The 144,179-nt window shown below is 40.7% G+C and overlaps 2 protein-coding genes across 3 annotated transcripts in view; both read left to right on the top strand.

The window, feature by feature from the left end:
- Positions 1–7,305, top strand: part of LOC104028386 (phospholipid scramblase 1) — a 10,534-nt gene extending 3,229 nt beyond the window's left edge. For both annotated transcript variants that reach the window (XM_075716039.1, XM_075716038.1), the window contains 6 exons: positions 688–857; positions 1,917–1,959; positions 3,042–3,262; positions 4,093–4,254; positions 5,314–5,475; positions 6,712–7,305. In XM_075716039.1, the coding sequence (XP_075572154.1) occupies positions 688–857; positions 1,917–1,959; positions 3,042–3,262; positions 4,093–4,254; positions 5,314–5,475; positions 6,712–6,771 (818 nt within the window). In that variant the 3' untranslated portion in view covers positions 6,772–7,305. The remainder of the gene's footprint in view (positions 1–687; positions 858–1,916; positions 1,960–3,041; positions 3,263–4,092; positions 4,255–5,313; positions 5,476–6,711) is intronic.
- Positions 7,306–28,911: 21,606 nt separating this feature from the next.
- PLOD2 (procollagen-lysine,2-oxoglutarate 5-dioxygenase 2) lies at positions 28,912–85,667 on the top strand. The gene is made up of 20 exons (XM_075715952.1): positions 28,912–29,035; positions 46,020–46,111; positions 47,639–47,775; positions 54,647–54,810; positions 56,001–56,113; positions 58,140–58,203; positions 58,992–59,089; positions 61,578–61,679; positions 66,072–66,197; positions 67,716–67,837; positions 75,539–75,643; positions 76,908–77,033; positions 78,219–78,360; positions 79,563–79,625; positions 81,004–81,117; positions 81,519–81,584; positions 82,607–82,711; positions 83,593–83,739; positions 83,966–84,091; positions 84,451–85,667. Exons 1-20 carry the CDS (start codon positions 28,927–28,929, stop codon positions 84,604–84,606), a joined length of 2,277 nt encoding a protein of 758 aa, XP_075572067.1. The 5' UTR covers positions 28,912–28,926; the 3' UTR covers positions 84,607–85,667.
- The last annotated feature ends 58,512 nt before the right edge of the window (positions 85,668–144,179 follow it).

The following is a 144,179-nucleotide window of genomic DNA, read 5'->3' on the forward strand; positions in this document are numbered from 1 at the left end:
TCTGGTGGGGTGCTGAGCATTTAGGCCCTGAAGTGCTTCACGAGAGTGTGTTTCCTATTGAGTGCTAACTGGAGAAGACTTACTTGGCATTCACAAAAAGTGGAACTATTTCCCCCTTTACTACGCACCTCCTCCGTGAAGGAGTTGTGGATTTCCTGAGTTTTGAAAGAGAATCCATTAAACAAATGGGAAAGTGCAGTTTTTAGATCCCACTAATCTGGTTTGAAAACTACAGATTCACTATGCTAAAAGGACATTTCCTATCACATAAGTAGGAGGTAGAATTCCAGGAAAAATTTGTCTTAAAATTCCTCATTTGCTCAACTGACAACTTGCAAATGCCAATATTTTCAGGTATTTTAAGGTATTCTGCCTTCTCTACTTAGAAATAATCTTCATTTATTTATTTCTAATTTTTTAATTGCCTATCTTTATGTGAATAAAATTTCTGGTATATTCAAGAATGATGCATTTATTTATTTTGTTTGCTTTTGTCTGGAGGGATTAGAACATCCCAATCCAGTGTAACTTCCTTCATGAAAGTTGTAGTATTCATAACTTAAATATATTGTAGGTATAAGGAGCTTCATAGTTCAAAATCGTGAACAAATTAATCTTTTGAAGATCCATGGGGCAGTTCTTTTCCAACATCTAAGTTTAACAACTGCATGTCTTCTACCACACCAGGTGTCACAGATGCAGGAAGCTATGGCTTCCAGGTACAGACCATGGGAGTCCCAGCTGGATTAGCTGTTCCAGCCATCCAGAACCAGCCCATTGTGAAGGACGGGACAATCTGGATGCCCGTCCCTCCTCCTCTTCCCAATTGCCCTCCTGGACTGGAGTACCTCACACAGGTACCTGCACCCTTCCTCATTCCCCAGAGACCAGGTATTCACCTGAGAAGCAGCCTGCATCCATGAAAAAAACTAAAAAAAGCATGTGGCTTTGTTGCAGCTGTGTGGGTTGCTGCTTTTGGGCTGCTAAATGAAGCCTTTTGTAATGTGATTGATGCATGTTTGAGTGTGGAGGTGCCTGTTATGGCTGCAAGCACTTCATGGAGTACTATCCTGCCAAGTGAGATGCTGAAGAACTGGGGGCGCAGGGCTATCGTGCATCCTTCCCATTTCTGAAGCTACTGTTTGTGAGATGTAATGTGATTTGGCAAGGTGTATGTAATAAATATATATAATATGGGCAACTCTAGCACATTAGAGGTGCTTAATTTTCTACATGATGCTTCCTTCACACCTCCTGATAATGTTGTTAGGAGAGGTGCTAGTCAGACTTCACAACCCAGAGAATGCTAATAGCAAAATAAGAATTGTTTCCACATTACAGAATATATCCTGGTACTATAAAAGCACAGTTCATCTCATCACTGGGAACAAACACCAAGGCTTAACACTGATGTATTGTTGCTAGTTTTGCAAGTTGCTCAAAAAAAAAAAAAAAGGCACCAGTGAGGAGAGGCTGATTTTTCCTGAGTTTCACTCAGAGCTGAGCAGTAGCTGAGCTTCTGCTCTCAAATTTCTCAGTTTCCTGCTTTTGTTTGTATGGACTCCTGATGTAGGCATCTGGGATATGTGGTGTCAAAGACTGTTGGGCTCTGTAGCTGAGCTACCCTGAATCCTCAAAGGAGCACAGGCACATTAGCCCTGTGTGCTTGTAACCAGACCAGCTTGTGTACCACTTCTGCCATCTCCTCCGGTGCTCTGAAACACTGTTCTGCTAAATTGAGAGAGGGGGATGTGAGCTACTTCCACAGCTTTACCGGTAGATGATCTGCCTCTAGACAATGTATTGATCCATAAATCTGCATTCTGAAACGAAACAGCAATGCTTCTTAAAACTAGATTTCTCGTAGTTACAACTTGTTAACTATTTATTCTGTTTCATTTTTCAACCATGAACAGATTGACCAGATATTAATCCATCAGCAAATTGAACTCCTTGAGAGTAAGTGCAAAGTATTTATAGCAGAGTAATGTTTAAATCTAATAATCCCAAGAATGGTAAAATTTAGACTTCCTTTGACACTATGTATTTAAGGTGTATTGCCACCTTTCTCTTTCTTGCCTTTGTTATATGTCTTGATTCCTGCAGAAGTTGTGGAGGATAGGAAGGAGAACGTAAGAGGGCAGGCGATTTTAAGCAGGTTCTGTATCTTAAAAGATACATAGCAATGCGACTGAATAATGTTGGTAGCTCGTTACAGCTGAAGTCACACATTTCCCATGTTACTCATTCACATGATTTCTACTTGCCACTCTTCCCTACCTAAAGATCTTTTCTGTCCTCTCTTACTCCATCTAATTGTGTAGACTGGCATGCAGCTCTGATCCCATTTCCAGGCAATCCTGCTGTTTTAGTGAACTGAACTGCTTTCTTTCTGCTCCCCTCAGTCCATTCACTTTAAAAATATCAAAGTCATGTTATCAGCATCTTTCAAATAGAAGAAATAAAATGGACCATCCATCTTGGCTGACACTTAATGCTGCTGCATTTTCTTTCCATAATGCTTCAAAGAGTACTTTCATTTGTTAGAGAAATGAATCAAAATTTCTGTCCTGGCTCTTGTTGTTTTCTATTTGTGCTGCTGTGAATCTTGACTGCGAGGCTTTTTTTGTGACCTTCTCATTCTGAACGTATCTGTGCCCTCTAGAGCCCTTTTCTTGCTTCACCCCCAAATTCACAAGTTTCTTTAATTCTCATCTCTTCAGCTCTTCCCTGGGAATCTTCCATGCTGTGTTATTGATAATTGTGGTGCTTGCTCTGGCAGTATGTGTCCGTGTCTGGTGGGAGGGGACTGGTGGACATCTCCGTGCTCTTTCTGTGTTGCCATGTTCATGGTGGCTCCTCCTCTCTGCGCTTCTCTGTCTGCTTGATGGTCCTTCCCCACTGCTTCCCTTTGCCAGTAGCTGCCCCTGACAGACTCTGAGTGAGGCCTGCCTTCCCAAAAGGTAGCTTTAGAGATAGCATGGTGACTTTTCTGACCAGATGCACCTCAGAAATTTAACAGTTTGGTTCCCGTTTTTCAGTTTTGACTGGCTTTGAAACAAACAACAAATATGAAATCAAGAATACGCTGGGGCAAAGGGTGTACTTTGCAGCAGAGGACACTGACTGCTGTACCAGGAATTGCTGTGGGCCATCACGACCCTTCACTCTCCGGATTATAGACAACCTGGGCCATGAGGTGATAACGCTGCAGAGACCCCTCCGGTGTTCTTCGTGCTGCTTTCCCTGCTGCTTACAGGAGGTGAGTTGCTCCCTCTCACCGTCTCCTTCACGTGGGGCATGGTCTACCTGTGCAGTTTTAAATGGGGTTGTCCTGAACGAGGAGGTGAGGTGAAACAAGTCAGGTTTTGCCTGTGAGTTGTGGGGAGAGAGATCTGTGGGATTTGTGCATGGGGTCCTTGGTCTGGGAAGAAGCAAGTGTGCTGCAACACTTAGATTCACTCTGGCCACTTCTGAGTACAGTAATGAAAAATTTGATTCAACAGCCTATCAGGGAATTTGTGGCTAATGTCGAAATCTGCGCTGGAGATGGACTTGCGATGTAAGAGTTAGGCAATGGCTTTCGTAAAATAACAGCTGGAGTTTTCACTTTACTGCTTTGAAAGCTATAGTGAAATTCAACACATGAGATGATGAGCTTTTTAAATATTAAAATAATTATGGGGTGATGCAACTTCTGAAACCTCAAATCTGAGCCTACTTGGAGCTCTTACTGGGGGATTTGTAGTAGCTGCATCCTGTAATGTCTTCACTGAATGCTTTCAGGATGCTCACAGCCTTTCTTACACTAGACTTTGATCTTTATACTGTAGATGCATAGCTTGTGTGCTCTACAGTCTTAGGAGTATCTTATTGTTTTCAGTGAAGGCAAAAGTTGCATATGAGGTCTGCAATTTGTGTGCAGTTTTCTGAAAACGTTCACAGAAAAAACCCCATGCAGCTTCATGCATTGGAAAGCCAGATTGTTGTGGAAAAATAAGTTGTTTTTTGTTTGTGTGCTAGTGTGAGTTTTGTCTAACAAGCATATCAAAGTATGAATGTTCACGTGGAGGTTTTCTTTTTCCTGTGAAGCTGGAAGTTCAGGCACCTCCAGGAACACCAGTTGGTTACGTTGTCCAGAACTGGCATGCGTGCCTGCCAAAGTTTACCATTCAAGATGAAAAAAGAATGGATATACTGAAAATTACTGGCCCATGTGTTGTCTGCAGCTGTTGTGAGGACATTCATTTCGAGGTATGCAGTGCTAAAAACTGTTTGTGTGTATCTTCTTCCAGATAGTAGTCTGATAGTAGTTTGTTGCTTGACTTACTTCCTGTCAACTGAACTGTAGTATACATTAAGTAATTAGTACATAATCTTTTAATGCTAGTATAATCAACTCACTTCTCTAGACAGCTAGATTACTCTAGATAAGCCAGACAAACTTCCAGAAATGATGTCTTAAAGCCACTCATCAGTGATCAGACTGATTCCCTGTGGTTGCACACAAATGTCTTAATTGAAATATTTAGCAGCAAAATCTTTTTGAATCTATTATGTTAGGTCCTAACAAAAAAATGTTATTCTTGGCTGTATCCAGTATTTATTAAAATGACTCCCTGTAGCCACTCATTTAATCATTTAATAATCATTCAATGAGCAAGTAAATCAAAATAATTTAGACCTAAAATATAGATTTGAATAACTGAAGAGTTACAACTTTCACTTAAAAATAATAGTGATTAATGCATCATTATTTTAATACCCATTAAGTAGTAGATACATACTAGTCTGCCATTTAATATTTAAAATGATGTGGCAAATAGTTGCTGAGGCGAATTTAGTATAATTTTATTTTGGGACTAGTCTTTCATGTGACCCTGAAGACTGGATCTAACTTTAGGAAACATAATGTTGACAAAGGGCTAATCTCTGCTTTGGAACGCAAGAATGTAATTTGTTTCATTTTCACTTGAGGAGTTTCTGATACATGGCAGGAGAAACTAATTCACTCTCTTGGCTAAAAGACAATGCTTCCAGCAGAGTGTGTGTGCGTTCATGTGGCAGCTGTCTTCCAACACCATTAAAGCATTGAACTCCACAGTCAGATTCAGAATTAAGTTCATGTCTGAGCTACTTAAGACTGACTTTCTGATAGTCAGGGTTGCTTTTGGTGCAAACAGTTGCATTCAGTGACTGCACTAATTCAAATAACTCAGTCTGAAGCTTCCAAATGGATCTGTTATGAAAAGGATTTGGGAATATTATGAATGACAGATTTGATGTTGTTTTTTTAATTTTATATTAAACTAGGTGAAGTCTGTGGATGAGACTTCTACTGTTGGGAGGATTTCTAAGCAGTGGACTGGATTTTTGAAAGAAGCCTTTACAGATACAGATAACTTTGGAATCACATTCCCAATCGACCTTGATGTAAAAATGAAAGCTGTCATGATCGGTGCTTGCTTCCTTATCGTAAGTCTGTTATTCAGTAATACTTGAATGTGAACTGACTTTTTCATCTCCATGTTCAAATTGTGCTGGTAAAGGATTTGACTCTGAGCTCCTTGAAGTGGGCGACAGCTTGTTGTGAACTTCCTGTGCGTAAAACTAATCACAGAGGGAAACAAAGAATTATTTCAGATAATAAGCTTATTCTATACTCCGTGAAGTGCTACCTAACTGTATTCAAGGAGAGCTTCATATGTCATGGGACTGAGAAGCCCTGTAAAGGGGAGACTCCTTACAGACACATTAGCAGAGGCAAGCACGTTTATGTGGATGGTGAAACCAGAAAAGTGCAGATCAGTAATAGCCAAGAGACCTATCCAAAGCCGGAGCAGCCTGCTGAACTGGTGACCTGGACAGCTGAATGCTACAGCCAGTTCCTCCCGACCCTCCTTCTTGGAAGTATGTGAAGCACTGAGCTGAGCAGGATTAAATGCTCTCAGAGGAGTCATTTCCAATGGGAGGGACCTCTGTGGAGGCAAAGCACATCTAACTTGATACAGCGCTTTTCAGCTGCACTCTGACTCTGCCGTGTCAAATACTGCAGCGCAGCTCACTTTGCTCTTTGAAAACAGCATGAAACACAGTCGTGTTTCCACTTACCCGTGCAATTCAGCATCAGGTACCATTTCAAAAAGTGCAGTGCTTCTGTGCTGGCAGGGCTGCAGAAGGGGAGGAAAGGGGCATGTGAAACACCTTGAGTTTGGAAAGTTCTCACCAGCCTCTAACAGCCCTGTGCACAAACCAGGTTTTCCTTCGCTGTGTGTGTTTGTGTGCTACCATGTGCATGAAGTACAGCATTAGTGAGTGCAAGTAACCCAGGATTCCAGACATGGAAAATGTAAACAGTAAACTAAAGATAGTCACCATTATGGTGGACTCCAATTTGACGTAAGATTGAAGGGACTGAGTCAGGTTGAACAAAGCCAGGGCAGGAATCCTGAGTAAAGGAAGCATAGCTTTGGCTAGTGATAATTTAAAGTTTCCATGTAGGTCTTTCACCACCTCTTCCTCTCTCTCTGTGGGTGTCCTGAGAGACCCAGGTGATGGGGGATGGAGAGCGGCACCCCTACCTTCTTCTCATCATTTGAGGTTTCCAAGGGAAAGGTGCTTTGAATACCTTGCAAAGCAACCAGGAGATCTCTGAACTAAGAACTGCATTTATTAAGTATTTGTTTTGTTTGCTTTTTGTTTTCTTCTTAGGACTTCATGTTTTTTGAGCATGCTGGTGATAACCAACAGCGAACAGGAGTTTGGCAATGAAATCTAGAACTTTTGTATAGAAGGAAGAAGAACATAAATCTCCCAACTTTCCAGTAGATTGCAGAGCAGTAAGAATGTGAGAAATGTGCATCTTGTGATTGTAGTTATATTTCTATAAACTAAAAGCTTTATGGTCCTTTTTTCTTTTTTTTTTTTGTAATCTGATGAAGTAATTTGTAGTATTCAAATAAGAACCCTTTGTTACAGATAAATACTGTAATTTATAGAAATATATAGCAACCTTTTTTCCCAAGAAATTTTTAATTCTAAAATAACTGCTTATGGTTATTTTAATTCCTACAAAAGAGGACTACTATATTAAATATTAATATAAGCAGTGAGCCTAATAAGTAGGTCCTGATCTTTTCCTGTGTATCCTTCTTTGGGTAGTTTTGCCTTGGTGTTCACATTCTGTTGTTTCCAACTTCTTATTAAATATATACATTCAAACCAAAGTAATCTTAAGTGAACAGAACTATCAGAAATCACTGTAAAATTGTATTAATCTAGTAATAAACCTGCTGTCAAATATGACTCCTTTAGTGTAACTTAGTTTGATAATTTGGGTTGTTGTGAAACTTAAGGCTTTGATTTTCACCAACGGAAGTTTAGATGAGACAGGAAATATAAAAGCCTGTGGCTGCTTCTGTTTAATAATCCTTTAGTAATTGCTTTGTGCATGAGTGTGTTTTTTCCTGAGGCAAGTAAAAACTTGTTACCTACTCTTTAGTTTCTCCAGTCCTCTTTCCTCTTCATTTAGTCCATGGTTTTCACAGACTGTAAGTCTGTCTGTAGGTGTGAGGGTGCAGGAATAATAAACATCCACTTCAGAAGCAGACGCATGAAATGGCAGTTCTATTTCTTAGCATTTATAGTTTTACTTAAATGTGTAAGCAATGGATAAAGTTGCAGTTCCTTACCCCAGCTTCACACAAGCATGTGCATATAGCAGTTCTTGGGATCCAGCTATGGACGGAGGTCCTTACCAATATTTTCACTTGTATTCTAATTCTGCTAAAGATTCCTTTTGTTCAGTATTTTCAATTTATTGGTTGCTCCTGGCCAGTCAAAAAGCAGAGGAAAAGAGGAGTGCCATTGCTGCTATGTACCTGGCCTCTCTTTGATGTTATAAGAGTTGTACAAACTTGTGGCAACAATCTATAGTGTTCTGAAAGTCTTTAAAATTCTGTATTATGCCTTGTTGAAGTTAGCTTCTGCTGCTAGAGACAGAATTCCTTGAATATGGTGTCTTTAATAGTAGGGATTGCTGGAGATGCATTTTTGATTCTTCAGCACTATTCTTAGGGAATTAAATTATTGTTATTTTGAAAATATTTTGTGCTTTATTGACCAGCTATTAATGAGATACCGGAAATTCAGTCTTCCTAAAATCTGCTAAAAGTTTCTGATTGCTTGTTAGAAATAGAAGCTACATGTATAGAAATCAAAGTAACACACACCTGACCCTACAGTCCTGTAGGGATTCATATGGCTAACCCGTCAGTATTATTTTTCCTGCAAGGGGTGACACACAGCTTCAGTTCTGCCTGTAGCTCTGAAGTCCCAGGCTAAAGCACGCTCAGTAGCTGCATGTGCTGGTTTTGACTGGGGTAGAGTTAATTTTCTTCACAGTAGCTAATATGGGACTATCTTTTGGATTTGTGCTGGAAACAGTGATGATAATACAGAGATGTTTTCATTACTGCTGAGCAGTGCTTACACAGAGTCAAGGCCTTTTCTGCCTCTCACCCCACCCCACCAGCGAGTAGGCTCGGGATCCACAAGAAGTTGGGAGAGGACACAGCTGGGACAGCTGACCCCAACTGACCAAAGGGATATTCCATACCATATGACGTCATGCTCAGCATATAAAGCTGGGGGAAGAAGAAGGAAGGGGGTGGATGTTCAGAGTTAACGGCGTTTGTCTTCCCAAGTAACCATTACGTGTGATGGAGCCCTGTTTTCCTGGAGATGGCTGAACACCTGCCTGCTGATGGGAAGTAGTGAATGAATTCCTTGTTTTGCTTTGCTTGCGCACATGGCTTTTGCTTTACTTACTGAACTGTCTTTATCTCAACCCACGACTTTTCGCTTTTACCCTTCCAATTCTCTGCCCCATCCCACTTGGAGGGGAGTTAGTGAGCAGCTTTGTGGTGCTTAGTTGCTGTCTGGGGTTAAACCACGACACACCACTTTCAACAGAGAGCAGAGTTACTCAAATATTCCATAAACATTTTTTTGAGATATTTGAAAATATCTGTTTAATTCCATGGCAGATCCTGCATAGAATTTAAATGTACTTTTTGCATTAGAGTGAGGTTTGTTTGTGGCTGTTTGAAGAATGAATGGAATGATATTTTGCAAGTGGGCAAAACAGTGCTACCTTTGCCTATGCTGAAAAGCAACTTGCATTACAAATTCATCCCCTGACAATAAACTAGGGAGTGTCTGTAAATTTAAATAAGGTATTAGGACCCTGGGCTAATGGGACATAACCAGGCGACTTTATTTTCATTCATCCAAGTAATTAAAAATTTTATGTGAAAATGTTGTGCTTAGGTATTCACTGTAAGTCCTGGAAGCACCACTGTCCCAACAACCTTGCATAGAAAATTATGCAGAAAAATTCACATACATGTCTGTAGAACAGTAAGGGAAGAATGTGAAAATACAGTCAAGAAGGATCAGCTTCACATGAAGGTGTGTAGGAAAAAAACGTTGCAACTTTTGTATCTTAAGCAGAATTGCAGTTGAAAGCAGTAACAATTCTGTAAAGTGTAATCAAAGCAAAGATATCTTTGCTTACCAACAGGTTTCTCAAATACAGTGAAACCCAACAATGAAGATGTGTAAGTTGTGCTGTAGTCACTTTAGATTTTTTGATTTTGTGCTGTTTGAGTCTAGTGGTCAAGTTGCTACATCTTACTCCTTTACCATGTATTTAGTAAAATTATTAAATAAGGTGAAGAACTAGATAGCCCAAGGGAATCAGAATCCAGCGACATAGTAAGGTGTAAGAACTTCAAGCTAAGCCTCTTAGATTTGCCAGAATTGTGGTAAGAACAGGAAGGAAGTTCCAGAAGCTCAGATCATAAATAGGACTGAGAGAGTATTCGACTAGGGGAACTTTCCATCAGTTGGATAACTGGATAGCTGGTTACACAGCTTATAAACTTTTGTCTTGTGAAATGGTTCACAGTCTCTCATGAAGGTAAAAATATTGTATGAGAAGTCCTAACTAAAGCTATCAAGGTAACTCTTTAGTTAAGCAAACAGTATCTTACCACCTTTGTAATCTTTCTCTTTTTCCTAATGATATTTAATTGAAAAATGCTTATTCCTTACATTTTTCAAAAACTTCTGGAGACAGCTGTATTCACTTGCTCATTTCTGAAACTGATTGTGCTAAATGCAGAGTAAATCATTCTTTGAGCTGTCTTTCTTCATTTTGAAAGAATGCATAACAGCATCCATATTTAATAAATCACCACACTGTAGAACTCTTCACTCTTCATCCATCAGACTATAAGCAATACAATTATTTATCCCCCTATCCATAAATCCAGGCTTTGGAAAGCATTAGAAGACTTTCAGCATGTTGCCTGCTATTCAATACCATCTCAGATGGAGCTGTTACATAAAACCTTTACAGAGTGAGATTTGCAGATGGATTTCTCTAGTTCTGTTAATGACCTTTCCATCTGTATCATCCCTGTAAGTTTTTCATCTCCAGCTGTACAGGAGATGCAATCACTTAATGAAACCCTAGGGTCTATACAGCACAGAAAGGCATAATTGATATGATGTTTCTCAGTAGAAAAGCATAGTTAATTCCAGTTTCCAGAAACCAAAATTATTAATTTAAAAAAAAAAAAAGTAATTTACTCCTTCTTTAGTCTTAACCAAGATTGGGTTTTTGCTAATTGAGGAGAGAGAACAATTTTGCCAATCAGACGAGGAGTATTGTTTTAAAGTATATTGTATTACAGCTGGTCTGCTAGCATACTTTAATTCATATGAGCAAAGTTCATGAAAAGGCCTCCTTGGGTCTTTTTGTAGACCCAAGTCTTTTGGGTCTCTTGGGTCTTTTTGTAGACCCAAGGACAGCACTTACATGCCTCATATACCTCATCTTGGTTTTACTAATGAGAATAACTTTGACCAAAAGCTGACAGTGGGAGCAGGGACTGCACAATAAAAAGTGAGTCAGGGAAGGAGAAAGCAACTGGTTTTCCTGAACTGAATTTAGCTCAGTTACTGTAGGTGCAGGGGTAACTCATTGGAAATGCTACAGGTAATGAAGAAAATCAAATCTTTGTTCAAGGGAATGTATTGTAAATTTGCAATTACAAATTACAAATAATTTGTAACAGGAATACTAATGAAATTGATAAATGGTAAAGGTAAAAGGATGATGCAGGGAGGAAGTTGTGGAATCAGAGGAACTTGCACATAAGGGAACCTCTCACAACCAGGACAAGGAAACAGATACAGGTTGCATGGAGGGGAAACCACCACTACACCACAAGATGAAGAAGCCATGTCAAGCAAAAAGCAATCATGTGGTAAGATTAAAATTAAAATTTAGTAAGACAGGAAGCAAAAAAGGTATAAAACGCCCACAGAAAATATCAAGAGGTCAGAGGGAGAGAATAACAAAGAAAAAGCTGCAGCTCTCCCAGCGTGAAGAGCCGAGCTAGTGGAGAATTCTGTTGTGCTGGATCAGCGCTCTGTATGTGCTTTCATGACATACATACTTACAAACACTATGCTTACGTACTGGATCAGATTGCTCTAGGAGTCTAGTAACTCCCTGTTACCACTTACAGCAAGACTTCCATACATTGCTGATGTTGTTCTGGAGACGGTTGATCCTCTGTTCTACAGATATATTTGACATATCACTTGGTTTTGGTTTATTTGCATTTTTTCTCTGATAACACTATGTTATTAAAGACAGCAGTGAGGAGAAAATATACAAGAAAGCATTGCAAAAAATACCAAAGAGGGAGAAGAGACGAGAACAGGGATTTACAATGACTGTGTCCCCTATTTTTCAATGGGTGGCAATAGGTGGCAGTGTTAGCACAGGATTTATTTTTTCACTGCTTAAAACCTTGCTCTGAGATTCACAGGCAGTTGCGTTAGTTGTCATGATTTTCTCAGTGGAAGAATTTCAGATTACACTATCTCCGAAGTATGTATTCCCCACATGAGTGTGGAAAACTAGATGTGTCTTTCCCACCAAAGCAAAATCTTAAGCTTCAAATGCAATTACGTGCCACTAGGAAAATTAAAAAATGTGTGTGAAAGTATGTTAAACCATGATTGATTTAAAAAAACCCAGACAAATACTGTGTAATGTCCTTAAAGTTGCATTAGGCTTGGTAAATGGTAGAATTTGGAATTGGACTATGTTTTCTGACATAATTTACTATGTAATGCAAAAAGTTAATATATCAGAGCAGGGTACGTCAAAGCAAACAGGCTAATTTCATTGCTGGTTTACTGTCACTGATTTACATCGGAGGTGCATTTAGCCCCCTAGACATGAGATGGCTTCAGTGTGCATGGCTGTGACGTGGACTGCAAGCACTGCGGGGCAGTGGAGGAGAGGGCGAGGGATGGAAGAGCTACGGACAGGCAGGCCTGGGAATCTGCTCCAGGCTTCCCCCCAGGCTTTGGTTGTGTTTTTCTTTTTTTTTTTTTTTTTTTTTTTTTTTTTTAATTTAAACTTGCTGCTCATGCCTCAGCTGGTTTAACCTTTAGCTGACCTAGTTATTGAACCAGGGCAGCTGGTAGCAGCTGAGGAAGTCAATATTTCTTTGTTGATTGCCATTTACTGAGGAGCAGAAAGAAACTGGTACAAGGCTGGGCAACACACACAGAGGGGAGCCTGTGCTGGTGCTGTACGCACCAGGACCTCGGCAATTCCTGGTGTCTCCGGCCCTGCTGCGCAACCAGCTTCAGGCCCCGATTACAAGTGCATGCCAAAAAACATTGGGGAGTGGGGTAGTGCAATGCGGGGACCGCTGGCCTGGCCCAGGAACCTCCTGTTCCTTGTTCATGTTCTACAGAGAGGGAGTGACGTGGAGACAATCAGCAACAGGAAAATTCCTGTGCAAGCCTACGTCGCAACTGCGAGGAGCATGGACAAAGGCGTGTTTCAAAGGTAAGCGGTCAAATGCTGCAACACTGCCGTAGCACTGCATACAAAGCTGGGAGCTGGCACTGAGCCTCAACAGCGAGTGGTGGGTGGCAAATGCTGCGTGGCAACTCCTGTGCAACCCGGGGTTTATGGTGAAGGCTGTAATTAAAGATATTCATAAGAAGAAAACTATAAACAAAAGGTAACCTGCTAATTTAAATGACCCAGACGCTGAAGACGCTAAAGACCATGGGGCTGCTTTGACTTTGTGGCTTACAGCAATGTTCTGCTGGTATTATGTATAACCAGCACGTCAGTGCAGCAGTGTTCTGTATTGTGATCCTGGTTGCATGTTCCTGCTCTGACGTACAGTCCCTCTTCTGTAAGTGTACAGTTCCTCCTGAGCGCTGGGATTTTTTTTGGCACAATTTGAACAGCACAACCTCCCAAAGTATCTGAACTTGCACAAGCAGTGCTTTGTGCCAGTCCACTTTCCATTTAGTTATACCCCGCTATACAAGTGAGCTGTCATGTACATGACCGATGAGCTCACTCCAACAGTCTTTACATTCTGTAAGTTGTTCCTTCAGTTCTTTATGATCTTTCCCAATGCCCCCAGCTGATATTTCAGCTCAGGCTCTGTCTCTCCTGGTTTTACGGTGGCTCTCTCCAGCCATGTAATGACACGGAGCAACACTTGCCCTGGGGAATTTGAACAAAATTAATTCTGATCCTGCAAGGGTTGTGTACATTTGCCAGAGACCTACACTTTAGCAGCTAAATCTTGCCTTCAGTTACTGCTGCAGCCAGTCCTGCTTTTTAACTGGTATAAAACTTTTTAACTGGTATAAAACTGTTTTTCATCCCACTGAGGATGGCAGTACAATGGAACCAAGGCACACTGCTTTATTGTGTCAGCAAATTTCTCATTTTTCAGGGAGCAGAATTTGTGGCTCCTGGAAAATACACATCTTTCAGTGGACTGAGGCTGAGCTTGCCGGCACGCTGTTTATGTCCATGTTCTGCTTGTTGCCAGATTAGGATAGAAAAGAAATACAAGCAAAGTTGTTCAACACAGACAAGGGCTCCCTGTGGCCTGTCCTCTTTTTCCACTGAACAAACTTTGGAAAGGCCATGAGAGGTAGTGAGCTAATATTAAAATGCACCAAGAATTAAAGCCAGCCATTGAAATGAACAAGAACTTACCTGTGCGTTGCAGCATATTTTCCCATGGTAAATAAAAAAGAAAAACGGGGAAAAGAGGAAAAGAGCAAATAGTTAATGTTTCAGTGGTAGAGAAGGGAGCAAGACAGAGGAAGGTAAAGTCTCTGCTGAATAAATCAATTAAATTTATGTACGTTGTTTGTGTTCCATTTAGAGTGTTCAACTTTCTAAGCAGTAAGTTTAGTTGAAGGAAATATTTGTGCAAAAGTGCATATTAAAGAAAAGTTATGAAAATAAATTATAAAAATGTCAGTGGTTATGTATGCTCTAAGAGAACTACTACAATGCGGTGCCAGAGTAAAACATCAACTAATCAATGCCTCTTAAGCTGCAAATACGAAATCTTTACAGCAAGTTGGTTTTCCTGGGGATCTGCACTTCACTAATTATGTGGTGAAATTTAGCGAAAGCTTTCACTATCAGATAAACTCAAGCCAAATTTGCAAACAGAAATATGCACTAATCAAGTTTTTATCTTTTCAGAAAGATGTAATGAGGTGTAAACATAGAATCATAGAATCGTTTAGGTTGGAAAAGACCTTTAAGATCATCCAGTCCAACCATTAACCTAACACTACCAAGTCCACACTAAACCAATCAAGGGTAGATGAGACTAAACCATGTCCCAGAGTGCCACGTCTACGCATTTTTTGAACACTTCCAGGGATGGGGACTCCACCATCTCTCTGGGCAGCCTGTCCCAATGCTTGACTACCCTTTCCGTGAAGAAATTTTTCCTAATTTCCAACCTAAACCTCCCCTGGTGCAGCTTGAGCCCATTTCCTCTCATCCTATCGCTAACTACTTGGGAGAAGAGACCAACACCCACCTCACTACAACCTCCTTTCAGGTAGTTGTAGAGAGCGATAAGGTCTCCCCTCAGCCTCCTCTTCTCCAGGCTAAACAACCCCAGTTCCCTCAGCCACTCCTCCTAAGGCCTGTGCTCCAGACCCTTCACCAGCTTCGCTGCCCTTTTCTGAACACGCTCCGGCACCTCAATGTCTTTCTTGTATTGAGGGGCCCAAAACTGGACACAATATTCCAGGTGCAGCCTCACCAGTGCCGAGTACACAGGGACAATCACCTCCCTGCTCCTGCTGGCCACACTATTCCTGATACAAGCCAGGATGCTGTTGGCCTTCTTGGCCACCTGGGCACACTGCTGGCTCAACATCTATGAAATATGTTTGACTTCAAAATCACATTGAGCCAAAGTTTGGTAAAGTCAAAGGCAATTAGCTGCCTGGTGCAGAGGGCACCTAGCACCACTGATAAATCTGCATGTCCCAGTTTAGATCCAGCCACACCAGTATTTCCATCCAGGTACAGATTAGGGGATTTTTGGTTAATGTACATTTAAGATTAGAATTTGACCATTTAAAAATACAAATATACCTGCTGATGATGGAAAAAAGCAAGAGAAGGGTGCTAAAAATACCAGGGCTTGAAATCTCAGCATAATCAAGCTGCAGCCTGGAGTGACTGGATAAGACAGCCTGATGAGTGCTTGCCTTGGAGACATGCTTTGGTGCTGTCTGATTACAGGTATACGGAAAACTGTTGCAATTCCTGAAACTTCAACCCTTCCCTGAGACCACCACCTTCTGCTTCACCTAAGCTATGTACCTGCAAATCATATTGATTCAAGTGCTTTTTCTTTGGCTAGGAGGAAGAATACGGCATATCCACCCAGGCCCCAACAACAGATGCTGTCTGTCCTTTTTGCTGCTGAGGTAAATCTGTATTGATAAAGCATTTGCAAATGCCTTCCTACAAACTCCCACAGCAATTCCACTAATAGCTGGTTGCTGTTAACAGGCTGTCAGCATGGCGTCGACAGTTTACTCTACTGAGGACCAAAATGTTTTAATCTAACTCATGTTCTTGGCTGTAATATGAGGGTACATCAGAGGAATGCAATGAGTGTGTGTCATGGTTTAGCCCCAGCCAGCAACTAAGCACCACGCAGCCGCTCGCTTACTCCCCCTACCCCGATGGGATGGGGGAGAGAATTGGAGGAGTAAGAGTGAGAAACACTCCTGGGGTGAGATAAGAACAGTTTAATAATTAAAGTAAAATAGTAATGATAATAATATACAAAGCAAGTGATGCACAATGCAATTGCTCACCACCCACCAACCGATACCCAGACAGTTCCCGAGCAGCGATCGCTGCTCCCCGGCCAACCCCCCCCAGTTTATATACTGAGCATGACATCATATGGTATGGAATAGCCCTTTGGTCAGTTTGGATCAGCTGTCCTGGCTGTGCTCCCTCCCAGTTTCGATTTAGTTAGACAGTGCCCTGTTTATTGGAGATTTCTGTGCCTGTGGAGCAATATCTAAGTTTCTTCTAAGTCCCATCAGTTCCTTGCTAATAATGGAGCAGATGAGTAGTGCAAAAAGGTGACTTTGGTTTAAAAGGTTACATATGCAACTCCTGAATGAGTTTTAGTGCAAGATTAAGAATTTATTCCATAAGCTTAAAATCTGTAGAAGGCTGAAAAGCATTCACACGAATCACCTCCTTAAAAGCAATATTCGCTTCCTCTATCACCACTGAAAAGGCATGGGGTGCCCTATATGCTGCTACAGGGCACAATCTTGTGGCAGCTGGGGAGGACCAAGGTGTTGTGCAGAGTGGCTGTAGGTCCTGTTGCCAGTGACATGAGCTGTCCCCCAGTGACTTGTCATGAACAGCCATCTCGGGCACAGCATACATGGAGAAACAAAGCCTATTTGCTAGTACCTGTTTTCTGAATCTTTGCTGACTGCCAAATATTTTTCAGTGTGTTAGGGGGAGACCATGTCACTAGGAGATTCCTTCCTTTCTGTCATCCATCCATCATCTAAATTAGGTGTTTTTTAAATGTTTAATTGCCAAAGTATCAAAGCCTTTCTCTGCCCAGTCATGCTCACTGGTTATGGAGCCCCAAAATGATGGGAATCACAGACTGAGGTTTGTGTGGAGTTATAAGTGGATGGACAAACTCAGAATCAAGCCTCCTCCATGATGACAGATTGATAAATCACGTCTGTTTTCCTCTACAATGCAAAGAGGGAAAAAGCAACAGAATGACCTAATTTAGTCATTGAGATGTATGGTGTGACAGAAGAGCGTTCCTAAAAACACACATAAAATGTAAATCCATCTTTCCTGTAAGTGCCTGGGCAACAGTTGATTTCTGTGACTCACTTAAGAGAAATTCCATGGGAAAAAGGTTAGGCTTTCTCTGGGATGAAAAGAAAAAGAGTAAATGATATAAACGGTGATTGTAAAGCAAATCCTTGCCTAATATCCCGTCTGCACTATATGAAGAGCAAACACAGCCAGTAAAATTGCAAGTGCTGCAGTAAGTTCCCTGTCTTTGAGAGGTGAAGAGTACACACTCCCACAAAGAGAGTTCAGCTTTGAAGGTCAGCCTGAGAGCGCTGATCCTTTTCAAAGAGAGAGGGGGAGCATCTCGTCTGAGGCTCATGAAAAATCATGGACATTTAACCAGTAGCTTTTTCCTTACTCCAGTCAGATGTCGGTCTGATGTGGAGTAATCTACAGCAGACTCATGGCCAAAACATCTTCCCCAATTGGCTGCAGGGAGAAACAGACAGAGTGGAAAAAGCGTGTGGATGGCCTACGTGCAGTTGAGTTCAAATGCACAGCATTTGTTTATGGAAGCTTACATTCAGCTGCATGATCAGCTGTGTCAATTATAGTCCTAGACCATAAGGGGAACAAAATGCTAGAATTATGTTTGAGAACTAGAGAATTGTTTGTAATAATTCAACAGAACAAATGCATATTGATATACAGCAAGCTGGGCTGCTCACAAACAGCAGAAGGAAGATATGAAGAGCAGTATTAAATGGCCTACTCTTACTAAAACAACAAGAATCTTCATCCGCTCTGACACTGATTTGGAAAAAGACACACAAGGTACCAAGAAGAGAAAGAAGCTGCAATTGAGATATTGCAGAAGCCTGGCTTTAGTGATGTATGAGTTTTCCTGAATTTCTATGATTTAGAGAGGAATTTTTTCTGCCTTCATCTTGTTTTCATTTTCCTTTGGAAATTGCATCATAGTGCTCTCTCTGGCTGTGGTAGCTACTTCAAGTATGGTCCAATTTAAAGATTATATTTTGTTTTGGGAGCAAGTGATTTCTATTCTTTGGATTGGAAAGCTGGGGGGGTTATCACTGTTCTCTCTAGCGGGGTGAACCTTAAAACTGGGTAACATGAACAGCCTGTGGCAATACTAATACCTCACAACAGCTTTATATCATATAGTGATTTGAGGAGTCCTGATGGCTCAGTAAATGTTTAATAATAGTCTCAACATCATAATACAGATTGCTAGTCCCCTGCTAGCCTGGGTGGTGCTCAGTGGGCTTTTGCAGACCATCACTAGAATGCTCTGCGTAATGTGTCTGACGCTCCTCTGGAGTCAAACGATACCAAATTTACCAAACTGACAGCAATAACAAAATCAAATTAATAATAATCTACTGAAATTACTTAATGTTCCTGTCTGAGGAAAGATATTCACTAAACATTTTTTTTTTATCTTGAAAAACTTCCAAAGGTGTTTATAAAATGGATGTGCTATTTAGGAAGGGAGGGTTGAAAAAAAAAATTGCCTTGCCCTTGGATGAGGAACTAATAACATTTGTAGTAGTTTCCTGCACACAGTACAATTTCAAAATGACTTTCATGGAAACCATGGCTTTTATGTTATCTGGCAGCTTGAAATCTTTCAGATGGCACTAACCTCCAGGGGCCTGATCCAACAACTCCCTCGATCTGTGTTGAGTTTAGGTACAAACACTCCAACAGGCTAGCATAAAAATACATGCAAAGTGAGAGGACTAAGTGATCCAAAGTCTTGGGATCTGATTGATCTGATTGATCTGATTGGGATCTGATTGTTGCATCTCATGAACCAACAACTTCAAAAGGATCTTGAAAAAAAGATGAAGGCCACATGACTGGAAATGCTGTACTCATGGCTGAGTGCATTTACTAAAGGGCTGGAAAGGCATGTTGATGTTTCTGAGCACTGTTCCAGGTTGGAGCAGACTGGTGGACTTAGAGATGGCTGAGTCATCTCCATGCAGAGCTGGCAGAACAAAAGATTATACACAAAAACCAGGGAACTGAGTTAAAGATAGCCACATGTCCCTGACATGAAACACAGAGAATGAAATATGTATGGACCTGCAGAGCTTTTATACTGAGACCAGGCTAACACAGTACTAATACAGCTCTGGCTAGATTGCATAAGCATAATTTGGTAGAAAAAGTGAAGAAGCAGCATCTTGAAAACAAGGATAAATGAAAAGGAAATAATATGAAAATGACTGGTGTAAAGGATATTTTTTGTTTACAATTTGTATCAAATATATCTGGTTAGAAACAAGTTAGTAGCTTAACACAAATGTTTACATAGCCCTTCCAAGCAGAGTAACAAGAGTAGGATTGCTGATTTTTTTTTTTTTGAATCAGGTGTACAAATCCCACTCTGGGAACCCCAATGCAAGAATAAGTAATATTGGTATTCCCCACTATATGTGGGGAGCATTACAGCTGAGCCACAGTGAATTCTGCAGGCCTTATTTCAGCAGAATTCTGAATTCTAGCAGGCAGAATGTAAGCACAATAAGACAGCCACATTAATAAGACTTTCCTGTAAGTTAAGGGTTTTGCAGAGGTGATAATTTGCTAGGTAGCTGCCTGCTAGAGTCAGATATAGAGGCTGTAAGGTTTTCCTTATTTCTTTCTGGCTACATCAAAGAATGCTGTTAATGTGTAAATATCTCAAAGGCAAGAATATCCTTGCATTGGTGCAGGGATACAAGGAAAGGGGACTTGTGCCTAGCCCTTTTCTTTGCTATGACAACAGGATGGCTTTTACCTGGCCATTTACTAGGAGCGTCCTGGGGATGTGTGCTCTGTGCCTACCAAGTTTCCCTCCTCCTTTAGGTACTGTGGAACAGAGGCTGCCTGCACAGTTTCTCTGAGGACACTAATAGGTTGAGTATTGTGATTTCTACTCTTCTAAACCGTACAAAAGTGATTTTGCCTACAGCCTTATATGCTATTCATATCCTCTTGATGGACTGAAGAAAGACTGAGGAAGAGGGAAGAGCAGAAGAAGACAGTGACCCAGGCTTGTCAGCATGTGATGCTTAGGCTATGTGCAATTTTGGCCACTTTCTTAATTCCGCTTGGGATTTTATGAACAGCCATTCACACTGCAGGAGCACTGCTGAGCCTGTGACTCCTGCTATTTATTCATCACAATGTTCCTCCCCATTCTGGAGGAAGTTGCTGCCTTCTTCCAATACATAAAGTAAGCTTGTTTAGTTTTCTTTAAATAGGAAGGAATTTCATTTCATCACATTCCCTAACGTAGAATCTATCTGTATGTTGCCTTGAACAGTACAGGCTTTGGATTATCTGGAAGTGAAGCAGCCAGATCACCTCTGAAACAACCCTCTTAAAGCCCAGACTACAGGAGCAAGATGTACTGCCAATGACAGGTTTTGCCAACCTTGACAACTCATCAGAATTATCTTAGCTAGACACTTCACCTTCCTGAGCATTCAAACTAAAGAAGCACAAACTGCAGTCTCTGAGAAATTATTTCAAAGTAGCCATCCGTCTGGCTTCTGCTGAGTGATGTGCTAAAAAATAATTTAATTTCCAAATCTTTTGAAAAGAGCCCTCTTGAGGATCTATTGGAAGTTCTCAATTTATTCCAGTCATTCCCTGAACAGCAGATAGGCAAGCTGACTTGAATGCAGAGTGGATCACATTTAGCAAAACTATGCTGCTATTCAAAGCTTGCCTCCTCTGTGCCCCTTCCCACGTAAGCTGAGAACAGTCACGCCCCCAGCCTTAAAAAAAGGCATGCATGCTTTTGCTCACTGGCCTAAGAAGTACAATCGAGAAGAAGCATCCAGACTGAATGCATTTCACTTTTACAGTACACAGCCCGAAACCTAAAACTTTTTCATTGCTTCAGTAACTCCTGGCTATTTTAGTGTTAAAAGTCTGAATCTGTTCCGCTCTCACACTTACCCTACCAGTCACTGAGTTAAGTGATTAAGTACGTGAGTGTGGGTTAACAGTTGTGACCCCTGCTCTGCAGAGAAAGTTTTCTAGTAGTGATCTGAACGTAACCTGCCTTCATATCCTTTTTTATCCAATAAAACTAAGTGCATGTGCAATGCAAGATGGAGAAGAAGATGAAAACAAAAACCTCAAAGGCAGTGTTCAGCTTCTAAATGTTTCTAAGCTTGAAAGCACACTCTCCTACTGATTCAGTCATGAGATTTTCTTGCTTTCTTGCTTGTGTCAGGGACACTGCTACCAACCTCAACTTTCCTGGTAACTGTATTTAACTGTTCATTTAAAGATCATATTTTTACTTTCCATGCCTTGTTTTTATTGGCCGCCACCTCTTTTTCCCTGTAAAAGGTTTTCTTGTCAAGAGGCAAAATAGTTAGGTATTGCAAAGCCATATGATATTTTGACCAACCAGAGAGGCACTAAATTAAGTAAGATCTGTGGCTCTTAGCTTTTCCTCACCTTTCTTGTGGTCACTCTTTTACACAATGCCTGCTGAAAAGTGGAAGTTGGAAGGCTCTGTGCAAGGGGGCTTAGCAGCAGCAAAATAATAGCCAGCCCATCTCCTTTCTTTCTCTCTCGAATCCAGCGCTCCAGAAACGCTGCCAGAAGTTGTTCTGGGGCCATCTGGGATTCCTCATTTAGATCATACAGGAAGTAGGAAGTAAGACTAATTTAATGGCAATTTTGTTATAAATCAAACTAAATTACTAAGAAGACCTACCTTTCAAAATTAGGCTTTGTCAGACAGCAGTTTCTTATACAAGTCAGCTGGAGAGAATGAGATCATTGTGGACAGGCAGAACAGTCATAAAACTCCCAGAGCAGGGGCAGGAAAAGAAACTTCAACCAAAACCATTCCAGTAACAGAGAATATGAAATCTGATGTCTTCCCGTAGGGGAATACTTGCGGGACATGCTTCTCTGCTCCAGCGGTTTTCCCAAATTGCCACTCTAGGAGTCTCCACTAGGCTTCTGAAATCACAAAAAACATAGGCTTTAGGGTAACTACTGTAAAACATGTACTGACCTCCCCTCCTCTATTGGTCATACATGTGACACACTTCCGTCTGTTTAATACCACAGGCTTACTTCAGAGGAACAGTTTTTACATTATGGTGGTATGTTGACATAGACACAAACACTCGCATAGACTCCCAGCTTCAGACAACTTCATAAACACATTTTTCCACTAGTTCCTATTAATGCCAAAGTAAATGTTTAAAATTATTTTTCTTTCAGCCACTTTTCTTGAATATCAGTTCCTTTTCCATTATAGTCTTTTCTGCATCCCTAAACTACAACAAAAGCAAGACTTCAAATTAGTCATTATGATTAATTGTCTGTTTCAACACTTCTCATGTGAGGCTCTGGGAAGCATTTTATAGTTTATTGGGTGATGGGACTGAAATCTTTATAAGATCAACCCTGATCAGCAGGGTTTACAAGATATACTCTGCAGGATTTAATTCTCAGTTTCGTGTGCCTGTATAAATCACACAAAAATGAATGCAATGAAAGCAAAAAATGGGGATCAGACCTTTGTGTCCACTAGAAGCAGTGATGGAGGGCTAAAGCATCTGGTTTAAGGCCAAGTCAGCAGTATTTATTCTCTTACGATGCTCACCGACTTCTGTAGTGCAGGATAGGACCTTGAGGCTGGAGCAATCATGTCATAAATGCCAAAGGATGGACCACAGACAAAAACTTAGCACGTCTTTTCATGGACACTCATGTCTTGCTGCTCAGTCTCAGTAAAGGAATGTAACTCTCCTTGTAATTTCAAAGCCACTCGTTCAATCTTTTGAGTAATTATGGGATGACAGCTGATTATACCCTGGAAATGCTTGCTAACACTATTAATCTTTTGCTCATATGGCCCGTTTATAGCTATAATTATAAATGAGTGAATGAAGCAAAGTAATTTCTGATTGGGTGGCTTGGGAAAGAAACTATGACTATAGCCCAAAGGATTCACTCAGTGCTCAGTAGCAAAGGTGCTGAGCATCCACTGAAATCCGTGGGGTCTCAGCACCCCTGAGGCATGCTCAGCACATCTCGCCAATGGGCTGGATCACACCCATAATAACAAGACTGGGGCGGCAACTCAAATAAATGTTCTTGCTGAAGTTGAGGATAAATTAAAGGGAGGCAACCAAAGAGAAACTATTTTCAGACAGTAAGAGTAGAATTTCAGTAACATTTAGCCTGATTCCTTGGAAATAAATGTCTATGGAAGATTTCTTATTAGGGTTGAAGTCCTTAAGAGGCCCTTATTAAAGGCTTGCATACACATACTACGTCAGGCAATGTGATGCACGTTTTAATGCCATATTATTGCCAGATGGGCCTTTACATTCCTATTGATGTATTTTTGCAAAAAATATACAAACTTCTTTTTTTTTTTTTTTAATTCTAGTTTAGTTCTAGTGTTTCGTTGGCTTGAGGTCAAATTAAAACAGCCACGAGCATCTAAGCAAAATATATCTGAAAAACATTTTTTTTCCTATGACTGAAAAGGAATTTTTAAACTTTCTATTACTTTGGAATGTTAATTTCCATTAGTATTATTCTGTTTTCAGCTACCCCTGACTCATGTAAAATACTGATATGTGCTGAATTTCTAATTCAAAACCAGTATTTTCTTTTTAGGAATTACACAAGGTAAGTCACTTAACTGGAAAAAATAAGTATGACTTACTAACTCAAAGGTGTTTTACTAATCTAATCTCAAAGCTAAACTCAGGGTTACTACTTTGATGTAATAAATTAGATCACTGATATAACCACATGAAACCAAAAACTTCTGTTTAATTCTATAGTTTGTATGCACTTGACCCAGGCAGTGAAATCACAGGGCTATGGTATTACCTCTGTAACACAAAGAGAGGACAAATTTTAAGAAACTAGAAAGGTATTTCAGGGGACAAGCTAGGATAGACTAGGAGAGAAAATAGTTTATTCTTCATAACTAATGACTGCTGCTATTGAAAATGCATGGGGAATGACTGACTTTTGCCCAGACAAAATAGACTTTTGACTGTTATATGTCAAATTCATTATTTGTAAGAAAAACCTTTATGATCTTTATTGAGGTAAGGGACTTGTGATCCTTGCATGATGATTTTTTTTTTTTAATTCTTGGAATAATGCTGCTGGTGAATTGTTGACAATTCCTTCTGTCCCATGGCTTTCCACAGACGAATCCTGTTATTTTTCCTTTCTTTTGATTTTATTACTGTATAACAAACAATTTCAGTGTTGCAAGATTAGGGAAGGAAGTTCACATGACCAACACTGCTCCATTTTAGCACGTGTGAAAAAGGTATTCTAGTGGGGCTCCAGAATAAAATAAGTGATTTTGAGGCCTAGATGCAAGGTGAGGTGAGTTCAAGGACAGGCAAAGCACAGCAGGAGCACAGACTGTGTTCTTCTTAAAGACAGTGAAATGAAGAGTAGTTAGAGGATTGGAAAAAAGTCTCTTCTAAGAAGCTTCTGCAGTTTAGAAGGCAGATTCCTACATCAGGACCTAGCTCCATCTGGCTGCAGTGATGGGCTGGCGACGCAATGGACTACGTCTGTTTCCATTCCATGTGGCACCAGGTCTATGCATTTTGAAATATAAAATTGTTGGTGGTTTGGGGAAGATGGAAGTTGCCAACCCCATGATGATTTCTTACAGACAATTAGGAAAGAGACGGGGAAAAGGAGGTAGGGATAGGCAGATACAGTCAGGGAGTTACTGAGACTGCAAAAGAACTATCTAGACAACTGAGGAAAAGGCACTGAAGGAATGGACATTACTAATAATTCATGAAGCTGTTGTCTCCTTCAGAGGTCATGTAGAATTTTGCCCAAGTATCTGCCAGTGGAATTCTAGACATTATTGCTGATCTGTTGAAAATGCACTGGATCTAGAAAAAAAAAAAAAAGTTTGGCAACTGATTGTGAGGCTACAGAAAATCACTTTTCAACTTGCAGTTGCTCCCTTTCTGGTTTTGCTCACTATTGCTGGAGTTGTAGGACAAGAAAACTTCTTGGGCTTCCACGTTCAGAGCCCCACAACTAACAGTAATGAACTCTCTCCCCTCTTCCATGCCTACTTAACCAAACCGAGTCATTTCCCATGAAGAAATTGCCTTGTTGCAAAGGAAAAGGAATGTTTCATTCTTTATGAAAAAGGCTTGATAAAGTCAAAAGTCAAAGGAGCAAATAGTGACAACAGCAAGAACATAAGACTGTTTCTTAGGACATTTGTAGGAGTTGCTTCTGGAGTTAACCTCTGTCGTATAACATGCATACATACACATTATATTACACAGTCTCTGTTATTATTTAAAATGATTTTGATTTGAGGGTAAATTCCTACTTAGCAGTTCAGAGGTTTCAGTGTAAACTATACAGCAATACACTACTGAAGCAGCTTGCAACAGCACCAGGACAGCTGAAGACCCTGCTAACCACCAGCTGCCAGTTCAGGCCTTGAAGTTGGTATTTCTAGACAAAAGTAGCATTTCTAACCCAAGTGTCTGTGGAGGCTGGGCGAGACAGAGCCCTTGGGCACTGCGCAGCTGGTGGAGCTCAGTTCTGAAGTTTCACAAGCATTTTCCCTTCCATCGGCCAGTGTCCGAGTGAAGCCTCTGGGGATAGGAGATGTCTTGGCCACATCTGTCACTTTGAAAGCAGTGTTCTGGGTAGCTTTCAGCTCTGTTTTCCCTCTGAGGGCAAAGCTTGCATTTTCTAAGAACAGCTGAAAATGAAATTAGCTTTCAAGAGACCAAGGAAAATGACAAGAAAACGTAAAAGTCTCTAGTCAAAGTCTGGGCTTGCACTTATAGGTGTGATCTGTGTTTATATCACAGTTCTCTCAACCCATTTTCCTCATAGAGATCTGTCCCTGCCAGCTATTTCCTTTTCTTTCATTATTGCATATTTATGGACTTCTTTCAATAATTCTTTTCATTCTTCCCTGCTACTGTTTACAAGTACTTTTTGATAACAAAACACCACTTAGGATTTCTCTCGGATGCTCCCTCCTCTTTATGCCCATTGGTTTCCACCTAACAGTGCTGTTTCAGGACCTGTGTATTAGAATCTGTTTAAACTAGCTGCTTCTGACAGAGGTGAGGTGCCGGACTGTGATTTCTCAGAGCACTGTGTATGTACGTGACACTCAGCTGCTGATTTTACTCTCAATTCTCAGGCTGAAGCTTTGTCTGCTTCCTGTCCCACCCGTGGGAGCTATGACATCATCTCCATGGTATTCTGAAATGATGCCCAACAGTCCTGTCTTCTCCCTTCTGACTTTATTGAAGTAATCTGTCATGTCTTTCATGGTTGATGGTATTAAGTGCATTCTACATGTCTCTTGTGATTTAATTTCTTCTCGATGCGTTCTTACCTTTTCAGCTTTGTAATTACACTTTGTATCTCCAAGTACAAGTGTTACTGTTAAGCTGTTCTGGATCTGAGGTGAGGTTCGATCTGTTCAGGACCTCTTTTGAAATGCTTGTTTACCTGTTTTCTGCTTTAAAACTATTGTACTCTCTCTATATATAGTGTGTGTGTATATATATATACACTATATATAGTAACTATTTTTTCCATCTTCATTTTTCATAGGCCCAATATCTTATTTGAAATCTTGGACTTGTTTTTTAAAAAAAAGACAGAAGTACTTGCAGTATCATCCCAGTGATGGCATTGCTTGCTTTCAGCTAACGCAGTCTATGTATGTTGATCAGCAGAAGTAGTGCTGGTTCTTGGAAGAGTGAGCAGAGGCCATTCATGGATGTGTGCACAAATGTGGTCATACTGTCCGTATTCAAAAGATATTTGTTCTCTGGTGAATCTCTGCGTGCCTGACAGAGGTGGCAGGAGAAAGTAGGTCATCAGTAATTGCCCAAGAACTGGAAGGTCTTTTCTGTTTCTCCTACAGCTGGCAACCACAGCATCATCATTGCATGAATGCATTTTCACTGTTTCCCAATTGGTGCTTTCCTGGGCCTTCATTCTTCTAGGAGCTCTTTGGACCCAGTCTTTTTCTTTGGTTTACTCTACCTCCCTGCCTGCTGTGTGTGCTGCCTGGTCCAGAACGAATGAGCTCTCCCAATTAACCATAAAAGCATCTGGGCACGTAGCGCAGGCTCTGATTTCTGCTCTGGGTTCCAAGCAAAAGCATGCAGTTCTTACGGTTGCAGTAGCCAAGGTCAAGTTTTCCCTTCTTTCTCCCTTTTTTCTTTCCAATGTGGCTCCAAAAAAGCACATCTGTTAGGCCCATAGAGACATTTAGGATAAAAAATGAGGTGTCTATTTGACAATTATATAGGTGGATCCCAAATACATGAATCCTGCTTTCATCACTAATTTTTGTTTTGGATTATGCCTTTGGTCCTCAAATAATATTGCCAAGGTGCAAATCCACACCGATTCCAATAGGCTGCCACCTGCTTTTATAATTTTACTTGACTTTTAAACATTTAAGCTATTGTTTACAGTACTTTTTCAAATATGCTTTCTATTGCAATAGGAAAAAGGGTGGAGGTGGGCCAGTACATCTCCCTCATCATTACCGTGCTTGCCTTCAGCCATTTGATGATTTGATGGGTGTTTAATGATAATAAGCATAATAGTTTTGTGTGTTAAGATTAGGCAAACGAACTTTCTTCCTTTACGGAAATCTGAATGCTAAAATGATGGGAGTGTTTGACAGGTATGTCGTTCACAAGCCGACGGAATGCGCAGCGTGGGCCCGATCCCAAGAGTGCTACACGCATACGCGAGAGGGTTAGATGGTCGTATGTTGGCTCGTGGCGTAACGGCTTCAATTGCTCATCATCTCCCGAGCAACATTAAATTTTCAGAAATACGTTTATCGGGACGTAATAATGCCAAGGTCACGGGTGCAATCCCTGCTCACTGCAGGGGGGTTGGGCTCGATGATGTCTCCAGGACCCTTCCAACCCAAAGCATTCTATGATCCCATGGTAATGGCGGCCAACGAAACCACTGACAACGCGCTTTGCGGGGGAGGCGAGCACAATCCCCTTGCGGCCAGCACCGTCGAGAACGTTCCCAGGAGTGGGTCGCTAACGCCGACTCGGCCGCACAGCCGGGCAGGTACCGAGGGCGGAGGCACGGCGCTGGGCCGAGCCGCACTCCAGCCGGGGCAGCTGCTGGGTCCACGCTCCCGCCCGGCCCGGCCCGCTCCGCTCATCCCCGCCGCGGCGGGCGGGCGCCTGCAGCGCCGCGCACCTACGGCGGCGGCCCGGGCGGCGGAGGCCGGGGCAGGGCTTGGCCGCCCGCCCCTCCCCCGGCAGCAGGAGCGGCGGCGGCAGCGGCAGCGGCAGCAGCAGCGGCGGCGGCGGCGGCGGCAGCAGCGTGCAGCCGGGCGCGGCGGCCACAAGCGGCTCCTGTTGCGCCGCCGGGCACCCTCGCTGCCCGGGTCCTCCCACCGCCGTATAAAGCCTGGGGCGGGCGGCAGTGCCCGTCGCTCCTGCCCGCTGCGGAGGCGGAGCGGCAGCCCGGGCGCGGCGGCGGCGGCGGCTCCCCAGGCACCGGCTTTTCGCCTCGTTTTCCACCCCCGCCCCTTTCCCCCCCGCTGCCGGGGGCTGGCGGCGCGGGGAGCGGCGGCAGGCCGGCGGGTGCGGAGGGGGAAGATGGCGTGGAGCGGAGCCCGGCCGCCGCGCCTCCTCCTGCCGCTGCTGCTGGCCGTGGCGCTGCCGGCGGCGGCGGAGCGGCGCCCCGGGCCCGGCCCCGGCCCCGCAGGTGAGGCGCGGCGCGGCGCGGAGCGGGGGCCGGGGGTGCGGTGGCGGAGCCCCGCGGCGCGGTGCCGCCGGCGGTGGGAGGTGCGTTCGGGCGCGGTGAGGGTGGCCGCGGCGGGGATGCGCTGCCGGCCGGGCGGCACCGGCGCCTTTGTGCCTCCCGGCTCGGTAACATCCGCCGGGAGGGGAGAACCCTCCCGTCTCCGGTGCGGGGGCTGGGAACCGCCGCTTTCCCGATTTATTATTATTTTTTTTTTCTTCCCCGTCCTCCGCCCCGCACTTTAAAATGCCGGCGCGGGAGGGGTGCGGCGCCGGCCGGGGCAGCGCTCCCCAGGTTGCTGTCGGGGGGAGCCGCCTGCCTGCGAGCGCTTTGACCCGCCCGAGCGGGTGGTACAGAAATAGACGCGGAACCCCCCACCCCCTTGAAAAGAAAACGATTCCTTAATGGGAAGTGAGTCTCCCTGACTTCCCCTCCCTTTTCGTCCCTTTCCCTGAGACAAGGTGTTGGTGAACGTGTTTTTCCAAGGCTGGGAAAAGCACAGCGTCATTCGCTTCTTCCCTGAACTGCAGCAAGCGCTGATGAAGTTTCCTACTTGATGCAAAAGTCAGCTGGAGGCTTCCCTCAGAGGCTTGCTTGCTTTTTGCTCCTTGTGTTTTGTCGTCACTTTAGTTTCAAGGAGCCAGAAGATGGAAAGAAATTTTATCTTCAGCATGTAAAATAGAAGAATGTATGCAGGAAATTCCCTCAGAGAAAAGTGTCCAAGCACGTGTATGTGCAACTGTATGCCAGAACGTATTTCTTGCTCTAATACTGTTTTAGAATCTGCACTTCTGATTTCTGTTCTAGGCATATAAAGGTATTTCATCCCGCTAGATTATTACCACGTGAAATCCAAAATAGTTTCATTTCTTGGCTTGTTTACTCAGGAGTGTAATTAAGTTATTTTTAATATCTAGCTTAATTTTCTTCTGGTGTATGGAAGGAAGCTCCTTTTTTGAGAAGCAAGTTTTGTCAGCAAGTTCTGGTTTTGATAGGAAAACTGCTGACTTGGTTGATAACTAATGTTAAAAAAAAAAGAAAAAAAAAAAAAGGTGTTGATGAATGCCAGACTCCACTCAATAGCTTCTCATTTCCAGTTTTCTTAATGTTTTGCTGCTTTTAGTCGTTCAGAGGATTTCTCTGAAGGTTGTGGTGTGTGCTGTAGTTCACAGTCTATCGATGTGTGAGCATTACCGTTCAGCCTTCGTTGTCCCTCAGAGGTGCGGCAGTAAAATGTTGAGCTCCTGTTTCTGTAGTCAGGGCAGTGAGATTGTAAGCCAAGCTCCTTTGGAAATCAGTTATTGCAACCACAGTTATATTTTTCTCAAAAATATCTATTCAACTAATGCTTTTTTTTTTTAACTACATACTTGAATTGTGGGATCCCAAGCTGGTATAAGCTAATAGCTGGCTTGGTAAGGATTATTTTTTAATCCTGCTGGTGTTCAAAGGTGTGAAGAGCAAGGAGTACGTAGTCCAGACAGCACTGTGTGATTCAGCAAACCAGACTGCTACGTCTATATAAAAATGATGCTACACAAATTACAGTGCTAGAAAGCACTGATACATTTATATATAGGTGTTCAGACAGGAAAGTCTTCTTAATTTAAACATTAGTAGCCTGAATTGTAGCAGGCTCTGCTGAGTTGAAACCACTCCTTGAGTAGTTTGGTGACCCCAGACACTGCCTGCTGTGTTACTTGTTTTTATTCCAGTTTTAACCCTTAAATGTTTTGCCTGAGTCTGTGCTGTATGGCTTGAAGAGAGGCAGACCTTAGTGTGCCTCCAGTTCTAGAAATCTGTTTTTTAATTTCTAGTGTCTTGATACTTTGTACAACTTGGCGTAAAGCAGCACGCAAAGACACCCTGTCAGATTTTAAAGCGGTCCGTTAGCGTTGCTTGCTTCAGAAATCAGCTGTAACAGGAATGTCTAAAACTGACTGCTGAGCTGCATCTTTATTTCTTAATAAGACTTTACCACTTGGAAAGGCTTGGAAAAGTTATAGCAAGAGGACTGCCTGTTGCACAGCAGTGGTTACTTGAGCAACGAGCAGTCAGCGTGGCCCTGTGGCAAGCCATGTTTGCAGAAATCCCTCCTGTGCTCCTTTGCCTCAGCTTTGTGATTCATGCTCTCACAGAGAAGAGCACTGTTGAGCTCTGAAACACTGACTCCTGTGTGGTGAAGACGCAAAAGTTTCTGTGTTAAAACAACAGTGTTAAAATATTTCCGTTGCACCGTGCTTGCTGCATGCATGTTGCTTATCACGTAATGCAGCCCAGGCCGCACGGAGAGCGAGTGGAAAAGACATTTGTCATTGTGCTAGAAGCAGACACTGCTCTTGGCAACAGCTGTAAACGATGTTCCCACCTAAAATGTTTTATTAATCAGCTGTTTGCACGCGAAATGGCTTGGCCACCTTTGAGTCTGTTCCCCAGAGCGGCTGTAGGGACTTGGCTGGCTGGAGCATGGCTGTGCTTGAGGCATTGGGGCTTCAGGTTGTAATGGCAGCACATGGGTAGGTTTTTAGGTGGGCCTCACCGTTCATTGTCTGTATGTGCTCCCAAAAAGTGAGGGGTGGGAGGGTGGGTTGGGAGGAGGTTTGTCCCAGAGAGGGCCCTGGCAGCGTGGGTGGCTTTCCAGAGCCAGGCTGGCCGGGAGGTACGGGCAGCCCAGCAGGCGCAGAGCCAGCAGGCTTTCCTCCACCCCGGCGTCCATCAGCTGCTGGTTACAAATGCTTCAAGCAGTAGTTGCTGACCCGTCTCGCTGTGCAAGGAGTCACTTGGATATACAGCATGTACTGTTGCCGTTTCTGTTGACTTTTTTGGGCTCAGCCAAAACGGTCACTGTGAGTGACGCTGGGCAATCGATAGCCCTTTCCCTCCGAGGCATCTGTGGTGCGCAAACAAGGGAATTTGGTCATTCAACCACCTTGCCATACTTATTAGAAGTACTCAAGGAGTCGGTCTGCTTGGTGGAGGAGAGGCCGTAAGTATAGCACTTTATGCCTGCACCGGTCTCTCTGCCCAATTTTCTGTTTCTTGCTTTTCTACTGATGCTACTTGTGTCCCATCTTGTCACCACAGTGTCTACAACTACTGTGTAAACGTGTATAAACTGGGGAAAAACCTCCTCTAGGTCCCTTGGGAGTTTTGTGCCCTTTTTCTGAGGACTGTACAAAAAAGCTGCTGCCTGCCCCGTACAGGTGAAGGGCAAAGGCACAGAGTGACATGCCCAGGACCTGATCCAGCAGGAGACAGCATTTGGGTTATTCCTGCCCCGGGGGCACCATCATCCTGACTCCTCAGGGAGTATTTAAGAACGTGTGCACTGCGTCCATGTGCACTGCTTCAGATGGGTAATGATCGCTCACGTAGCTACCTTTAGGCTCCAGCTTTGAAATAAATGGTGAATAACAAATGAGACAGTGTGTAGTGGGGGGGGTGTATGTGTGTGTTTGGAAATTAGTTAAAAGTAAGTGAACGTGGCTGTGGAGGTGCAAAGCAGCAAAGTTGTTCTTCCATCACATGTTTTTCCCTTGAAAATACTTGGCCTTGAAGCCACCCAAAGTTGGCAGTCTGAGTTCTGGTTTACAGGCTGCACAACGCCAGTCTCTGTTGCAAGAAAAAAAAAAAAAAATCAGAGTTTTTTTGGCCAGGCTTTTCTTTCTTTCCTTAGGTGGAGGGAATAATTAGCCTGTGGAGGTAGACCACAGTGGTGGATGTGACATTGCTTCTATCTGCGATGTGCAGTGGGGTTGGATAGAATCACTGCAGCTTTGACTGTAAAATGCATTTCTAATTAAAACAGGAAAAATTAAAACAGTTCTGACATTTATCATCAGTATTTGATGCTGTAAATTGCTGTGTAAAGGTACAGTACAATGACCACCATGGTTATCTGAGCTAGGGGGGTTTTGTGTGAAATGTGTTCCTGGCGAGGATCTAAACTAAGAGATTATTTCTCAAAGTTTTCTTTATGTTGGTGGCATATTGTGGAGAGTCATGACTTAGTCTGAGTTCTTGGCTTTTTCCCTCGCTGCTGCTTGCTTACTTAAGTAAAAGTGACTAAGACTTTTCCTGGGGAAGCGTTTAGTTTGTCTGTTGAATTAGTACTATTACACTGTGTAATCAAAAGCAGCATCTTTCCATTTGTATAGAGCTGCTAGTCTGAAATACAAATTACCTGACATGCCGCTCAAGTGAATTCTCTTGTCATGAAGAGTAAGTATGGTTGCAATAAGGGCGCTTTTGTTCTCATTTATAATGTCATTCTTTTATAGTTTTTGAGGGGCCAGTTACAAGGTGAACAAGTTTGAAAGTGAAGAATATTTTCGTTCCTTCTTAATTTAAACATAGAGCGTGGTTCCCTCCAGCACAAAATACAACGTGACCAAACAGATCAATAGCAGGAATGTGTCTATATGTGTGGGAATGTTGGAGCTCTAGAGAATAAATGACACTTAATCATCACGGAATACATGGTTGCAAGCACAGCCTAGTTTACTAGAACTGCTTCTGGAGTATTTCCTTAAGGTGAATTCAGTTTCCAAAATATGGATTATACTGGTCACAAGGAGACCAAATATGTAAAGTCACTGTTTCATCCCAAATACCTTTTTTTTCCAGGAGCTAGAATTCCTTTTACAATTTGTAGTAGAAGGAAAAACAAACAAATGAAAACCAAACAGTTGACAAGTCCACTAAAGAAACAGAGTAAATCTTTTATTTGATGATCACAGTAATCTGGCTTCTTCATATTCTCAGTGAGTGTGCATGCCTGTGTGCCTTTTTTAGATAATATTTCAATAATATTGGTCCCAACTGAGCACTGAGACTGCAGAAACTTAGGTAGCTACTAATTGTGGAAATATCTAGATTATTGACAAATTATACAGTTGACATATTTGATCATTTCATTCTGTTTCTGCTTGAACCAAAATGAAAAGATACTGTGGATTACTGTATAATTTCTCTTAAAACACATACTATTTTTGTAATGGAGTACAAAGTAATTACAGACCAATCTCCTTAATAGTTTAAGGCTAAGCAGTAGAACTCTGCCTTGGCGTAAAACATTACATTCAAATTTATAGGACAATTCTGAAGAAATCCCCTTTATTTTAGTGGTTGGCTCACCATATGTTATGGTCTGCCCTTTTAAAATATGCCAGGGTTGCTTCTTGGGCAAGCTGCAAATTTATTGATCCACTGTGGATTTTCTTAGGCATGGGGGGAAAAAAGGCAGGGGGTGGGGAGTCCTTTTTGATGGTAGTACTGATTCTTGCAATGTAACTGCAAGTATGTTTTTAAAGCTGACATATACAGTATTTGTAATTAATGAAAACAAACTGTAAGGAAAAAAAAGACAGAAAAATGTTAAACAAAAGTAGGTTTGACATTTAAGTGCTGTTCCTCTGAGAGTTAATTCTGTACCTCTGGGTCTAAGTGTTAATGTACTGAATGAGTCCATTAGGGGTTCTCACTGAAATCAGCTGTGCAGAAAGTAATCAGTATCTGATAGAATTGCTTTTGTAATTTTTTTTTAACTTTTTTTGCAAAAAAGTAAAAATGAATTGTTTACCTTTAGTTTTGCAGTTCACATGAAACTTTAATACAGCAAAGTGTTTCCTTAGGCTGTCCTCGTAAGCAGTTTACTAATTCTATTTTACATCACTAAAACAATTGTACGCATGTTGGTGTGAGATCAGAACCAGGTCCATGAACGTAATGACTGAAGGTGCTGGCGCGGGTGTTTGATGTTAAAAGCATCTTGAAATATGTCTTACGTGATGTGTTGTGTCAGAAGTCGGACAGAAGTTTTTGGTGCCGTTTCATGATTTGACGGACTGAGTTGTTCGAGGCAGGGCACTACCTGTATCTCACAAGTGTGGAGTTTAACTTGCTTGTTCACACAGAAAAGGGATCTTTGAAAAGTATGAGTGTTTTTCTCCTGCCAGGGTTGCGTGGCCCGTGTTTCTGTTTGGAGAATTTTGCATGTCCAGTATCTGGACGTAGGGCCAGATGCGAAGCTGCAGGGCAGCTTTTCGAAAGAACTGATTAATCGGGGTGGTAGCGTCTGCTGACAACGTGAACCGCAGCGCAGGCATGGAGGACGGTTATGCATCTTCAGGGCAGCTCCAGTTCTAGCTCCAATTTCTTCTTTTTTAAGCAACGACTAGTCTAAGGAGAAACCGTTACTGCCGATCGTAACTACTGAGTTCCATTGATGGATTGATCAGCTGTCAGAAAATGGACTTTAACAATGCCTGGTGCTGTGTGTGACTGCTTCTGTTTAAACAGCTGGATTTGCTAAACAACAGCTTAAGAAGAAACATGCTCTTCTCTAGATACATATTTTATGACAGAGACAGAGAGGGCAAGGCTACTATAAGGCAGAAGCTGAGTAAACTTTCTCACTTAGACAGCTGATGTTAATTGTGTCCTGCTCTCAGTTGTACAGTCCCGATGACAGTTTGTAGCAGGGCCATCCAATTGGCATGCTCAAGCTCGACCCAGCCTGTGCCATGACTCCATCCACTCCCAAGAAGATTTTTGTGGTTTGATTTCTATCTGCACACTAATAAACAGCTGTAACCTGATCTGTTCCCCACTTGTGAGGAAGTTAGGCAGCTCTTGTTGGAGGAGCTGCTTCATGCGTTGCAATGATGTAATTTACAAACAGTTGATGTTAATTTTTTTTCTTATCTGGGAACTGAGGAACGTGTATTTGCTTTACTACAGAATAACTGGTCCCGTAAACAGGCTCTCATCCAAGTCTGCTGAAGCTGATGGAAAAAATCTTGACTACTGCTGCTTGTATCTGGTTTTGTTCAGCTATCAAAATGAAGAAATCTTGTGCTAGAATGAGTGCAGGCCTGAGCACTGGCCAGCGCTGCATGCAGGACTGATGCGGGTGATTGATGAGTGCACATACAGGTCTTAATGAGCTCTTGTTGACTGTATATTCAATACTGCTAAATTAAAAGAAAGTCAATTAAGAGCTGAGACAGAATCAGCTTTCGAATGTTTTCTGAAATCAGTTGTGTATTAATATTGGGAGTAACTTCTGATCTTTGTCTGAAAGTGTGTGTATATATACATATACAGAAAAGTAGTTACAGAGATATAGTCGGTGGTGACTTTTTATTTTTTTTAGAACTGGCTCTATTCAACAGTTGATCAATGTAAACATTTTAGACGCTGTATCTAAGTGACATCAGAAATGATGTGATAAGAGACAGGCAGTAAGCAGCAGCTCAGCAAGCTTGCCATTTGAGTCAGTATGCATGGAGGAGGGAAATGCCTGTTCACATCCCTGTGGGCTGTGAATTAAAGCATGACAGAATTTCTTTGTATGAGAAGTCTGGAGTATTTTCATAACAGACTGTAGATTCTGAAATGCACAGTTGCTACAGCACTGTTCACCTCTTCATAAATGGATTTAGATTGCAGATGGCATTTAACAATAATGGGGCTCTTAAATGCTAAGTCTCCTTCTAAGTCTTGGAAAACTTCAGTTTGGATTCGGTTAGTAGAAAAGAAAAAAAAAAAATAGCATCCTGTCCAGGGGCTGTGTGTTAGCAAGTACTAATCTAGCATAAATTCTCTATTATGAGAAAATTCAGAGCAGCTCTTGCTTGATGTAAGCGCACATTTCTGCTAACCCAGCTTCTTTGTTCCTTGAAAACACATGAGAAGAGGGAGGACCCTGTAACAGGCAACATTTACCGTGGTGGAGGAAGTTGCATCAGTACCAGCAATTCAAAAGTAACTGAAACTGGGAAATTGTACATTCTGCATTTCTTTCCCTAGACGGCTTCTGAAAATGTCTGCCTTTACTAGTCTCGTGCCCTGGCTCGGGACAGTGTTGGGAGTTTTGATACCAATAGCTATTGCTCTGTAACTTCAACAAGATCTACAAATAATCTGGAGGAGCATGGGAAGGATTATTCACCTACAGCCCATGCATTGAGTGATCCCTAATAACCACAAATGCCAGTTGTGGTCATAAACTGTTTGCAACAGTTTAAAGGCAGCAGCATTTTTTTTTTTTTTCTGCTGGTTGAACCATTTTAAGGATCAGGTGGTAGCAGAGGTGATTACCTGTGTACCTACATTAGTTCTGCAATAATTATGCTTATACCTTCAAAAGACAGACTGCTGTTTACTTTGCTTTAATTTAATATGTCTAGTTTAAAGTGGAGAAGGTACAGGTCTGCTAATAGCTAGCCAAGAAGAGTCTTGTACTTTTTTGGAAATCACATAAATAATGTTTGTGCTGCTCTTTGTATTTTGCAGTAAGCCATGCATGTATTGAAGTGCCGTGACTAACAGGAGGTTTGTGATACAGGGGAAAACAGACCAAACTTTCACAAGCGGTCTGTACAGGGAGGTCTGCTTCTTCAAAATCTGGCCTTTAAGGTTTATTTGAAGCATTGGTTCATGGAGATCCATCAGTCTCACCCAAGAATGTGTATTGGTATAGGAAATCAGGATGTACTACATGTTTGGCAACCTATAAGTGTTCTTAACTTGCTATCTATTCTCATTTTGTCTTTTATTTGAAATCTTACCACTTTCCAATCTTTCATGAGTTTTTCAAGCATATTTTGTCTCCCCTCCAAGGATATTTTTTAATAGTGATCCAGCCATGCTACTAAATTGCAGAGGATCCAGTCTTACAAGGTGGTCATGGCTATGGTTAAATGGGACTTTGAAACCAGTCTGCCTCTCTGGGAAGCAGTAAGCTGTGGGATGAGTGGAGGCACGCAGCAAAGAGTTCTGTGTGGAACAGAAGTTGACTATAATATAAAGATCAGATTAAAAAAACCCCAGAACTTCCAAATATGAAGTAGTATTGTTTATGTACCAGTCATCTTTCCCCCTCGTGGAGTGTAATGCACGTATCTTTCGTGAGAAAAGATGACAACCGTATTTGCTATTTCAGCACATTGTCGTGTTTCTGAAGAATCCTGGGGGAAAACAAACAGCTGCCAGATGGCTCTGTCTTTTCCCTCTTTGTGCCAAAAGTTTTATTTGACCAGAAATTCTTCTGTTGGCTTATTACTTTCTTTGACCCTGTGTGTGTCATATAAACTGACACTGGGTGGATATATATGTTTAAAGTTTGTGTTTTTCATGTCATGTACTTAAGATCATCTTTGTTTGCTGCTGGATTACATTAACCAAGTATATGTATGTAGGTATAACATAATCATAGTTACATTGCATATGATGGGTTTCTCCTGTCTCCAGCTGTTTGACATCTTTTCAGAGTATGCAGATTTTCAAAAGTTTTATTTGACATAGAATCTTAAGTTTAGACTATAACTCCTATTTGTAGGGAAAAAAAATAAATTTTCCTTTTGAGTGATAAGTGGAAGATCGTGTAGTGCTGAAAATCTGGATTTTGAAAGTGCTCTTTGGTATTTCAACTTTTTAGTTGGCTTAAAAGTTCTTTGGGTTTTGAACATAATGGTCTGAGTCCATATAAATAGGGAAGGGAACTTGCTGTTGGCACCATCGGTGACACTCTAGCTATCTGCAAGCTTCAACATGGCTCGGAAACAGATGGAAGACTTGGTGTTAGTAAAGTTGTTAAAACTGCGTGGGAGGAGAATTGGTTATCATGACTGTATTGACTCTGTACTCTGTACAGTATTGTGTAGCCCAATGATCCATTTCAGTTTTTTTAATACTTCTTTTACTATTGTGGGCTTAAACCTTGTGCTACATTCTCTTTAAAAGCTCTTTCACAGATTTACAATTAATTGGGAACTCAGACTGTTACGTTATTCAGTTATATGGAGGAAACTGCACTTGAGCCTATAAGATATTTTCCAACAGGCTTTATATCGGACATCTTTTTGGATCTCAGTTAGTTTTGTCTTGTTCAGAAGATATTGTAGAGTATTTTACATTTTCCAGGATATCTTCCAGAAATATAACTCATCTGTTAGAGAAGTTACAGGAGGTTGGTTGTATAGTGACACTGTATTCCTAAACAGTGTTTAAAGTTTTCTTCTTCCAAAATTTACCAGTTTTATCATGAAGTTATGAGAAACTCTAGATCTTGAATCCCAGTTATGGATCATGCCTTCACATACTGTAAGCTGACCTGTACACAGCTGAACCTGCACTAGTGTCCTTTTATTTGCTAACTCAGATGTGTTTGTACTCAATATGCTTATCAGGGCAATGATGTTAAAATGGCATGTTCTCCAAACAGGATTGGCGACATGCTGGAAAGCACTCACCAGTAGCTTCTGGTATGCAAGCAGCTACACTGAGGGCAGAGCGGAGGACTGTGATTTCTCTTCCAGGCACAGAAATATTCCCCTTTTAGGGGGGCAGAGTGGATAGGAAGGTCAAGGAAACTGCTAATTACATTTTGTTTCTAACTCAGACTACTGTAAAAGTCTCAGAAAATGGATTTTGTTGATGGAGTATGTGCATTAGGTAAGGTGCGTAAGGAAGCAGAATAGAACGTGTTGAGGACAATTCCTTTAGTTCACCTTCTTGTTACTGGCTGAGTACAGAAGTTGGAAGGGAAAGTGGCATGGCCAAGTCAGGACTCATAAATTTGAGATGATTATACATGGGGTAGGTTGCCTGCCTTGGAAATAAACAGGCATATTGAAAACTAATCCAAAACCAAAAAAGCTTTTTCCCCCTTTTATTTTCTTTCTTTTTTTTTTTTTTTTTAAGCAGTTCATCTGTGGAAACAATGAATAATAGTGGAAGTGCAATCAGAAGCCTGCAGTTAGCTGGGGCTGTTTACTGTCACTCTGACAGCTACTTCTTGGTTCAGCTTACTTTTGAACATTCCTCATTACTGTGCTCTTGAAGTGTCATGGGAGGAATCTCCAGAGATGCATGAGACATAATAATAGGTACAATTACATGGCTTGCTTAATGGGCTTGGATGCATCCATGTGCCTCTTCCAGGTATCCATTTCATCCATCTTCTCTTTCGGGTATCTGCCCAGCCTTAGATTAAGGTCATGCAGATCACTGCCAAGGTTCCCACCTGACCTTTCTTTGACAGTGTGTATGTGTGGTTTGTTTGTTTTTTGGTCTGGTGTGGTGTTTTGGTTTGGGTTTTTTTTTTTTTTTTTTTTTTTTTTAAAAATCCACAGGGGTATTCCTAGTATGCTTCCAGTTCCCAAGCTTTTTCCATGATCTCTAGCAATTTGTTTATTTTCTTGCTGGAAACCTTTGGTGAATTATTTGGCAATTGTACATCTCTTTGCTTATTTAATGGAGAGGTTGATGCACAGTTGTTACTCTGTTGAGCAGTTCTGGGTGGGATTTAATCTGCAAACAGGAAAGTAGACTGTGTTTTATGTAGACACTAGAACATGGATAAAACCATATTCCAGGAAACAAACATCATTTGTTTACCATTATAAACCACTAGTTATAAAGATAGAGATAGATTTTCATGGCGTAATGTGGCACCATGCACAGATGTCCTTTTATCTGACAGCTCACTCCTACTCTAGGGAAGTCCATGGTACTTGAATCCAAGGACTAAATGTCAGCTCCTGTGCGGCTGTGAGCAATATCCTTGGTTTTGGCTTCTCTGAAGCTACGGTACTAGTGCCTGCAACCCCAGGTAGAAGTTATGTAGTAATCTCTGTCAATGTTCATTCAAGATAAATAAGAACCATGTGGGTGTGCAGGGAATAACTGCATTTCTTTGAGTACTTCTTTGCCAAGGTACAAGGAGAGAGGTCACTGCTACTTAAAGCAGTCCTGCTATGGCAATTCCTGGCTGAGACCTTGCCAGACAGTTCGCTGAAGACAAAGGGTCTGGTTTGTAGTTGTTATTTCCGCAAATAAATATTTATGATGCAGTCAGATCCCTGATGGTGGCAGCACAAAAGATTGAGTAAAACAGTGAGATGTTTTGATAAACCTTCACTGGGTTTCCTAATACCTTGCATGTGCAGTGTTGTCTTTTACAACTTGAGTGTTAAAGGGTTTCCTAATTTGCATGTAAAAATGAATTCTGCTTGTCACTGGATATTCTTTTCTTGGCCAAACATGTGCCCTCTCAGGCTTGTTTTCAAAACAGAACAGCTATTTTGTGAATGTAACTGCCAGAAAGTTGTCTGGAATAATTGCACTCCAGTAACTTCAGCACCCTTATACTTGGTATGAAGCTCTTCGAAGAATTGGGTTTGGTTTTTTTTTTTCCATACTTTCCTGTTGAACTTCAGCATGGGGTTTGCATTTCCTTTCTCCACAAACTGGCTTTACTTGTGGACATAAATGCCAGGCTTGGTAATCCCCTCCAGCAGCTGCCGAGATGCCTCTGGCAGGCTGCACGCTGGGGCAGCGCAGCCCTGCCAGGCAGCCTGTACCCTCTGCGGCGTCCCAGTACCCTGCCAGTGTGGAGGGCTGCGACCGCCTGCTGTGTTCTTGGTTTCATGTATGTTTGTATCTTGAGGATACTGTTACTGTTTGTTGGAAAATGTTACGGAGAGTGTGTATTTGTCCCCTCAATGTGAGGGGGATAGTCAGACTTGAGAAACTGCTCAAGTCTATACATGGGACCATACAGCAGAACTCCTTAGGGTAGACACCTGGGTGGAGGGCAGGGCAGGGATTTGTGCCAAAGTGGATGGTGAAGCAGGAACAGTGATGCTGCAGCTAGAATTCATTGTGGGTTCTTCACGAAGACTGAGAATTTTGTGGCTCGCTTGCTGGGGAGTACAGGGCCACAGTGGTAACTTGGGGTCTGAGTAATTGCAGACAGCTTTCTGCTGCTACACTTAGGTCTTCATCGCACAGCTGGAGCCCTGGAGCCGGCACAGTGATGCTGCTGGGGACTCTGGGCCAGTCACTCAACCTCTCAGTGTGACATTTATGTGTGACAGCCTCCAGTAAGGGCTCTGGTGCTGCACTGAACCTCTGCACTGGCCAGGCTCTTCATGGGACCAAACCTGTGCCGCACAGCAGGGACACTGTGGGTGGCTGCAGCTGAAACAGATGTAGCTGAGCACATCCTGAAATGGAAGCAGCACTTCAATAAACTTGCTCTCCTGGGATCTGTGTTGTACTTGCACATTCACACTCTTGTGAGCTCATGAAAGTCACTTTGGATTTCTCTTACTAGACACAAATGGGACAGGTGTTCTAAGAGGTGGTTGTACCTAAATGTAGCAAACAAAGAATAGATTTTTCAAAGTGAATGATATTAAAAACAAATTAGCAGAAGTATTTGGTGGTCGGAAGCATTCTCTTCACTCACTTCCACAGGAAGAAACAAGTATCTCCCATGCTGAGTGGAACTCTGCCACTGGCGTGTAAAACTGGTGCAAGTTGTTATTTACATATAAATAAAGTCACAGGAAGCTACAGGAGTTACATTATTATTTTTGTAATGTCCTACTAGCTAGAAGAGAACAGTGCTGCTTTCCTGTTTGGTTAATAATACCCTCTATAATGTGCAAAATAACTATCATTTAATGTACTTTGCATTGTCTCTTTACACACACACTATATACCGAATAAAAGCATGTTTCTGCTCTTTGGTCAGACACAGATTACTTTAAAGAAAACCCACAAAACAAGCCCAAACAAAAAGCCCACCACCCCCAAAAAAAACCCCAGCAAAGACTAGATAGTCCAGAAAGAAACTCTAATTCTAAATGGACTCTAAATGCTATAACTACACTTCCGCTGCACTTAATTATTTAAGTACCACACGCAGCTAAAATTCTGTGGTGCAGCAGAGACACGAAAATAAAGCCTTTTAAACCTCTTCATCTGTAATTTTAAAAAATTGACGATTGGCAAGTACGCTAAAAAGAAAAAATTACCAGTGTGAATAATACCTTTATAAAAATAGCTTCCTGTTTGTTCTGTGACTGTTTGCAAACCTGACTCAGGAAGCCTGCACTAGATTGCTTCACTGGCTGTGAGTGTAATACAGGTTCTCTTGCAGTTTCATGTCAATATAAACTGCATTATTTGTCTGCTCAGCTTTCCCCATTTTATATAGCTCAGGCTGAAATCTCTTATGATTTGGCACATGAGTCTCTTGCCTCCTGCTCCACAAAACTCAAGTAATATACCAGGCTCTGTAGTGAATCTTGAAATACATGAGCAATGTATAGGTGGAATTACTGTGAGTTCCATTAAAAGAGAGTAACAATATCCCATAAAGAATGGTAAATGATTTTTTTGCTTGCCAGACTGTAGTTGTATGTTGATTTAATACTTCCTTTGAGTTAGTGACCATGGGAGGAATCTGATGCAGCTTGCATTTTGTCATGTACATCATGTTGTCAAGTACAGATTTTTTTAAATCCTTGCTGTTAGCATTCCTCAGGGAAGGGGTAGGAGTGAAATATGTCTACCCCAAACCAAATTTCATGGTTATAGTCAGTGCTTGACCGGTCACCTAAGAAACTTTCAATAATGGATTCATTTGGCTTGGGGATGCAGTCTGGTATGATCAGATTTTCCCAGTTCCCTCTAATTTGAAAATGCAGTGCTTGAACAAAAAATTAATCATAACTTAATCCGTTCCATAGAGAAAAATCCTATCTTCTGTCTTCAGTTCTGTTTTAGTCATAGTCTAAGATACCACGTTCTCTATTCATTCTGTGGTGACTCCTGTAGAATTACTTTAGATTGCATGGCCTTTAGAATAAACAATTTTGAAGGTACTGAACCATTATTGTTGTGTTTATGTCTATCAGTGAGTCTGTGTCTGTGAACGCATTGCACCTCCTCTGTGGAGGTTCTGCTCTTCTGAGATGTACTCATGGGATTTTCTTCTGGTTCTTGCCTACAAGACTGCTAACACTTAAGTAAGAAAAAGATGGCTCAATTAATCTTGTTAGACGGTCTTACCAAAATTTTTGGGTGTTCAAGTGGAGTTGATTGAAGCATTTCAAGTATTTTCAGTTTCTTCTTTGCTGTGTATTGTATTGCAGGAGTATCAGGCTGGTTCAGTAGAGCCAGCAGTTAAAATCTTCGCTAGAACTATTGAGCAAAAGGAGCTAAAACAAAAAAGCTGTGGCAGGATGTGAGAGAAATCTGCAAAATTTTGTGTGGTGGGGAGGGCAGGTAGAGATGTTGTCTGTAGTTGAAGAACTTGGTCTGTGTCATAAAAACTGCAGGACCCCTACTCAAGTCACAGAAGATTGGGTTTTTTTTGGTTTTTTTTTTTTGGGGGGGAGGGGAGGGTTGAGTAGGTACTGGGCACATGGTGCTGTCACTGCTTAAAGGTTACATCAGTTCAAGGAGTGACTAGGTAAGAGCAAGGTCACAAAGTGGACTGAGTATTTCGGAATATATGGAAAACCCCATCCAGGTCAGGAAAACCCATAAACTGAGACTGGTAGAAAAAGCAGAGAAAGCATCGTATGTGCTTGTCTTATCCTTGCTTTTCCTCATGTGCGCTGTTATAGCTGCTACTGAGGATGCCCTAGCCAGACCACTGTCTGACTTGGTAGGGGTGTTCTTGGAAGTGACCTGTTGACTAGTGCTGAATCTAAGCTGTATTTCAGCGGAAAAAATATCAGTGGCTCCTGAGACTAGTCTCCATAGTTTGCCTCCTGTGGCTATTTTAGACAGGCTTGAATTTCATTAGAACATCTGTTTTTTATGCTGTTCTGCAAACTATGTCTGTGTTCTTACATGACTGAGCAGAGGTACACTTGAAGTACCCTGGTACTTGGCTGCAGAGTATCGCATGAGTAACTAGCAAGGTGCGTTTCTTCTGCAAAGTTGGAAGTGGATCGTCATCTTGTGTGTTAATTTTGCGGGTGTCAAATAAAACAAAATGGGAAGTGGTGATTGATTTGAATACACTCAGGATGACATCTTGGGTGTCTGAGGGCTGCTAAGTCTGTGATGGTGAACCAGGCTGAAGGGTTAATAGGAATGTTTTTCGCAGAAGCCACTCCTAGCGCATGCTACTGTGCTGGTGAAGATAAACCCAGAGGATGTTTTTTGGGACAGTGAAGCAACAACAGGCACTGTGTCTGGAATGCTCATTAGAGGCGATTAATTTTACTTTCTTGTAAGGATTGATCTCATGGGCTCTGTATAGAGGGCAGCTGTTGCTTGAACTCAGACCAAATTGGGGAACTGCAATGAGCTCTGGGATCCAGGCTGGTCTGATTAAATACTTGATGTTGGATAAGGGTACTGTCTTTCTCATAGCTTTGAATTATGTACCTTGATTATGCAGCATATTGCATAGTGTGCTGAATCTTGTTCAGTAGTTTAATGGGGAAGCTGTTTAGTGGGAATTCACGGCCTCATTTGAACTATGTCGAAAGCCCTGGGATATGAAAAGGAAATTGGTTGCACGGTCATTTGCCTCCATGCAGTAAGACGGCAAAATTAGCACTGGTATAATTTACAGAGGCTCTGAATAAAAACACCAACCTTACTCTTTTGTCTCTGCCCAAGGACTTAAAAGCACTAAATGCTACCTGTTGGGGGACTGATTTCCATGGTTGGTTTTTTTCCGCCCTGTTTTCATGAAGAATATGAACGACTTGCTTTCAGGGGAGTTTCTGAGGTTGGGTGAAGTTCTCTGGTACCATTCAGTCCTCTGATAAGAGGTCACAGGATTAGCTCAGACTGAAAAGTAATAAGATATTTTTCTTTTGAAGATTCCTTCCTGTCCAGTAGTCATACTAGCTTTGTTTTCATGTATTGAGCTAGTTGTTTATAGAGTAGATAGATTTCTTTGCTTCGTCTTCCTGAGGATAATTTTAAATACAGCACCCTTGTCCATAGCAGTTCGTATTTGATAATGTCTCACACCTATAATACGACAGTGTGTTTGCCTCCTATCTTTGAATGAGATGCAGGCAAGTCATAAAGCCCCTTGATCCAGTGCTGTTCAGTGCATTTTTTTGTTGTAAACTGTGGCCTGAAAACATATTAATACATGTTGCTTCTTTTTCTCCCTCAGATAAACTAGTAGTTTTTACTGTAGCAACTAAAGAAACTGATGGCTTTCACCGTTTCATGCAAACTGCAAAGCACTTCAACTACACAGTAAAGGTATTGTATGTTTTCATACCAAATATTCATACTATACAGCCTTTAAGACAGAAAGTGCAATAGCAACTGAGGTTGCCTTAGCTTCCTTGCGTGCTGGGGCAACATAAAACAATTCCAGAGCTCATGTGCAGGTAGGGCACTTGCATGGGGCCCTGCTGATGTCCCTGTTGCTTACCTGCTGGTCCCCCTCTGAACGACCACGGGAGGTTGCTTCTTCCACTGCCTTAGGAGCTGTTTTGCAGATTAGAAGTTATTGTGATCAGCATCCTCAGTCACTTACAGGTTCTGTTATGATTTGTCATATAACCTTGCTTTTCAGTGTAGCTAATTTTGTTTGCATGAATATTTCTGGAAGCTGCACTGCATTCAGAGGGCTTTGGATGTCTCCTCCCTCCTTAAACAAGGCTGGATCCTTCCTGCGGGGAGGGAGGGAGGGTCACAACTGAAAGTTTCACTGTGTTTCCCAAGATCTTGTAATTCTTCGAGAGGAAAAAACATTTCTATCATTCTTGCCAGCATTTTCTGCCTTGCTCCTCATCTCTGTATGTCATGTACTGAGGTTGGCTTCCACATGACCTTGGGAAAAAGGGAGCACACTAACCACCTTCTAAACTTTCCCCACAAATTGGTTGTGCAAGACAAAATCCAGGAATTCAGATGGTGTTACGAAATTTTGCTGCTTGCTTACTTACCACAGTGTCGACAATATAAATAGGAAATTATTTGGGTCTCTGAAGTTTGACTTCTGCCACTGAACTTGGAAGACCAAGAGAACCTTTCCTAATATGATAATGCTGTGCTAAAGCACCCGAGAAGCCTGAGATCTGGATACATCTATTAGCTTTGCAGATTTGTCCAAAACGTTGTGCAGTGTAGTTCTTCCAGGCTTTATGAGTTCCAAAAATACTATGCTCAAAACCCACAAAAAGTATAAGGGTATTGTTTGGTTTTTTTGTTTTTGTTTTTGAGATGGAATTTGCTATAGTGCTTGGCTAGGGAGGAATTTTGTTCAGCTGATTTTAGCAGCCAGCTGTATATTGGGGAAGCTATCCTTTCTTAGTACAAAAGTGTTTTGGAGGGATTTCAGAATGACTGAAGCTTGCAATTTGTATTAGTAATACCGTGATCCACAAAGTCTGTGATACTTCCTGTTCCTAAAGTGATTTTATTGACTTCTAAAGGTCTCATTCAGAATGTTTTTCTAATACAAATTTTGAAACAGCTATTAGCTTTTTTCTTTTTATTCCTCCCCCCCCCGCCCCGCCCTGAAGGAGACACATTTGAATAAATGATGGTAGCAGGCAATTGCTTGATTCTTATTTGGTTAAGAAATGTGTCTCGTGTTTTTGCAGTGATGTCATTGTGCTGAATGCTGCTTCAGACATGGAAAACTTCTGATGCTGGAAATGCTGGCTTGCTATGCTTGAATGTGTTGCTTCTGCTTTAACATCTGTTTTCAATAAGGGTCTGCTTTAAAAAGCCTCTTGGTTTTGGGTACGAGCAAAAAGTGCTTTTTTCTTATTCCAGGTACTTGGAAAAGGTGAAGAGTGGAAAGGTGGTGAGCTGCCTAACTCTATTGGCGGAGGGCAGAAAGTTCGACTGCTGAAAGAAGGCATAGAAAGCTATGCTGATCAAGAGGACTTGGTTGTAATGTTTGTTGAATGGTGAGCAAACCTGGCTTGTTGCCTTTACATTTTAGTTTGGGTAGGCATGCAAAAGTAGCTGCTGTGACATGCTGAAAGTTGCATGCTGCTTTTCCTCCTCACTGTTTATTTGAGAGAGTTTGCTTCCATTTTTCTCCATTCATGAAAGTAGTAGATCGCTCTTGGAGCAATCGTTGCTTTTAAACGGATTTACAGATGTAAGAGTTGTTCATAGTTCTGCTGCCTCGAGGGGGTGAAAAGTGTTATGGGGAGCTGACAGGCTTTTAGGCAAGCATTTGTCCTCTCCCTGTTCAGCTGCGGTGAGGGCAGGACGTGGCTGTGGGCTGGGAGGATGGAATGTGGGGGGAGCAAAAGCAGCTCCAGAAATAAAGTGGCCAGTAGGGACCAGAGCGCGATCTTGTTCCATGAAGTGACATGGAATATGGAGGAAGCTGGAAAATGGGCCTCTGAGCAAAGCACCTGACAGAAGAACTTCTTTTACATGTTAGAGAACTGAAACTGGCTTGGTGCCAGCTATACCCTTGACGCCTGTGCTGTCTGTGTGATGGAAGGATGGAGAGACAGTGCTGCTGCAGGTGCCAGATTATAGCTCATAGCACAGCTATGCTTGGACACCCTCACTGGAGGCCAGAGAGGTTTTTCCCTGCGACAGAGAACGGGGAGCTCAAACATGTTAAAATCCCACTTTTTCCATTGCTTCCCTCTGCTTTCCCCCCCCCCCCCCCCCCCCCCCCCCCCTCCTGTTCTTTTGCTCCTGTGACAAACACGTGATCAGAGCAGTTAAGAATCCAGCTCACAGCAGCCGCCAAGCTCTTCCATCCTAGCGTTAACCAGAGCAGGCTCACAGTTCTAAAAAGAACCGCTGGAAGGAAGGTACGGGACCAAGTCCCGAACTGGGGACATGAAGCCCTGATCGCAGACAGGCAGCCTTGGGGAGGTAGCTGAGCGCAAGCTTGGAGATGTTCGTGCATGAATTCGTGCTGCTGTTACCGAGCCACGTTGGAATGACACCTCCAGAATGTTCTTTCATCTTTTAACCTGCTTTTCAAATTTACTTGCTTTTTAAAATTTGATAGCTGAAGAATTTTAGGGACCCTTTTGCAACTTAGAGATTCGGCAGGATTTGTACAGCAGATGTCACAAGAGAGAAAGTGGTCTGACAGTGGTATTTGCTGGAAAGTTCCTTTGTTGTTTTGCGTAAGTTAAGAGTTCAGGGAAGTTGGAGTAGCCTGCTAAACTGGTAGCAAATTTAAAGATGCTACTCAGTTTTCTTTTTTAATTTTAACCTCTTGTGATAAGTAGAAGATAGAGCTAGAAAGCCAGTGTCTAAATCATCTTAACCAATTTATGAACAAGCTTTATAAGGGAAACTTATTACACTGAGTATGTTCTTTGTACACTTAATTGACAGTAAAAGTAGCAGTTTGTAGGTATGCATTCGGTTTTAAATTTTTTTTCTTATTGACTTGATCAGTTTTGCATTTGGTAAGTAGAAAAAGTATCTTTCTGAAAGTAAATATATTGCATGTTTGTTCACAGTGGTGTTCTGCTGATCATGCAATAACTACAACTTCTTAAGAATAATTTGGGAGATTATTTTGTTCTTTACTGAATGTTCAGATGGATCAAATGTTTCTCAAATGTTTGCTACTTACATTGAATTTCTTTGTTTTCAAATTTATTATCCTGATTCATCACTATTTTCTCCCTATATGGTAAAATATGCAAATTTGTTATCAGATTTGGGTATAGCTCAGTTTTTTTTCTCCAACATAACTTATTCTCTTAGGGGGCAGGCTGTCTGCTGGCATGGATGAGAGAGTACAGAGGACCTGTGTGTTGAAGTGGAGATGCCATAATCTTTCTTGCCATGAAAAATCATGGTATTTAAGGCCTCCCAAGTTCTTGAGGTCCATAATCCCAAGTACATATTGATTTAAAGCCAGTGGAACTGATTCCAAATAGGAGAAAAAAATGGTTTGCTGATTCTAGCATTATGTTTTAATTCTAATGAGCTTTTCCATTTCCAGGAATCCTGGTTTGCGATTTAAATGTTAATCAATGTAGCAGTAAGTTTGGAAAAAGACAAGTATAGTGAACTTCCTTTCTTTTTAAAGTGTTTTCCATTATATTTATTGTGAAGCATTTGGAATATTAATCTTGAGGGGGGGAAGGAAATGTCTGGTTTACTTACTGTGAGTAGGCAAATAATTTTTAGTGAACTGTTTACTTGAACTTAGCTTCTTGCCTTTTTTTTTAGCAGGTTTTTTATATGCCTCACAATTCTGGAAATAGTTGGAACTTCTTTTGTGGACAGCTTGTGTCGAGGTGCAGGTAGCAAAATGGTTTGCCTGCAGATGGAATGCTGTTTAAATTAGGCTTGTTTTTGCGAGAGCTAACCTCTGGTTTACTTTGGACCATTTCAGATTGAACTGGCTAATGGCCAGTGTAGACTGGATAAAATGGTTGATGCTGTGATTGTTCATCCAGAACTCGCACAGCCATCTATTTGTATCATGGAAGACTTTTGAAGCCTCTCAGTTTTTTTGTGGGTTTTTTTCCTTTTTTCTTTTTTTTTTTTTTTCTTTTTTCCAAACATTTGTCAGAAAGTGAGGGATAAGTACATTTCTACATGAAGTATGATCCTGGCAGAGATACAGTGTAAATGACAAAATGGCCGTGTGGCTGAACAGTCCAGTTAAATAGGATGAAATCCGGGTCTTGAATTGCTGGTTACTAGCGAGCCCTCACTTGTTTGTATTTTGAGTTCTTAACCTGCAGCTCCAACAGTAGCATGTCCTTGTTGTTATAAAAGTTGTGGATTCAAAAGTTGCATGTTCAATTCTAGAGGACCCAAGCCGCCATCACCCTTTCCCCTTTGTTGCTGAGAGTGCTGGATGTGTGGCCAGGGTGCTTTGCTGCTGCAAAAGAGGAGGAGGGGTGGGTGGATTCCAGCCCCAAGCATCTGCCATCTGGGAGCTTCAGGAAATGGGATTGGAGTTGTGGAAACTTTCTGGGTTTTTTTTTCTTTTTTTTTTTTCCCCCCTTTCTTCTTGCTTTCTACTTAATTGAAAGGATTTATGAAGAGTAAGTAAAAGAAGAGTATCTGAGCTTTTCCAGCTTGCCAAGGCAGCCTGCTTTTTTCTGGATATATCCACACTTTTTCTCTCCATCAAATGTTGAAGCCCTGTTTAAAGTAAGTCATGTACATCACCTATAATAACAGGACAAACTGTCAAGGATAGTCCTGGGACCCATTTTGTGATGGTCTTAGTGGTGTAGACCTGAGGTCAATCTTCCCTCACAGTAGGAGTTGAGTGCTAGATAGACGGAACATAATCTGACATAGCAGGTAGGCAAGGCAAATGATGGATTTATAGATTTTAGTTTGACTCTAGAAGTGTTCCTGTTGGCTGGAGAGAAAAGCAGAAGCCTCATAAAGCAGCTGATGGGGAGACTGGCAGTGAGGGGTGGGCGGCTGGTGGAGGTCCTGCCTGGGAGGAGGTCTGGTGGCAGTAAGTCACCTCTTGACAAAACAGAGGCCCATGAAAATTCATGGAAAATGTAGGTCCATGCTGGATTCATACTCCTGCATAATATCCATTAATGTGTAAAGTTTACAATAATTGGTAATGCAGTTTAGCAGCTCTGTACTGTGCTTGGTATTATAAACTGTGCTGTATTAAGTAGCATATCCCTTTCACAAGCAGAGCCTGTGGCTAGCCCAGCATGTTGCTCAACTTTGGCTTTCTTTTCCAGAATGACAGTCCTTGGAAGCAATGTTCCAGGGGAGTTTGGTTCCTTCCTGCAGCTGTAAGTCATTGCAGCAGCAGCACTAACCTGATCAAAGACGAGAAGCCCAGCCTGCCATAAGCTATTAAGTTAAAGCCTCAGACAAATCTCTGTTTTTGTCTGTCTTCAGCTTGTCTCCTGTTTCTTGCTTGTTCTTCATTCTGGCTTTGAATTGGGCTACACCAATTGAATGGAAAAGGGAGGGAAGTGTACTCCTGTATATTTGGGCAGAAACAGGGAGTTTTTGCAAAACTGGGGAAGCTCCAAAATGTACAGTATTTTTTCATATGTTATTCTGCCAAAGTTACAGAAAAACAAAACAGTGAGAGTTTTTGGAAACTCACTTTATATAGACTACATAACATAACTTCCTCTCCAGGGTTCATACTTTGCTCTGCAGTGGAAATCTTCTCTTTTGCATTTGTAAACCAGCTGTTGTTCAGTTCTCTTAGGCCGATTGCATGACATCCCCTTTGAAGAAAGGATGTTTAAAATAATTTCAGAACTGTAATAAAGAAGTGCCAGAAGTCAGTAATGGTTGATCTGTTGGCACTATTGCTGAGTAGTACATTGCAATGCAAAAAGTTCTATGTAGTGCAGGTGGGGGTACTGCTGTCCTTCTTAACCCAGCTAAAAGACTTTGCAAAAACAAAACCTTGGTCAAGTTTAGACTTTTTGATTTTAGCTGTAGCTGTACCATTTCTTTGCCCTATATCAGGGATGATGATTTTTAGTTACTAAGGTAGATGTGTGGAGTAAGAATATACCTGCATTCAGATAAGGAAGCTGTGAGGCTGAGGTGCTGCCATTAAATACAAATATTGTGCTTCTTCAGCTAGAGACTGATCTATGACATGATTCCAATATTACTGAGTCATGGTTTCATGCTGTGTGAAATGAACTTGAAGTGGTTGGCACATTAATGCTTTTATATGTAAATCTCAAGTACAAACAAAGGAACCTTATACTCTGAATAATTTAATAATTTATACATATTTTGAGGTTTCGGTTGGTTGATTTGTTTTTTTTCCAGAGGCATTGATTTAGATGTGGTTCAACAACACTCTCCATGATATTGGAAAAGTCATGGCAGTCAGGTGAAGTCCCTGGCTGACTGGAATAAGGGAAATTGGGGAGATACGGATTTGATGGGTGGACTGTTCAGTGGATAAGGAATTGGTTGAATGGTTGTGTCCAGAGGGTAGTGGTCAATGGCTCAATGTCCATATGGGGACCAGTGACAAGTGGAGTCCCTCAGGCATCTGTACTGGGACCAGTGCTGTTTAATATCTTCATCAATGACATAGACAGTGGGATTAAGTGCACCCTCAGCAAGTTTGCAGACGACCAAGCTGAGTGGTGCAGTTGACACGCCAGAAGGACGAGATGTCATCCAAAGGGACCTGGACAAGCTGGAGAGGTGGGCCTGTGTGAACCTCATGAGGTTCAACAAGGCCAAGTGCAAGGTCCTGCACCTGGATCTGGGCAACCCCCAATATCAATACAGGCTGGGGGATGAAGGGATTGAGAGCAGCCCTGCGGAGAAGGACTTGGGGGTACTGGTGGATGAAAAGCTGGACATGAGCCAACAGTGTGCACTTGCAGCCCAGAAAGCCAACTGTATCCTGGGCTGCATCAAAAGCAGCGTGGCCAGCAGGTCGAGGGAGGTGATTCTGCCCCTCTGCTCTGCTCTGGCGAGACCTCACCTGGAGCCCTGCGTCCAGCTCTGGGGCCCTCAGCACAAGAAGGACATGGACCTGTTGGAGCGGGTCCAGAGAAGGGCCACAGAAATGATCCGAGGGCTGGAGCACCTCTCCTACGAGGACAGGCTGAGAGAGTTGGGGTTGTTGAGCCTGGAGAAGAGAAGGCTGCGAGGAGACCTTATTGCAGCCTTTTAGTACTTAAAGGGGGCCTTTAGGAAGGATGGGGGCAATCTTTTTAGCAAGGCCTGTTGTGACAGGACAAGGAGTAATGGTTTTAAACTAAAGGAGGAAGAAATAAGGAAGACATTTTTTTACAATGAGGGTAGTGAAGCACTGGAAGGGGTTGCCCAGAGAGGTGGTGGAGGCCCCATCCCTAGAAACATTCCAGGTCAGGTTGGACGGGGCTCTGAGCAACCTGATCTGGTTAAAGCTGTCCCTGCTCACTGCAGGGGGCTTGGGCTAGATGACCTCTAAAGGTCCCTTCCAACCCAAGGCATTCTATGATTCTAAAAAGAAAGCACTAGGCTTGTGATACTACATTCTTACATGCCCTTTGCCAAACTCATGCACGTTTCTTTCTGTTTGGGGTAGTGCTGACCCTCAGCTGTGAGTAACTGCTGTTTTTAGAGATGAGCCCTGCACCTTTAGGTCTTTGTCCTCAATAGGAGTTGGGAGTCAAACCTGGTGAACACATAAAGGCAGGTGAAGTTTTTCATAAATAGATATTGTGAAGTTTAGAGCCTTCTGAAGTCTTCAGCACATTGAAGACGTTGAAGTAGAAATCTATATATTGTCAGCATGTAATACAGTTTAAGTTTATGGGCAAGTAGACTTCATTGAGTTATAGCTAAGTACATCCTTGATAAGACTTTCCAGAAGAAGGTCAGTGCCATTGTGTTTTGGAGCAAGATCATCTAGAGTTTCCTAGTGAGTCGCCTAAATCATCTTTCAGTCCTAATCTATTTAATCTGCTAAGTTTTGGTAATTTTTTGTTGTTGTTTGTAAAAACATAAACAGTTTTCTAAAGGGAAGAATATATTTTTTTTTTTTTACTCACAATACATGAAATGTGAAAATCAATTTCAGGTAGACAAAATCTGAAGGAAAAAGAATGTCCAAAATGTGGAAGATTAAAAAAAAAAAAAAGTAAATAGAAGGGGAAGCTGTATTAGATAAATAGTATTGATTGAAGTTTTTCTCCTAGAAGGGTATAGCATTTTTACATGGTGGTAAAACATGATTTAATAAGTCACTTTTTGGAATAAAAGGACTGTGTGTATGATTTTAAAAATTTGAATAGTCCAAGCACTTGTTGTTTTGAACACAGAAGCATTAAAATAAAACTAATCTAATGGATATCTTTTCTTTATTTTCAGCTATGATGTTATCTTTGCGGGGGGCCCTGAAGAACTGCTAAAGAAATTTCAGGAAACTAATCATAAAGTGGTGTTCGCAGCAGAAGGACTAATTTGGCCGGATAAACGGCTCGCTGACAAGTATCCTGTTGTCCGGAGTGGAAAACGATTCCTGAACTCAGGAGGCAAGTGTGATTCTTGAACACAGTAAACTCTTGAACTTGAACATGACTCACTTCTGTTATCTGTTTTATGTATTTGTATGTGGAACTATTACTGAATTCCCCAAGTATAAAATCAGGGACTGGATATGCTGACCTCCTCTTCCCCTCTCCCTGCCCACTTGAATAGCTCCTCTTCTGTGCTCAAGAATCATTTTCATTCAAACTTACATAGTATTTGTTGGCAATAACTTGTAAAAAGCAGGTAAAGAAAGTAACAGCCTAGCAAGCACCCGTGCCTTGCAATGAAATGCTGTGCAGGGATGACCCAGTTGCCACCGATTGAATCTACTTCAGAAACAATCTAGTGTACAAGTCCAGTCAAAGCAGTACATGCCATTTATAGACACAGTTTAGCTGGGTCACAAAATTTCCTGACTTGGCTACCTTGTTCCTGGGGATCTCTGCATACAGTGTAGATGTGCTGGTAGCTCTGTATGGCCTGTCAGCATGGCTTAGGCAGTTCACTCCAAGAGAAGTGTGAGTTATTCCTGTTAATCTCAATGGTGTGTTAATTCTGGAGTCCTCCTTTAAATGCTAGCTTTGATGATAATTTTGCATTTGATTCATACATGCACTGACACAGATACTGTTTATCTGCTACAGAGTACAGTATGTCACTTCTCCTAGGTGCCTTGTGCCCGGGCAGCATATAGATCTAGGAGTGTCCCTGTTCCTTTTTCTGCCTTCTTTACCTCACCTATCTGTCCTGTCTTTTTTTCTTTTGACTTAAACATAACGTGTATTGGTTTTGACTTGAATTCTCTTTGTAGTTCTGGCAGTATTAGATTCAAGCTTCTCTGCCAGCAAGAAGTGATTGATGAAAATGAAACTTTTTCCACAGATGGGCTTCTTGGGAACAGTAGTAGTCTAATCTCATGCTTTGGAATTCTCAGGACCATCCTAAACAGATCTCTGTTTCCTATTTTTTCCCTTAAAATAGCATTAATACAAAAATAACCCATAATTATGAAGACTTGAAAACAGAACCTGTACGTATCATGGGAAGAAGACTGGATTTTGAGCCAAGTTGTATGAATTTCATCCTTTTCCTTTGCTGGCACCAAACTGTCAGAATGAAGTCCCTGACTGGTGGACAACATTGGCAGAGGAGTGCTATTATGGAAATAACTTATGTGTGTGTGATATTGCAGGATTTATTGGTTATGCTCCATATATAAATCGTATTGTGCAACAATGGAATCTGCAGGATAATGATGATGACCAGCTGTTTTACACCAAAATCTACATTGACCCATTGGCAAGGGTAGGTAGTAACTGGCTTTCTCATTTCTTTCTGCTTGAAATAACATGCTGCTCCTCATAAAACATCAGGAGATAAAAACAAAAGGAATGCTGTCTCTTTATTCCTGAGTGCCATGTTGACAGTTGTGTTTGTTCTCCGGAGGTTCCTACTGTCGGAGTGACGAACAGGCTTCCAAAAGGTCATGACTTGATATATTATTTCAGGCTGTCTGCAAATCCAGGCAGGTTGTGCTTCGTTGTTAGAAATAATAGCTCTGAGGTATATGATTGGACACATTCATCTCAATGAGCGTCCCATGTATTTGGCAGTTTGACAGCCGGAGAATGTGGCATTTTTCCAGGGTGTCACTGAACTACTTGCTGATCCAGTGTTTTATATTTTGGCTTGCTGCCATTTCAGATCCTGCCTGCAGCTGCCTGTCACTCTTCAGCTTTTTGTGCAGATATGTTCAATAAAGCTGCATTGTAAATGTTTCGTGAAGACCTTTCTGTGCCCTAGCTTAACAAAGTTCTCTGCTGCATTAAAGCATGATAGATGTTAGAGGCATGGCCTTTATGCTGGAAAAAGAGGGCTAAAGAAAGTTAACAATGTATTGATGCAAAAAGACTTTTAGAAGCTGATACTGCAGAATTTTGAGGTTGATTTTGAACATTTGTATGCTTAAGGTAGATGTGAAGTTTCTGAAATAGATGTATGTTTTTCCATTAAGTTATGCCTGAAACATCAGATACAGATGCAGAATTTCTGTACAGATACAGAAATAGAATAGGATCCAATATTTCAGTTGGAAGGGACCTACAATGATCATCTAGTCCAACTGCCTGACCAATATGGGGCTGACCAGAAGTTAAAGCATATTATTAAGGGCATTGTCCAAATGCTTCTTAAACGCTTGACAGGCATGGGGCATCGACCACCTCTCTAGGAAGCCTGTTCCAGTGTCTGACCACCCTCTCAGTAAAGAAATACTTCCTAATGTCCAGTCTAATTCTCTTCTGGTGCAGCTTTGAACCATTCCTGTGCATCCTGTCACTGGATCCCAGGGAGAAGAGATGAGCACCTCTCTCTCCACTTCCCCTATTCGGCAAGCTGTAGAGAGCAATGAGGTTGCCTGTTAGCCTCCTTTGCTCCAAACTAGACAAGCCCAAAGTCCTTAGCTGCTCCTCATTGGATATTCCTTCCAGCCTTTAATGTTTGAATTGATTTTATGCAAGTTCAGTCAGATGTGAGATATGCAATTGAAAGGACAGGGTGTAGAGACATTAAAGCTGACTCTGCACTGAAGTCAGAAGTAATATAATTAGCTGTCTAAACAGATTGTCTTCTAGACAGAAAATGTGTACCTCTGCACAGTGCACTACTGCACTGTGATTCACAATGCCTCCAAGCGCTTAGCTTGGGATACTGTACTATACATTAGCACTAATTTTCTGTATGGTAATGTCCAGTGCTGTAGAATATGTAAGAAAAACTTAGAAGACCAAAGCAGAGTGTGTTATCTGTATAAGGGTTTCTAAGTGTGTTTTAAAGGTTATATACTTTGATCAACATGTTAAAATGTCAAAACAAGGTACTTCAAATAAGAATCTAAGTAGGATTATTAATACAGTATTAGGAACATTTTTTAAAGCCAGTGGTGTTTTCTGTTCTCACATGATACATAGATTTGGCTTTTGTATTTTTGAGACTGTGAAACACGGTATGTTCTGTTGCTTGGCCAAGACTTGTTAATTTTTTTTTTAAGATAAGACACAAATTTTCTGTGGCTTGTATTGCCAAATTGAAGTTTCTTTGGAGAGTTATGACCTTTATCTTTCGAGTTGAGATGAAGTTTTTGCATATATAAAGCTGATTGCTATACAGCTGCACAACTGAGGAATATAGAAGTATAAAATTAAGAATTGTATCTAAGAGCTGAATATGTAGTTTTGCCTGATTACTTGCTGCCACTACAGTATAACTGTAACATTACCGTAAAAACATTGGCTTTTAGAATGCCTCAACATCTTTGCTACTTTTATTTCAGGAACGCATTAACATTACTTTGGACCACAAATGTACAATTTTTCAGACCCTAAATGGAGCTGTTGGTAAGTGTATGATCACGTTCTGTGTTTTATTAACTGTTGTTAACGCTTTCTTTGCTTAACCATGAATATAATTTCCTAAACATATGTTTGTTTTAAAGAAATATTTGGATGGGTGAACCTGATTACCAGGTTAGTTACGGGTCTTTTGGGTTTAATATTAATTGATTTCTCCTATTGATAAAATATTTGATTTAAAATAGGAAAAATAATTTGCAATAAATGAAGTTAGCAATAAATACAAAGTTAAGAACCATTTTTCCATCTGCCTTTCACATACTTAATTACAGGAGTAAGATTGGTAATTAAAATTGCATTTTAGATGTTCTTAAGGAAATGTCTATACATAATGAAATGGAATATGGAGTAATGTTGAATTTCCTTTATTTAATTGTTATGAATTTAAATTGAAAATTGGTATCTGTGCAAACTTCCTTTCTTACCTTTAACCTCCAATTATGGAACAGCTGTTTATAGTCAGATCATATCTGAAATAACTATGATTTCTCTATAAATAGCATTTTCACAAAATTAATTTTATTTTTAAAACAGGTTTTATTCAAATACTGAAGGCTGCTGATGGCGAACACTGAAGTTTGATGTAACCTTATCTAGCATAAAGAGCTTAGAATTCAAGATCTAGTTAAAAAAATGAACAAAAGCTTCCAAATAAGTAACATTGACAATGGTAGCAACAGCAGGTTATATTATATCAGCAAGAACTTAAAGAACTCTGAAATTTTAGCTTTTATTTATAAACTGTTATTACTGTACGATGTGTTGATTTTCAGATGAAGTCCTTTTGAAATTTGAAGAAGGAAAAGTAAGAGCAAGGAATTCAGTGTATGACACATTACCGATCACCATTCATGGCAACGGTCCAACTAAAGTGAGTGACAGTGTTTTTATTTTTGTGCAAAGATGGCAATTTTAATAGAGACAAAAACAATGGTGGAAGAGGGTGAGACAGTCATAGCATGCCACCACTGCTCATTTTTCAGTTAATGTTAGTAAGAATTACAAGGATAAAAAACCCATTCTAATATCTCTCTCCATCATGTTATTGTGCTATCACTGTAACTTGATATTGCTGCTGAAACAACTCATTCTGCTCCTAAATTCATTGTAGCATGGGATATTAGAAGCGAGTAAGCTTATGTTAATTTGTTCACTATCACAAAACAATTCTTGAAGCTAGTGAAGAATATCTATCTGGTTATTAAATGGTAATCAGAAGAATAGATTTGCAGAGGGAGAAAAATCTAACCAAGAGTCCCAGGCTGGGGTACAAAACGGTAACACATTGGATCCTACCACAGATCTTGGTGTGTGTTTTTATACGCATATATAAAAAATATATTGTATATAGGCAAAAATGTGTGTGCGTGTGTATACACACACACACAGAGCTGGCTTTTGTTACTGCATCTTCAGGGTCATTGATTGCTCCCTGCAGTGTACCCATGCCTCATGAGCTTTGGGTTCATGGTAGACACCGTCTGCCCTGTGAAATAGCTGAAAAAAGCTGACACAGTTTCTCTGGGAGAAATGGCTATGTTTTGGTCGTATGGCAGTTGCATTTTTTTGTTACATGGCAAAGCAGCGTAAAGGTGTATCACTTCTAATAGCCTCTGTTGGCTGAAGGATTGAGCATGGCTACTTTCTAAGTTCTTCTGAATACATGTTCCTTACTGTGGCTCCTTATTTTCAGAAAAATACCTCCCAGGAGAATGAAATAAAGCTTGAAACTCATTAATATCCCAATGAATGCTGTTTCTTAGTTTTTGCACTGTATTTCATCTTTGGAATTAGTGAATATAATGATGTCATTATCTGTTTGGCTCATAACTACTCAGTAGTGGTGAAATATATGACCAATTTCTTCCTTGTTGCTACAGTTATTTTTGCCTCAGTTAAATCTTCAAGTTATCTATCCTCACTGGCTTTGGTGGCACTTTGCCAATGAAAAGAAAGGTACCGTATTTTACAGTTGGGCAAGCAGTTTTAGGTTGGAATGCCTTATACTAATCCACAAGTAATGCTATATTAAACAAAACTCAATCTTGGCATGCAGTGATGGAGTTTTGAAAACAAAGAGGAAACTCTTGCTGTGTATCACTTTGTCAATGTCATTAGATTCTTCTGTTTTAAACATAGAATAGAAGAGGACAATAAGGAGATCGGAAAAAGTTTTCACTAGTTAGTAAATAAACTATCATGAAAGTAATTCCCTGAGTTAACTCCAAATAGTAAAAGTTTTTGTTTATAAGAAAGTTCTGGTTTGTATTTAGTCTCTTCAGTTTGCAGATTAGTAAAGAGCATCGGTCAGAGACACTTCTTTGAAATGGATACTAAGTCATCCTGACATCCTAACACGCAATTTCTTCCCCCTCACCCCCAAATGCAATGGCTTTTTTGTGAAATACTCATTTTTGTAGACTTTGCTGTACATCTCTGAAATTAAATTCAAGCAATTCTATTTATAATCTGTCTAGAATGATTTTCAGTATGCATAAACTAATGCCCAAATACGATAAAATGCAGATTGAGTATTGGGCTGGAGTGTGTCTTCTATGCAAAATTATATTCTATCCTTCCAGTTTTTGATGAGGGTGGTAGAGCAGGAATGAATAGCAGCCTTCACTCAGGCAGACTTTCCCTGGCGTAAGAGATCCCTTAACCATCGCAAATGGCAGTAGAGAAGAGTGAAGTTCTGTACGGACTTCCTGTGAAATCCAGGAGGACAGGGCAGCCCAGGCAGCCCATCGTCAGAAAAAGTACATATTTTGTTCAGTGCCAATTCAAAGTGTGTTAAGAAGCTATATGCTGCTTTAAAGCCAGCACTGGCTGGCTTCTGAATCTTGGCATAGATTGCCAAAAATACACTGTCTAGGCACCTATCTTCTATATTTTCTATGTGTTTTTCATATGATCACTCTTTGTGTTTTGTGTAGTGTTGTTGATTCTCAGATTTGGGAAAAGAATTAAATTATAATAATTTTTTTTTTGGCTTGAAATCACACCTAGCAGCTTTTGTGAGCTGAATGATCTGTAGTCTGTGTCTTGAAGTCGTACAAGCATTTAGTTGGTAGTTGTTATGTTTGCAACAACTTTTTGGTTTAACTGAAGCAGTAAATGTAGATCCAGGGAGAATATAATCTCTGGATTGTAAATGAAAAAAAAATAATAAAAGATTTTTGCCAGCTATTTTTGTATGTTTGGGTTTGTGGTTTTTTTAATCTTAAATAAAAAAAAAAAAAAAAAGATTCAATTGCCTTTAGGTATATGGGATTCAATGAGTAATGAATCCTTTAAAAGGTAAAAACCACCATTTGCATGCTTATTTCATTAATCTGAATTGTTCATTTATTTACCAGATTCACTTGAATTATTTGGGAAACTATATCCCCAACGCTTGGACACGGGAAACTGGTTGCAGTATTTGTGATTTAGACTTACTAGACCTGTCAACAGTAATGGTAAGAATGCTTTTTGCAAGAACAAAACCCTTTTGAGTGCATTTGATAGGTATATAGTGATTTCTGAAGCAAAACAGCTTCAGTATGCAATATTATGTTCTGTAGACACCTCGGGATATTTTTTTCTGGTATATGAAACTGTAAAGATGGAATTTTAGTTTACTGGAAATATTAATACTTTTAGAAATGTTCTTATGCATGGATTTTAATACAGGTTTCCCCAATATTACTGAAGATGATCCCATCCTCAAAAGCCCTCCAGATCCTTCCTGTGTTCACTGAGGGTGAATGAATCATTTTTGAATCATGCAAGATTCAAGTGAATAATTAGAATTTTTAGGAGGTAGAAAAACTCTTTAGGTATTTCAGATTTTTAACTGCAGACCTACAAAAACATGAATATGCATCAGTTTAATAATTTCTGTTGCAAATAGAGGTTAACAGTTAACTGTAACATGGTTACAGTTACTATTTTCTGAGATACAGACAAATAGTCAAAACTGCTTCACCTGGTAAAGGGTGATACAAATGTCTGTATTGTATATGCAAATGTGTATCTGTAGAATAAATCCGATGTAACTGAGATCGGATATCAGTTCAGTCTTTAGAATTCTTGTAGGACAAACATACACGTCCACATGCATGTGTGTGTATCAAATATTTGGGAACTTATTTTGGCCCTTTGGCTCCAAGCATGATGTCTTTAGTGTCTTTACAAATATTTCAGCTTGTGCTCAGTAAATTTTAGGCAGAGTAAATACTAAGATCTACCATATGGAAATGTAAGGCTTGTCCTTAAAACAACATTCTGATTATTCTTAACAAGCTGTTTCCAGCAGCTGTTTCATTTCTGTTCTGTATTGAAGATTTGAATGAGAACAGGTCTTAGAGGGTCATGTTGAGGGTAGCATGAAAGAAGTAGTGGCTTGTTATCTTTGTAATGAAAGGACAAAATGAAAGAATTTCTGGACAGTAAGCAGCTTATGGACTGGAATATAAATTTAAAAAGTTACTGCAGGAATTGTAGTAACTTCCAGATTCTTCTTATATCTTTTTTTTAATTTTAATTTTGCTTTGAAAATACAACGTTCAAATGGTGTTATACTAGAGTAGTGTTTGCACTCTTGACATAAAGTTTACCTGAGGAAAAGAAGTTGTCTAAGGTTTTCCTAATGGTGTTGGCAATTAAAACATGGTTGGGGAGCAGTTAAATTTTAAAGCCAGTAATGGGGAGTAACTTGCAATGATTTACTGGATAGCTTCCTATAGTTTATGCACATCTACTTGGAACGTGTCTTCCTTACTGCAGTTCGTTCTTTGGACTTCATACCTCACTCACCCTGCCAGCAGAAATAACGAGACTTTTCCTTGGCCTCAGTGGAAGTGTTTACTTCAGGCATTTCTGAGTACAAGCAATATTTCATTTTCTGAACGTGCTTTCTGTTCTGGCCTGGCTGGTTGCTACTTAACAAGAAATCTTCAGTGAAAAGAGCAATACCAACTCAGTGCCTCTAATCATTCTTCGCATATTGTTTTATTTAACTTCCTGCATTGATGCGCTCACACCTTCTGAGGCTTTTGCTTGTTCTTCTCATAAGCAAGTAGAGTATCAGATTTGTTGACACCAACTATGCTTTGGGCTTTGAGTAACTTTAGGTGAATTCTGGCATGAATGGGTCCTTGACTCAATATGCTTAGGTGTTGTGTTTTCAATGTTTTGGGCTGGGCTTACCTACAGACCTTGACTTTAGCAGTACAAAACAGATAAGCTCCAGCATAGAACAAGGAGCTGAAATAATAATACTGCTTTCCATCATGGGCACAAGGATATCATTCCTTTTGTGAAGGTCAGGGGTAGGTGTATGCAAGGCAGAGGTGGCTGGAAGCATTGCCATGGGCTGTGCAGGTTGTTCTGCAATGGATGAGCAGAAGATCCCGATGTACTACCAGGGTCAGTGTGAGCAGGTGCTGGGAGCAAAGCCTATGAAAAGCTGAGCTTTGGGGCTGCCTGTGAAGGAGCTGAGAGCCACAAATGCAGGGTCTTTTACTAGGTCCTTTTCCTGTTTACAGGAGCAAGACCTCCCATGCTCTGACCATGGCTGAGGTGTGGAAACACTCAGTAACTGCTTTCTTCTCTGCTAATGTTGGCAGCCCATGCCACCCCCAAATTAGGTACCTGCCCACGTCAAAGCAGGGTAATGGTAAATAAGTTGAAGAATGCACCTTGGCTCAATGACGGTAAATTTTTGCCACTTTTCTTAAGGTTTTTTTTTGATAAAACCTAAATTAAATTGGACAGCAAACTTAATCACCCTAGAGCTACTTCTTAAATCCTGAAGTTTGTTACTGGTGTGGAGACTTCCTGGTGCATCTGGAAAGGATGACCTCACTCATCCTCTCACTTCACGGGTGCCTGTGGTAGCAAGGGTTCCTGGTCTTTGTCTCAGTATGACTACACAGAGCATTGCTCTGTATTTCTTCCAAAAATCATCATACACTCAACTACTGGTTGTGAAAAAGTAAACTTTAAAAGGCAAATGTATGACCTTAGTGAAAATGAGAAAATCAGTCAGAGAAAATGTAACATCCTCGTGCAGGCTGAGTATTCCCAAAGTGGTTTTGCTGAGGCATAATTGGGAAGAACCAAAAGTTCAGACTTGATATACTCAAAATCCTGGGTATTAAATTTTTCATTCTGACCTAGGTTCAGATTATGCAGTGACAACTCTTTATAGTATGGTAAACCAGGGTCTAGACTGATGAACTCTCTGCTTTGAGGAGATGCAGTTTGCAGGAGTTTTTATTCTTAATTTTTTAAACACTCTTTTGCTTTGGTCACACTCTTGAGATTTTAGTGTAGACATTGGAGCCAAGTGGTTCACACTTCGGTGTATTGAAGGAGTGTTAGTGATTCCTGATTGTCCCTATAACCTTTGCAGATCCAGCCTGAACCTGCTTCTCTTAGTCCTGGAGAATAAGGGGAAAATGCCTTAGAATTAGAGAAATATGCAAAATAATTTATTGCAGCAGTTCTATTATTGGTAGCACATGTGCATGTTCAGCTTAGCAAGCCTGATGGCACACGCTGCTTTCCTCATCGCTCGCAATCAGCGGCACCAGTTACCATGACACCAGCCTCAGTGAAACGGTTGCCAGAGAATATCACAGTTGCTTTTTTCAAGACACGTCAGTGTACTTTTCTTCATCAGCTGTTTTGAAGTTATTAGGATGTCTTCATGAGTATGTATTAGGTTTGCAGATGAAGTTGTGAATAGGAGGTAGTCAGGGTAAACATTGGTGCCTAATGTTTCCGATCTGGTGCACTTGCCAGTATGTTTCTGGATTTCCGATGTAGACAGTGACACTGTGAAATCTCAACATGCACTGATGGTTTATCCAGACACTTTTCAAGTGGGTGTTGGCTTGCTTAAGGAGAGCTAACTTGCAACCTTTTAAACTAATATAAGGTTTCTTTCCATGCCTTGTAGTGGATTAGGCATCTATGCTGTCTGTCTGGTTTAGAGGTAGAAAAAAATTTTTGGTTTAATCACTGCATTTCTTTGTGAAGGAGTCAAGGCCTTTGAAGGTTAAATTTCTTTGTCTCGCATAATGCAATAATGTATCTTAAGAACACACAAAAGTGCTGTCTAGGTTTGTTTTAGTGGTCATGATCTCTCTATGAAGCACATACAAACCAGGAATTAATACCACTGTTCAAAAGATGTGAATTCACATTAAAATAAGGTGGATAAAACTTCAGTACCCTTGGATGCAAGGGGAGAAGCTCTAGTTAGTTCATCAAGGGTCTCGATAAGATGGGTGAGTAGGGAAGTAATGCAGAGCCCACTTAAAATGGTCAGGGGAAGTAGTACATATAAGTGTATGGAAGGGTATTGCAGCCTTTGGCTTAAAGTACAGATGAGTAAAATATTTTGTGGTGTTTATTCTTCAACTACTTTTAAAAAAACTGGTCTTTACCTATATTTTATTGTAAATTTAACATATATATGTATGTTACTTCCAAAAAATGAATTTGCTGTGCAGTTCTAGGTGTATTTCCTTAAATACTTTTTTTGCCATTTTAATTTTTTCTTTAAAGTAGGAATTTAAAAAAAAAAAAAAACATTAAGTACATTATTTTCTACTTCCAGTTTCTGTAATTGGAATTCAAAGAGTTTTCTAGCAATATTATATCCATTATCTTTGCTTATTTAGTGAAGTCAGTGAAAATAAACAGAGGGCATATAGCACTTTTGAGCTAGTTGGTTTTGATTGTTTGAAAGCTGTGTGGCCTGAGTTACTACAACATGACATTAGCTGCTTTTTAATATAACTAATCTTTTTAGAAAGGAGGCAAGTCTTACTGGTTGTGTAAACATATCTTTTTTTTAGGACTATCCAAGAGTAAAAATTGGCGTTTTCATTGAACAACCCACTCCTTTCCTACCTAAATTTTTAGACAGACTGTTGACTCTGGACTACCCAAAGGAGGCACTCAGTATCTTCATTCATAATAATGTAAGTATAATGTTACTGTTGTGCAAAGCTTCGATTTTGGAAATTATGCTATGAATGAAAGTGTGTGAAGGAGTATATGGATTCTATATATGTGCATAGTTAAACAGCATAGGAAGAGATAATCTTTCAGAATTCAGTGTGCAAAGTGGAAAAAATACACAAATGAAATTGGCAGTGCTTACTGAAGTCTATTTAAAGCAACTGCTTACATTCTTTCTCTTAGTAATGAAAAAAATTGTATTTAAAAATGTATGCTTCTGGGGGAAGTACTGATTGACATAAAACAATAGAGTAGAATAAGAATAGAATAGTCCCAGTTGGAAGGGACCTACAACGATCACCTAGGCCAACTGCCTGACCACTTCAGGACTGACCAAAAGTTATAGCGTGTTATTAATAACTGTTATCCAATAGTTGACATTGGATTTGCTTTTCATCTTGTTGATACCCCAGTGCATTTATGTTTCTCTTGGTGCTCCTGGGGGGTGCCATGGGAAGGACTGGTGTGTCCAGGTATATTTTGAATGGCAGTACAGATAAGTTGCTTTTTTGAAGATTTTTTTTTTTTTTAAATGCTTTTTGCTAATTACCTAATGATCTGGTGTTGCTGATACTTCACCAGTGACTTCGGTATTGCTATTTTCATGAGTAAAGTGATGGAAGTGTGTAAGTCTTGTGGAAAAAACCCGGCTGGAAGAGAAATGGGAGGAAAATAGAATTCTGTCCTTCACTTGGCGTGCACTACTGTTGATATCATAGCACAAAAGGCCTGAGTAATAGAAGTAGAGCTTATCTTTTAATTCTTTAGTGTGCTTTTGTAAGGGGATTTTGAAGGTATAAATGTGATATGCACATAGGAATTGTAGGCTATGCTAAGCTTCATTGCTTCAGCCAGAAGTCATATGGTATTTGAAATGAATACAAAAGACTGAATAGCTTCTTTATCGTAGAGGGGGGAAAACGCTACCCAATACTTTATTCTAATGTCAGCCATAATACACAAAAGCTACAAATGAGGGCACTGGGTTGGAAGCATTGCATGTGGCTGAGATCTCTTAAATTAGGGGTAGGGTAATTAGAAATTACAGAAACAATCACTGTGACTACATTTTAAAGAAACAATGACTGTGACTGTCCACCTGGGTAAAGGTGGCACCTCCCTCTCTGAAGCCATTCTGGAGTGGCATAAAAAACTCCTGTGTGTCACTGAGGTTGTAGGATGGGGTTTGGAGAGTGTAAAATAAATATTCTGGAAAAATACTGCATAAACAGTCTGAATCTTGCATCATTGGTTTGGAGGTACAGCTTTGATTTATATTGCTGATGTGGTGGATTCTTTTACTAAAATTTTGGACAGAAGAGCTTCATTTCAATGACAGATATACTGGAGTATCTTCAAATACTGTTTGCCATCTGTTTGTTTAGGATAGGATACAATGTGTTCTTGGACACTATGTTTATGATTTCACAGCAACTTGTACTTTTCATTCACTATAAACAATGTTAACATGATTACAGGAGGTTTACCATGAAAAGCACATCAAGAAATTCTGGGAAAAAGCCAAGAACATTATTAGAAGTATAAAAATTGTTGGACCTGAAGAAAATCTGAGTCAAGCAGAAGCCCGGAACATGGGAATGTAAATTATAATTTATAAATCTGTTATAATGATGCATATGCTAACATTTTTTCATCTTTTATGTATATTATTTTGCATACTAAACACTAACAACTTTACATCTTAAGATACAAAAGTGGGAGCTTTTGTGGTAGAACAAGATCTAGATGTAAGATATGAACTGTTGAGTATTTTATGGTTTCTGTCTAATATAAAAAGCTGTTGGCCATTGTGAAAACATCTCTGGTTTAGACTACTTCGATAGTCTGTCATCTTGTCTTCTAATGAAGGCGTAGACAAGAGTACGCTACAAAGAAGAGGTGTCGCATTATTTTTACATTATAGTTATCTCAAACATGGGTATATATTAAAACATGATGAGCATAAACTAAAGTTTAATTTTTTTTAAAAAGAATGCTATTGAAATAAAAATAGATGATACAACAAACTTTTTATTAAAATTTGTGCAGAAAATTATATTTAAAAAAAAAGAAGGTGGAAGCAGGTGCAAATGTAAATAGGAATTCTGATTGCAGTGTATCTTCTAAAAATGTATTTGGTTTTATTTTTTTATCAAAACCTTTTCAAGCTAACTTATCACAGAGTGATTTCACAAAATATAAGTACCTCTTGCACTGGATATGCATTTAACAATCACACTTCTGTTGTCCTAGTCCCTCTTCTTTTTTTTTTTTTTATTTTTTTTTTATTTTTTCATTTTTTAAATTATGTTACATTTAAGTAAAAATATGGTTAAGCTTGACCTGGGCATACCGGTGACAGAACTATATTTCTTTTGTCTTATCCTTGGTCTTGCTGTTTTTCTTTTTTCTTCTTGTTTTTTCCTTTTGTTCTTACTAGGGAATTCAGCTATTTAGCTTTTAAACCTGGCACTTGCCAGGCCTAAATCTGAACCTTGTATCCCATGTCAGACCTGTCAAGGGGTCTCTTTAGTGGGTGCAGCACTGGCTAACTACCAGAGTTGATCGTGGCTCTCCCAGTCCATCCATCAGTCAGGCTATGGAGTTTTACAGACCAGGATCCCACCAAGACCTTGCTGTGGCCCTTGAGCAGGCTTCATTCCCGTGTAATTCTTCCACTCTCTTTCTCCCCAATCTTTCATGAGTGTCGGAGCAGAGAAATTATTTTTGAAAGGCCCTTTTCTTTTATATTCAGAGGTTAAGAGCGTAGCATAGGCTGTTTATGGCATCAACTGAAAGAATGAAGGACTAGTCCTGAGTCTCTGTGGTGTTCTCGGGAATTTGTTTGAATGGGGTTTTGTTGTGCTGAAGCCACTGGGAAACTGATATTTGGCTGAGGTCCAAGCCTCTCCCCTAGCCTTTCTAGGAAACTACAGATGTCCAGTGGTAGTGTAAGCAGTCATTCACATACTTAGAAATCATTCTTGCTTTATTTCCAATAGTCTCTAAGGCAAATGTACCGTGTTTGCAAACTTTTTGAAGTAGTGTATGTTACATGTAACTGAGGTGGAATTTCTGGAGTTGCCTTTTCCTCTTTGGTGTTTATATAGACACCATAAAGCAGAATCTTTAGTGTAAACAGTTTCTATCTGTTACTAAATCTCACCGAAAGATCTTCAAACCTGTCATCTTTTGATAGAGCCTACTGACTTACAATGTGACAGAGGTTTTAATATGATATATGGTCTTTGCTTGATCTGTGGATAAAAAAAAAAATAATTTAAATGTATGATTGCGCAGAATCATTTCAAATTCTGTTATGTAGGGCAGGGATGATGTGTACCACTGGATGCACTACACTGTGATGTGTTATCCATTGTCTGGATATAAAATGACCTATGTTGCTCCTGCTTTGAAAGGCCTCTTTAGAAAGATGCTGTCCGAAAGAGATACATAGCATATAGAGAAACCGTGAAGTATAATGCATGTGGAATGAAACCATGCCAAAATATTGAATCATCCAGAAATTGTGAGTGTTAGTAGTAGGATCTTACATGTGAACAATGTAGATATAATTTGATGGCTCCTTTCAATTTGACTGAAGCAGGTTCAGTTCATCCGCTGCTTCCTTTGCATTCCTGGTCTGCTCGGCTGCCCTTGTGAACATCACCAACTTCTCTGGGACAGCTGCATTTTACTTTTCCTCAAAAAATCTAGCTTGGAAGTATGGGTTGTTCATGGCAAAGGCAGATACTATAAAAAATTATTTGCTTTCAGCCCTTCGGCTGGCTTCCAACATAATAACCTCATTTGTTTCTCACTAATACTACAATGGGAATAACTTGAAAAGAGTGATTCTTCAAACCTGTTTAATGGCTTGATTTACATAGATTGATATATTCAGTCCTCTGATTAATTTTCTCAGTCCTCTGATTAATTTTCTCCTGCCTCTATCTGCATTATTGACTGATAGTTTTGTTCCATCTGCCTCAAACAATTGTTTTCTCCCTTTTTCCAAATTAGCTGATTTTAGTACCTCTCTGTTAATTTCCAGTAGATTTAGGTTTAATTTGGTCTCCTCACTTAAACATTTCACACACAAAGTCTATTTATCTGAAGCAGCAAAACAGGCTTCAATTAATACAGTTCAGTGCCTAGTGATAGAATATTTAAAAAAAAAAAAAAAAAAAGAAAAGAGGGCAAACTTAAGCATTGAAGCTCTGGTTTGTTTTCAGCAGAATACTTTTGAGTATGTAATGCGGTTGGGTCAGTTTTCTCCTTACCTCTTTTTTCCCTTTTTGGCTCAGTAAAAAGTGGTGATAAATCACAGTGAGGTTCTCAGTAAATGAGACTCTCTTATGTCAATATAAATGTGAGAACATAACATTTTTTAATTTCACCCATAGCCATGCAGCAAACCTCTGTCTACTTTCTCATTCACATAATAAAGAATAATTGAAGCATTTACTTTCTTGCTGCTTCTTGACATGGGAAGTCCTCTCCTGCACTTGTGAAAGTTGGATAGGTGTTGGAAAGGACCCAAAATTGTGCAGTCAGCAAAGACTTGTTACAATTCAACGATACTGGCAAACAGGAGTGCACAACTTTCCTTATCATGGGCTGAAACAGAATAAAAAGGGAGGAAAATGAAGTAGAATAAAGGGAAGGGAAGTTCAGCTGCATGTTGTCTGAGTATTTTCTCTGCATGTACATCCCTTGAAATCCTAAAATAGCATTTCCATGTGTGTGGGTTGGTTTTTTTAGCCTTCATCTACAAGGAATATATTGGAGTTCTTACAGTTGGTTGTTTTTTTCTTTAAGAAAATACTCATTTGTGGTTTTGCCTTGTTTGGAGATGAGATTTCCGCCAGCTGTTACAGAATTTGTTATGACAGAAAATGTAAAATAACAATATGAAATATGTTCAAACAATAACAGAAAGTAGGGAAATATGGGAATTTATCTCATTTGCTTCTCTGAGGTTATATTTATAAAAAGCTTGTTTTCCATAATCTTTCTTTCCCCACAGTACTTAAGGACTTCAGGATTTCTTTTTTTGGGGGGTTGTTTTTTGCCTCCCTCAAAAATATTAGTAATAGAAGTAGCTAGGATTTTTGCTGAACTTTTTGAAAAATTTGATTTACCTCAGCTTTTAGTGGCAATGTGCACATTTTAATGGAAGTTTACACTGAAAGCTTTCAAAAGTTTCAGGAAGAACAGTAGAGAGATCAGTATCAGTTAGAGAGTTCATTGGCCTCACTGTTGAATTTTTGAGGTCTCCTATGTGCTTCTTGAAAGTCAGAAGGTATTAAGTCAATGTCTCTGAGCTCCCATTGGTATTGATAAATGATGAAATGGATGCAGGAGGACTGCCTTTCAGTCCTGCAAGTAGGACAAGTATCTTGGCTGTGGTTAAAGGAAGAGCAGGGTTTAAACCTGTGTCTCCCAGATGTCAAGTGATTTCTGCTGGAGACTTGGATTTTCTGGAACTGCTTCTCCTGAACACTTCAGCAGTTTTGGATTTCAGCCTTGGATGGAAAGACAACTTTCCCACCTGTATCCGATTTCAGTAGCTTCCAGGTGTGCTAACAATACTTAAGCCTGAGATGCAAAACTAGACATCAGTGCTTTATCTGTTTTGTGGCTACTTTTATTTGTTTTTAGTTATGGGTGATAAGAGTTTCTTTATGCTGTTGTGGCTATCCGGGGAGATGCAAATGGCAGGCAATGTCACCTAGTCTTTCAGTGAGTGTTGCAGACTTGTATCTGGGGCACCTTTTCTTTCAGAGGTCTGTCAGATGGTGTAAGTGCTCTCCCTTCAGGCTCACAGTCCACATTTGGAATTGTATGTCCAAACTGTGAGGTGTTTTAAAATGATATATTGATTAATTGCAAATTCAAACTATGCCTTAAAAAAATGTATATTACTTAATGGTAAAGAAATTTGTTAGACTATGTGTCTTACCTTTATAAACAACTAGCCCCTTGGAATGTCTTGGTGGAAAGTTTGATGAAGAGCTGTGACACATTCCCTTTTCAGATGAGGTCACTGTTCCAGATGGGCTTGCAGTTTCTAAGCAAAGTTAAATATCGCTCTGATTGCAAAATAGTGTAAACTGATCTGAGCTTCACTTCACACTTCAGAAAAAAAATCTTGGCCTCCTACTAAATTTTTGTTAATTGTTACACTGAAATGGCTTTAAGTTATGTACAAAAATACAGCTTTCTTTTCAATATTTGGTCTTAGTTTATAAGCATGTGGAGTGTAAAGCAAGTAGATTCAAGGTTTTAGCCATTGAATTTAGATTAAGAAGTATATTACTATATATATGAGTATTGCTAGAAAGCACTTTCCACTTGTTCCTTGCTGTGAGCTGGAAGTACATAATAAATAGTTTCACATATAATCTGGGTTTTCTATACATGCAGAGGTTAGCATACATTGTAAGAAGGTAATACTTTAAAGCATGAGAATATCCAGGATTCCTTTTATTTCCTTGGGAAAGCTGCCTGGCAACAGTGAAAGCCTAAAGAGAAGATGTATGAATTTCTTAAGAGTAGGCTTGCTTTATTAATTTTGACAGAAACTTTTACAACTCTTTTTCTGTATATCTGAAACTGAAAATGTTTTGTGGAGATTTTTATTGGTGACCTTAAAGTGCAAAGGCAAAACTTGTACTTCATGTTTGACATGGTGACGTGTATCTGGAAATGCAAGGAAAATTGTGCTTTAAATGTGAAGTTTTGCCATTTGGTGATCCAGTCTTCAATGCTGTGTAGAAAGAAATGGGAAAAATGAGTCAAAGTACGGTCAGAGTAGAAGCCTTGATTTTTGGCCTTTTTATATGTATGTATACATACACACACACATATATATAATATACATACATATATTTAATATTCTTGGTTACAGAGGTTGAAGTTAGGGGTTTCACATTGTAGGTGATTTGTGCTACAGCTGTATTTCCGAACTATTTAAGGCAGTAATGCTTTCAAAGAGTTCTCAGTAGATTACTAAATGACTAAGTGTGACTTAAACCAAAACTTCTAATTCATTATTTTGTGGATTACTCTGTGAATGAAGAACAGAAGGATGTTAAGAACAGAAGGATTTTCAACATTAACACATTGGACCAGTTTTAATAGAATTCTCTGGCTCTGGATTTAAAAGGTGGGGGGGGGAGGCAAAAGTTGAAGGACCATACATTTTGAAATTAAGGAATCAATTTTCCAGTCATGTTTGCCTGCAACTAAATAGAAATCTGTTCCATTTGTTTTTTCACATTTTCATAATTAAAAAAATTAATGCCATTCATATTTTTGTTAGCAGCAAAAGGTTTAGCTGCTTTTGGGGAGGTGCTGGCCCATGTTGTGGCTGGAACCCTGGACTGGCATTGAGTCTGTTTGTCTCTCAGGTTTAGTTTCCTCATTAATAGAATGAATTAAAGGAGCTGAATATTTTTGGAAGAAATTTAACATCTAATGTCAAATGCAATATAAAAGTCAGGTTACTATTAATAATTGTAATTATGCGAATGATAAAGCTACATGTGAATTGTGTTCAGTAGTTGTAAAGCTTTGAACAGAATAGGCTAGTAATGGAAAATGCTATACAGACTTAATTGCTGGGGTGTGTTATGGCCAAAACAAAACCTGTTGGTTTCAACTGGGGCAATGACATGAGAAAGTGCTGATTAAGGAATTGCTGTCATAAAAACGTGTACATAAGATAGAAAACTGTCAGTGAAGATGTCAGTTAAAGCAAAACCAGAGACTGACCAAAGATATAAACTATGGGTGTGTGTCCAAACACGGTGACTTCAGCAGTAGTGGGAAGACCGTTTCTGTCATTTTGGTATTTTAAAATTGTGGCTCAAATCATTGCTACATCTTTGGTGGTCAAGTTTGAAGAGGAAGGATTGCTTAAATTTATGGAATAAAAAAAGCTCTACCTTTTGCTGTGATTCTAACGAAGTCATACCTCTAAAGTCCTTTGAGCAAAAGAAAGTTTGAACAAAAAGACCCAAAAGGTGTTGCTAAGTAGCAATCCTTGTGGGAGACAGACTAAGCACTAAGTGAAGTGCTGTGTTAAGTAGTGGAGGGGAGCAGAGGAGGAGCAGGCAGCAAGCCATGCCAGCGGTTGCCTTGACTTGAATGTAGCCTGTCACATCCACTGTTCATCAGATCTTTTGAAGTGACAGAGATCTTTTCCTTTGCAGAAAACAGTCACAGACAATCAGATCATGTGGAACTTAAACTAAAACTGTGTTTATAGACATTTTAAAGCAAGAAAGTAAAATATTTTTAATGTTTCAAGCTGTTACGATGGAATTAATGAAAGTTCTGTTGATAATAGTGGGGAAAATAGGCAAAATCAATAATACCACCTGCATGATAGAAAGCTACGGCTTGTTCCACTTCCTCTAAAAGTATATTTGATTTACTATAATCTCCTACTATTCTCTTGACATAGGAAAGCTGAATTCACTATACCAGATCTCAGCCTAGCAAGTGTGCCCTGCTAGAAACATATAAATGTAGTCTGTGTATCTTACTTTTATATTTATAGTTGAATGTGTCTTCTGCTTGGTTGACGCTTTCTCTTGAATGTGTGGGAATCTATGCAAATAATTTTTTCTGACAGAAATAGTGTATGGGACAAATTAAATTCCTTTTTCTAATTTCTATTCACAGCCTGTGCAATTGTTGTATATTTGTCTTTACCAACTGTGTTATTCTTGTAGGTCACAAAAAGACTAAGAAAAGGTCTTTAAATAGGTATTTCTTTATACTTTTTGTCTTGTACCCTCCATAAGGGTTCCATTACTATTCAGATCAGGAGATCACATCTGTAGCATCTTTGCCCAAAGACAGTGTTACAGCCACATGCAGTTGCTTACTAGAGAAGCTTACTTAATAAGATCATACTTCACTATTAAGTGACTGTACTGATACCCAGCTACATAAATTAGTGGCTTGATTCCTGTCCCCTGTCCCGTTTTCCGTTAGGACAGTACATAGTAGCTCTTACTGAACTTGGTAGAGGTTAGAGAACACTTAGTTTATTAACAGAAAAATACAAGGCATCTGATCCATGTTTTTAAATCTTCTTTTAGTTTATCACACTACTGTAATCTGAAGACACCTTTCTTTTAGAATACTACACTGCAGAGGGTTTTTAATGCAATGTATGAGTAGAGCACTTGGTTGTGGTTTGGGTTTTTTGCAGTTTTTTTTGTTTTGTTGTTTGTGAATCTTTTCTGGAGATATGCAAGTTAACCATTCCTTTTTGTCTTTTTAGGGACCTTTGTCGCCAGGATAAAGCATGTGAATATTACTTCAGCATAGATGCAGATGTCGTGCTGACAAACCCAAAAACTTTAAGAATACTGATAGAACAGAACAGGTGTAGTATATCTCTTGATTTTACAGAATTTCCTCCAACTTGAAGGGATTCTCTGGGGCCTCTCCAGAGAAAGTAAGATCCCGTCTGTTTTTGCAGAGTTAATCCTCTTTGTTTACTTGTGGTATTTGATTGCTATATTTAATAACGGGCTTGGAGGCCGACAATTCACACAGCATTTTGTTCCTGTCAAGCAACAATTCCTGGTGTGAATTTCAAATGCTTCGAAGTTCCTCTGAAGAGAATGGTGTGTTGTAAGCAGTTTTATGAAATGAATTAAGATTTCACTGACTAACAGTTTCAAAGTTGGTCACACACAAAATGTTAAAAAACCCCAACCAACAAAAATATCCCCAAACCAAAACCAAACAAGAACTCCCTAGTGTTTATTTCTCTAGTATTTCAGTATTATTAATTTCTTTTTAAATCATAGATGCAATAAAATTGTGGAAAGGTATTGGAGATGAAGCAGCTGTAATGACCAGTTTCTCCTTGTAGTAGTGTGATCTCTTAAGTTATACAAAGCTGTGACTTTATCAGCAGCAGTGAATGCTGTGCACTTCACTCCTGTCAGTTTGTAACTTCCCACGTTAGGTACGTAGGTAGGTGGTGTTTGCCTCTTCATAACAAATCTGGGTGTATCACAGAAAGACAAATTATCAGTGTGTGTTTTGACCTACTGGTGAGAAGGGATGGAGCTTAAGTAAAGATGTGGCTGTCGGTCCTTTGCATTACATTCCTTGTAATATTTACTGTTGTACAAAGAGGCTAAAAGTCAGGTATACTGGGTGGAAGAAACAGAAGCTTTGCAAAATATGTCTACCAGTAAGCACCCCCTGAAACAAAGTACCATTCTATTCTTTTTATTCTGGTCAGCTTAGGTTTCCCCTTTTGACTGTTAAATTTTGGGTAAGCTAAGTCTCACTGTGGTGGGTTTGGGGTTGTTTTTTTTTTTTTTTTATGTCTTTGACTTTGTGATGCTTTTTGTCATTATGCTATGGGCAGGTTTTGTTTTTTTTGCTTGACTGAAAATCAAGCCACCTCTGATTTACAGGAATCTTTGCTTCTGTTACACTGATGTTGTTTCTGGGCAGTGGGTACTTGGGTGTTGTTTTTTCCAGCTTAAGTTCAGAATAGCTGTTCCGAAATTTGACAGTCATTGGTGTTTTAACTACACTATACTCCAAACTGAGGAAAGCTGGTGTATTTTGACATATAGTCTATGTATAACAATTCATATTTTCTTATTCAATATGTCACTTCACAGAAAGATAATTGCTCCACTTGTAACTCGTCATGGGAAGCTTTGGTCCAATTTCTGGGGTGCTTTGAGCCCAGATGGCTATTATGCTCGATCAGAAGATTATGTTGCTATTGTCCAAGGGAACAGAGTGTAAGTAATTGTAAGCTAATTTTTAAAGTCAAGGCACCCGGTATGGTTATTAGCAACGTATTATTACATTTTCATGCAATCTGGTATTCCTGAAGAGCTTAGCTTAGGTTTATTTATTGTTCAGCTCTTTCTATTTCATAGGAATGCATTTGGTTTCCCATTTGTTTTTTCCCATTCATAGCTTGAATGAAAAAGCAAAGTGTTTAACACAATGAGCTGGTATTAGTAATAGAAATAGTCATTACTAGTACCTGTCTGATTGTGTCTGATTATTCTAGCAGTGCGTAATACAGAAAATGGCAAGACAAACAAATAGTAAACCCAAAACTCTGTATCCCAGGAACCTCAGTCAAAAGAAATGACCGTTTCATTCATCAAACGACTTATCTCTTTGGCACAAATGTTTAATCAATGAACAACTATAATTTCTTCATGTGTTTCTTCCTGTATATTATGTCAGATATATCCTAAGGAGCTCTTGAGAAATACTGTTGTCATATAGCCTTTTGGGTTTGTCCTTCCCCTAAAGGGGTGTGTTGTAAGTTGTTCTAAGCTTGACTTTCTGATGTGGTGATGCCTTTTCATTGCCCTGGAAGAGCAAAAAGGTCTGAAACAGATTGACTGCTTGAATAGGACTGGCTCATTTTCAGTTGCATTCAAAGACGTGCTTGTGATGCTGGGAAGGAGAAAATCTGCAGAGCGAGCATTGTGACAGCAATGCTTTTTTGTTGATATTGGCCCAGCTGACATAAATACGTGGCCTGTGGTCTGTGAGTATTTGTGTGAGGAGGTCAGACCAGCTGTGTGAAGCCTCAGTGAAGGCTTTAAACTCATTTAAAAATCTGTTTTAGAATTACTTTCTCCATCTGGCAGTGTAGAATAATATTATAAAAGAGTTTGACTGATTGTCTTAACCATGGAAACATAAAGTACATTTGTAGTTAAAACTCTTTAGAGAATTTAGCCTTTCTATTTTTTATAACAATACTTCATAAAAGTTGAATTACTGCCTACGCCTACGTTTGAGATGTCCACAGTGCCCAGCTGTGTCTTGGGAAACTTTCAGCTTCATTTCATTGAAGCTTGCTTAATCTTGTCAGCAAATACAGAGACGCCGATTTCATAGAATAGGCAACAAATTTGTTTTCATGGCTTTAAACAATTTGCGTTTGTTTTTTTTTACAGAGGAGTATGGAATATTCCTTATATGGCTAATATATACTTAATTAAGGGACAAACTCTCAGATCGGAGATGAAAGAAAAGAACTACTTTATGCGTGATAAGTTGGATCCTGATATGGCGCTCTGCAGGAATGCCAGGGAAATGGTAAGGTGTATCTATAACAGCTTGCTTTTAAATGCACACAGACTTCTTTGTGTCCTGCTATACTTGACTGCTTCACTTGATTGATCTTGGATATTATATTTTTACTTCTAATTCAAAGTACTGGCCAATTTTTGTGACGTAGAACATTTTAGGTGTTTTTCTTTAAATTGTTGAGAACAGAGATTTTTGCAAGGCCAGTGCGCTGGTGCACTGACTGCATGATGGTTTTTATTTAAATGCACTGAAAATTCCTATTGAGGCTAAAATGCCTTCCTCATTGGCACAACCTCAACAGCATGAAAGAGTGCTCAACTTCCCTGCTGTATATGACTTCAAACTTATCAATGCATTTAGAGCATCTCTATTATGCACATTTTTATACAGTGTGAAACTTCTAGCAGACTAAGTTGGAATATTTTGCAATTTTATATTTAAGTAGATACGTATTTGAACTAATGATGGGCAGTGTTGATAGAAAAAGCCTAAGTGATTTATGAAATTGTATGAATTTTCTTAGGGAGCATGAATGAATTTTTCCAGATAGATTAAAACTGTATCAGAAATTTCTTACTTGCATTAAGCTGGAAGTAATGAGAGAAAACGTATTTTTACTGTAAAAATATGAATATGTAAATCCACATTTCTACTGATATTTACACTAGTTTCAGCACAGAAACAAATAAGACCTAAACCAGACCTATTTCCAGACACTATAGCATTGAAAAATAATTTTGCTGAATTGAACAAGAAAAGTTGGCAAGTATTAATTTTTTTATTCCCTCATAACAAGGCATGAAATCCTTTGTTTGTACTGATTCTTCAGAACATTCCCGTCCAGTTCTGTTGTATTCAAACCTTCTCAGCATTGGTTATTGCAAACCTGTGCTTCCCATGCGCTCGTTAAACTAATCTGACTGGCTCATCAGAAAATTGCTTTCTCTTTTCCTCTTTCTCAGTCTGCGCTGTAAGATGGTCTGGTACGTGCTTGTTTTTGTATTGCAGCAGATAAGAAGGGGCTGGTGGAAACAGCTTTGACGTGTATTATGAGCTTTGCTTGGAGATGCATGTTGTCTGTAAAGGCATATCAGCTTTTGGTCAAAGGCTGCTATTTCCCTAATGTAACTGGAAACCTAATAGTAGTCGGAAAAAGAGAAAGAGATTATGTATCAGAAAACTGATGTGATGATTCTCCTTCATTTTAGACTTTACAAAGGGAAAAAGACTCCCCTTCTTCGGAAACATTCCATATGCTCAGACCCCCAAAGGTGTTGCTTTATTTTTTTTTTATTCATTAGTTATTATTACGTGCAGTATTACTCTACCACAGGAAGATACTTCTCCTCTGTCCGCTTACTCTAATGAAATACTGCTCTAGCTTTCTCTTCAGTTGTCTAAGGTTCAAGTTTTTGCCCGGGACATGTTCTTCACAACCGGCTCAAAGCATCTTAGAGAGGCTTGTTGTTTCCTCAGGGAGGTTTCTCAGTGCTTCTGAGGTCAAGGTGTGCTGAAGCTGTGCTTCTGTAACTAAAATTGATTCAGCAGTCCTAGGAAGGACTAAAGCTCAAATCACTAGCAGGTCAGCCAGGACCCCTCGGTGACCACGCAGGCCAGTTGGGAAATCAGTGTCACTTGAAGCTGTTTTTCTTGACCCAGACCCTCCTTATTCTCCCTGCTGCAGCTATTTTATGATTTGGTTAAGTGCCCAAAACGGGCATGTGTTTAACATAATCATTATCTTTCTAACAGTTTAATGCTTTTTCAGACAAAAACATAGACAGAAATACCAAAATATCCAGATGGTAATGTCTTCCTCTGCTGCAAATCCAGAAGTCACAAACACTTCAGAAGTGAAGTTTTAGTCTGAAAAACAGTAAACTCAAAAAAACCCCACAAAACCTAAATTTCTTTTTCAAAAGACTATTTTCTGCTACTATTTCTAATCAAGAGAGTTTTGTTAACATTTTCTGTTAACAGCTTGATAATAAAACTGTATCTTACCACACTTGATATCTTGCACATAATTTGCAGTGTTTGCTTAGGTGAACATAATTCACAGTGCTCAGCTGTTTTGTACCCCGATCTGAAGATTCTTACATGCTGTATTTGCCAATATCTTTTTATTTCAGGCCAATTCACCAGAAGGATCATGTAGTGAATACTCTGAAATAAGTTTCTTGTTCTGACTTCCATTAGACTTTTATTGTTAGCTTATTCTTTCAGTTTTTAATTGGAAACTAAACCCTAGATGTTGGTTTTCTTGTATGAGTATTTTCAGTTTGAGAACAGGTGCTTCCAGTGTGTCTGCTTAGGTTTTCTGGAAAACAAATCAGCCAGCCACTTCTCTGTTTTTTCCTTTCTGTAACTGTATGTGGGTTTACGTTACGAACAGTATATGTTTTGGTTTAATGTGTTTAGAAAATAAATTCAACCAAATGCTTGTAAACAAGAAGTTATGAACACTAGCTGGTGATTAGAATCAACTATTCGAAAGCTAAAGATGCTAAATGAACAGCATGTGTATAATATGTATGTACAAGCGTCTGATATTTTATGAAAGTGCAGGCATAAACAAACAGACTTTTTAAAACATCACTTTTGTAAGATGGACAGTTTTGCTAATGACATTTTCTCTACTTGGTGTAGGGTGTTTTCATGTACATTACCAACAGACATGAATTTGGAAGACTTATTTCTACAGCCAATTACAATACCTCCCACTACAACAATGACCTCTGGCAGATATTTGAAAATCCTGTGGTACGCATCTAATTATTGATGAAATAGTTACGTTGTTTGAAAAAATTGTAAAGTTTATGTATTATAAAGGACTTGGGATTTAAAGACTTTACATGGAGAACATTTGTTTATTATGCACTAAATACTGATTGTGTACTAAAAGGTATCCGTTTAAGCAAATGACAATATATCATATCAACAAGCCAACTGATGACCAGAATAAGGAGATGGAGATATGGTCCTGCTGTAACAGGTTTCATGATTTTTGACATGATGAGGACTAGTTTGTTATGGGTTGTTTGGTTATGGGTATAAGAAATTGTTAATTGTTTCCAGTGCTTTCAGTAGACCAAATGAATAGAATATAAATTATTGTCACTTAGAAATTAATTTGTTCTAATGTTGTAAATCATGTTTTTTAGGACTGGAAGGAAACCTACATAAATCCTAATTACTCAAAGATCTTCACTGATAATATAGTAGAACAGGTGGGTATAAGTAGTTTTCTTAAAATTTGTGGGACTGTCTGGTAATAAATTGGGATGCAGTAACTATTTCCATGCAAATGCTGTTTTGGTCTGTGGCTGAACAGCTTTTTGATGTTTTGTATCAGAACTGAATCTTTGCCATTTTGAAAACTAGATGAGAGGAGTCCAAAAAATAATTGCTGGGTTGCTCAGAATAACATAGTTGTCCAAGTAATTGCCTTCTCCAGAATACAGATGTATTTAGCTTATTTATTTGAACTAGCTAGCACCACTAGCAGAAGGCCTAATAAAATTTCTGTAGCAGATTGCTGCGTTTGCTGGTATCTAGTAAAGGCAAACTCATCTAGACTCTTTCCCTGGCATGTGCCTTTCCCTGTGGATTCCTTAGGTCTGACAACCATGAATCCAAGGGAAAGGCTTTTGCTGGATATGAGGAGGTCTTTTTTTTTGTCTGCCTGGCTGCTTGCTTTCACGCAACAGATCTGGACAGAGCACTTCTAAGGTGATAATTGTTGTAGCAGTGTTAGATGATCAGTTCTGTGACAATTAGGGACAGTGATTTAATGAACTTTGCTTCCTTAAGAAGCTGGGATAAATTGGTTTTGTATTAAAAACAATGTTAAGTTTTAAACTGTTTTCCTTAATAGCTTGTAACGTAGATGATCAGGGTTGTTATTTAGAGCAACCAAGGCACAGGATATGTGGGTACACTGATGCAGCTGTTAATGTTGGGTTATGGCTTACAAGGCAGCTCATAGTTTTTGTGACATTCTGTGAGAATGTGCTTGTGGATCAAGACAAAACTTAATTATTTAAATGTATCTGAATTTTATGGCTCAAATGAGAACGGATGGTATTCTTTAGTGACCAAGAAAAGATGTCCTTTTTTAGCAGTTGAAAATAAAAGATAGCTGTTAAAGCTTAACTCCACTGAAAGAGATGAATGCAGTTTTTCAAATGTGTTGTGGTTTTTTGGTTTTTTTGGTGGTGGTGTGGTTTTTTTTTTTTTTTTCCTTTTGTAGCCATGTCCAGATGTGTTTTGGTTTCCCATATTTTCTGACGCTGCTTGTGATGAATTGGTAGAAGAAATGGAACATTTTGGACAATGGTCTGGTGGAAAACACCAAGTAAGTGTCACCCTGTATAAACATGACCTTAATGAGTGAGTATGTTTATGATAATAAGTCACAGTGTACTGCAACAGACAAACATTCGAACAATTGCCAATGACCCAAGACATCTGCTTGTAGTATAAAATGCTTAGTTTAGTCTACCACATAGCTTGTTGTTCAGTAGATTTAGAGACATTCCTCAATTAACCTTGAACCAGCAAATTCAGACACTAACAGTGGTGCAGTTGCTGTAGTAGTTACAGCAGTTATCCAAGGCTGATCTTGGATAGCTGTTGATAAGTGTTTACTCACTTACCTTTTCAGTACTAATTTGTCAGACTTGTCCCCCTAAACAGTTGCCCACAAATGTTATGAGCTATTGTGTTTGCTTTTGCAGAAAGTTCAAAGTATTCATTAACTACTGCTAGAATCGGAGGAATGTTTGTCATATTCACAAATGTGGTACCTTGGAAGCAAGATAAATGACAATCATTATTTTCCTGCAGGGAGGAGCCTCCAGAAGGGACTTTAACATACTTTTATCTTCAAATTAGTTCCAACATTTATTACCATGTCACGTTGAGGCCTGTAGTCTCTTGACCTGATAATACCTCAACAGTTAAAACCATTACTCCAGGAAGCCCGTATTTACAGGCAACACACCCAAATAGTGACTCAGCTTTTAAAAAAATTACCAATTTCTGCTCATTGGTAGCTCAGCAGTTTTTTTCCACAGCAGTTAGCTGTGAAATTACTGTTCAGCAACCTCACATATGCCCACTAATGCATTGCTTTGTTACAGTTTTGTGATTCTGCAGATTTCAAATAAGTATTTGTAGAAGTGCCAGAAGCATTCCATGTCCATATTTCAAGGTTATTTATGGTGTTTTCATTAGGACAGCCGTATTTCTGGAGGTTATGAAAATGTCCCAACTGATGATATTCATATGAAGCAAATTGGACTGGATAATGAATGGCTGCATTTCATAAGAGAGTTCATTGCACCAGTAACACTAAAAGTGTTTGCTGGCTATTATACCAAGGTATGTGTTTAAAATTTTTGTAGATAATTACTGCACAGTAATTATTCAGTTATTTTATTGAATATACCCTATTTGGTTTGGTTGGGGAGTTTATACATGATGTAGCAGTAGTTACAGATGAATGTTGTTGGTAACTCAACTTGAAACAAAAAAACCCCAAACCCAAGAACCCTGTGTGTGACTTGGAAGTTCACATGTTGAAGTCTGACTGTATATTTTGTTTCAGGGGTATGCTTTATTGAATTTTGTTGTAAAATATAGTCCTGACAGACAACGGTCACTCAGACCTCATCATGACTCCTCTACATTCACAATCAACATTGCTCTCAACAAAGTAGGAGAGGATTTCCAAGTAAGTTGACAACTTACTGACTTAAAAAATGTCTTTTGAGTGGCTAATATAGTTTCCAAACTAGAGCCAAAATGGACATACTTAAAGACCGTGTTGAAAAGGAAAAGATGTGCATCACAAATTGAGATATAGTATTCCTTGGTGTTTTTTGACAAGGATGAAATTTGCTTGATTGCAGGATCTGGAACTGTTGATGCAGTCAGGCTGAATTGGTCAAAGTGGTTTCAGACGGTGGGGGAGAAGGGGTTTAAAGAAAAACTTTGATGTTAGCCATTTAATTTTTAACGTTTCTAAGGAACTACTCACTTAAAACACAAGGTAAACATTTGGGGTTTTGTTTGTTTCTGTTTTTGCTGCAGGGAGGTGGATGTAAATTTCTTAGGTATAACTGCTCCATTGAATCTCCCAGGAAAGGATGGAGTTTCATGCACCCAGGAAGACTTACTCATTTACATGAAGGACTTCCTATCTTGAATGGCACAAGATACATTGCAGTATCATTTATTGATCCTTAATTTTATTTTTTTTGCCCTCTTCCGTCAGTTTTTGATTCTTTACACAAACATTTATTTATAGATTTTTTCTGGAAGATGGTGATAAAAGAAACTTTAAGTTACTGTTCCTAGACAGCAAAGTTACTTTGGGCTAAAAGAATGAGAAAAAGAAAATGTTCTAAAATTACTGAAGATTTCTCAATATCTGCTCTGAGCCTTGAGTCACAAAGTAAACATGTCCTGCTTGTTTTTCCATTCTGCTGTCTTAAACAGTAGGTAAGGAGGGAAAATGGAAAAGCATTTTATAATTAATCCATTTCTTTGCTGGAAAAAACCCAAACAACTCTAGATACAAAATTATCTGAAAAATTTATTGCGGTTTTCATTCAGTAAAGTGACACAGCTGAAGTTTTTGTGGTGTGTGTATATTTGATACCAACCAATTAAAAACCACAGCATAAAACCAAAATCAAGTGAATCTTGTATACCGTTGTTGGGGGTAAGCAATAATTCCATATGCTGGTATATACTGAAGGGAAAACATCTCAGTAGCCTGTTTTCTTAATTCATTTTCAATACTGAAATGTACACCTTTAGAAGAAAAAATAAATTAATTGTGGAGTTGGAGCAAGGATTAAATAATTTAGCTAAGAAAAAGAGGTTTGTCATTTGTTTTAAAAACTCATCATATTGAAAATTTACTTTTCTTCACCAAGTGGCCTTCATTTAAAATGAGTTATTTTTCTAAATGTGTAATTGCACCCGATACTGGAAATTTGATGTTTATTTTCAGGATGCTGGTAGATTTTAATACTAGGGTGTTTTATATAGACAATTTTCTACTCTTACTTAAAATTACTTGAATTTTGTATCAGGAAAATGAAATTGTGGCAGTCTCTCTTTTAAAGCTAAGGGTCTTGCGACTTATTTTAAAGAAATTGGTTTAAAATATTCCTACTGTATCTACTGTTTGTAATTTAAAGAAACTTGAAGCAAACTATCTCTAAGTCTACCATGCCAAAATGCACAACATGTTGGAAAAACTTGTGAAAAATAAAGGGTAATTTTAAATTAATGTAACAGCTTTTACTTGACTGTATTAGGTAGTTTCTTTGCATGTTGCCATTGTTCTTGCAGAAATTATATTTATTGATGAATATTTTTAAAGGAATTGTAGATATATTTAGATTGGCGGTTTCCTAAGTGTCGTTTTTTGGCTTATTTACTCTGTTACTATTGAAATTATTTCTCATGTGAATTGGTGCCTGTGTACATTACAGAAAGTGCATTACACTTTCAGAACAACCCCAGCAGGATGGATGTTTCTTGTTTTCTGTACCCACCTTCCTTTTTTATATAGAGGCTTTTTGGTGATCTAAACAGTAGTTCACTGTTACCTGCTATATTTGAAGAAACTTTATATCACATGTCCTAAACAGAAGCTTTATTTGGAGCTGAAAGGATTGGGAGAGGAGTTAAAAGATTACTCTGTTACCAGAAATAAGCGTGTCTGCTTATTTCCCTGTTCTGCTGTTTTGAGGAGTGGGTTGTAACTGTACTTACAGTTACACTTCAGCAAATACATCAAAATGTGGAAACTTCAATAATGTACTAAAGTGGGCTGGCTTGAAAAGGAATGGCTTTTCACAGGAAGTTCTTTGCTTTCTTTTTATTTCTCTTTGCACGGTGAACTTTTCTCCATTTCAAGCTAATATTTGGAGGTTGATATCCCCTGACTTTGTTTCCAGACATGGAACACCTCCGCCTTAGTGAGCGTCTCTATATATGTAGCCTGTGCTTAGGCAAACTTTACAGATCAGAAAATCTTCAAGCCTTCAGAATGAAAGAAGCCTTTGTAATCAGCTTTTTCTGAGCATTTGCCTGTGGTCTCTTAAGCTAACTCGGAACAGAATAATATTTTACCACTGCATCAGTTACAGACAGTTTACTGTTGTGAGGAGATTTCTTGGAAAAAAACACAAAAATACAATCCTATAACACACAGGGGAAGTTCTTCTGCAGAATTTTTTTCACATAACCTGTACTTTAATTATGTATTTTTTTTAGTTCTCTGTCACATTTGATTTTTTTTTTTTAATGTGTATTTTTTCCCTCAACATATAGTTGAGGGCTGTACTCACTGTTAAATTTCTGTGTTTGCAACTATTAATTTACTCTGTCACGTAGTGACACGTAATGCGATGTTCACTCTGCACATTTGTTTGAAGGGAAAAACGTGTTTACCATGCTCACATTGCTAAAATTCTCTCTTGTTTTTTATTCTGATGAAGTATTTGCAAAGGCTAACAACCACCTTTCATGTGGATGGCAACATGTATGAAGTGTCCTCATTAATTTCTTAGGAGCTAACAGATACCAGAAAAAAGTTTGTTCTTAACAGTTCACCTGAATTAGTTCTGAAAGCTTTGCTGTACTGTTAGCCTGTGAGTATACAAACTCACACAGGCTAAACAGAATTGACACTATTGGGAAATTATTTTTAATTTTTATTACTTTTAAAAGAATGTAGAGACTCTTGTGTCTCCTAACAATGTTTGTTTTGGGGCATAGAAGATATATGCATCAGGAGGAAAGCAGCAACCTTAATTACAGCAGTGTATGAGAAACCTTGGGAGTACAGGGACATAAAGGTGCTCTGCAACAGATGAGACATTTGTAAAGTATTTGATTTGCTCTGCTTTCATGTAGCTCTGTTTTTCACTGTTAAGTACTTGAAGAGACTGTGGTGTGGGTAAGAGGTGGGAGAAGCAGTATATAGGCAAGAGAATTTCTTAATATTTTTAACGAAAAGGAGACTGAGTATAACTTGGTTTTATTTCAAGAACTATTCTGACTGTCATACTCCTAAAAAATGTTCAGGGCATTTGGTAGTATTTTACACATGTAATCTTCTTTAACATCACTGTGCAACAAGCAATTCCAATATGTATTTGTCACTTATATTTTTTTTTTCCCAAAGGATTACTGTTCTACTCTTCCTGTGATCTGATAGGAATGATAATATGACAAGCCCAAAAAGAAGATTTTCAGTGAGGCAATAATAATGAAATCAATTTGTGAGTTTTTCTTTTGTAATGGCTTTTCCCCCACATCTACTGTATTCATGGAATAAATGTTATTTCAGTGCACAGCTTCCACAACAGCTTCTCTTCTGCAGCATGTAAGAAGTAAGGAGACAAAGACATTTAAAGAGATGTAAAGGTCTAGAAAGGACCCTTATCATTCTTTCCTGCCAGTTGCATGGACTAGTTTTGCTTTTGTTTTTTGTGCTTGAAAGAATCTGTTCAGATTTTTCTTTTCAGCTACTGCAATGAGCTTTTTAAAGAATATATGTGTTTCAGTTTCCTTGGTCTTCAGTGGATTTGGTTCTGAAAGAAGTAAGTATTTTTTGAATCTTCACTTCCCAGCTCACTTTCTTGCATGGCAGAGCAGACTGCTTTGCTATTTTTGTGAGTGAAAGGGAACACAATACCTGTCTCAGCAGCCCCCTGTGACTGAAGTGTCAGATAAATTACTTGACTGTTACTTTTTTTTAATTATGGGATTTTTTGATTCCATAGCAGACCATGAATTAGAGGGCAGGACCTTTATAAAATGCATTTGTAGAATTGATAGTGGCAGTTCTTAAAGCCTAGATTTGCACTAGTAGAGTTAACTGTAGAGTTGCAGGAATAAGTAATTAATTTATGACTGCCAGGAAGTGTCAGTTGTTCTGTTTCTTCCCCCTAGCTGCTGCCAAGAAATATGGTCTCTGACAGAAAGTTAGTTTCTAGCCAACACTAAAATTGAAATGAGAATTGATGGTGCAGGATTTTGTTATACCCCAAAACTGAAGTGTCACTTCAAATGGTTTTCCAACATGGTTTCCCAAATACTTCCTGTATCTTAATATAAGAAGTTATTCTGGATCTAGTGAAGCAGATAGTCTTGCACAACAGTACTGAAGAACCTTGTGTACAAATCGAACATTAAACACAGTTGGAAAGTTGCTTTTATCTTCAGTGAGACATTTCATTTGCTAGTTAAATTCTTTTTCTTTCTGTAATTATCTTCTCATTCAATACAGCTTTTAAGATCTGTACAAATGCATCCCACTTAGAGGATGATGGCTGTCTTCTAGTGCATTTCGGGACTGGGGGGAGGGTGAAATGAGGAGGGGATGGGTCAAAGCTCAGGAGAGTTCGAAATTCCCCACACGGAATTGCTTCCTTCTGCAGCTGTTGACACAGAGTTGTGCAGCCTCGATCCTAAGCTAACAGGAGGAGTTCTGAGAAGCAGTTAATATCCTGATGTGTTGCTAAAGCTGCTAAATGTAGAGAGATCATAATTTTCTTTTTCTGTCGGTAATTTATTGCTTGTGGAAATTTAGTTTTCTGGATTGAGCCTCACTTCAGAAAAGCCATTTTGGCTGCGTTTAAAGCAATGCCCCTCAGGATTATTTTGCACAAGAATCAAACGTGAGATCAGCTATCTGATAAAAGCATATTCATCTTAAGGTATTTAATAGAGTAAGGCAACAGTTCAAAAGTAGGATTTCAGTCAGCATGGTTACAGCCTTTACTGGCATCAGTGCAACTTCAGAAGTAGCGAAGCTGAGAGCCTGGCCAGCGTGGAAGATACTGGCCCTATCACAGGCAGCACTTTGGGGCAATGCCATGCCACCTAGGTAGTTGAGAAAACTGCATTTTCTTGAAAAAGCTTGCTTGTGTTTTGGGTCCTGAATATTGTTCCCTATGTGCCTGCCTCCTCCACTTACTGCTGGTTTACGGTTGTTGAATGTCTCAGAGTGCCTGAAGTTGGCAAGGGAGATGCATAGTTGCATAGTAACAAATTTATTCGGGGACTAGTCTTTTGGCTTGAAACTGGAATCCTTATATTTCCAAAAATTTTGCTTAGTTGTGAAAGGAGTTGCTCAACTACTAATGGCTTTGCACCATTTTGTTTCCACTGTCTTCTGGGAGTGGGGAGCAGAGAGAGGAGGAGGAAGGTAGCAGAGCAAATTTTGTATAAGCTACTTACTACAATGTCTGTAGTACAGACGGGGCATGAAGACACTGCATTTTCACAGCTTCAGCTGGAATGGCAGTTAATGTGAGCGATACTTTAAGCCCATGAGATGGTTTACAATATTTAATACCTTAAGACATCAGGACCTACTCTTCAAAGTGAGCTTGACTAATTCTTCAGGCTTTAAGCTTTCTCAGACTTGGGTTGCTAATCTCTCACCTTGTACACTCATCCACTGGTGGTGTGTGAAAAGGACGTTTGCAACCTTACTGTTTTCCACTTTGTTTTTAGAGTAGTAATTTTCACTTTTAAATTAAAGCATATTCTTCCAAGCATATAAGGTAAATTGTCTTCTCCGTGTAATATAGCAGCAGAACTAGCAGAATAACTGCTCAGGTCTTTGTTTCTTAAAGTAACTTGGTGACTGATAACAATTGTTATTCTTCTGCAAGGGGAAGGTGTGTCCAGCTGTTGTTAATATGTGAATGATAGGTCTTTCTCCATCCTCCTGTGGCAGCAGTGAGGATGGAGAGATGGAGTTGGTGAGGGTACCTGAGAGAGGGAGCTGTCTCCTACTCTAGTCCCTGATTGCACTCAGCATACCGATTACAGAGAAATTTGGTTTTTGCTGCTATAGTTGGATCCAACTTAGTTGCCCCCAGGATGTGTATAAAGAGCTTGGAGAAAATGGAGCGTGCTTTGTAAGGATAAACTCCTCTGGTATTTTAGCTCCTGAATTCTGGCAATTCTCTGAGCTTACAGGAGATGAGGATTTTGGAGGGTTAACTTGTTTTTTCCCCAGAGGTCTCTAACTTGGGTATGGTGGTAACCGAAGGCATTTCTGTAAGAAGTGGTGTCCCTTACTGAGTTTCAAGTCCCAAAAGCCATTGCACTTTCTTAAAGGAAGGCTCTCCAGCGTGAAGTAAACACAATGCATGAGAAGTTGAGGCAGAAAGATTTAAGTATAAACTACTAAAAGCTAGTTTTTATCTTTGGAAGTACTGGGTGAATGCAAGAGGTGGGCGGGTGCACAATGCACCAATGAACTTCTGCCAAAGCCAAATGTAGAGACTCATCATCCCTGAATCACTTTTGCAAACCAGGGAGCGATTTCAAGGATTTGGTCGTTCTTTAAAACACATACCATGTAAAGTGTGACAGGTCCTGGCATGTAAAATAGTGTTTTGCCTTAAAGTTTCCAGATACGACTGTCTCAGACTTATCTTTGCTGTGCCGTCATGAATTGTAGAGTGGAGATCTTGATAGCATTACTTGCAAAAAGAGGAAATTCTCAGTTCTTGTACTGCAATCGCATGCATTAATCCACATGAGAGTATTTTGGCCATACGAGGTATGAAATTTTTGTTCTCTTAGACTCCTTGCCCATGCCCCCATCACTGAGGCATATGTGCACACATCACTTTCCATCCAAACCGTGCCCCCTTTGCATCTCATGTGTTTGCCAGATGTCAGCCTTCCAGCAGGGACAAAAAAAAAAGCACGGGTGGCTGACAGCTTTTGCATAAACGCAGGCCGGAGCAAGGAAGGCAGAGACAAGGGATCTTTATTTTAAAGTGTTCTTGAAGTGTAAATTTTAAACTGCTGCTTCTGTGGTAATGAAAGATGCCTTAGGATCAGAACTAGTGAGCTATCATATATCAAGGGTATAACTGAGAGATGCTCTGTAGAAAAGCATAGAAGATATTTCCTGATTAAACTTCTTTCTTGTAGTGTATACAGCCAGTGGGATAAGATGGATAGAGAGGGCCACTGGTGAGTGCAGTGTCTTAGATCCCACAGGCGAGCCTTTCATCCTGACCTGCGGCATCGCTGGTGGCTGTTGGAGCAGGTGACTGCTGCGATGTTTTACTATTGTGACGTGTATTTAGTGAGGGGTTATTAGTCTTCACCTCATTATCCATCAGCGTATGCATGTGTGTGTACAAACACAAACCTATACTTGATCTTTTCCATAGCCTGGCTGTGTCTTGGCCTTGTTCTACAAAGAGGATTTTTTTCATTGTACTGCTCAGACTGGAAAAAAGTATTTCCCTTGTTCTCAAAATTATGGTGCACAGAAGAGTACAAAGGTGAGGCTTGATTTTTCTCTAAATATCACTGACACAAAGGGAATATGAACTTTCCATGAATTAATGGATACATTTGAGTTGTTCAAATGGCAAGAGTAGAAAAATGAGATGTTCTGTAGCTGAACACAGAAGTATGGGTAATGTTGTGCATTTTTCATCATTAGGGAGACATAATCTACCTGAAGTTGGATAACACAGATGTGAGAGGCTGAATAGAGATAGAATCATAGAATCGTTTAGGTTGGAAAAGACCTTTAAGATCATCAAGTCCAACCATTAACCTAACATTACCAAGTCCACCACTAAACCAGTTCAGGGTAGAGTAATAATTTCATGTTTCCTGGCTTGGTGGCTGTATTATTTTTTAATGAAAGTAAAAACTAGGAATCATTAAGGTTGGAAAGGATCTCTAAGATCATCAGTCCAGCCATCAACCCAACACCACCATGCCTACTAAACCATGCCCCAAAGTGCCACGTCTACATGTTTTTTGAATGCTTCTAGGGATGGTGACTCCACCACCTCTCTGGGCAGCCTGTTCCAATGCTTGACCACTCTTTCTGTGAAGAAATTTTTCCTAATATCCAATCTAAACCTCCCCTGGCGCAGCTTGAGGCCATTTCTTCTTGTCCTATCGCTAGCTACTTGGGAGAAGAGCCCAACTCCTACCTCACTACAACCTCCTTTCAGGTAGTTGTAGTGAGTGATAAGGTCTCCCCTCAGCCTTCTCCAGGCTAAACAATCCCAGTTCCCTCAGCTGCTCCTCATAAGACTTTTTCCCTAGACTCTTCACCAGCTTTGTTGCCCTTCTATGGAGACGCTCCGGCACCTCAATGTCTTTCTTGTACTAAGGGGCCCAAAACTGGACACAGTATTCCAGGTGCAGCCTCACCAGTGCCAAGTACAGGGGGACAATCACCTCCCTGCTCCTGCTGGCCACACCATTCCTGATACAAGCCAGGATGCTGTTGGCCTTCTTGGCCACCTGGGCACACTGCTGGCTCATGTTCAGCCAGCTGTCAACCAACACCCCCAGGTCCTTTTTGACCAGGCAGCTTTCCAGCCACTCTTCCCCAAGCCTGTAGTGTTGCATGGGGTTGTTGTGACCCAAGTGCAGGACCCGGCACATGGCCTTGTTGAACCTCATACAGTTGGCCTCAGCCCATCAATCCAGCCTGTCCAGGTCCCTCTGCAGGGCCATCCTACCCTCCAGCAGATCGACACTCCCACCCATTTTGGTGTCATCTGCAAACTTACTGAGGGCGCATTCAATCCCCTCATCCAGATCATTGATAAAGATATTAAACAAGAGTGGCCCCAGCAACTGAGCCCTGGGGAACACTGCTTGTGACCGGTTGCCAACTGGATTTAACTCCATTCACCACTACTCTCTGGGCTCGCCCACCCAGCCAGTTTTTTACCCAGCGAAGAGTACGCCCGTCCAAGCCATGAGCCACCAGCTTCCCTAGGAGAATGCTGTGGGAGACTGTGTCAAAGACTTTACTGAAGTCCAGGCAGATGACATCCACAGCCTTTCCCTCATCCACCAGGTGGGTCACCAGGTCATAAAAGGAGATCAGGTTGGTCAAGCAGGACCTGCCTTTCATGAACCCATGCTGGCTGGGCCTGATCCCCTGGTTGACCTGCACATGCTTGTTGAGTTCACTCAATATGAACCGCTCCATAATCTTCCCCGGCACTGAGGTCAGTCTGACAGGCCTGTAGTTCCCCGGATCCTCCTTCCAGCCCTTGTTGTAGATGGGCGTCACATTTGCAAGCCTCCAATCATCAGGGACCTCCTCTGTTGAGCAGGACTGCTGATAGATGATGGAGAGTGGCTTGGTAAGCTCCTCTGCCAGCTCCCTCAGTACTTTAGGGTGGATCCCATCCAGCCCCATAGACTTGTGAGTGTCCGGGTGGCGTAGCAGGTCATTAACTGCTTCCTTCTGGATTATGGGGGCTTCATTCTGCTCCCTGTCTCTGTCTTCCAGCTCAGGGGCCTGAGTACCCTGAGGATGACTGGTCTGGCTATTAAAGACTGAGGCAAAGGAGGCATTAAGTACCTCAGCCTTTTCCTCATCCTTGGTGACAATGTTCCCCCCAGCATCCAGCAAAGGATGGACATTCTCCTTGGCTCACTTTTTGTTGTAAAAGTATTTGTAAAAACATTTTTTTATTATCTTCTAAACAGTGGCCAGATTGAGTTCTAGCTGGGCTTTTGCCTTTCTAATTTTCATTCTGCATGACCTAACGAGATCCCTGTACTGTTCTTGAGCTGCCTGCCCCCTCTTCCAAAGGTGGTAAACTCTCCGTTTTTTTTTTCCTGAGTCCCAGCAAAAGCTCCCTGTTCAGCCAGGCTGGTTATCTTCCCCAGTATGTTTCCAAAATAGCTGTGCAGGTGTTCTTGAAATGTTGTTTGAGCAAAAAAATGGATCTGTTCTTGGCAAGTTGTTCCCATTTTTATTTACTTTTAGTCTGAAGGGAACAAAAGCACATTATAAAGCTATAGCAGTATTCAGATGTTGGGAATCAGAAGCTCATAAAAAAGTAAAAATGAATTTAGATTATATTGCAGAGGAGAGGAAAACTTTGTAGCCATTAAGAAAACAAAACTACTTCCTGCATGGAGTATTTTATGACCAGAACTCTGAGGAGACACTTGAGGAATGTCATCAAAACACCGTAGCCTGAAAACCTATTTTTATGTTTATATGAATTTAGCTGTCTTTAAAAATGATTCTTAAAAAAAATTAATGGGAAGAGCTCCCAGCTGCTGACTTTCTTTGCGAATGGTCTTTTCTTCATGTACAACCAAAAATGAGAGGTATCATTAAAGCATATGTATTCAAAAATAAGGCCAAACTTCTAAACCTAGCCTTCATTCCTTAGCTGAGAAGCCTCCAGCATGCAGTACTGAATGTAGCACTAATGCCTACCAGGTCTCATGCCTGGCATTAAAACTCTATGGCAAATAAGTTATTCAAAGTTAACAGGAAAAAAATGGACAAGTATAGAGACAGGTGGTTTATCGACAGATTTCATGCAGGAATTGAAAATGACTGCATTTGTGAATGCAGGTTGCTGATGTAAGTATTCATTTCAGCTAGAACGAGTGCATACAGCTTCAAACTGTCCTTTGCTTGCAAGTACCTAAGAGCTGGTAACAAGTTTGCAAAATACTTACACCTAAAGTGCTAATTTATTTACTTCCTGCAAAGCAGGTGGTGCTATTTTATATTGAGACCACTGGGGCCAAGGGTTGAGAGGGCATACATCTGCCATTCTGTTCTCTTGTTTTTCCTGGACAAGTTCCACCTTTGGGATAAATAAGGCAGTTGTTGAATGGAAGACTTATCTCAAAGGATGCTGAAATCTCACTTGGCTCTTACAGTTCAGAATTCAAGGCACCTTCCTTGCCTACAGGAGTGACTGAAGCTTTTCTTGTCTTGGTGTTTTAGAAATCCAGCCACAGCTCTCTGTTTCCAGTGCATTTCTTGTGAGCCTGTAAGAGCAGGCTGGCAATTGTAGAGTAGCACCAGGGCTTGATGGACATCCAAGCAGAGGCATTGAGATAGAGCAAAGCCCCTGGAAGAGAGGAGGCTGGTAGCATGCTCTGTGTGGTTTTTCATGGCATTGATCTGGGGCATTTGCTACATTGTTTTGTTGTTTGGTGTGGGTTGTTTTTTTTTTTTTTTTTTAAACTTGAGGAATGAAGGAAGCTAATACAGTTCTTGAGCAACGTAAATCACTAGAACTATAGAAAAGTGTTAACACTTGAGAAGTGAACACTTCTTTCAGGGAAATAAAATACATAATCTGTGTGTTCAAATGTAAAACAATTCCTGTTGACAAAGTATAGGAAGTCTGCAGTAAGCAAAGCTTATCTTTTTTGCTGGAAATGCCCTTACAGAATTACTTGATTTTTTAGATAATGGAGTTAAATACATAGAAAGTAAAACTGCAGCGCTTTGCTAATGCAAAAGGAATTGGTCTCATAAGGCTGAAAATATTTCCCTACTTCACAAAGAAACTTTAGAGAAGGATACCCTTGCATATATTATAAGTAATTCATACATAAATACCACTACTGTGTAGTTACTTTTATTTTATAAATGTAGGTTGGTTTTTCTTTCCCATTTGTAAAAATACTGCTGCTGCTCTTTTGTTTTTGATGTGTTTATCTTCAAGCTGAAGATTTTATGTGCAGCATGCTGTATTGTAGTGCTACTTCTTTACTTCAAAGACAAGCCAAGGAAGCTCTTTTGGACTGAATGTCTTCCACAGAGTATTTGCTGATGATAAAAACTTACAGCAAACTTTACTGGATTTTTCTTGTTTCTCTTTTAAATATCTAAGAAGAGATAAGAGTGTTTATTGCTAATCGTAAGAATGTTTTCCTTTCACTACCAAAGCTTGCTGATCCAAAACTACTGAAGAAAACTGTTTCGGGATGCGGTCTTGCTTTTCACGAGGAAAGAAATAAAACTTTCTTTTTTTGGTAATGGAGCCAAGTGATTTTATATGAAGTAAAGTTATAAATCTTCATGCATAGTAAATGAGTTTAGAAAAAGTGCAAGGCAGTAGAATTGAGTAGGCTAGTGGCAACATTGCATATCATGCTCTACCATTCATGAGAAAAATTACATTAAGTGTAATGTCTTCTTTCAATCGAGTTGCCAAGCTATAATGGACAGTGAAATATATTGATAATGTCAGAAGTTAGCAGATCCTCTGCTGTCTTATTTTCTGCTCTAAGCGGCTGAATCCCCAAGAAACATCTCTGCTGTCATTTGTCGTGTTTGGTCAGGTGAAACACTGAGGATTATTCATGAGGCAACCAACTCCTGGGTTACCCCCACCCCCAACTTAAGTTTACTCTTTGTGTTTCCTTTTCCATCAGCTGTTAGATGACTTTGGTCATTATTTTTTGACTTTGCTGTGCTGCCCTCAGTGTGTGTTGCTTGGTAGAATGTCTCATGGTACAAGCAGAGTACTAAGACATGGCATTTCTCCATACTTTGTGCCAACTTCTTTCTTGAATCCAGTGATTTCCTAAATTCTTGTGGTCCACTGGTAAAGTGATTACAGAGATGCCTGCAGTCCTTCCTTACCACTTTATTAAACAGTTCGCTTCTCCTCTGATTCCTGGAAATTGGTTGTAGATACAGAGCTTCTTTCTGCATCCCCACCTGGCTTTAGTTCAACATGTTGGTAGCCCTCTATATAAAATGAACTTTGATAAAGAGAATATTCATCCTTTTCAGCTAGCTTTCCAACCTCCTAAGTTTTGAATTATGAATGTTTTTCTTTGTAGTAGAGTGTTGTGAGAAAGAAGAAAACACTCCAAGGACACAGCCGATACCATTGGCAATATAAATGCTACTTAACTGTGAAGCATAGTTTCCTCATGGTATGCTTCTCCAGGCTCCAGTTCCTCTGTCTCCATCCCTCCTTTGGTTCAGAAATAAATGTTTTCAAACCAAATGCCAAAGGAAAACTTTCCTTTCCTTTTTAGAACAGCAATACGTGCGGGATTCTGTAAAGAGTTGCATAGATACTGGACTAACAGCTTTGGACAGTGTCAATCTTGTACTTATTTATCGCTCAGGAAATTATCTGAAGAAGCATCATAACTCTTTGAACTGAACTGCTGCCCTCTGCAAGTTGGAGTGCATTGTGTTTTGGTTAAATCATAACACATGAAGCTCAAAGAAAGCCCTCTGCAATATTTAATGGTGCTTTGTGTGCTCATTTTCTTTAGAAGTTGGGGCAGAAGGCTATTAAAAATTTCAAATTCACTAAACTTGAACCAAGAATAATAACAGCAAGAAGAAATGCTTATAATTTAGGGGTGAGTTTTGGGTAGTCCCACAATAACCTTCTGTCTGCTAAGCTTCTGGTCATTTATTCTGCTATCCTGAGTACGTATTTAGTACACCACAAAAACATAACTTAATTTGTTTGGTGGTTACTTAGAGGCTGCTTGCAAGAATAATCTTAAAAGCTCTGTTAAATAAAAAGGAAGTAACAGTAATTTTAATTTTAACACAATTAAAATACCATTATGTATGAACAATAAAATAATAAGATCTTTTTCGGAGCCATGCCTGCAAATTGCTGAATTTCTGCACATCTGACTTAAGCTGCTTCTTGGAAATGACCTTTCTGAATTTAATTTCATGATATGTGTGTTCTATAAACTCTTCTGTAATTTGCTGGGGAGGTCGAAGTATTTAACCTAGTTAATAAAAGTATGAGCAAACAGAGAGAGTGGAAAGAAAAAACACTTTGCCTGATGTATATACTTTTTCCCTGGTGAGTAGAAGTTGAGGGTAAAATAGCACCTTTATACTCTGTCTGCCATCCTGTGGCCAAAATCAAATTTTACATATGCTCATTAAATACAGGATGGGGTCTGGATAATAGAAATTAGGATAGACATAATAGCTGCAAAATTACTTAAACATAAGATACGGTTTTAGAATTCAAGTCTAGTAATGTGTTCATATTTGGGCAGCGTGCATTTGTACATGTATACCTAAAAAACCATGAAAAATACTTGCATACCCACATTTTTAGGTAATAGTTGCAATTTATAACCTGAGAGAGGATGAAATAGTGTCTGGCAATAGAGCAGTACTTGCATAGCCTTTCATCTAAATGCGTCAAAGTATTTTGTAAGTTGATGGGAAAATTGAAGCTCAGAAAAACTGATTTGTTCATACTGTTTGGCAACAGATCTGGGAAGAGACTGCAGAGTCTCAGTTTGCAGTCTTGGCTTTGGCCTCCAGCTGAGTGACTCAGTAGCCAGGCAAGCAAGCATCCGTGATTAATCCAACCGCCTTCCCAGCAGCCCTGCTCGAGTCTGGGGGTGGCGGAACGGGAGGGGCCTGTGAGGAGGGACATGCTTCAAATACCAGACAGAGCTCTCTGCCAGCTTGACATGCAGAGCAAAAAGTAAGACAAAACTTTCCCAACAAGCTGATGTCTAGTGTGGGATCTCTTCCCTGGTCCTATTCTGTGCCTTTCTAAAAATGTCTTCTGGTATGAAACCAAAATCTCCCGGACTGTAGGAGCCAAGAGCAATGGCCAGCCAATGCAATGCTGTGGGAGCATCTCTTCCTTTCCCTCATCTTGTCTTCGAGGAGCCCTCCACCTCCCTACGCTACACACAATCTCTCCTGCACCTGGCACTTACGCACTCATCTGACGTTCTAATGACATGTTATTTCTGACTCTTACGCCATTGTTTGAATACTAATATATAGGGGCCATGTTAATACATGATGGAGCAAATAACTTGTTTGTTTTCCTAGATGTTGGTTGGATTTGCTGTTTCAGTATGGTGCATGTGGTACATGTGAAGTACCTGGAGAGGTGGGACCCCTTTTCCAAGCCTTTCTGCTAATTATTTGGATGTGAGAGAATATCCGCTGCCTCACAGAATTAAAAGTAAAATTTCATTTTCTTTCTTTGAAATGAGTTACTGTTCCAAAGGTTAAAACTCTGATTTTATTTTTTTTTTGTTTGTTTGGTTTGATATGTCCAGTCCTTATCAAAACACCATCAAATATTTTAAGTGACCACTGACATATATGGTTGGTTGTACCTCGTCAAAGCCAGGTCAAAAAAAGAATATAGAACTTAAAACTATATTAGAAAATATTTGCACAGAACTGTTTCTTGAAGTCTTTTAACAACAGGAGTTTTAGATGGATAAAGCTATTTTATCAGCTCTAATTTGATGGTTTTGCATACTCATTTTACTCAAGTAGGAAGAAGTTAAATGGAAACTCTGTATACTTCAGTGAGTATAGTAACTGATTATGTGGTTTGTAGGCTACAGAGGAGAAAACAAAATGGAAAAATGAGTTACATTTTACACCTTAAAACTTTAAAATGCTTGGTCTATTATGTTTTATAAATATACACTGTTAATAATAATTCTATTTCCCTTAATTGCTCTGGACTAGATCTTGAGCTGCTGACTCTGATAGCACAAAGATTTCACTTTCTGTCTCATAAATTCTCTGTTGGCAAAGTTCAGTTGTTTCAATGTAATTTTGTTGTCAGAGGAAGTCATTATCAGGAGAAGAGGCAATCTCTTAGTGAGTAAAGCCAGTCTGAGTTTTTTGGATTGGCGTTTGAATTTACGGGTGCAACAGAGCAGAGAATACAACTGCAGAATTGCTTTCTTATTAGAGATTATTAACTCCCTCTTCTACATGAGCTGAAAAGTTGCCGTTTTGAACTGCATAGAGCCATTCTGTGCTGCAGGATTTCCTTTTTAGATATGGTGAGTGGGAATAGCATTTTTAAAATACTAACTGGAAAATAAAGAAATTCCTAAACTAGCCTTTAGGATTTTTTGCTGGATTAGTCTTTGTCTTGTTTGGTGGTTACTTAAGGTTCTACTTCTTCTAAAGGCACTAAAAACCAAAGGACCATAAAGGGTTAAGAACCTTCTTTCCTGTAAGAATGGAAAATGTAGCAAGTATCTGTTTAATTACCCAGGGACTTCTGTGGTTGCTTGTACTGAGTCGGGTTAAAGCAGACTTCTGGGGCGAGGGGGAAAGAACAGCTTTCTTTAAAAAGAAAGCAGGTGGCTGGAAATATTAAGGTACATTGAGTTGCTCTTGTGCCACGTGTCAGCACTGTTTCACAAATACCACGGTGCTGGTCTTCTCCAGCATCCCACTGGATGCTGTGGTTATCCTACAGCACTCTTTGACCACAGCTGAGCTGTCAGCCGGGTAAATAATGCTGTGTTTATCTTAAGACGTCATTCTTGGCCAGGAATGAATACAGGTCTGACAATCCAGATAGTTTTGAAAGTACAAAGCAGTTCTGGAGAGACCAGGCTTTCATCACATCGGTGGAAAGTTTAGAGATGCGGAGTGGGCTCGCTGTGCACGCAGGGCTGCCAGGTGGTCTCTGGGAGACCCGTTTGTTTTCATGGCTCTGCTTTCCCTTGACAGCCGTCCCTGCTACAGGCGACGAAGGAGGAGGTGCGGATGCAAGGATGCTATGCTCCTGCCAGAGGATCCGCTTCCTATATCACCCGTTCAGCCTTGGACTCGGGTGACATGGCTGGGAAGCAATAACAGAAATGTCCTGTTGCCATTTTTAGTCCCAACCAACATTTATATCGTCAAGCACAGAAGGTGTTCCTCAGCTCTGAATGAATGAAGCCTCTAAATCCAGAGCTGTACGGCTGCTAATAAAGTAGCTGCTTACTCATCGGATCTCGCCTGCTCGCAAACTCTTCACACCTCTGCTCAGGTTTCATTTCCTAGATGTATGGAAAGTGTATGTCCATCAAGGAAGGTACTATTAAGGACAAATAAATGTCTGCATGTAGTATATTTTATTTGAATTGTCATTTGGATGAAAGCACTTTCAGAAATGGCTTTTTAACTGGAAGGCTCTGCTAGAGCTGAAGTGATTCAGAGGAAGTATAAAGCCTGTGAAACTTGCTTCGAGCAGGGATGGAAAGAGGCAGTAGTTTGTCCCTTGCTCCATTATCTAATTTGAACTACAGTAGGCTACAAGTGCTTTCAGCTGCAGAACCAGGTCTTCTAAAAGCTGTTCATACAGACAACAGATTTTCCTGTGTCCTGACTTCTTGTGAGGGGTGTTGGCTCCTGTGTTTGCAGCCCGTGAGGAAGAACGGGCTCGAAGGCACGTGCCAAAGCTTATCCCCAAGGACACAGACCACAAGCCCTGCCTGCAGCCGGGCAGTGGGCTCTTCCCACTCCGGTGGGAGCCTCAGCCTCCTGCAGAGAGGTGTTGGGAGCTGGGAAATGGAAACCTAGCAATGGGTGCTCTTGGCAACATGCATCTCTCTCTTTTCATAAAACCTGTGTTTTACTGCCCCTCACTTTCTACCTCACAGAACAGAGTAAATATTTGTGCTGCATCTCTGCCCATCTCCTAATATTGGGAAGTCTGACCTGAAGGGGTGTGTGTGTAAGAACTGGCCGGAGAATAAGGAGCAATGTTTCTATTGAAGTTAAAGCTGCTGCAGGAGAGTGAAAAGTAGCTCCCCTGCCACCCCACCCCAAAACAAGCCCCAGCAAAATGACCTTTTCAGGAAATGCACAGATTTGCTTTAAAAATTTCCCTCTGCTTCAACATACTTTCTTTGGCAGCCTGTCTCTGGAATTAATCTAAATTCATTGTGTCAGCAACCACTGTAGCCTAAGCAGTAATGTAAAAGTTTCCAGTGGCTTTCATTAATTTGACTGCTTGCATTATCCTGATGCTTAATCAACAGATTGATCGTGGCAAGAAGGATTTCAGAAATCTGACTTTTCCAGCGTGTGGTAATTTCTGATATAAACTTGGTGATTTTTAAGGAAAAATGTTGGCTTTTACAGGCTTTATTGGACAGATGTATATGAATGTTGATTATGCTATTTATTGTGTAGATCTCAACTGACTGCATGCTAATCAGCTGCCTTTTCCTTAGCTACTCTGGAGTTGCTTTTCTAGCAGTTTCTTCTTTCCTCATTCCGTAGCCACGTATCTACTTTCTCTCCTAGTCTTTTATTTTACACAGATGCTCTGTTGATGATCTTTGAACGCAGGCAGGGAAAAGCCCCTTGCCATTAATTCTGCCCCCCCCCCCCCCCCCCCCCCCCGCCTTTGGCAGTGAAGCATTGGCCACGTCTTCATGTTTTCTTCCTACCAGTATTGCTTCCAGATGTTTTCTTGGTGCTTCTTTCTTGTTTGCATTTGGATTGTCACTTGCTCATTAGCACTCTGTTTTTGAGAGGGAAGCCTTTGACTTGGTAGCAACTAGACATGAACCCAAGCCACAATTGTCTGACCTCAGCTTCCTCAGTTTGAGGTTATGCTTGGATTTCAGATGTTGGTTTGGCCTATAGCAACAGTCAAACCCAGCCACAAAGTTCATTTCTGAATTCGGAGGTGGATTTTACCAATGATCGAAGACAACACAACTTACTGCTTCATGTTGACTATGTGTCGAGTCAAACTCTGTTGCTAAAGATTTAACCCCCTTTTTTGTTTGGAACAATGCTATAGGCAACTTACATCTTCAGTGAAAAAAATGACCTGGAAATCTGAGCTTAATGTGATTTTGCTCCAGAGTGCCATAAATATCATTTCAGGAAGGAGGACAGTCTCACTTTGTAGGCTGGAAGTGAGACCATCTCTTCCTGAGGTTTGCGGTGACCCTGGCACAGACCTGAGCTGTGCTGCTCTGATAAGAGGAACTGAAGCTCAGTCTCTGCCTGTGGCTGCCTCAAACACCTTTTCCTTAGCACTGTGCAGGTCCTGGAGGAGTCTTGGGGGAGTCAAACTTGCTGGCATGACAGCCATGACAGCACTATGAATAATTCCCTAGGGGCTTTGATGCAGGAGGAATTATTCATTACCAATTTAAATAACAAAACAAGCCCTACTTCCCTGTGTTCCTTGCAGCTCTCACTACTCATGCATCATGCACAAGAAAAAGAGTATGGTCTTTTCGTACATAGGCCAGGTACTCTCATCCTGTCTCCTGGCTGCTGCTTCAGGCATGGAGGGATCAATTATTAGCTTCCCAGTCCTTAAGTGCTGTCTGTGTTTCAAAAGTCACTGTTTTTGGAGCATTTCCTACCTCCTCCTCATGGGGAATTTGACCCTTTATCCCATCCTTAGGAAGTGGAAGCCTAACTGGAGACCAGCCTAACTACATGTCATCCCCGAATCAATACAGCCATAGTTCAGAATTCAGATGGGTCCCAAATTCAGTCTGTTACAGAAATGGGGATCTACAGTCCCCAAGTGACAAAAACATGGAAGTGTCACACAAGTGGCAAACACTTAACTGTGTTATAACGAGGCTGTTGCAGATAAATCCACCCCATCTTAGTCAAGGGAGAGGCCTTCATCAAATTGGAAGCAGAAATGGTTTATGCCTGGGGGTCCTCAAGACCAAAGACCCCGTTGTTGGGCACCTGTACTGTCAGGAGGCAAAGGATGAAAAAAAAATTCACTCTACCTCCTGAAAAAATTGAAGAGTAGGGTTTTTTTTTCCCCCAGAAATCTTTATTATTACCTCTCTTCCCTCAGCTGGAAGAAAGTCAGCATCAATACCATATTGAAAGCTGTGGCTGATCTGGAAAAATGCAGATGTTTATTCCTATGGCTGATCTGAAGCAGACTTGTTCCAAAAGTAGTCTGGAAGTTATTAAATGTGAAGAACAATGTTGCATTTACATGATTCACAGGGAGTCGGCTCACCTGTGCTTACTCCTTCTCAGTTGGAAAGGAGCAGGACATGCCCAGATTTCTCTTGGTACGGCAAAGTTGTGAAGAAACACAACAGCTCTCCCTTTTTTTGGCCCACAGGAGGGCAACATCGAGCTGCAGCTGAAACTAACAGGCTTTGCCAAAGCAGGTGTACAGTTTACTAATTTAAGAATTAATGAATTGAAATGAATTAGCTACTTTAGAGATAATTATAGACTATGGCTATTTAGTGGTGTGTCAGTCTGCATCCGCTCTGACTTTGTGTTTGGTTGTATTTGTGGTTAGTCTGTAATTGTCCTAAATTGCTTTTGTCATCTGTGGTCAACAAGAATGTGTTGTGAAGAATAAGGCAAAGTTGTTTGTTAGATGGTAACTCTCTTTTTTTTTCTTCATGGTTCTCTTCCCAAACTGTATTGCATAGTTAAGTGTTGTGTTGAGGAAAATGGACTATTAGGATTATGATTTTGAATTATGGAGTTATTGAAGAGTAGATGTATGTTAAGGGCTATGTTACAAGGATCACAGGCTGAGAATTGCATGATACTGGTGAGTTGAAGTTCAGTTATTTGGGCAGCGTATGAGCTGCCATGTTTAATGGAGGTGGTTTTCAAGAGTCATAGGAGTACAGCAAATGTAGCTGCACAGAGGGTTCCTGTTTTGCAATAACCTGTAGTCTCCATAAATTCTGATCACAGTCTGGAGCTAGAGGCTTTGGGAGGCTGAAAACCCTAACTTCAGAGAGGCTGAGAAATGAAGTAGATACGCCAGATTCTAAGAGGCTGAGAAGCCAGATCAGAGGGAGTTCGGCACTCATGCTTTCTGAGACCCTGGACATGTGATGTTTACAGGTTGCAGTCAGTTACTAAAATAAAGCATTCCTTCCTCTGTACAGGTAGTGGAACATGCTAGAAATAGTAAGCAGGAGCAAAGGCATGTCAGGGCAGGAATGGGAGCCGGTGTTCGGTACCTTTGCCTTTGTTACTACACAGGGGTGAGCAGGGCCAGAGCTGGAGCATGGCAGAGCGGTCCAAGAAGCACATGCAGCACAGTACCTACCTTGAAGCTCTGGGCTAACCGAGTGGGATGAGAGATGGGTGTCATGCTGATACATGAAAAGGTATGGAGACCTTCAGGAAGGCAAGACGAACAGGCTGCTCCAAGCACAGAACTTGTGAGCTGTGGCCTTAGGCTGGATGAAGAGAGCAGGACTGAGGGTTTTTTTTTTCTTTTTTTATTATGGGCATATAGACATCTCTTTATCATTATTGCCACAAACCCTTTGTGTAGATGAAATGGGGAAAAGTAGTAAAGAATAAACTAAAGACTTGGTAAGGAGATGCATAAAGTGGTGTAATATGCAGGAGCATACTCTGCAGTCTGGTACCCATTTCCATTGGAGGATGCTGAGCTGGTGGTGAGAGATAAGAAGGGAGAGAAGGCCAGTGACTGCAACAGGGATATCACAAACCTTTCTTTAAACCTCACCTCTGCTGTATCCCTTTGGCTGACAAAGTTGTTTTTGCCAGGGGAATTACCAGGGTACCTGAACTTTCAGGCCCTTTTCTGCAAGGGGGGTGGAGCCCCAGGTTGTGGTGTACCAGGCACAAATAATGTTGGTGTTACTAACCAAAATGATCTAGAGGGATAAACAAGGCAAAGTTATTTAGTAAAAATGGTGTTTTTTATTAGACTAACTGATCCACAGTCAGGTTGAGGGAGCTTTCGGATTTTATGCCCATACTCCATGGATGTTAATGGTATGGTTAAGAGATCTTCATTCAGGCACTTTGTGGTCTCATAGAGACACGTTGCCAATTCAAACAAAAGTTACAGTTTAGAAGCTTTTTTTTTTTTTTCTCCCAAGCCATAGAACCTAAAAACATTTTTGAAAGTGAAAACCAGGCGTCTGTAACAAGGCATGGATTTTGTGCCAAGTTCCATGGTTTTGCAAGTAGAGAATACTTGAAGTCCCTTTGTAATGTTCAAAGCAGGAAAGAATGAGCTAGGCCTGCCCCCCCTGCCTTTTTTCTCACCCCTCTTTTTTTTCTAGGGGCTCCCAAAGTATATTGGCATATACTAAACCAGCTTTGACAGGACATTATAGAAGATGGGTTGGTGTGTAAAGGATAGCTTCTAGTATTTTATTAGAAAAGTAATTGCTTGGATGTGTATCACTTCTAGTTTAGCCAGAGGCAGATATATACAGAGGCAGATATATCGTTTCAGTAAGATTAAGTCTCTGTGGATTGACACTTTGGGAAACCAGGAATCTTGCAAAGACTCAGAAAAGCCTAAGTAGAAGAACAGGCCTGTGTCCATTTCACTCTTTATCAGCAAATGCCCCTTTCAGGTCCTTGGGAGCCAGGCAGCATTTAAAAACCATTCCATAGCATTATGCTTTAATGAAGGGAAAAAAAAAACCTACCCTTCAGTCTGGAAATGATCTAGCCTTCAAACCTACTCTGTTGGCCTTGTGTTGTTGGACTCCGTAACAACAATTTTGTTTGTCTGTGCTGTCCTGGCCTTGCCAGTAGGAAGTGTAGGTCTTCACATGCATTTACCCAACTCAGCAACAAAGGGTAAGTACAGATACTAAGAGATTAAACAGAATGGTCTCTTTGAAGGTGGGTGATAAAAACACTTAGTGCTTTTATGTAGAGTTCAATTATGCTAATAAAATAACTTAAAAGAAAAAAAACCCAAACAAACCTAGCTGGTTAGCAGTGAAAGTTTCTTAAAAATAACTCTAGTTTCTACATATGCATTTGACTTATTTTTGATGGCTTATGTGGAAGGGTTTCAGGGGGGTTGTCCCATTCATATTTTACCTCCTCCTACTGCTTTGTCAAAATCCAATGGGAGCAAGATGTTCCATGCATCTTTACATGGGAAAGACTGCCCAGTAAAGATAAGAGCAGTCAGGTATATCAAATTAAAAAAAAAAAAAAAAAGGCAGGGGGGAAGGGGCCAAAAGAAGCACATAGAGGTGAACACATAGAAATACGCATGTGTGGTCATGCTATGGGTGGGGAGAAGGAGGGCTCAGGTTTGTGCCAAGCACAGCAACTTCTCTGGCCACAGGAGTCCCTGCAGCAGAGGAAGCCACTAGCGCTCAGCCAGTCAAGTCTGCCATCGCAGTGAAGTGCTGGCACAACGGGTGAAGCAATCCCAGGCCTGCCAAAGTCTTCTCTTTCACTCCTTGGTTTACAGCTAGAAACCCTAGGTTAGCATAACAAGAGTAGGTGTATTGGGTTTGCATGGCAAGGTTTTGGTAGTGCAGGGCTACAGGGGTGGCTTCTGTGAGAAGCTACTAGAAGCTTCCCCTATGTCCAATAGAGACAATGCCAGCTGGCTCCAAGACAGATCCACAGCTGGCCAAGGCTGAGCCCATCAGCGATGGTGGTAGCCCATCTGTGATAACATAGTTAAGAAGTGGGGGGAAAAAAAACAGTGGGGCACAAACTACAGCAGGAGTGAGGAGTGAGAATATGTGAGAGGAACAACTCTGCACAGACACCGAGGTCAGTGAAGGAGGAGGGCAAGGAGGTGCTCCAGGCACCGGAGCAGAGATTCCCCTGCAGCCTGTGGTGAAGACCATGGTGAGGCAGGCTGTGCCCCTGCAGCCCATGGAGGTCCACAGTGGAGCTGATATCCATCTGCAGCCCATGGAGGACCTGACGCCGGAGCAGGTGGATGTGCCCAAAGGAGGCTGTGACCCCATGGGAAGCCCACGCTGGAGCAGGCTCCTGGCAGGACCTGTGGACGCACAGAGAGAGAGGAGCCCAGGCTGGAGCAGGTTTGCTGGCAGGACTTGTGACCCCATGGGGGACCCATGCTGGAGCAGTCTGCTCCTGGAGGACTGCACCCCGTGGAAGAGACCCATGCTGAAGCAGTTTGTGAAAGAACTGTAGCCCGTGGGAAGGACTCATGTTGGACAAGTTCATGGAGGACTGTGTCCCATGGGAGGGACCCCATGCTGGAGCAGAGGAAGAGTGTGAGGAGTCCTCTGCTGAGGAGGAAGGAGCAGCAGAGACGACGAGTGATAAACTGACTGCAACCCCCACTTCCCGTCCCCCTGCACCGCTCGGGGGCAGGAGGTAGAGAAAATTAGGAGTGAAGTTGAGCCTGGGAAGAAGGGAGGGGTGGGTGGGAGGAAGGTGTTTTAAGATTTGGTTGTATTTCCCATTACCCTACTCAGTTTTGATTGTTAATAAATTAAACTTTTTCCCCAAGTCAAGTCTGTTTTGCCTGTGACGGTAATTGCTGAGTGATCTCTCCCTGTCCTTATCTTGACCAATGAGCTTCTCATTATACTTTCTCTCCCCTGTTGTCCAGTTGAGAAGGGGAATGATAGAGTGGCATCCAGCCAGGGTCAACCCACCACAGTAGGTAAGACGTTATTTCAGATGAGCGCAGTCTGCCCTGACTTGCTGTTGTGTTCAGGGGTGTTTGGAAGGTACCCAATTCATCGTTGTAAGTCCAGTTGTGTTCAGTGTACTGAGCTATCATGATTATGGATGCACAAATAACGTAGGCACCTTTCGTCTAGTCATTTGGACTAGATCCAGCTATAGCCCAAGTTTCTACATGAAAAAGTGACAAATAGCAAAACCTAGAGGAAAATCTGAAGCTGTGTGTCCTGGTTTCGGCTGGGATAGAGTTAATTTTCTTCCTAGTATCAGGCACAGTGCTGTGTTTTCAATTTAGTATGAGAAGAATGTTGATAACACGCTGATGTTTTAGTTGTTGCTAAGTAGTGCTTATGCTAGTCAAGGACTTCTCAGCTTCCCATGCTCTGCCAGGCACACAAGAAACTGGGAGGGGGCACAGCTAGAATAGTTGATCCAAACTGGCCAAAGGGCTATTCCATACCATATGATGTCATGCTCAGTATATAAACTGGGGGGGGGAGGGGCGGGGGGGGCATGGGGTTGGCCAGGTAGCAGCGATTGCTGCTCGGGAACTGTCTGGGTATCGGTTGGTGGGTGATGAGCAATTGCATTGTGCATCACTTGCTTTGTATATTATTATTATTATCATCATTATCATCATTATTATGTTGTTATTATTATCATTACTATTTTACCTTATTTCAATCATTAAAGTGTTCTTATCTCAACCCAGGAGTGTTTCTCACTCTTACTCTTCCGATTCTCTCCTGCATCCCATCAGGATAGGGGGAGTGAGCAAGCGGCTGCATGGTGCTTTGTTGCTGGCTGGGGCTAAACCACGACACTGCAGGAGGAGACTGGCTAGAGTGTTATTACAGGGGTTAGTATTGTTTCAACATAAACATGAAGGACTTCTTTTCCTTACTCCATAAGCCTTGATTAATCAAAAGCTTCAGATAACATCTTTTCAAACATTGAACAATGATGACAACCTCTTGGACAAAGTTGCACACATCAAACTTACCAGTTAGGATGGTATCCAGTCCAGTAGTTTGTAGCTAGCAAGTACTTGTGAGCAATTTCTGGCTTGGTTTGATTTTCCAATTGAAAAATAATGCATTTCAAAGTGAAGCATGTGTTCTTGTATGCATGTATGTGTGTTTGTGTATAAACTCACTGATTTCAATTAGTTCCTTGGCCTCTGGGCCCCTGGTATGTATGCCAGGACTAGGCTATGATTCACTGCTGTTGAGACCTTTAGGAGCAACTTAGGATGTGGCAGAAATCCATACAGCTGTAGTCATTGTCTTAGGATATGCAGAGTCTATGCCTAGGTCAATGAAGGAGATGAAAGGATGAGAAAAATTAACTGATGTTTCCCAAATCTTTCACTGAAAAATTTGTTCAAGATGCACCTGCACTCACACACACAGACACAAATTGTCCTTCACAAAAAAGAAGGGCTCAGCGTGCACTGTACCCTCCATATTTAATCCCTTAGGCACCTGACTTCCTAGCCTTTGAACATTCATAAACAATCTGAAATGTATTCCACAGCAGTGGAGGAGGTGTCAGGGACTCTACAAAATGTTCTGGGACCAGTACTGAACGACTACAGGCAAAACCTTCAGATATAGCTTTGAAGGGCTGGGAAAATGAAGGGAGCTTTGTAAAGCAGGGCTGTGGCAGTCTTGGGATGACAGATTAGTCAGTACGGCTGCGCATCGTGGCCACACAGAACCTTGTGGCAGCAGTGAGGTTAACCAGCAGAGTTTGTGCAGCTAAAAAGCACAGACCCTACTGCTGAAAGTAAAAGGAAATTGCCATTAGTTTTTGACAACACAGAGACTGGCGTTGTTCAGCTATGTCTCATAAATCTTTTCATGACCCAGCTGTGCTTCACAGACCAGTAAGCCTGCTCCTTAGATGGGTATGGTGACACGGTATGTGGCAGAAACAAGCCCACCCTGGTTGTGCTCTGAGCCAGCTGAGAGCTACATCACTGTATTAGCATAGCACTACTTCTGAGTTAGTAAGTCCTGTGGAGAAACAAGTATATTAGTGTGGGCTCTGTGCCACATGCATGTTGTCAGATGGCTTTTAGATCAGGGCTAGTTTGTGTCCTGCCACTCCAGGGCACAGGTAGAGTGAACCTGAGTTGGCTCCGAGTATGATGTGTAGGTAAAAGACAATTTGTTTATGTAATTGAGAAAAGGATGGGAAACTCTTAGGCGGGTATAAATACCCTAATTCTCCTGAAGTGGCTGGCTATGTAGCTCCTACAGACCTCTTGCTGTGGGATTTTGGCACTTGGCATATCATGATGAGTTGAAATCCAGGAATTCTAAAATCCTTAACAGCACTAAGGAATTAAAACCCAAAGTTGTGGATCATCAGTGTAAAGAAAGTTCTGTACATGTTAACTTCATAGAGTTCGGAGTTTTCATTCCCTTCTGCAATAGTGGAAATTTCTTTAAGCAGAGCAAAAGGTGTCCATTTTAGGTAGTTTATATAATGTGTCACAAGAGCAGAGGAGTATGCATGGAGTAGGGACGTGATTAATGAGTGGGTGGAGAATAACTATTACTCTGATGTTTAGTATTACAGGCTAAGAGAAACCAGAGACGGATGTTTTCATTACATTTTCTGTCTTCAAAAGATGGTAAATTAAGGGTGGTCTTAGATAGCAAGGTGCTTTTCAAAAAAAGCAAGGGAACAGCACTGAAATTGATGTATTAGTCATTCTTTTCTTTGTCCTCTGAAGAATGAAAATGCAGCATGACAGATTATGGAACTCTGCTTATGGTGTTAATTTGTCATGAAAAACTGTGCTTTCTTTCTCTGCCATCTTTGTTAATAATTGATACCTATTCAAAGATCTAAACACTTAGCATTTGTGCCATGACAGTAAATAAAACCACCAATAGAGAGCCACAGATAATAAAACAACCTTTACTTATGCTGTTTCTACTGATTTTTTTGAGCAGAAATGTCATTTCTGGAGAAAAAACTTATGAAAATAATTTAGAGTGAACAGTCAAGGAGCCTATTTATCAGGAAACAGTAACTACAAGGAGCATGTGATACTCCCATTTTGGTGAAGGAGCAGTATAGATGGCCCTATATATTGGCTTTACTTTATTAGTTCAAAATATCTGCATTGCTAGGAGAGAAAACAATGATTTTTTCAATAATAAATACCATAAAGGGAAGAAAGTAAAATAACTGCTATTTTAATAGCTTCAAATTATCTAAGTTTTTTGAACATTTGTTAATCTAATTGCCAGAAGCAATTCTCTGCCCAGCAAGTATAGATAAATCTGTGCTCTCGTTTGTCAAACTGGAGTCAGGAACCATTAGATCCAGCAATACTCCAATGCTGTCTTGAAGAGCAGAGCCTCAGAGATGCTGTTTGTGTCTCCCTGGGTATTCCTCTAACCACTGGGAGCAGTGACCAGAAGTCAGTTCTTGACTGCAGGATCAAATATTTGGTGCCAAACTCCTTTATGGAATAAGGGATCCATAAGACTGTAAGCTGTAGTACCCTTTTTGGCTAGACACAGCTAATACCACTAACCCACAAACCCAGCATCCTTGAAAACCTGATAAGGCAAGATTCTGTTGATTTGAACTGACTGGGCTCTTTTCCCTTAGGAACTCTGTAAACAGAAGCACCTGACTGCAGAAAGCTGTGGTAGATTTTTTTTGTTGTTTGAAAAGCTGCTCTTTCAGATAGTCCATTGAAAGGAGGATTTCTCTTTCATTTCTTCCTAAAAAGAAATTCTGCCAAATGTCAGCAGTGGTGGAAACTGTGAGCTCAGTGTGTGCACAAAATGAGCAATACCAACACTGGCACTGAGCATTGGCAAAGATGCTCAGCTGTGTTTTTAAAGGGCCACCTCCAGCAGCAAAAGACAAGTTCAACAACACAGCACTCATAATATTTTCCAGAGTTTGTTGTGAGTGCTGTTCATTTTCATACTTTCAAGACTTAGTCCATCAAGCCATAGAAGGAAATACCACAGACATAAATAGAATATTCTGTTTGGATCCAGCTCTCCTTGGGTATGGCTGGTTTGCATTTTTTACATCACAGCTATAAAGGTTAAAACAAGGTATTCTGACTATCATAACAGTGGAATTATTTCCAGGAAACACTTTAAAAGACCCTAGAAAAGAACAAGCAAAGTGGGTGGATGACTAGCAGTTCTAAATGCACATTAGAAGAATTTATTTTAAAATTCTGATGACACAAATTTGGATGTAGGCAAAAAACCTAATTCGCAGTAGTACTAGACAGCAAAAAGTACTGCATATTAGTTTTGGTTAGTGGCAGGAACCCAGTAATCTTCTTGCTAAAAGGACAAGTTGTTTCAGTGTATATACAAGCAGAAACTACTAATCCTGGTTCTTTATTAAAGTAAACAAGGGATGAACATCCATTTCCCAAACTTTAAGAATTAACAGTTCTTTGTCCTGTGCGTTTTGTTGGTCTTCATACATTCAGTGAGTCTTCTCTCCGCTTGCTATCTTTTCCATGGATTTATATGGCATATACTTAGCAAGGAGTAGGTTTTTGATAGTCTCACTATAGTAAAATCGTATGAGCACTACCCTCTTTCATAAGTAATTTATCCACCCAGCTCTTCAGTCCCTAAAAATTAACGGCACAAACCTGACTCGTTAAAAATAATTACACAGCTCAATCCATTATTTCTTTTACAATGGGATGCTAGGTTCCTTCCTGTTTACATAATTTAAATAAATATTAAAATATTAAATGAGCTTTTGTGGGAGATGTACATTATATAGAAGTATTTCTGCATTGGGCAGCTTAAGATCAATCTGTTCTCCCTCACTAAAATAAATGCATATGTTAGCTAATCTCTACTGCCTGCTGTTAAATATCCTTGGCTTTCTCTGTATAGACCTTGTGTCTTGACTGTAGGAGAGTTTGACTTGTGAGCATTGACCATCACTGAACTTCCATACAACAGATTAAGCAGTGTCCTTCTGATATGAAGAACTGTTATGGAGAGCTTTGCAAATCATTGGTGAGTGATGTTACTACTAGTTGTGATTTCATGATCATTCCTATTTCAGGTTTAGACAATGTGTGTATACATATGTAATAACAGTGAAAATAATAAGAGCAAAGCCCAGGAGTGCACAAGTACTCATACCAGGGTATCTTTGGAGAATGGCCAATTTAGCAGAGATAAGTCAAAATCTTGTTTGTTGTAGCTGTAGCCTTAATTCACTACAAAACCTAATAAACTGTTAGGTCATATTTGGAGTTAGATTCAATAACATTGATGAGAAAGCAAAGTAAATTAAGTATTAAAAAGAAAAAAAGTCTTACAAAACCAAAACAGCAGCATACTTCTCCTGCCAGTTCTTTTTGTTCCTGGGAAATACTTAACCATTTTCACATCTTTTTGGAGCAAACAAGATCCCTGTGCTAGCACAAGCTACTAGCATTTAGTCTGTGTCTGAATATAGGCTCATAACGTTGGAGACAAGTAAGATTCAAGGGAGCTTCAGTGTCCCTCAATGAAACTCCTCGTGTCATGAATAGAATCATAGAATCAATGCTTTGGGTTGGAAGGGACCTTTAGAGGTCATCTAGCCCAAGCCCCCTGCAGTGAGCAGGGACAGCTTTAACCAGATCAGGTTGCTCAGAGCCCCATCCAACCTGACCTGGAATGTTTCTAGGGATGGGGCCTCCACCACCTCTCTGGGCAACCCCTTCCAGTGCTTCACTACCCTCATTGTAAAAAACGTCTTCCTTATTTCTTCCTCCTTTAGTTTAAAACCATTACTCCTTGTCCTGTCACAACAGGCCTTGCTAAAAAGATTGCCCCCATCCTTCCTATAGGCCCCCTTTAAGTACTAAAAGGCCGCAAAAAGGTCTCCTCGCAGCCTTCTCTTCTCCAGGCTCAACAACCCCAACTCTCTCAGCCTGGCCTCATAAGGAGAATTGCTCCAGCCCTCGGATCATTTTTGTGGCGCTCCTCTGGACCCGCTCCAACAGGTCCATGTCCTTCTTGTGCTGAGGGCCCCAGAGCTGGATGCAGGGCTCCAGGTGGGGTCTCACCAGAGCAGAGTAGAGGGACAGAATCACCTCCCTAGACCTGCTGGCCACGCTGCTTTTGATGCAGCCCAGGATACAGTTGGCCTTCTGGGCTGCAAGTGCACATTGCTGGCTCATGTCCAGCTTTTCATCCACCAGTACCCCCAAGTCCTTCTCCACAGGGCTGCTCTCAATCCCTTCTTCCCCCAGCCTGTATTGATATTGGGGGTTGCCCAGATCCAGGTGCAGGACCTTGCACTTGGCCTTGTTGAACCTCATGAGGTTCACACTGGCCCACCTCTCCAGCTTGCCCAGGTCCCTTTGGATGATATCTTGTCCTTCTGGTGTGTCAACTGCACCACTCAGCTTGGTGTTGTCTGCAAACTTGCTGAGGGTGCACTTAATCCCACTGTCTATGTCATTGATGAAGATATTAAACAGCACTGGTCCCAGTATGGACCCCTGAGGGACTCCACTTGTCACTGGTCTCCATGTGGACATCGAGCCATTGACCACTACCCTCTGGATGTGACCATCCACCTAATTCCTTATCCACTGAACAGTCCACCCATCAAATCCATATCTCCCCAATTTAGAGAGAAGGATGTTGGCGGGGACCATGTCGAAGGCTTTACAGAAGTCCAAATAGATGACATCCATTGCTTTTCCCTTGTCCACTGATGCGGTCACTCCTTCATAGAAAGCCCCTAGGTTGGTCAGGCAGGACTTGCCCGTGGTGAATCCATGCTGGCTGTCTCGAATCAGCTCCCTGTCCTCCATGCGCTTGAGCATAGCTTCTAGGAGGATCTGTTCCATGATCTTCCCAGGCACAGAGGTGAGGCTGACAGGTCGGTAGTTCCCAGGGTCCTTTCTTCCCTTTTTAAAAATGGGCACAACGTTTCCCTTTTTCCAGTCACCAGGGACTTCACCTGACTGCCATGACTTTTCAAATATCATGGAGAGTGGCTTGGCAACTACCTCAGCCAGTTCCCTCAGGACTCTGGGATGCATCTCATCAGGTCCCATAGACTCATGTATGTTCAGGTTCCTCAGGTGGTCTTGAACCTGATCTTCCCTTACAGTGGGAATAGGGAAAACAGACACACAGACTTGCATACTGTGCACATGTACATTTGGAGGAAATGTTTAAGCCAAAAATTTGAAAACTTTCAATTTAATATTAATTTTGCTCCCTCATCAAAAAAACCCACACCTGAAAATGTTATTTTGTTTGAACAGAATACATCAGTAGACAAACCTGGAATGTCGATTCAGGTTTCAATTACTCTGGATATAACCCACAAAATTTCAGGTAGAAGAGTTTTTCAACAGAGAAAAAAATATTTTTTGTGGTATTATGGACACCTTAAGGCACATATCTGATTTTGTTGGCTTGTTTTGTGATTGCTCTATAGATCTATACATATGTATGTGTATTGCAGATTCAATATAAAAATAAAATAGAAACCTCTCCCACTGAAGGAAGAATTTGAGGGGATAAGAGCTGGATGTAGGGTAAATATAGCAATCTTGCCATAACATGGAAGGGTGGAGTTTCCTAACTTTCAACATTTCTGTGCATGTGTTACTATTGCCTGCTGTACTCTTTGGTGAAGAGAAGATAAATAGCTTCAGATCGTAAAGACAGTATTGAGATACTTTTCTGCCAAATGACATTCAGCGTTGCTGAATCTGCTTGGAAAAAAGTTTAGTAGACACTTTATTTCAGTAATTAGGGCAATATCCATGTTTAAGACATGAAATTTAAAATGTTTAACTGAATCATGTATTTCTTCCATGTGCTCTGGAGGTCTTCTGACATTTTTCAAAGCTTGATTACTTTTTTAGTCCAAGTATAATGCCACATTAGTATTCAGAAAGAATGTTTGAATCTTCATGCATTATTTGATCAGCCTAAGTATGCATCCCACTTTGATTAAGACTTCGCTGATCCCGGAGTAAAATCATTAAACATTCATAAACGACCATTGCTTTTTCTCCTCCTCAAGAATGTACCGACACATTTTATGCAATTATTTGTCTCAAGTATCTTCCTGAACTTTTAACCCCCTTTATATTCTCTTATGCCTGCTTATATTAAGTCCAAAAATCTTCATTTCAGAGCATTTTAAAAAGCTAATATACAATTCATTTGAGTTCAGTGAAAGTAAAATTATGAAAAAGCACCCTGTCATGGTAGGGCTCATTGCTAATTAACTACATGGGTGGTTTCCTTTGAGGAATAATTCCTTTCAGTTCTTTAATTCCCAGGTTAAAATACCTTTGAGTCTAGGCTCATCTTTTAGAAAGATGTTTCTGAAAGTGATAGCCAGATAATGTTGTCCTCCAGGGTAAAGTCTGATATCACTTACATTTCCTGCTCACATAACTCAATGGCATGAGGATAGACAGGGAATTTAATCCACCAGAGATTTTTTTTTTTTTCTCTTCCTTTTAGCCTGGCTTTCTAATCACACAAGGCTTTTGCTTCTTTTAGCAGTCCCCTAACCTGATCCCTCCATTCTTTCTCATTATTTGTCCATTGTCTGATGTGAGAGGCAGAGGGATGTTGCTGGGGCTCCAAGCTGTGCACCGCAGCATGGAGCCTACATCCAGCCCCAGGCTGTGCCGCTGCTGCCAGGCACCATCTTCTCTTCCCAAGGGCAAGACCCAAACCACCAGAAACCAAGCTTGTCCTTGTGGTGCTCATGGACCTGTCTGAGTGCATGTATAAGCCTATCCCACCCTTTGGGGGTTGTCTGGCACTATATGGAGGAATGTATGTAAGAACTGCTCACAGTTCTGTGAGACCCATGGGCTGTGGCTTTCCCTTCCTCTTGTGCTTTGTGTTCTTGTGCTCTAACTGCAAGCTGGAGATGAAAGAGCCCAAAAGAAACAGATGTAAGCCATTATATTCAGAGTCTGCAATATTTTAATGCTGAAATACTTAGAAAACAATTTGAATTGGTAGGTATGCAAAGCTGGGAGAGTAACCAGCCTTTTTCCATCATTTATTCTAAGTGTAAAAATTCCAATTTAGAAATCTATATAAAATACTTTTAAATATCCAGTCTTTTTATTAAAATATCTTTATTTACTGTTTTTAAAAAATTCAGATGTGTGCTTATGACAATTAAAACTGATGATAAAACCCCCATTGGCTTCAAGAGTAGGGATTAATCAAAATACTTAATTATTCATTACTGGAAAAACACCTGCACAGAATTTCAGGTTATCAGACTTGTTTGCTTTTGGTGCCTCGGTTTAACTTTAATGTATATTGAAGCCTAAGTAGGGTTTTGGTATAAAATAGGAAGGATATGTCTACATTGGTAAAGACATGCAGTTTATATTCTCAGTAAAAGCTAGATTGGCTTCATTTAAAGGTGGACTATAAATTTTCCTATATTAATGGTTTCTAAAGCTTAAGAAAGATGTTTTTGTTAGTTCTTTTTCTTAGAGATTCGTCCCTGCCCCCTCTTTTTCTGCTGCTTGCTTTAATTAGAGAACTGATACATTACTGACATCAGAGATACCAGGAAAGAAACTTTTAGTCATTAAGAACAAATGAGAATTTTAATCAAATGATTAAAAACATTTTAGGGTGCCTTGTTTTTTAAATACCTTTTTCTATCAGAAATCAAGAATGGAATAATTTCTTATGTGTCTGTGCATTCAGAGCACAGGATTTGGAGTTGTAGTAGTCATCCTTGGGTCCTTGATACTGAAACTGAAAAATGTTTATTGCTGATATTTCTCTTTATAACTCTTTAAAGTGCAAAAAAATCCTGCAAAAACCCACATAATCTTTTTTCAGTCCTCCTTCACAGTCATTAAGACTATAAAGCAAAATTTTTAAGTGGTTGGCTTGCTTTTACATATCTAGGAATTTTAGCTTAGCCAAGGGAATAAGAAAATTTCCTCCTGCTCCTCTGATTATGTTGCTTACAGTCTTGTGTAGTCTGAATGTAGTCAGTACTAGCTGAGTAGATGAGTAAAAGAGTCCTAATTTCTGTTTCAGAATGAAAAATGAAGTACATCCTTTGACAAGTCATCACTGAGACGTCTTTTCAAACATTTTGCAATGTTTTTTGCCATCCATTGCTTTGCTACCTAGATGACATGCTTTGTATCTCATATTTGATAAAGTTTTAATTTTTACTAAGCTGTTAAGTAGTCATTCTCTTGAACAAAGTTTCTAGAAACTCTTTGTATTGTTTGACTTTCACATATGTATTTGGTGGGCAACTTATGGTAATTTTACCAATGACTTTTTCTCCTGGATGAAGTCTTTAATATTACAAACAAAGGAAATCTAGACATCTTAAAAGGTTACGATCCTTGATACAGCTGTGAAAAAATAGCAGTTGTGCAAAAAAACCCATCAGGTATTCTGACTTCCTCCACCAGCCTCAAGGCTGTCTAAGGGCGAACACATGAAAAACCAGAAAAGTCAGGACAACCTTGGCTTTGGAAAAAGAAAAATAAAAAATTGAACAGAATTTTAACATCTCTTTTTATAGATGAAAATAAAACCTGAGTGCTGCTTTTCCAGATTTTCCTCATTTGAACCACAGGATTTTCCAGCATTGTTATTTATAACTACTACGTTTTCAGCTAGATCTATATCTACGTATATCAATATCCGTGCTTATTTTAGAGTAACTATCTGCAAGTATAACTTTCAAAAAGGTATTGAAACATGATTAACCTGCTAACATTTCAAACCACTCTCATATATCTTTTTTTCCCTTGTTTGTTACAAAGAAGTTGTCTCTAATTTATCTCTTGATGGAAACAAATCCCTTGTAAGTAAAGTTTTTACCTTATTAACCTTCGGGATCTATACAGCTAGAGTAGACTAGAGAACTGTAGAGGATGATGCCTGTAAAAGACTTTCACTGTTAATATACAGAAATCTATTAAGAGCTGCAAAGTTGAGTTTCACTTGGTGACTACCAGTGAATCTGGTGGGGCTGCAAGAAAAGACAGATTTCAGGTAGTTTTATCTTTAGAAATTGCTCCGTGATTGTCCTGGTTTCGTCTGTGTCATGGTTTAGCCCCAGCCAGCAACTAAGCACCACGCAGCCGCTCGCTCACTCCCCCTACCCCGATGGGATGGGGGAGAGAATCGGAGGAGTAAGAGTGAGAAACACTCCTGGCTTGAGATAAGAACACTTTAATAATTGGAAAAAAAAAAAAGTACAATAGTAGTAGTAATAATAACAAGAAAAGAATATATGAAGCAAGTGATGCAAAACAAAGAGGTCTAGGTCTTGAAGGGTTCAAGTGTCAAGAGCTCTGCATCATATCTTATGTTGCTCCATTTACCTTTAAGGTTGTTTTTTCTTCAGTCTAGCTTAAAAGCAGTAAGTTCATTTAGTGCAAAACACTGCTTTACTCATGTGGCTGTAATGATGGTGCTAGCTAATGCAAAGTGTTTTCAACCACCCTTGCAGTGGGCAGCATCCCCCGCTGTCATAACATAACCTGCTACCATCCCATGATAATCTAGTTTTCTCAATCTCCCACCTGCTTACTACTGCAGTATCAGAACTGCCTTCCTAAATGTGGAAGAAAATTCTTGCTGCCCAAGAAGTTTCTCTATTGCCATTGAACAGAAAACACTTTTCTGTAACATAACCTGTTGTGCATTGAAAATGATATCCCCTCTCTTGCAGAAAGCTTTCTATGAAGCTTGGGACTGGATGGAAACTGTTGTGGCGGTATTAAAGATACATTTACTCCCATCACTCCCTGCCCAGTCCATTCTTTTTGTTGCTTGTGTTGACACACAAGTTCAGTGGTGCTGTGGCTATGCAAATTGCTCCATCACTGTTTCCATGACAGTAAAAAGGATCAGTAAAACGTCTGTTTGTGGGTGTCTGCTGGTTTTCAGTCAGCAACATCTACAGCTATAAAGCCCATAATGTTTTGGTGGCTTCTGTGGCAGACAGAATTACTGATTGCTTAATAATGCAAGACAAAATACAGTCAAGGCACAGATTCTTTATCATGGTGAAAAATTACCACTTAGGTACCAAAATACACACCACAGTGCCCTCAAACTGCCTAATTTAGCAATTTCAGTACCTGATTAATGTGCTAAATATGCTGGACATATTAGATCAAATTTAGTCATACAAAAAGTTCATTGAATGTTTTGAAAGTGTTACAGCAAGAAGGCTTTAAAATGTGAGACACTTATTTCGGGATCAATATTCTAAATGAACTGGTTGAAACCAAACTGTTTCTGTTGCTGCAGCAGTGAGTTACACAGACAGGTTATACTCTGCGTTAGGTGATATTACAGACTATTACACCGATTACAGAAAGGTCTGTCACTGCAGCATAATATTTGCACAGCAGTGGGAAAGTGTCCTATAGTAACTCACATATTCTTTTAGATGTTGCCATTTGGGCACTGTACAGCATCCACAATGGTGAGGAAGAATCTAGTGCTTACTTGGAAAATCTTCAGACAGAAGACACTCTAGTTTGTGTACAGCATCTAGCAAACCACATCATTCTCTGAAGTACTTTCTTTCTCAAATAGAAACATTACTCCTTTCTTCCTGAGGAGATGCCTAGTTTTCAGCATGGAAAGAAAAAAAAAAAAAAAACAAAACAGATTGGAAAAGACTCTGAGACAAAAAAAAATGAACAAATGCAAAATTTGTTGATCAGCATTTCCCTGTTTTGGAGGGTGGTCCTTCTCCCTGAAGGCAGGACAGTTGCATTCTGCTACAGGTGCCAAAACATCCCTGCCCTCTCTGTGCCTTGAAGAAGTTATGTGCAGATTTAAAATATTTAACTCTGTATGTGTGATGTTTATTTGGGACAGTCATTCCAGATGCAATAGGTAAATGTGGCAGTTTGAATTCAGGGATGACCACTGTACCTTGTTCTCATCTGTGCCCTACTTGGAGGCGAGGGACTGGAAGCACGGAGCAAATCGGTCATTGCTGATAACTCCACCAGCCTCATAGCTTTTATTTTCCCATAGTTGTATAGACACTCTATGCCACCTACATGATAATGCAATTCTTATTTGCAAATGTAGCAGGAAGTGCCTGACTGCAAGTCATCCTTTAACCATTCAACTCAAAAAAATGTTTCATGAAGTACTGTTTTTTTTTAAAAAAGACCTTTAGAAATCTGTAAGAAAACCTGAGTTTTGGGCCTAAATATCTTACAGATTTTGTCATTATACTTACTAAACCACATCATTATTGTTGGAGCTCATGCTAGTGTTGAAGAAGCTGGTAGATCATGTCAGTAAATCGGGTGGAGGGAAACTGGGAGGAGAATTAAGTCCTCTGTTTAGTCCATTGGCCTGCAAGCATAACTACATACCTCCAGTAAACTTAAGGGACTAACAAGAATAGCTTGCCCAATACCCTTTTAATTCCTTGTGACTTAGCAGATAAGTTAGGGGCCTTGCATTTACATTTTTCTGCCATTCCACTTTATATTTTAAAGTAATCTATTTTTCTCTGTGAGCTTTGTGTTATTTGTATTAGCATTTTTTAAAGCCCTGGTTACGGACCAGTGGTGATAAGCAACTCAGCCCTCTAACTGTTCACAGCTGGAATTTTTTGTTATTATAAAGATAAGAGTTGGGAGGGAGCAGAAGATAGATGGGAATCTGGGGAGTTCCTTGCTTAGGCACTGTCTTGCAAAGATCAGACCTGGAATCAAAATTAAATCCAAATGGTCTCTTTTACTTTCTTGTACATCAATAGTCTAAAACCCAGTATCTGTGGCTCAAAATTAATTTAATTAGCCTAAACTTAATAGGATAGCTTTAAGTATTCACCTACACTGTCCAGGGACCACCTAAATTAAGCTGATTGAAGACTGCTCATAAATTGCAAATGTACATTGATCCTTTCTGCCCACCCTTGCTTTTGAGTGGAGTTCATGTGCAGAAAACCTTCTTTCCCTTGAAGCCAATCCATATGTTGGAAAAACTGCAGTCAATACATTGACAGCACATGCCATTTGCAAACAGATGAGGATAGCAAACAAGTAAAATTTGTTTACAGGAAAAATACAAACTATCGTGGTTGATACATCACCATTACCATGCTCCTAACTTAGCAGGGCCCAGTTCATTTTCTCACAGGTTCAGCTGCATCCCTGTTACCAGTAGAACTGACCAGAATTTTAAGATAAGCGGAATATGTAAATTCAGTCCTGCTTCCAAATCCATCAATGATGGTGTTTAGTCTTCTCTGGGCAGGAGTGTAAGACCCAAGAATAAGCCCTATTCCATAAGAATGGTTCTTTAAGTATCCTGAACCAGTTCAATATCTACACCGAATACCCCCATTAGAAACATTAACTGTTTAGGTTGATCACCTCCGAATCGAGGCTAGTTGTCATTATGGTAGAGCTCACTAAGGTGCAACAGCAAAGGAGCAGACCTGATTAGACAGAAGTCTCTCCTGGTCTTTTTTCTTGTGGAAGAAAGAGGGAGGGTGTAAGCTCATAAGGCTACCAGAGAAACAGAACTTCTTGGCAAGAGGGTTGCAACACTGGCCCTTTGTGTAAGAGCCAGACTTCAGCACATGACACAGGAACATCCTGGGGTCCCAAGGCTGGAGGACCGGGCTCTGGGCTAGCTGCCACAAAAAAAGGAAATTCCAGCTTGCTGGGGAATCATTGGCATGAGCGGGAGGAAGGCTGTGAGTTTCTTCCCTAGTACAGATTTCCTTTTTTCTATTAGACCACAGTACGGCTCCAAGCACTTCGAGTACTATTAACTCCTTCATGCGGCCAGAAAAAATACAAGGAGTAGTTCATCAGGAGTGTGAAAGGGGAAAGTCCTGCATATAAAAATAATTCAGAACCAAGATATATAAACAATATTTCCAATAATGAGGTCATTCAAATATTTCCAGTTCATCCTTATTTATTTATTCTACGTAGCCATTCCTGCTTTGCCATTCTTGCTGCATATGGAAGATTAGATATTTTGTATTCTTTAACTTTCCTGCTTGATTTAACTCTTTGGAGACATAACGGCTTAGAGAAATCAGGTGAAAAATCCAGTAAACCACTAGTTATGCATCAAGAGGCACATGGTGTTCAGAGCCAATATTTCTGTTTGAATAAAGCTGCAGAGCACATTGCTATATTTTCATTTGGTCATACTGACTTTCCAGGTTGCTGACATACAGTGGTATGAACAACAGCATTCCTACTGGTTTTTGTGTGAAATCAAAAAGTCTATTTTCTATCAATTTATTTCTCAGGTTTTTTTTTTCAAAATTCATACATCCAAGAAGTAATTTAATTAATTTTGTATGCTCCAAAGTTGGTTTTAATGCCTTATTGTCAGGAAGAAAACAATACTCAGTGTCCAAATGCAGAATGTCCAGATCTAGGGTCATTACAATTATCAGGCACTTTGAACATATTTGTGCTTATGATCCAGAGATCTTAGAGAAGCACATAGAAGCAGTTTATAATGAGAGGCAATTTTTATTTCAGTGTTTATGGCACTTGAAAATGAAGACATGGTAAATGTCAAAGTTGTTTTCAGATTTAAACATGAAAGAGAGAAATACACATCCTTCCTCTCTTTTTTCCCCCAGATAGCTCTAAAGACTATATTTGCTCTACTTATAAAATGACTCCTTCACTGTAAGATGGTAACAAAGAACTCAGAGCTTCCAATGCACAGTGCCATCCATGCCCTTTCTTGACACAGTCTAACAAATCCCTTTTGTACCGTTAGCAAGGAAAGGTATGGATCCACTTGGTCCACATTCGCTTGGCCAGAGGTGGTTGGACCTTACTGGGGCTTTAGGGCCACCTGAGACTTGCTGTCATTTCCTGCTCGCTCATGGTGCAGGAGAATCACAGCTGATTCGCTGCCATGTACACTCAAGGAGGCTTTTCCTGTTGTTGTTGTGATATTGTTGTTCCTCCTTGAGTTTGGCAACCACAGAAATTGTGGTTCTTTCTATGTGTCCTGGTTTCGGCTGGGATAGAGTTAATTTTCTTCCTAGTAGCAGGCATAGTGCTGTGTTTTGGATTCAGTAGGAGAACAATGCTGATAACACACTGATGTTTTAGTTGTTGCTCAGTACTGCTTATGCTAGTCAAGGACTTTTCAGCTTCCAATGCTCTGCCAGGTACACAAGAAACTGGGAGAGGGCACAGCCAGAATAGTTGATCCAAGCTGGCCAAAGGGCTATTCCATACCATATGATATCATGCTCAGTATAGAAACTGGGGGGGGTTGGCTGGGGGGCAGCAATCGCTGCTCGGGAACTGGCTGGGTATCGTTTGGTGGGTGGTGAGCAATTGCATTGTGCATCACTTGCTTTGTATATTATTATTGTTATTATCATAATTATATTGTTATTATTATCATTACTATTTTACTTTATTTCAATTATTAAAGTGTTCTTATCTCAACCCAGGAGTGTTTCTAACCCTTACTCCTCCAATTCTCTCCCCCATGCCATCGGGGTAGGGGGAGTGAGCGAGCGGCTGCGTGGTGCTTAGTTGCTGGCTGGGGCTAAACCATGACACTATATAATTCCTCCTGTACTGGTGGATGGCAAACAGGAACGGAGTCACAAGGTCAAGTTTTTCATTCATTTCCATTTGTTTCTCAAAGTTCTTAGGTCACAGTTTTCTGTTTGTGCCCTGAAAAGAAAGCATGATGCACACAGATGTCCTTCCAGGGAAGCAGTCAGGTAGACTTTGTAGAGGTAAATGCAAAAGGAAATGTTGGTGAGGTTCACTGAAGTATTAAAGATGTTTTGGTACAATAGCGGGGATATTTGTATCAGACCTGTGTAAAGTTCCTGTAAAAAAACCACTGCATCTCCCACCATCCTCAGAAATACCTGAGAACACTTTTTCCCCTAAGTGCTTTAAGTTAAGTTCATTTAGTTGTTTTGTATCAGGTATTCCTACCATTGGAAGAAGCAGTAAATAGATTTCTGAGCACTGTAGCACTTTTAATTATACATTTTCTCAATGCTTGGCAAAAATAAATTGATCAAAAATACACTCAGTAAAGTGTTCCTGATTTCTATATTCAGAATTTAACAAAATATTTAAAAATAGTAAAAATTATATTCAGATAATAATTATATAAGCTAGTAAAAATGAAAAATAACCATGGAGTTCAGTTAATAGACTGCTGGGTTGGTGTTTTTTTTTTTTTTTTTTTCATAATTAACCAAGAGAGTGCATGTAATAAGGTTTTATATTATTTTTTTATGATGATAGCGATGTTCTCCATTGCTGACGTAACCCTAACTGCAATTCACAGAGGTAGTAATAGGTTGCAGGAACACCCATACACCATACTGTATATGTATTTATGTACTCACACGTATTCCTGTTCAGAGACTGATAAAAAATTTTAAAAGCTGTCTCCTAAAGCATAAATCCTATCATAAAAGATGTTTTGTGAGAGAGGCAGAGAATGTATTAAAAATAAAAAAGTCTAAACAACTACTAGTTTTAAAAGCAGATGTGATAGGCCCCTATGAAATAATTTTGTACTGCTATTGTGCTGATTAGCTGCACAGATTGTGTTGCTGATCTCTTGAAAAGATGGTCTATACTTCTCTTGTGAACTACAGAGTTGCTGCATGACAGAGGTATTTAATTTTGAGGTCCTTTAAAAAAATAATCCTGGTTTAGATTTATTTCTTGATGAAGATTCACATATTTTTACTGCAGAGCAGTATTTGTCCAAAGCTTAAATCCCTACCACTTTATCTCTGGAATGATTCACAGGCTTTGTCTCCAACCTTTGCTGCATTATATTGGTCTGGCTGCCAGCTCTGAGTACTTTGTTTTATCTTCTGTCCGGTGACTGCTACACTCTACCCATCGCCCTGTGCGATTGAAAAGAAGGCAATATTAAGCAAGCTTTGCTTACAATAGCATCATCCAGAAGAGCTTGGATACTTTCAATCTCTCTGCATTTGTTTTCTTGGGTAAGAAAAGAACAGTTGTTTCAATGACTATCTTGAGAACTTCTAGGTAAATATGAATAGTTGCATGAACCAACTTTATGATTATGACCAGTCTTAGTATGATACAATCCAGTGGTCGACTACAGAATACACAGCTCATTCCCATCTGTCTTTATGTAGCACATAGTTTTGTCTGGCAGGTTGGATCATGCGTATATATTTAAGTATGTTTAAATATTTCCTGGCAGTATAAGACAGGACTGTAACAAATATCGATGCTGCAAATTGCACTGAACATTTTATGAACTCAGAATTTATGTTGCTGTTGAGTTTTGTTTTGCTTTTCTGCCATGTGTTTTCTTAGAAAGGCCTCGAGCTGACAATATATCAAGTGAGTTCTAAGTTAACAACTTTACTGCCTTATTTTATATTTCTAAAAATTATGTTGGAGAATTTAGTACCTGTGAAACTCTAATAGCTTTAGGGCTGAATTCAATACAAGGATCTATAGCAGCACAGCTAGCATGCACTGTGGCAGGTGGATAAAGAAGCTGCAACTCCATTTGCTCAGAAGGAGTTGCATAAGTCAAGCCTGACTGCAAAAACTGTGAGTTTCTGGTAGACAGAGACATACCAGGCACAGTCCCATGTGGGCTTCAGGGCTCATCCAAGCACTCATCCAGCTGCTCCCACATGGGGAAGGATGCCTGGTACCTTCCTCCCAGACAAAATTCAGAGAAGCAGCTTTCTGGATGTAGGGATCTTAGCTGTCAGAAAAGAGTGTAACTAGTATCTCTCTCCAAATGACTGTATAACTTGACTATAGCCTAACTCCACACCACAGAGCTTCCTAACCTACCATCTCCATGTTGGCTGGCAGCATCACTGCTTTTCTGGCCATGTTTGTCTCAATCATGCAACAAAAATGAGTGGCAGATGTGTAATAGGATAATCTCATCACATTATTTGCATGTCTGAGATCATCCAGCCTTCATAGATCTGACATAGTGAAATGTTAATACATGCCCTATTGATTTTATTTTTTTGTAGTTGACATTCCTTGTTCATTGTCTATGTGAAGGTCTAGCACATAGGATACTGAAAACAAAGGCTTCATCGTGTAGATTGATCCTGAGTGTCTATTCACACACGCTTGAAGGAGTTGTATTTTTACACTTCTTGCTGAGCACATAATGGGATGTAAATTCCCTGACTCACCATGCAGGAAAATGGCTTACACAAAGGGTTTTCTCTTTCTCTGTCATATATTTCAACAAATCCAGGTCTCTGCTTGCTCTTTTACCTGATTTAGTACCCTCTTGCCCAGGAGAAGAGACCACAGAAGGTACCTTTCTTGCATAGTTTTTATTACATTCTGAACTAGCCTCTTAGCATCCTCGCTGGGTTTAATTTTTGACTGAGATAAGCCATTTGAGGTGACAAATCTGAAGACAAATTCCTGCAAGTGAAGACTGACCCCAGAGCCTAGGGAGTCCTTAAGGAAAATCTTGGTCTTTGTATTCCACAGAATTACCATCTTCCTCACTCTGCTGTCCTTCAAGCACTTTTCCTGGAGAGGGTGCTTAGGCAGGAATTGCAGGAGTTGTACGTTGTCTTGCATATTATTTCACAGAAAGAGATGTCATGGCTCTATTGCATTCCTCTTCCACTTTGTTACCAACTTACAAGCTTTTCCTACAAATCAGCAAATCTTTGTTAGGTAAATTGAGATGCCAGTTCTGTAGCAGAGGATCTGTCTGTGCTTGTAATCTCTGAGAAGTTATACTCTAGCATCCAAATAGTTCATCTTTTTTTGTAAGAAGAGAAGCTGTGGGACTAGAAATGCCTGTTTGTTATATTTACAGTGGCTTTAGCATGCTCTTTTGCATCACTGCTACTCTCTGTTCTTCTCTACAGGGAAGGAATTTCAACTGTAGAGAGGTGACCTTAAGTACTGTTATTAATTAACACTTCCACACAGAAGTTAGCACCTCTATCATAGGCATGCAGAGATGCAATACAGGCAAGAAAGTTACCAACAACTCTGCCCAAATGTGGACAGTTCCTTCCCACAGCTTCTGCCAGGCCAAGCAGAAGTACATGCATACATCAGTGTCGTGGTTTAGCCCCAGCCAGCAACTAAGCACCACGCAGCCGCTCGCTCACTCCCCCTACCCCGATGGGATAGGGGAGAGAATTGGAGGAGTAAGAGTGAGAAACACTCCTGGGGTGAGATAAGAACAGTTTAATAATTGAAATAAAGTAAAATAGTAATGCTAATAGTAACAGTATAATAATGATAATAATAATAATGATACACGAAGCAAGTGATGCACAATGCAATTGCTCACCACCCGCCGACCGATACCCAGACAGTTCCCGAGCAGCGATCGCTGCTCCCCGGCCAACCCCCCCCAGTTTATATACTGAGCATGACGTCATATGGTATGGAATAGCCCTTTGGTCAGTTTGGATCAACTATTCTGGCTGTGCCCCCTCCCAGTTTCTTGTGCGCCTGGCAGAGCATGGGAAGCTGAAAAAGTCCTTGACTAGCATAAGCAGTACTCAGCAACAACTAAAAACATCAGCATGTTATCAACATTCTTCTCCTACTAAATCCAAAACACAGCACTATGCCTGCTGTTAGGAAGAAAATTAACTCTATCCCAGCCGAAACCAGGACAGTATCCACCCCTTATTCTATACCATCTACGTCATGCACAGGCCCTCCCCTTTCCAATGTGTTCCAATTAATCACCACCCCTTTCCCTATCTTGATATACACACAGATATCATTCCCTTCGTCTATGGCCCATCCCTCTAAAATGTCCATTGAGTTCATTTAGCCCATGACTTTGGGTTCCATCTGTCATCACAGTCTTTCAGAGCAGGAGAGGTGGTGTGCAGTGTTGGACTGTTGCATGCTGAAGTCAGTTCTCATTCCAACATGGTTTCATCAAAGTTCATTTTCCTTAGGCTGGGCAATTCTTACTGCAATACCATTGATGCGGCATATAGCAATCATAATATATAGTATTATATACTTAATATTAACCTACTATATTATTATATTAACATGCAGTTAAGAGATAACATATAGTTAAGAGATAACATACAGTATTATAAAGCAATTAATATTATACAATTCAGTTCATTGGCTATTTTCACCCAAAATCAAATTCCCTTGAGGTACACATTGGGCTTCCCCATCCTTTCGCATCACCCACCAAGTGCACCCAGGTCCTTGAGCAAAAGCAATCCCACGAATGGGTTTGCCTTTGCCAGAGGGGGAAGTAACCCAGACTGTCTTCCCCAGCATATTTTTCATGTGCGCTACAGGAACTTTATCTCCTTCTACAGTACGTAAAAGTTTTGATTGGGCAGGGCCAGCTCGATTGGCAGATCCCCTGGTGTTGACTAACCAGGTGGCTTTTGCTAAATGCGTATCCCAATGTTTAAACGTCCCACCACCCATTGCTCTCAGGGTAGTCTTTAACAATCCATTGTATCGCTCAATTTTCCCGGAGGCTGGTGCATGGTAAGGGATGTGATACACCCACTCAATGCCATGCTCTTTGGCCCAGGTGTCTATGAGGTTGTTTCGGAAATGAGTCCCGTTGTCTGACTCAATTCTTTCTGGGGTGCCATGTCGCCACAGGACTTGCTTTTCAAGGCCCAGGATGGTGTTCCGGGCGGTGGCATGGGGCACGGGATATGTTTCCAGCCACCCAGTGGTTGCTTCCACCATGGTGAGCACATAGCGCTTGCCCTGGCGGGTCTGTGGGAGCGTGATGTAATCAACCTGCCAGGCCTCCCCATATTTATATTTCAGCCATCGTTCACTATACCCAAGGGGCTTGAACTGCTTGGCTTGCTTGATTGCAGCGCATGTTTCACACTCATGAATAACCTGTGCAATACTGTCCATAGTTAAGTCCACCCCTCGATCACGAGCCCATTTATACGTTGCATCCCTTCCTTGATGGCCTGAGGCGTCATGGGCCCACCGAGCTATAAATAATTCACCCTTATGTTGCCAGTCCAAATCCACCTGAGCCACTTCAATCTTAGCAGCCTGATCTACTTGCTGGTTGTTTTGATGTTCTTCAGTGGCCCGACTCTTAGGTACATGAGCATCTACATGACGAACTTTTACAACCAGGTTCTCTACCCGGGCAGCAATATCTTGCCACAATGCGGCAGCCCAGATTGGTTTGCCTCTGCGCTGCCAGTTGCTCTGCTGCCATTGCTGCAGCCACCCCCACAGGGCATTTGCCACCATCCATGAGTCAGTATAGAGATAAAGGACTGGCCACTTTTCTCTTTCAGCAATATCTAAAGCCAGCTGGATGGCTTTCACCTCTGCAAACTGACTCGACTCCCCTTCTCCTTCAGCAGTTTCTGCGACTTGTCGTATAGGACTCCATACAGCAGCTTTCCACCTCCGATGCTTTCCCACGAGACGACAGGACCCATCAGTGAACAGGGCATATTGCTTTTCATTTTCTGGCAATTTATTATACAGTGGGGCCTCTTCAGCACGTGTCACCTCCTCCTCTGGTGATATTCTAATGTTTTTTCCTTCTGGCCAGTCCATGATCACTTCCAAGATTCCTGGGCGACTGGGGTTTCCTATTCGAGCCCGTTGTGTGATCAATGCAACCCACTTACTCCATGTAGCATCAGTTGCATGATGTGTAGAGGGGACCCTCCCTTTGAACATCCAGCCCAACACCGGCAGTCGGGGTGCCAGCAGGAGCTGTGCTTCAGTACCAACCACTTCTGAAGCAGCTCGAACCCCTTCATATGCTGCCAGTATCTCTTTCTCAGTTGGAGTGTAGCGGGCTTCGGATCCTCTGTATCCCCGACTCCAAAACCCTAGGGGTCGACCTCGAGTCTCCCCTGGTGCTTTCTGCCAGAGGCTCCAGGTAGGGCCATTCTCCCCGGCTGCGGTGTAGAGCACATTTTTAATATCCTGCCCTGCCCGGACTGGCCCAAGGGCTACTGCATGAACTATCTCACGTTTAATTTGTTCAAAGGCTTGTTGTTGCTCAGGGCCCCATTTGAATTCGTTCTTCTTCCGGGTCACTTGATAGAGAGGGCTTACGATCTGGCTGTAATTTGGAATATGCATTCTCCAAAACCCCACAACACCTAAGAAAGCTTGTGTTTCCTTTTTGCTAGTTGGTGGGGACATAGCTGTTATTTTGTTGATCACATCCATTGGGATCTGACGACGTCCATCTTGCCATTTTATTCCTAAAAACTGGATCTCCTGTGCAGGCCCCTTGACCTTACTCTGTTTTATGGCAAAACCAGCCTTCAGAAGGATTTGGACTATTTTCTTTCCCTTCTCAAAAACTTCTTCTGCTGTATTGCCCCACACAATGATGTCATCAATGTACTGCAGATGTTCTGGAGCTTCACCCTGTTCCAGTGCTGTCTGGATCAGTCCATGGCAAATGGTGGGGCTGTGCTTCCACCCCTGGGGCAGTCGGTTCCAGGTGTACTGAACACCCCTCCAGGTAAAAGCAAACTGGGGTCTGCACTCTGCTGCCAAAGGGATGGAGAAAAATGCATTAGCAATATCAATTGTGGCATACCACTTAGCTGCCTTTGACTCCAGTTCATATTGAAGTTCTAGCATGTCTGGCACGGCAGCACTCAGCGGCGGTGTAACTTCGTTCAGGCCACGATAGTCCACTGTTAGTCTCCACTCCCCATTAGACTTTCGCACTGGCCATATGGGACTGTTAAAGGGTGAGCGAGTCTTGCTGATCACTCCCTGGCTCTCCAGTCGACGAATCAGGTTATGGATGGGAATCAGGGAGTCTCGGTTGGTGCGATATTGCCGCCTGTGCACAGTTGTGGTAGCAATCGGCACGTGTTGTTCCTCAACCTTCAGCAACCCTACAATCGAAGGGTCCTCTGAGAGACCGGGCAAGGTGGACAACTGTTTAATTTCCTCTGTCTCCAAAGCAGCTATACCAAAAGCCCACCGGTACCCTTTTGGGTCCTTGAAATACCCTCTCCTGAGGTAGTCTATGCCAAGGATGCACGGAGCATCTGGGCCAGTCACAATGGGGTGCTTTTGCCACTCATTCCCAGTTAGGCTCACTTCAGCTTCCAGTACAGTGAGCTGTTGGGATCCCCCTGTCACTCCAGAAATACAAATGGGTTCTGCCCCTCTATAGTTTGATGGCATTAGCGTGCACTGTGCACCAGTGTCCACTAGAGCCTTATACTCCTGTGGGTCTGACGTTCCAGGCCATCGAATCCACACAGTCCAGTAAACCCGGTTGTCCCTTTCCTCCACCTGGCTGGAGGCAGGGCCCCTCTAACACTGGTCACAGTATTCGTTGTTCACTTCCTGTAAATGTGAATCAAAAGTCCCCTGATCAAGGTCGGAAGTAAAATTAGCCCTCTTACTCTGTCTCGGGAACTGCTCACTGGAAACTGGAGCTGCAATTTTCCTGGGAGCACCGCCTTTTCTAATAGTTTTTCCTTGCAACTCACGCACCCGTGCCTCTAAGGTTGAGGTGGGTTTTCCATCCCACTTTCTCATGTCCTCTCCATAATCACGCAGGTAAAACCACAGGGTGCCCCGTGGTGTGTATCCTCTATATCCTCTCTCTTGAGCATAGGGACGTTGACTCCTAATGGCTGAGACACTGGTCCGTGCAGGTGGGGAGTAGGACAGATCCTCTCTGAGTTGTTGGAACTCTTGGCATATTTTTTCAGACAGTTTTTCCACAGCCGAGACACAGGCCCGTAGGGAGGAAGAGAGCTTTTCTTCGTAGTCCCGGAGTTGTCTAGCCACTTCATCCACCGTTGGTGCCTCGTCGTCTTTCCAGGCTAGTATTGCCAACGAGTTGGAATACGATGCTGGTGCGCTCCGTACCACCTTCCGCCACATGGATTGTGTGCACCTGACTTCATCTGGGTCTTTGGTTAACCGCTCATCATTCAGGTCACTGTAAATCACCTCCAGCACGCCTAATTCCCTCAGGTACTGGATACCTTTCTCTACAGTGGTCCATTTGCTTGGGCGGTATAAAACATCCTCCTTGAAGGGATACCTTTCCTTCACGCTTGACAGAAGTCGCCTCCAGAGGCTGAGCGGTTTTGCCCCTTTTCCAATTGCTTTGTCAATGCCCCCTTCCCTGGAAAGGGATCCCAGCTGCTTGGCTTCCCTACCCTCTAAATCCAGGCTACTGGCCCCGTTATCCCAGCATCGGAGCAGCCAGGTGATGATGTGCTCGCCTGGATGACGACCGAAATCTTTTCGCATATCTCGCAGCTCACTCAGGGATAGGGATCGGGTGGTCACCATCTCATTTATGGGTTCTTCCTCCTCTGGTTCTCGTGATGGCCCTGGTTCATCTTCATCCCTTACTAAACGAACTGATTTCCTCGTGTATTTCTTCTTCTGTATAGGGGCAACTGATACCGGTGCAGGTTGGTTCTCTGGTTTAGCCGCAGTGCCTGCCACTGGGGTTGGAGTGGCTGCAGTACCTGTGGTGGGTGTTGGAGTAGCCACAGTGCCTGTGGTGGGTGTTGGAGTAGCTGCAGTGCTTGTGGCTGTGGTTGGAGTAGCCACAGAGCCTGTGGTGGGTGTTGGAGTAGCTGCAGTGCTTGTGGCTGTGGTTGGAGTAGCCACAGTGCCTGTTGTTTTGTCATCAGATCCAGAGACCTTCTCTTTCCCTTGAGGGTACTGAATAGTGTTAAACAGGGCTCTATAAGCATGGGCCAGTCCCCAGCATGTTGCAATGAGTTGTGTCTCTTTGGAGTTGCCAGGGTGAGAACATACTTCTTCCAAATACTTTACTAGTTCTTCAGGATTCTGCACTTGTTCAGGGGTAAAGTTCCAAAACACTGGAGGTCCCCACTGCCCTAGGTACTTGCGCATACAATCCCACACACCCTGCCACTCATAACTATCCAGCCTTGGGGTAGATCTCTGGATGGTATTTTTAAACTGCTTACTGACCTTTATCAAAATGGAAACAACATTCCCAAGAATTATCAATAGAAGTATCTTAACAGCCCAGGGGTGTTCAAGATACAGGAAAGTTGTTGTAATGAAGGAGGAAACATCATAGAAGAAAGCAGCAAAGGTGCCATTCTGTATTTCCTCCACAACAAGCCTCTCAGAGTAAGAAGTATAATTGCTAACTCTCTCTATGAGGTAGTACCCGAAGTACAGTAGTGACTTCTGTATGAAACCCAAATACCAAAGAATGCTCAAGGTCAGGGCTTTGATAAGGAACCTCCCAAGCAAAAGATCATGAATCACTGCAGAGCATAGCACACTACACAAACTGACAGCAAGCTTTAACGCGTGCTGCAAAAAAAAGAACATGGTGCAGATCAGAAGAACTAATATCGTGACCGGCAACTGTTAACAGACTCCTTAATACACTCTGATTAATCTGTTGTTATCTCAAGCCCCACGTTGGGCGCCAAAAAGGACTGTCGTGGTTTAGCCCCAGCCAGCAACTAAGCACCACGCAGCCGCTCGCTCACTCCCCCTACCCCGATGGGATAGGGGAGAGAATTGGAGGAGTAAGAGTGAGAAACACTCCTGGGGTGAGATAAGAACAGTTTAATAATTGAAATAAAGTAAAATAGTAATGCTAATAGTAACAGTATAATAATGATAATAATAATAATGATACACGAAGCAAGTGATGCACAATGCAATTGCTCACCACCCGCCGACCGATACCCAGACAGTTCCCGAGCAGCGATCGCTGCTCCCCGGCCAACCCCCCCCAGTTTATATACTGAGCATGACGTCATATGGTATGGAATAGCCCTTTGGTCAGTTTGGATCAACTATTCTGGCTGTGCCCCCTCCCAGTTTCTTGTGCGCCTGGCAGAGCATGGGAAGCTGAAAAAGTCCTTGACTAGCATAAGCAGTACTCAGCAACAACTAAAAACATCAGCATGTTATCAACATTCTTCTCCTACTAAATCCAAAACACAGCACTATGCCTGCTGTTAGGAAGAAAATTAACTCTATCCCAGCCGAAACCAGGACAATCAGTCTCCAAGACAAAGGAATATTCCTGAGGATGTTAATGGGAAGCTAAGTTATAGTGCCAGAACATGTGATCTTTAACACAAGTCAGGTTTACTGGTCGTCTCAGAGTACCAAAGTTTCCCAACTGCAGGAAGCATGTTGATGGAAAACTCTCCTGGGATGTCTAAATACAGGGAAGTTTGATTTTTTTTTTTTTACATGTCCAGGACCCAGAAGATTTCATTTTCTCTCAAATATTTTTTTATTTGGTCTGTCAATCTATGTGGTTATCTCTTAACATTAGAAAATTTAGAAATCTATGGGATTGCTTTACAGTATTGTTTGAGTTGATATGCTGTTCTGGCATATAAGTCACTCTAGAGGGACCAGCTAGCTTAGAAATTATCTCAGGGCTGTAGCAAGAACATAACTACTTATTTTTCAGTATAGCTGTTCCTTGAACCTTCAGCTTGATCACATAGTGGGGATTTATAACCTCCTTGATGCTAAACCAGCATTTTCAATATCGTCTGGAGGAAGGCCATGGATCTACCTGCTACGGGATTGATCAAATTAGCTTTCTGAGAAATAGTAGGCAGTTAGACTGCCAATAGTCTAAAGCAATACTCAGGGGACAAAATAAACTATCTGTAGAAAAAATGTTATCCTTTATTTTGTAATAATAAATGACAAAATACTTGTGTTGAATATCAACACTTCTGGCAGTAAGGCCTTGTACATAAAGACAAAAAGTTCTCTGGCATGTAAAGAGTGCTATCTAAGAAAAATTTAAAAAACCCTTGCTGCTTCAAATACTTTTTCCCCATATTTGGTGTCACAGTTGCATGGCAAGAGGACTGGGTGAGCTGCTGAAGATGGTGTAACCAGCTGGCACCTAGCATTAGGTTTCTTCGCTCTCTGTGTTAGGGAGCCAATTAAGCTCCCTCACATGTTTTCTTTTGGGCAATTAATTTTCCTCTAACCTTCTGTCACTCAGGGCTCCTCACAAGCTTTGCTTTTAGAGGCTTGACTTTGCTGCTTCTGCTTGACAACACAAGTCAAATCCAGAGGCTCAAGAACCTGAACTTAAGGACCCAGAAGGAAATGTTGCTGGTGCAGCATTTACTCCATTGAGTCTATTGGACATGGGTGGCCTCTGTGTCTGCTGGGTGGTTGTAGGAGACATCTTAAGGAGACACTTTCTTGAGGCAGAGACAGAAGCCCTGTGCTACAAGGCATCCTTCACCCTGTGAGGGAGAGACATACTCCCAAAATGGAGGATACATCTGTTCTTCTGCGGTGCCTCCCAGAACTCAACATGCTCCAGTCTCAGAGGCTGAATGTTGGTTCAATTGCTCAGTCAATGCTTGTGCAATTTTAAATTCTGGCTGCAAGAAGTCTTTTTACTTAATGTATATTTAGACCAGGGAATAGTGCCACTTTTCTTATGGAAACAATCTTGCTGAATGAGAGTAAACACTGCCTATGAAATTAGCCTTCCTAAGCTGTAAAACATATCACAAATGGGTGGAAATATCTTTCCAGCAAGCTCCTTTTCAATTCCTTCAGAGAAGAAACAAGTTTGTGGTTAACATATATATGATCCTGAACCCTGTGAGTTTAGCATTTACTAGCCTTATGCCAATGAGAACCACAAATGTACATGCAGCGACTCCTCTTACGGAAATGTCATCTCCTTCACCCTCCAAGAGCCAGAAATGTTTCCATTTATGAAAAACAGACCATCAAGTGCTGTGGTGGAACTTACCACCACAAATGAAGATCTCTGATGAAATCACATGGATAGGTTTGTTCAAACAGTACAGTATATAATTTGCCTGCTCCACAAATGGAAACGAAAGAAATCAGTGTCAGATGGCTCTGGTGGGCTGGTGTGTGTCGTATTGGTTATTTAAACAGATCAATGATTCTTGGGATCTATTGCACAGCTTAATTCATGATAAAAATTGAAAATGGAAGATAATTAAGCACTAGAACAGTAAACCCCCATTTTTTTTCCTTTTTTTTCCCTGCCTAAGGGATGTAGTTAGGAGTAAACGTCTCCACTGGGACCTAGTGACTGTAACTGAAGTGTAAACAGTTTGCACTGGTAGTGCTACGTCCCTTCTAGAACTGATCTATTTAACAGTTCAGTCTGAAGCCACTGTCCTTGGGAGAACTCATTGAAAAAGATATTTCTCATACATACTTATTTTTAAGCAATTATTTAAATTAGTGTTAGTGTCCTGTCTTCCACAGAGCCTGTCAGAAGTGAAACAGTGTAATACTACTTCAGGAAAAGCCATTGAAGTTTTTTCTCCTCAACTTACAGCAGGCAGCTGGGAAGCTCCCTGGGGGGGTCAGGATCTCATGGCGAGGTGAAACCTGCACAATCTCTCACAATTCCTTGCATTCAGTGCTGTGAGTACTGCTGCGTGGTTTAATCCTACAGGTTCATTTTTGCAACTCAGTATTTATACACCTTCAGTTACCAGGGTGTAGCTGATCTTGAGGCGCATACCACTCAAGATGGGTAAGAGTCTTAAACTAATTTTGCCAGTCGTAGAAGAAATCTTGTAGAGAGGCATGCGTAGAAGTTATTTGAGATTGAACTTAAGGCAGGACAGATTCTAATGAAACTTGATTAAACTAGTAGTATAAATTAGCAACACAGGTGTTTTTTGGTGAACAAAAATATTAAAAATAATTCAGAAAAAGCATAAAGGTTTTTAGGTAATGACCAAGGTGTTATCCTGTTGTGACTGTGAGCAATTAAGACATAGTCTTGATGAAATACCAACAGTGGGTTAAGTTCTGTAAGTAAACATGGGAAATACACCACTGGATTTTAACTTTACTGGAAATTTACGCAGCTGATACCAACATAATAATAAATGTACTTAATTCCATTTTTAAGCGCCCATGCTACCTATTTCTTTAAGGCATATTATTTTTTTCTGTGTCAGTAAATAGGCAGAATAGCCCGAAACCAAAAACTTATCTGCATACTTCATTCCAATTCTGATGGATAAATTTTAGGAAACATCAGCAATGGCTCCTTACAAGTGCTTTGGGAACAGCCCTATGTTAGGAGTTCAGTTTATGGAACTTTCCTACTTTTGCTTTTATTTTATGAAGAAGACAGACATAAAATGTGGGTCACTTGGACAAATGTGTTTTATTCCAATTAGAGAAAAATAAAAGGCAGTTTTCTAATGCTAACTTGAAATGTTTCTTAAACCTCCATGCAGCTTTGTTAGTAAAGTAGTCTCTCATCAAATAAACATGAAAAACAGTGGAAGTGAGTCAGTCTCAGCTTCTGGCCAGTAATGAACTGAATGAGTTGGGAAGAAACTTATCTCAGGCTAAGCAGAGATATTAAGCATGAGAGATGTGATATCCCTGTATTTGTTTTTTTTTAATCCTCCTCAGTCAAAAGGCTTTGGACTAAAATTACATTTAAAAAAAAAAAATCTATAAGCATTGAAACTGTAACGGCAGGTGAGTTCAAGTAGTATTGGTTATGACTTGCCTCTATATTTAAGACATGAACTGCATGTGAGAGGAACAGAAAACACGTCCAGATCCCATCATAAGCTGAACAGTGTAACCAAACCCTGTCTTTCTGTCTGTTTTGAGCAGATGTGGGACTGCCACACTGGACCTGAGCTGTTGTCCCACCCCATGGAGAGAACCTGGGAAAATGCTGCTGAAGCCTCTCAGCTGGCGCAGCCCATGAAGGCAGCACTCTCTGCTTAGCTGCGCAGTCTGACTTCTGGACTGTGTTTGAGGAGCTGTATGCTGTCAGCTTTCTCCTTTGTTAATGTGAGTTTTCTCCATGGAGATGCTGAATGGCAAATCTTGAAACAGGAATAACTGCTTACCTTCTAAATGGCAATCTGCCGCAAGACATGTCTGCTGAAAATACAGTGAGAGCAGTTCCTAGGGGACACATAATGGAACCACAATAAATCAGAAGCACAGGAGAGTGAATGGAAAAAGAAACACCCTCTGTGTACATTAAAACAGTTACTTTATTATGATAAACTGGAGCTGTAGCAGAGCTGTGAACTTTGTCAAATAAGGCACCCCACAAAGCTTGAGATTTTGCCACTGCTTTTTGGTATGCCGTGCTTCAATCAAGTGAACAAAGGCTTAGATGGAGGTAGCAGCAAAGCCAGAGCCATGACAACAGCAGCCAGTACTGTGCCCCACTGAGCCAGCGGGAGATGCAAACTTCCTGAAGGGCAGGGGTGCCTGGGGGTGCTGTCGTGATCAAATGCTCCACTGTAACTCTGAGCTTCAGCATCTCTGATAGGTGTCTCAGTAAGCTGGCTGCTACCAACGTTATCAAATATATTTCTTTACAGAAACAGAAGAACAAAAATAGCGCTCTCATTTCTTCTTAGATGTCCGTGGCCAGGATATTCCTGTCCAGATTAATAAAGTTATTACAATTTAGAAAAGCATGTCTCATATATCTTTTATATAAATTCTGCCTCTGAGGTGACAGCTAAGCAGCAGGACATTTTAGTGCACCACCTGCGGCAGCCTGCCTAACAACCTCCCACTGCATTAACCGAAAGACACGGGTGGTCTCCAGACACCAACTGTAGTCCTGCAGGCAAAGCAGCTGACACTGCACCTCTAGCTATACTTACAGGGATTTGGAAATGTATAATGCTGTATTAGTAAGTAAAGCCTCTAGTTAGGTTAACTTAAAGTAGCTTTTAATCTTTGCTAATGAAAATCTGCAGTTAAGATCCTAAGTCTTTTTCCCGTTTTCCAAATACTTCTGCAGCTTTGGGAGCAATCCAATACCCATTGACTTAAATGCACAAAACCTGGCTGGAGAACGCCAGTTCTGCTGAGAGTCCTGTACCAGTCCCAGAGGCTGCCCAACATGGGAGGAGTCCAAAACTCAACAGGGGCTTCCCTGACCAGCCTAATGTACCCACCGTATTTGCACGAGCCTCCTGCACACACCACCAACAGTGCAGAGTCAGCAGGCACTGCACATCAAGCGCTGGTATGGGACGAGGTGTCCACGGTTTTGCTCTTCTACCAGGCTCAAAGCACTGCTGTCACAGCTCAAGTGCTTCTGCAGGTAGGTCTTCTAAAGCAGTTTTGAGGTGTTTGCACAACTGGAGCCTCAGGTTCTAGTTTTTACAGTAGCAGAAGTTGCATACTTGTGGGCTGAAAAAAGACTAATAAGATTTGTCGTGTTTTCACTCTTCTGCTTAGCCAGAGTGGAGATGAGACTCCAAACAAAATAATCTGCAACCTCAAGGGACCTTTGGATTTGGCACTTGAGCTTCACTCCATAAGTATATCTTTTGCCAGCATGTCTGAGGTAGAAATAGCAAAGTTGGACATGACAGCTGAGGAAAATGAGAGTAGGTTAGGAAGCAGTAATGACTGCAGTTCACTTTCAGGCTCCCCCCATACCTGCGAGAACCGAGTAACGAGTTTTGACTGGAGTGATGTTAACGCATCTCTGGCTTTCCCTTTCCTGCAGCCCGGAGGCTGCCTAGCCCTGGAGAGGAGCGTGGCACGGCCTGGCTTTGCTGGCACTCTGCCGCTCATGTAGTTTCCCTTACATTGGGAAGATGTCTGTGCAATTTGTTAAGTAAGTTTAAAACGGCTTAGCTCTGCAAAGAAGAGCAGAGCAGCCTCAGGAGGGCCAGCACATGCTTGGAAACTGTCAGTGTGGGGAGACGCTGGTACGCACGGGGAAGTGACTGCAGAGTGGGATTGAGCCTCTTCAGTGTGAACATTGACAAGTCTGAGTTAAACCCACTTTCATTAAAGTGTCATTGTATCCTTATGTGATACCTAGAGAAACAGTGACCAGGAGGGAGCCTGACTTAAAACTCTTCAGGAAGACACCACCTCCGCTGGTGAGACAGGCCCTCCGTATCTGCAGCAGAGGGCTGTTCCAGCCTCCGTGCTCAAGTCCTGAGGTAACAATTCAGCAGGCCAAAATAAGCCTATTTAATGAGGTCCAGGGGGGCATTGTGCCTCCTGCCAGCTCCTCGTAAGTGAACTGATTGCACTACAAATAGGCAAAACCCATCAACCTAGTCCAGTCAGATGCTGCTGCTGGGTCTGTTGCTGATTTACAAAGATCAGCTGTTCTGGGTTAAGCAATCGCATATGGGAACTTGTTGGGAACTTCCTCAAAGTAAGCCCTAAAGTAAGTTACATCTTTATGGGAAAATGTTTAAAAATAAAACCATATGAAGAAGCATGCAAGAATAAGGGCTTGAACTGGAAAGACAGCTCTGTTGATTTTGCTATAACTCACTGTCCACATCTGGTAAACAAAAGGTAGGAAGAAGCAAATACTAAAAGTGAAGTTTCAGGGGTGAAGAAAGTGGAGATTATTCAAAACTTAACATCAAAGACTTTTGTTGATTTTAAGATTATTTCTTCCTTGGTTTTTTTTTTCTTCTTCTTTCCCTCTTTTTTTTTTTCTCTCCTCTGTCTGGGCAGCAGAACTTAAATTTTCTTGCCTTCATTTCTGTTTCTCCAGTTCTGAGAAGTTATTATGATAGGGGCAGGCAGTGGAAATACCATAAGCTGGAGTTGTCATCACTCTCTCATGGCCATAAGTATTAAGTTTTCACTTCTACTAGGTCAGAGTAGATCCTTTGTGTGGGGTAGTGATTCCAAGAAGGACAAGACTTTGAAAAAACGGGTTGGTTTCAGTGCAAGTATAATCACATCTTTGAGCATAGGAAAAATATAAGCATAGAAACGTGACTCTAGGACAGCTACACTGTCAGTAAAGTCCAGTAGGAGAGAAGCTGTGATATAGGGCCCATGGTAGAGTCCATCATACGTGAACTGTATATGAAGGACATTGATTCACACAGTTTGCTCTTACCCTGGTGTTAAAGGAGCAGGGGATGATTCTTGCTGAGTCTTTAGTTAGGAAATTCAGTTACAGTTTGCAAGGGAGTCGACAGAAGCTTCTCAGGAATGATGGGCTTGTGGTCCATGGAAAATTTTTTATTTCTTGGTGGCAGACAAGGTGGGGAAGAAATGACTTGTGCTGGGCAGGCCCAGACTTTCCTTTCCTGTAGTCTGATTTCCCAGCTTTCACACATCTAAGAAAAAGGCCCATGTATATCAGCTCACAATATCAAAAATTAATTGCTAGCCACTTAGAGCCTCTAGTCTATTCCAGTGTGTTTTGCCTCAAGATCTGGTTTGGAGTTTTTTCACAATCAACAAAGGTGAAGGAAAACATTTTGAGAAGTTTGCAGAAACGTGCTAAAAAATCAGCAGGAAGCTGGACTGTATTTCCATAGAAGTGTATGAACTGAGACCTTTTTATAAGTAGGAGGAAATGAAACTTCTGTTTTGTGTGTTTTAAAAATAAGTTGCTGAATCTCCCACATATTGCATGCAAACGAAAGTTCAAGAAAGCTAAAATTATTCACATATACACAAACTGGCACACACAGATATGTGGACTTGATACATTAATTGATAGCTCAATGATATCCATGTCCTTTTAAGGTTTGGATGGCTTAGTGGTCCCATTTTTTTACTTCTCTCTTCTAATTATAATGAAGGTGCAGCCTTCACAGATCTGCAAATCTGTCTAGCATAGAAGAAGGTGATGGTAGGATACGAGAGCCGATGGACGCAAGTGCTTCAACTGCCTGACTGGGATGCTCCTGGATTCTATAGGCATTCTCAGCAGCCCGGAGAGACTCCCGCAGAACACAGACTGGAAACCAAGGCTGCAGCTCTCTCATGTAAACACCATAGCTGCAAACAGTAGGGGACATGGCGTGGCTGCTACAGAGTCTTTCCTGAAAGAGGTGAATGTTCCTTGATTTCATATTTCTAAAGATGAATATTTTAATCCTCCATTCATTAGAGTATTGTGATTTTATGTTATTGTGACTTTACAGCTACTGTATTCTGCATGATATCTTGGCCTTATTTAACACATTTAGGGTTTAGCTGTTAATGTAGGAATACCAGCTCTAGGTTCTTCCTAAAACAGCTATGCTATTTAATACCATTGACAATATTACCAAAATTTTATCAAAAATCTAATTAAAATTATTTTTAAATTTATTCCACTTAAGAACTTTTTCCATGGAAAAGTTCAAACCTATCTTTAATTCTTGTGTCCCCCCTGCTCCTGTCACACGCTCAGTCTTTACCAAACCTTGGTCTTAGTCTCTCTCCCCATTACTAAAAGCCCTGCTTTCTCAAATGGGGCATCCTGCCCAGGGCACCTTTCTCACATTTCCACTGACTTCTTGTCAGCGAAGTGTTGTAGTCCATAAAAGTACTTTCTGTAATTATACTTTTTTTCTATTTTAATCAATCCAATTCCCCATATTGTGTTTCTTCATGATATTCCTGCCCTCCTTGGTATGTACTATTCTCCCAGTGTTGCATCACCAACACAATTCAGTACCAAGGGCTTTATGAGGCATCTTCCCTGACAGGACACTGAATGAGATGGAGTCCATTACTACTCCTAAAGGCACACTCTTAATGTCCTTCCAGTCCAATACTTCACATTTTGGCAAGACTTTTTATTTCTAACCAATTCTTTTCTTATGATACAACCACTAGTTTTCTCTAGATTAATTATTTCCCATGTATTTACTGAAGTCCAGGCACATTAACATTATTACATTTCTTCACTTCTTCACATCTTCAAAAAACAAAACAGCAACAACAAAAAATCTTCAACATTTATTCAAGGATCATTTCAATCAGTTTGATACAACTGATCAC

The sequence above is a fragment of the Pelecanus crispus genome, chromosome 9, assembly GCF_030463565.1.
Source record: "Pelecanus crispus isolate bPelCri1 chromosome 9, bPelCri1.pri, whole genome shotgun sequence".
NCBI classification, from domain to species: domain Eukaryota; kingdom Metazoa; phylum Chordata; class Aves; order Pelecaniformes; family Pelecanidae; genus Pelecanus; species Pelecanus crispus.

What these genes read in the sequence shown, in the direction of transcription:
- PLOD2 (XM_075715952.1), top strand. Translation starts at nt 28,927, where the DNA reads ATGGCGTGGAGCGGAGCCCGGCCGCCGCGCCTCCTCCTGCCGCTGCTG. An exon ending in TAGACCTGTCAACAGTAATG is followed by an intron (nt 61,680 to 66,071) that starts GTAAGAATGCTT and finishes TCTTTTTTTTAG; the next exon opens with GACTATCCAAGAGTAAAAAT. An exon ending in ATACTGATAGAACAGAACAG is followed by an intron (nt 75,644 to 76,907) that starts GTGTAGTATATC and finishes GTCACTTCACAG; the next exon opens with AAAGATAATTGCTCCACTTG.